Below are 144,179 nucleotides of genomic sequence, written 5' to 3' on the forward strand. Positions count from 1 at the left end.
TCCTTCGTCATATTGTTCCCTATATTTTCCAAAACAGCAATGAATGTTCAAAGACTGGGTTACGATGTGAACAGGTTTCCTAGTGAACAGTACAATTTGATTGATTAGCTATGCAATATGCAATATACTTATTTGCAAATGAAGCAGATTAGCCCTCTAGGCGTGCTCTAGAAAAACGGATATTCTAGGGAAATATCTGAAACCAACAGCGGTTTTTTATTGCTTGATTCATTATCAGTTTTCTGCCAGTGAAAGTTGCCTCCCTGAGTGAAGGATGTATCTCCCTGATAGCCTGAGTCATTTTAGATTTTTATTCAGAGTGAAAACCTGGCTCAATTGATAGTCTCATTTTCTTAAAAATAAAAAATGTTATTTTAGTTTTCTTTATCTGCTATAGGAAAATAATATACAACAATTATATCTGGAGCCCTGATGACACAGTGGTTATACAGCTTGGCTACTAACCAAAAAGGTCGGCAGTTTGAAACTACCAGCCGCTCCTTGGAAACGCTATGGGGCAGTTCTACTCTATGGGTTTGGGGGTTGTTTTGTTTTGTTTTCTTGTAGTAGAAGGATGGCATCAGTCATTATAACAAATAATATTGATAAATCAAAGCTTTGTCTTGTTACACATTAGCTTCATATCTTTGTTTCTTCCATCATTTTTGTCCCTATGATTGTATATAATCTAAGCGGCACAGTCCATGTGCTAAAAGCAGAAGTGATTCTTGCTTATATTCACTAAACTTGTTGAAATGAGGCTTTTATTGTCTTCCTTTCTTCTTTCCTTCTTTCCCTCTTTTTTTCCCTTTAGATTTTGCAGATTGGAATGCAACTGGAGAGTTCTAAGGTCTTGGTCAGTGAGTTTTCTGTCTTTTCAGATATAGACAAACCTAATTACAAATCAAAAGTTCTATGCATATGAGTAACAGAAGGCACACAGGACAATTCAGCTCAAACATGGTTGTAAATGAAAAAATGTAATAAATATGTATTAACACAAACTTGGGTTATATTTACTTCAGTTTATCTTGCTATGACTATAAAATATTCTTAAATAAAATACAGTGGAGAGGTAGAGAAAGAAAGTAATTTTTTATTCTAACTTTATGAATTGGGGAACTGAGACAAAAACAGATTTAAGAGACTTGTATGGATCATGAGATTGATCAGTGTACTAGTTTTCTCTTCAATGCTTTACCATTAAATGTACAAAAAAAGAAAACCTGACAAATTATAAATTCAACAATTCTCATACTATGAAATTGCCATGTTGTAATTTTCATTATTGTTATGGTTTCATCAATATTTTGACATTATTTTAATGCAGTTTGGCTCTATGGAAATATATTAAAATTAATTTGATCCAGTTATAAATTCTACTTTTTTGAAAAAAATTAAAGCTGAAGGTAGATGTCAATTGATTCTAGAAAGCAGAGGAATGGTCAAAAGTACCTGTTGCAGAGCCCCTCAGCTAGAAAACTTCATATTTTACATAATAAGTTTCTGATTAGGACAGTACAAAAGAAAAAAGGGGAGAAATGTAACTAATACAATCTAAAACAAAAGGGTATGGAGAATAAACATTAGGCAAATATAAAATATCATCAAGAATGAATGCTACTTCTTATGTTATTAAACACTTTCCTATGTGTAAAGTCAAGCACATGCATGAAGAAACAAAAATATGAAAGGAAAGAAAGCAAACCTTTGTTTCACAAGAAGTCTTTCTGCATTTCCTCGCTGCCCAGATCAAGTTTCAACTTGCTAAGATGAACAAGTACTAGTAAAAGTTGTAGTCTATCTCTTATTTTTTATTCTTGGTTTACTTTTTCATTGATTGGACCAACAAATAGCTGTGGGGCAGATCCTCAGAGAAATTCTCTTGTGGGGAGAGAAACTAAAGCAGTGGGCATTCCCTCTGCAGGCTATTCACCAGGGACTCACAGTTCCTCTCGCCAGCCAAGCATTTTTTGTTACAATGCAGAAAGAAAAATGAGAGAAGAAATATCAATTAGTAAACTTATCAGACATTTGGAAAGTTAGAAGTCTTCTCTGGAAGACATTTGAGCTAATCTACTGACAGAAAAGAATAATAAACATAATTGGACAAGAAGTACTTGATTCTTCTTTTATCTTCATGATTTATACCCAGTGCTATTTATTATTTTTCATTTGAATTAATTACAACCCTTACTTTGAGTAATTTATTTCTTGCCTCTACTGTAACTAAATTATGCTGTGGTAAGTCAGGATTCACTTAGGAACACAGAAACCCTTCTAATCCAAACAGAGGAAAATTCATAAAGTGAATAGGCTAAGCAGTCAATGAAGGAAATGAAAAAAATAAAAGCACGTGATGTTGAAGTAGCAGAGATCAGCAATAGCAGACAGTCATAGCAATTACCTATGATTTCAAGGCACAGGGGGAGTTTGTGGGAAAGATCTTTGAAGCCCTGGAATTTCTTCAAGAGTGAGATTCATGCTGGGGTTTAGCTAGCAGGAGTTAGGACCAAAGGAAAAAAACACCCCAAGAAGCAGATGAAAAGAAATACCCTCTCTTCATTCCTCTCCAACTTGCCTTTGTAGTATTAAAGCAGCTATAGACAATATGTAAACATATGGGTGCAACTGAATTTGGCTGACCTCTACTCTAAAATATAAAAAGATCCCTCAACTAACATTTTAAGGAAGAAACAATCTTACAAAAAAAAAAAAATCCAAACTCTCAACAGTCATATTCTGTGTCTTCATAGAAGGTTGGTTGGTACCTTTGTTCAAGCAGTTTCCCTATAGTAAAATATGTTTGATTTGTTCAGTATAGATGGTAAGTTAAAACATTGCAAAACATCTTAGTAATAACAGAGCATATAGTTCTAAACTGATATCCACTGATTATATTGCAGGTTACCAAAAACTTTATTTACAAGCAAATTCTGAGTTATAATGAAACAACTTAGAGAAAGAGGACAGGAAGTCTCCAAATCACTGAAGAAAACATAAATAACATTTTTATGATTTGAGAATTTTTTGTCAAGTATTTTAAGACCTGTGCTTTTCCATTTTTTCACATATCATTAATTTGCTCATTCATCTTAACATGACGCTACACAAAATTTCTCATTTCCTTTAATTAATGATTAAACCGTTTCTGCTGCAAAATAACAATAGTTAAGTGATACAGTGTGAGCCGATGGACAGTTCGTGATGCCCATTGCCATTTCGAATTATGACTCATAGCAACCCAATAGGCCACAGTAGAACTCCCCCATAGGGTTTCCAAAGCTATAAATCTTTACGGAAGCAGACTGCCACATCTTTCTCCTGCAGAGCAGCTGCCGGCTTCAAATCTCTCAGATAGCAGCCAAGTGATTTAACCATTGCCTCACCAGGGCTCCTAGCTGGTGATAATGATGTCTTAAACCCTTTCTGTACCTGCTATGTATAAATAATGAAATAATGAAGAAAACCCTGATGTCTCTCCTTAGATGCAGGAAAAGTATTTGAAAATATTCAACAGCCACTTATGTTACTTTTTAAAAATCAATGTTTATGTATTGGTTAGATTTTTAGGTATAAAAATTTGTATTAATTTTTAGTGATTATTCTTGAAGAAAACAATATATACTCTTTCTTAACTTTTCATGGGGTATTTTAGTTAGTAGTGTATCACTTCATGCAAACTCTAGAAACCTTGTGACCATGTGGGTATATTGACAAATTTGCTACTGTGTTTATCCTATATAAAGTCCAAAACACAGTGTCTTGGGCTGGGTTCTCTAGAGAAGCAAAACCAGTAAAGCATATAAGTATGTATATACAGAGAGAGATTTATATCAAGGCAACAGCTTGTGCAATTGTAGAGGCTGCAATGTCCCGTCTGTGGATCAGGATAGGGCTTCTCCTGACTCACTTAGCTGCAGGGGCTGGCGAACCTGAGATGGTTATTTGAAGAGCAGGATTCTTCCTCACAGGCTGTGAAGACCGAGGAATCCCAAGATCAGCAGGCAAGACCACAAGGCTTCTCCTGATTAACCTAGCTTCAGGGGCTGAAGAACCCAAGATTGGCAGGTAAGCTGCTAGTTCAAGTCCCAAGAACTGGAGGTCAGATGAATAAGAGGCAGCTGTAGAATCCGGAACAAGCCAAAAGCCTTGGCAAGGAACAGGAAGGAAGCAGGTGGCAGAGGGCAGAAAGATGCAGGCTGAGGGGGCTGCAAGCCGCCACAGGTCCTGCTCCCACAGGTACCACTTAGCAGATTCCACCATGGGGGGTGATCACATATTAAATTTCAACGGGGAAGTGATCACAACATTATATGACTGCCGAAACACTGAAAATTATGGCCCAGCCAAGCTGACACACAATCTTAACCATCAGACACAGCTTTATAATTTTGGCTTCAAACAGTTGCTTATATTTCAAAGAGAATAAGAGAATAAAAATTGTCTTTATATTTGCCAATGCCAGTATTTTTCATACATCTCTGCAGATCCTACTTTATGATTATCATCTGCTTTTAGCATAAAGAACCTCCTTTAACATTTCATAGAGTGGAAATTTGGCATAATACATTCTCTTAGTTTTCCTTTACTAGCAAAGTGTTTTATTATTCTGAAATTTTAAATTGTATTCTTCCTAAAGATAGCATTTTGGGCCCCTCCCCAACAACACTTTAAAACATTGCCCCCATAGTTTCTGAAGAGAAGTCCACAGTTATGAAAATTGTTGTTGCCCAATATATAATGTGACATTTTCTCTGGTAGCTTTCAAAAGTTTTTTATTTTGTTTTTCTTTTCTTTCTTTCTTTTCTGATTTCTCTTAGGTTATGAGTATATCATTTTTAATACCATTTTTATTTATATCATTTTATAAATCATTTTTATTTATCTATTGTGACTACAAGGAGCCCTGGTGGCACAACAGTTAAGCACTCAACTGCTAACTGTAAGACTGGTGATTCAAAGCCCCCCAGAAACTCTGTGGGAGAAAAGACCTAGCAACCTGCTCCCAGAAAGATGACAGCCTAGAGAACCATGGGACAGTTCTGTTCTGTCACATGAGGTCAGCATGAGTTGGAATCAACTCAACGGCTCCTAACAACAACAAAAATGGTGATTATGTATCTGTGTGTGTATGTGTGTGTATTAGTGGATGCTTTAGGGGCAATATATATACTTAACTTCTCACAGTCTGCTAAGAGTCAATATTTTACCACTTTTTTAATGTATTTACCACCTCAAAGGTTTTATATCTTCCCCCTTATATTTGTCTTATATATCAAATTTACATACATTGAAAACAACATTATAATTTTTGCTTTCATCTAACAAATGTATTTTTTCTTTTTGTGTTTATTTTATTTTATAGACTTTCATTTTCAGAGTAGTTTCAGATAAGAAAAAAATGTACAGGAAATACAGAGTTTCCTTATACTCCCTCTCCCCCCCAGCACACACTGTTTTTTTCTATTATTAATGTCTTGCATTCACATGGCATATTTCTTACAGTCGATAAACCAACATTGATACATTATTATTAACTAAACCCTAGTGGCGTAGTGGTTAAGTGCTACAGCTGCTAACCAAAGGCTCGGCAGTTCGAATCCGCCAGGCGCTCCTTGGGAACTCTATGGGGCAGTTCTACTTTGTCCTATAGGGTCACTATGAGTCAGAATTGACTCGACAGCACTGGGTTTGCTTTTGGTTTTTTATAGTTTACATAGGTCCCTGGGTGGTGTACATGGTTTGTTCCCCACTACTAACTTAAAGGTTGATGGTTCAAACTCATCCAGTGGCACCACAGAAGGGCCTGGTGATCTGCTTCTGTAGGGATTATAACCAAGAAAACCCTATGGGGCATAGTTCTACTCTGTAACACATGGAGCCTCCATGAGCTGGAATTGACTAGATGGCAACAGGTTTGGTTTTTGGTTATAGTTTACACTAGGGTTCATTATTGTGTTATATAGTCCTACGGATTTTGACAAATGTATATCATATGTCCACCATTACAGTATCATACAGAATGCCCTTCGTTCTACCTCTTTATCCCCCTCCTCCTGAACCCTGGGAATCACTGATCTTTCTAGTGTCTCTATAGATTTACCTTTTCCAGATGCCATATAGCTGGAAACATACACTATGAACCTTCTTCAAATTAGTTTCTTTCACTTAACAATATGGTTTTAAGGTTCCCTCTTATCTTTTCATAGCTTGATAACTCATTTCTTTTTATCACTGAATAATACCCCATTGATGGATGTACCACAGTTTATCCATTTACCTATTGAAGGACATCTTGGTTGCTTCCAATTTGGGGCCATTATAAACAAAGCTGCTATAAACATTCACGTGCAGACATTTTTGTAGACATATATTTTCAACGTAACAATAACAACACGGTAAGCCTATGTTTTATTTTTTAAGAAACTGCCAAATTATCTCCCAAAGTTATTGTAAAATTTTGCATTCCCACCATCAATGAATAAGAGTTCCCAGGGGTATTTTCTTAAACGTCAGGGGACATGAATGGTATATTTCCCAAAAGGTTTATCATTTCCATTGTTCTCCTTTCATTTTTGATGTTCCAGGTTTCATCTGGTATCATTCCCATTTGTTGGAAGATCTTTTTTTAGCAGATTTGATTTTTTTTCTTTAAATAGTTCTGATGGTAACAGATAATCTTAGTGTTTGAGAAGATGTTTATCTTCATTCCTGAAGAATATTTTCACTGGCTATTAAGGTTCACATTTCTTTTTCAGTACTTAAAATATGTGCCACTTCCTTCTGGCCTCCAGGTGTTTCAGATTAGAAACCTGCAGTCATGTCAATCACTGATTCCTTAATGTTAATGCTTATTGGTGATGTATTTTGCTTTGTCTGTTTTCAGGATTTTTTTTTTTAATTTTGTCATTAGTTATCAGCAGTTTGATTTACCATGTTCCTGAACATGGTTTTCTTTGGTTTGTTCATCTTGGCTTTCACTGACCTATTTCAGTCTGTAAATTTATGTCTTTTCCCAAATTTGTGGTGGGTATTTTCAACTGTTAATTATCTTTTCCTGTGCACAAGGGGATTTTTCCCAGTTCCCTGTATGCTGCATAGCTTTGTACTGTGTCCTGAACATTTTGAATATTATGAGACTCTGAGTTTTGTTTAAATCCTATGGAGAATATATTAAATTTTCATTTTACCAGAGAATCAACCCAGTTGAGTTTAGACCACAAATTCTGACCACCTTTCTGGAGGTTGTGGCTTCAATGTTATTTCCATTTTGTAATCTTTGCAGTGTTGCTCTGATCAGCGTTATTCTGCACTAGCTGGTAACCAGTCAGGAACCTGAGCGGTTTTCTGTCTCTTTCTTGACTCCTCATGGCCTTTATTATGCCATTCCTTATCATATCTTTGCATGTACATTTTAGTAGTGAACCCAAGAATTCATAAAAAACTTTATTGACTCACTTCCTCAAGCCTTTCCTTCTTCATGATCTCCCCAGTCCTTTGTTTCCTTGAATCAGATAATCATATGGTCTACTATGCCAGGAACGATAACTTAAAGAGACATGGCATTGCATTCATCATCAAAAGGAACATTTCTAGACTTATTTTGAAGTACATCACTGTCAGTGATAGGATAATACCCATACGCCTGCCAGGAAGACCAGTTAAACGACTATAATTCAAATTTACATACCAACCAAAGGCCAAAGATGAAAAAATTGAAGATTTTTATCAACTTCTGCAGTCTAAAATTAATTGAACATGCAATCACTGGAGATTGGAAGGTGAAATTTGGAAACAAAGAAGAAGGATCTGTAGTTGGAAAATATGGCCTTGGTGATAGAAATGATGCCAGAGATTGCAGGATATAATGTTGCATGACCAACAACTTCTTCATTGCAAAAACCTTTTTTTCACCATAAATAGAGACTATACACATGGGCTTCACCAGATGGAATACACAGGAACCAAATCAACTACATCTGTGGGAAGAGATAATGGAAAAGCTCAATATCAACAATCAGAACAAAGCCACGGGCTGACTGCAGATCAGACCATCAATTGCTCATATGGAAGTTTCAAGCTGAAGCTGAAGGAAATTAGAACAAGTCAATGAGAGCCAAAGTACCACCTTGAGTATATTCCACCTGAATTTAGAGATCATCTCAAGAATAGATTTGACTTGTTGAACACTAATGACCAAAGACCAGATGAGTTGTGGAATGACATCAAGGACATCATCCATGAAGAAAGCAAGAGGTCATCAAAAAGACTGGAAAGAAAGAAAAGACCAAAATGGATTCAGAACAGACTCTGATACTTGCTCTTGAACATCAAGCGGCTAAAGCAAAAAAGAAGAAATGATGAAGTAAAAGAACTGAACAGAGGATTTCAAAGGGCTGCTTGAGAAGACAAAGTAAAGTATTATAACTACATGTGCAAAGACCTGGAGATAGAAAACCAAGGAGAAGAACACACTCTGCACTTCTCAAGCTAAAAGAACTGAGGGAAAAATTCAAGTCTCAAGTTCTAATATTGAAGGATTCTACAAGGAAAATATTAAACAACTCAGGAAGCATCAAAAGAAGGTGGAAGGAGTACACATTCACTATACCAAAAAGAATTGGTCAATGTTCAAACCACTTTGGTAGGTAACATATGAGGAGGAACCAATGGTACTGAAGGAAGACGTCCAACTGCAGCGAAGGCACTGGCGAAAAACAAGTCTCCAGAAATTGATGGAATACCCATTGAGATGTTGCAACAAATGGATGCAATATTGGAAGTACTCATTCATCTATTACAAGAAATTTGGAAGACTACTGCCAACCAAATGGAAGAGATCTATACTTATCCCTATTTCCAAAAAGGGTGATCCAACCAAAAGCGGAAATTATCGAAAAATATCATTAATAGTACACACAAGTAAAATTTTGCTGAAGGTCATTCAAAAGTGGCTGGAGCAATACATTGACAGGGTACTGCCAGAAATTCAAGCCAGATTCAGAAGAGGATGTGGAAACAGAGCTATCATTGCTGATCTCAGATGGAACTTGGCTGAAGCAGAGAATACCAGAAAGATGTTTACCTGTGTTTTACTGGCTATACAAAGGCATTTGACTGTGTGGATCATAACAAATTATGGATAGCATTGCAAAGAATTGAAATTCCAGAACACTTACTTGTGCTCACAAGGAACCTGTACATAGATGAAGAGGAGATACTGGATGGTTTAAAGTCAGGAAAGGTGTGCCTCATGGTTGTATCTTTTCACCGTATTTATTCAATCTGTATGCTGAGAAAATAATATGAGAAGCTGGACTATATGAAGAAGAATGGGGCATAAGGATTGGTGGAAGATTCATTAACAACCTACGTCATGCAGATAACACAATCTTGCTTGCCGAAAGTGAAGAGGACTTAAAGCACTTACTGAAGATCAACGACCACAGCCTTCAGTATGGATTATACCTCAACGTAAAGAAAACAAAAATCCTCACAACTGGACCAATAAACAACATCATGGTAATTGGAGAAAAGATTGAAGTTGTCAAGAATTTCATTTTATTTGGATCCACAATCAACACCCACGGAAGCAGCAGTCAAGAAATCAAAAGACGCATTGCATTGGGCAAATCTGCTGCAAAAGATCTCTTTAAAGTGTTGAAAAGGAAAGATGTCACCTTGAAGACTAAGGTGGGCCTCACCCAAGTCATGGTATTTTCAATCACCTCCTGTTCATGTGAAAACTGCATAATGAATAAGGAAACTGGAAGAATTGATACCTTTGAATTGTGGTGTTGGAGAAGAATATTGAATATACAATGGACTACTAAAAGAAGGAAAAAATCTGTCTTGGAAGAAGTACAAGCAGAATGCTCCTTAGAAGCAAGGATGGGTAGACATCCTCTTACATACTTTGGACATGTTGTCAGGAGGGATCAGTCCCTGGAGAAGGACATCATGCTTGTTAAAGTAGAGGGTCAGCGGAAAACAGAAAGAATAAAATGGATTGACATAGTCGCTGCAACAATGGGCTTAAGCATAATAAGAACTGTTGAGGATGACGCAGAACCGGGCAGTGTTTAGTTCTGTTGTACATAGGGTCACTATGAGTCGGAACCAACTCAACGACACCTAACAACAACAACTTGAGACCACAGATCCTCCAATTGAAGTAGTTTTCTCTGTTCATATTGATGTACACTTTTGGGGTTTGGTTTGCATTGGCTCTTGTTAGGGGTGTACAGAAGGAAAACAATGGTAAATGGTCAGTTTAGTAGTAGTTTTGATTCTCATCTTCTTTCCCAATGCACTCGCTAATATTTGCTAGTTGTGCTGTTGAGTCAATTCTGACTGACAGCAACCCTATATGACAGACTTGAATTGCCACATAGGGTTTCCTAAGCTGTGATCATTGTGGGAGCAGATTGCCAGGTCTTTACTCCCAAGGAACTGCTGACCTTTCTGTTAGCAGCTGAGCACTTAACCATTGACCACCAGGGCTCCTTTTATTTACTTTTTAGTGTCCTTTAATAGCTATTTCAAGAATTCTGTCCAAGTTTTGGAGCTGAATTCAATGGGAAAGATGCGTGCTGACTACGTCTAATTAATTTTCACCAGTAATATAGTTATTTTCACCAGTACCGTAATTCTATATTGACAGTATTTTATTTATCACTTTAAAATTGCCCTTTCACTTTTTTTTGGTTTACATTGTTTCTGACAAAAGTCTGTAATTAACCTTTTGTTTGCATGTAATGTAATATCTCTTTCTCTAATGACTTTGACAATATTCTCTTTTTCACTCATTTTCAGAGGCTTTTTTTTTTTTTTTACACTAATGTGCCTTGGTTTTCTGTTTATCCTTCTTGGGGTTTTGTGAGCTTATTGGGTATTTTGGTTTGTAGTTGTCTTCAACTTTGAGAATTTTTCAAACATTATTGCTTCTAGTCGACTGGATTTTTTCCTCGATTTATGTTTGTAATTTTTTTCCAGTGGTCACTGTTTTTGTTTTTAACTTACTGTTTTTTTATTTCATTTGTTTCAATTGCTGTATCTTCAGATTCATAATCTTTTCATTTGCAATGCTGACTCTGCTTTTAATTCCACCCTGTCTTTTTTTAGTTCAGATTTTTTATATTAGTATTTCCACCCGTTCCTTTTCTCCATTTTCCATTTCTTTTCTCATTACATTCATGCTTGCCTTTAAATTCATGTGAATATTTATGACAGTTATTTTATTGTTTATGTCTGCTAATTTATTCATCTGTCCTACATGCATACGTTTCTCTTGACTTACTCTTCTCCTGGTGATGCATCATATTTTTATGTTTCTTCCTTTGTCTAGAAATTTTTGGTTCTATGTCAAACATTATATATGTTTTAATGTTCTATGTTTAGATTTTTTTTCGGATTTTTCCTTTTTGTCTTTCTAAAGTGTATGAGTGTTTGTTTTGGTAGACAGTTATTTGAAGATATCAACTTTATCCTACTGAAGATTGTTTTCAAGGGATATTAGGAATGTTTTTCAGCAACAGATGCTCTAGGGTTACTTTAGCTCAACTATTAAACCATTAAAAAAAACTATTAGGGTGTGCCTTTTAGGGAGACTAAACTGACTGCCCTATGGAGTCAATGAGGTCTCTCCATTTTGGGTATAAAATTTTATTGTTTCCCAAACCTGTGTGAACTCTCAGAATTTTTTGGTTTATAGCTGCTGGGTAGTTTTTTTTCCCCCTTATTTTTTCCCCCCTAGAGTCATGGATTTTTGTCCATGGTGTGATAGTGGTTAAGAGCTACTTCTGCTAACCAAAGGTCAGCAGTTTGAACCCACCAGGTGCTCCTTGGAAACTCTATGGGGCAGTTCTACCCTGTCCTATAGGGTCACTCTAAGTCAGAATTGATTCAACGGCAATGGGTTTTTGTTTTATATACAGATTATTATTCAGCCAAAGATTCAAGGTGACACATTTCCTGATTTCTGGAGTTCTCAGTGCTGGTCTTTCCTCTCTTGAAGGCTGCTTTACAAATTCTAACAGCCTTGACCTCCCTTAAATCCAACCTCTGATTTCTCAATAGGTTCATGAGGCTCTGCTTTCTTGACAATCTCCCTGCTCTAGAGTCATAGGATATACTTGGTTTGTTTCATATTTCTTGGAGATTATAGGATATACTTGGTTTGTTTCATATTTCTTGGAGATTACAGGCACTCATGGCTTATTGTACAATATCTGAAAATGGTTGGTTCACATAGTTTTCTCCAGTTTTCATGTTTTGTGACGGAGGACAAATCTAATAGGAGTTATTCTTTCATGAGTGGATGTGGAAGTATCTTAAAATTAATTGATTTTTAAATGTTTAACCATCTTTATATATGTGGTATAAACACACTTCAACGTGGCTTATTATTCTTTATGTATTGATTTATTCTGTTTGTTATTTGTTATGAGAGATGTTTATCTATTTTCTTTTCTTTTATGATGGACTCAAATACAGTTAGAAATTATTCTTTTTGTAACTATTCCTGAGAGAATTTTGTAAGATTGGTCTTGTTCCTTAAATGTTTTTAAAATAAATACTGGTGAGGTAATTAGTGCATGGACATTCTTCATGGGAATATTATTAATAAAAATTCAATTTCTTTAAAACATATTTTAAAATTCAGTTTCTCTTTTACATATCTTTTTTCTTTTTAAATATTTTTATTTCACAAAAAATCAACTTTATTATTAAACATTTTGCTTGTTTATTGCCTTATTTTATTTTTTTAAATATCTTGAAGTACTATATTGATAGTTCCTTTCTAATTCCTGATACTTGTGATTTATAGTTTTGGTTTTTTTTCTTTTGTTAAGTTCGTTAGGGTTTTATATATTTTATAAATCTTTCAAAGAAAGAATATTAATTCTTATGGATAGTCTTGATTTGTCTAACTTTTTATCTATATTATTTTCTTTATTTGGTTTAATTTGATGTTTTTTATCTCACCGTGTTAAGATAGAAGCTTCATCCATTAATTTTTCTGCTTTTCTTTTTAAAATAATATTTGAATATAAGACTTACATATACCCCTATAAATACTTTTTTTTGCTGTATTCCAAAAGTTTTTTTGTTTTATTATCATTTAGTTGATACTAAATTAAAATTTAGTTTAATTCTTTACCCATGAATATTTAGAAAGTGTTTATATTTAATGTCATGCCTATTGGTTTTCCTAGTTATCTATTTCTTTTTTACCTCTATATCAAGTTGTTCATGATCAGAGAACATACACTGAAGAATATAAATCCTTGAATTTGTTGAGTGTTTCTTTATTTCCCACTCTATTGCCAATTTCGGTAACTTTTTGTATGTATTTAAAAGTAGCACATTGTTATTGCTAATGTAGTTGTTGGAAGTTTAAGTATGGGGACATTTATGTTGGATTTTGATATACTTTATAGATTAGATATCCAATACCCATCTCATGTTCTTTCTGACTGAAGATGTTGAGAAGCTACAATGTTTCCTGTTGCTGTGATTCTTAACACAGATTTCATCCTACCAATTAGATCCATGCTAACAGAATTTGAAAGACCGAAGTGAAATGGAGATCATCTTCCTATTTCTATTGGCTTTTTCTGCTGGTTAGGAAGATTATGGAAACATGTGGGATTTATTATTATTATTTTCTGCAGCAATATTAAAAAAAAATAAGTATTGTGAATTCTGAGATGGAGATGTCTGTTTGCTTCCATGCATCTGATCACCATTATGACATTGTGTTTTTAAATCATTCCTCTATTGGTGGACTTTTTTTTGGAATTAATCCTATATTGATCTAGGGATCATTACAAGATCATCAGAAAAATTTCCTCCAATCTTTCCAAATTTTACAGGCCTCAATTCTGCTTAATGAATATCTTTGAATTTATAATACCTAAAGTGTTTTCTGGAAAGCCTGGTGGCATAGTGGTTAAGTGTTATGGCTGCTAACCAAGAGGCCAGCAGTTCGAATCCACCAGGCGCTCCTTGGAAACTCTATGGGGCAGTTCTACTCGGTCCTATAGGGTCGCTATGAGTCAGAGTCAACTCGACGGCAGTGGGTTTTGGTTTTTTAAAGTGTTTTCCTTTGCACACTGACTAAATTTTACTAATACTGTATTAAAATAAAGAGAAGCTCTGGTCCTGCATCATTCTGCCATCAAGACACTGAGAAAGTTCTAGATCGATTCTAATAATATATGCTGACTAAAACCTGGATCTTGAAAAATCATAACATTAAATTAAATTATTGAAAGATTTAAGAAAAATGACATTCTTATAATACTTAGCTTATTACAAAGAGTTTCATGTCTCTAGTTCTAATCTAGCCTTTCAATCACTCAGTAGTTATTATGGATTGAATGGTATCCCCCCAAAATATGCATTGAAATCTGAACCCTGTGCTTGTAAATATGACCCTTTTGGAAATAGGGGTATTCTTTTGTTGTTTTTGAGGTCATGACAAAGTATGGTGTGTCTGAAACCTAATCACTTTTTTGAGTTATAAAAAGAACAGGAGACACATAGGTGGGAGACACCGTATTAAGACACAAATGGTAGATGTACCTAAAAGACCCCAAAGGCCAAAGATTCCTGGCAGGTACTGGAAGCTAAAATACACAAAAAAAGAAACTTCCCCTAGAACCATGACATGAATTTGGACTTTTAGCCTCCTGAACTGTGAGAAAATAAATGCCTGTTCTTTAAAGCTACCCATCTGAAGTATTTTTTGTTATGTCAGCACTAGGTGAGTAAGATGGTAGTTATGAAGGGATTTTTAAATATACGTCCTCATCACTTGTAAAGGTTTTTACAGTGTTGGTCTCTGCCACTGGCAGGTTGAGTACTCAGCAGTGGCTGTAGGCAAGGAGCCCTTGTTGTTGTTATCATTGTTAGGTGCCATCCAGTCAGTTCCGACACATAGTGACACTATGCACAACAGAATGAAATGCTGCCCTTTCCTGTGCGATCTCCGCAATGGTTGCTACGCTTGAGCCCATTGTTGCAACCACTGTGACAATCCATCTCATTGAGGGACTTCCCCTTTTTCACTTACCCTCTACTTTACCAAGCATGATGTCCTTCTCCATGGACTGATCTCTCCTGAAAATATGTCCGAAGTATGTGAGACATAGTCTTGCCATTCTTGCTTCTAAGAAGCATTCTGGTTGTACTTCTTCCAAGACAGATTTGTTAGTTCTTTTTGACAGTCCATGGCATATTCAGTATTTTTGTCAACACCACAACTCAAAGGCATCAACTCTTCTTTAGTCTTCCTTAAATGTGTCTTTCGATTTCTTGACTGCTGCTTTCATGGATATTGATTGTGGATTCAAGTAAAATGAAATCCTTGACAACTTCAATCTTTTCTCTATTTACCATGATGTTGCTTATCAGCCCAGTTGTAAGGATTTTTGTTTTCTTTATGTTGAGATGTAATCCATACTGAAGACTGTGGTCTTGGATCTTCATCAGTAAGTGCTTCAAGTCCTCTTCACTTTCAGCAAGCAAGGTTGTGTCATCTGCATAATGTAGATTGTTAATGAGTCTTCCTCCAATCCTGATAACATGCTCTCTTCATATAGCCCAGCTTCTGGGATTATTTGCTCAGCATACAGGCTGAGTACGTATGGTGAAAGGATATAACTTTGATGCACACCTTTCCTGACTTTAAATCACACAGTACCCCTTGTTTTGTTCAAACGACTGTCTCTTGATCCATGCACAGATTGCTCATGAGCACAATAAAGTGTTCTGGAATCCCTGTTCTCCACAATGTTATCCGTATTTGTTATGATCCACAGTTAAATGCCTTAGTCAATAACACAAAAGTAAACATCTTTCTGGTATTCTCTGCTTTCAGTCATGATCCATCTGACATCAGCAATGATATCCCTGGTTCCATGTCTTCTTCTGAATCCAGCTTGAATTTCTAGCAGTTCCCTGGACCAGTTAAGCATAAGTCGGTTGATTGTGGCAATTTGATCTTCCATATCTTTATTGAGCTTCTTTCTGGATGTTCTGTCCTTTACCGAAAGTGGTGTGTTGAAGTCTCCCACTATTATTGTGGAGCTATCTCACTTTTCAATGCTGATAGTTTGTTTTATGTATCTTGCAGCACTAAAAAAAACCCTTTTTGTGGGTTTTTTTTTTTTTTAGTTTGTTTTATGTATCTTGCAGTGCTGTCATTGGGTGCATAAATATTTAATATGGTTATACCTTCTTGGTATATTGTCACTTTAGTCATTATATAGTGTCCTTCCTTATCCTTTCTGATGGATTTAACTTTAAAATCTATTTTGTCAGAAATTAATATTGCCACTCCTGCTCTTTTTTGATTGTTGTTTGCTTGATATATTTTTTCCATCTTTTGAGTTTTAGTTTGTTTGTGTCTCTAAGGTGTGTCTCTTGTAGGCAGCATATAGACGGATCTTGTTTTTTAATCCATTCTGCCACTCTCTGTCTCTTTATTGGTGGATTTAGTCCATTTACATTCAGCTTATAGTGCTATCATTTTGATGTCTTTTTTTGTGTGTTGTTGACAGTTTCTTTTTCCCACTTAATTTTATGTGCTGAGTAGATTATCCATATATATTGTCCTTTCCTCATATTCGTTGTTGTTGATTTTGTTTCAGCTGAGTCTCTATTTTTTTTCTTGTATTTTATTTTGATGAGTAGGATAGTTTGTCTCCTTTGTGGTTACCTTATTATTTACCCCTATTTTTCTAAATTTAAAACTAACTTTTATTTCTTTGTATCGCTGTATCTTCCTCTCCATATGGAAGATCTATGACTACATTTCTTAGTCCCTCTTTATTGTTTTAATGTTGTCTTCTTTTACACAATGACATCGCTGTTCCCGTTTTGAGCATTTTTGTATCTTGATTTATTTTTGTGATTTCCCTGTCTGGGTTGACTTCTGATTGCTCTGCCCAGTGTTCTAGTCTTGGGCTGATACCTGATATTATTGATTTTCTAACCAGAGAACTCCCTTTAGTATTTCTTGTAGTTTTGGTTTGGTTTTTATGAATTCCCTAAACTTCTGTTTATCTGGAAATGTCCTAATTTCACCTTCATATTTGAGAGACAGTTTTGCTGGATATATGATTCTTGGCTGGGAATTTTTTGCCTTCAATTTTTTATATGTCATCTTGCTGCCTTCTTGCCTACGTGGTTCCTGCCGAGTAGTCCGACCTTATTCTTATTGACTCTCCTTTGTAGGTGACTTTTCGTTTATCCCTAGCTTCTCTTAAAATTCTCTCTTTATCTTTGGTTTTGGCAAGTTTGATTATAATATGTCTTGGTGACTTTCTTTTAAAATCTACCTTATGTGGAGTTTGATGAGCATCTTGGATAGATATCTTCTTATCTTTCATGATATCAGGGAAGTTTTCTGCCAACAAATCTTCAACAATTCTCTCTGTATTTTCTGTTATCCCTCCCTGTTCTTTTACTCTAATCACTCCTAGGTTATTTCTCTTGATAGAGTCCCACATGAGTCTTAAAGTTTCTTCTTTTTTTTTTAATTCTTTTATCTGATTTTTCTTCAAATGTATTAGTGCCAAGTGTTTTATCTCCAAGTTCAGAGATTCTGCCTTCCACTTGCTCAATTCTGCTCCTCTGGCTTTCTATTGAGTTGTCTACTTCTGTAATTTTATTGTTAATCTTCTGAATTTCTGACTGCTGTCTACAGATTTTTCCAGCTTATTAAATTTTTCATTATGTTTCTGAATAATCTTTTTAATTTCTTCAATTGCTTTATCTGTGTGTTCCTTGGCTTTTTCTGTATATTTCCTCACTTCCTTCCTGATGTCTTGAAGGGTTCTGTGTATTAATTTTTTGTATTCTCCCTCTGGTAATTCCAGAAAGGCACTTTCATCTAGAAGATCCCTTGATTCTTTGTTTTGAGTGCTTGTTGAGATGATCCTGGTCTGTTTCTTTATGTGTCTCAATATTGACTGTTGTCTCCAAGCCATCTATAAGTTATTGCATTAGTTTATTCTGTGTTTGCTTACTGTGTCCTAGCTTCTTACTTTGATTTGTTTTCATATGCCCAAATGGGTCTTGACTGAGCTAGCTTGATTATTTTTGCCTTTGGAGCTCTGACATCCTGTCCCCAGATGGCTAGAGCTGTTATCAGGTATATCAGTCTAAGAGTCCATTCACTTTTCTTCTATGAATTCAGCTCAGGTGTCCAGGTAGCCGATCATCAAGTATGTGGTACAGGCTCTGTCCTACAGTCTTACAGGGGCAGGGGTGATTGGTGTACGTACCGGTATCTGATTGCAGCAGGTGGTCATGCTCTGAACAAGTCAGGGGGCTGAGAACTGACCCCCGAGTATCTCTGAGGAAAGCACATCCCTGTTCCCTAGAGTGTGCAGGTGGCTGGGCTCTGCAGACGGACCATAAAATAGGCACCCAATATTTTTGGTTTTAAGGACTGGGAGGTATCAGTTATCCTTGGACCTCTGTCGTGGGTGGCTGGGTGACCTGAGTGGAGCCACCAGTCTTTAGGCCCCTGGTGTGGGTAGATAAGGACCCTGTTTAATAAGCAAAGCAGTGTCAAACATCAAACACCCCCCTCTCCACTGCACAGCTGAAACAGTTGTAGTCTGCCAATAAGGGCCTATTCTCCTGAAATAGGCCCACACAGGTCCATGCAGAGGGGAAAGGTACTCAAAGTCCATGGACCATTATGCCTGGACAGGAGCCACTTCTGTCCTGAGCTCCCCCAGTTAGTGGAGCCGGCAAATTATCTTTTCCCCCAATTGCAAATTTTTTCCTTCTCCAAGGCTGGGAGGATGGCTCTAGGTGCTTAACAGTGCCTGTCTCAGGCCCAGGGAATTCAGCCACTGAAGTCAGCTTTGGGGTGGGGGGAGGGGTGTGGTAAAATATATGCAAGTACTTAGCTTTTGCTGAGAGCGCCATTCTTCTCTGGTTCCAGAGGTGTGAGTAGGCTGTGTGGCTGGCTGCTTCTCCCTGAGGATACTGCGGCTGAATGCTAGTACCAGCCCACAGCCACTGCTCCGAGAATAGTGCCTAAGGGCTCCCCCGCTTCACTTCCGGTGACTCCTCTCCGCTTCTGAACCATCTCTTCCTCCCCCGCCCCACTGTTCTTTCTCTAAGCTTGCCTTTGATGTTCAGGGCTCCTAGCTTGTCATAAATACACTTCTTTCACTTGTTTTTTGGGGGGGTCTTTGTTGTAAAGAGGGCTCGCTGGAAGTGACTGTCTATTCCGTCATCTTGGCTCTGCCTCTAATTTGGTGCTTCCTTAAAAAGCTAGAAATAGAAGTACTATATGATCCAGCAATCGCATTCCTTGGAATATATCATACAGAGATAAGAGCCTTCACATGAATAGACAGATATATGCAAACCCCATGTTCATTGCAGCACTGTTTACAATAGCAAAAAGATGGAAACAACCAAGGTGCCCACCAACAGATAAATGGGTAAACAAATGGTATGTTCACACAATGGAATACTACACAACGATAAAGAACAATGATGAATCCGTGAAACATCTCATAACCTGGATGAATCTGGAAGGCACTGTGCTGAATGAAATTAGTCAGTCACAAAATTACAAATATTGTAAGAGATCACTATTATAAGAACTCAAGAAAAGGTTTAAACACAGAAGAAAACATTCTTTGATAGTTCTGAGGGTGGGGAGGGAAGAAAAGGGGTATTCACTAATTAGATAGTAGACAAGAATTATTTTAGGTGAAGGGAAGGATAGCACACAATACAGGGGAAGTCAGCACAACTAGACTAAACTGAAAGCAAAGAAGTTTCCTGAATACAACCACTTTCAGGGACAGAGTAGCTGGGGCAGGGGTCTTGGGACCATGGTTTCAGGGGACATCTAGGTCAACTAGCATAAAGTGTATTAAGAAAACATTCTACATCCCACTTTGATGAGTGGCATCTGGGGTCTTAAAAGATAGCAAGAAGCCATCTAAAATGCATCAATTTGTCACAACCCACCTGGAGCAAAGGAGAATGAAGAATACCAAAGACACAAGGAAAATACAACCCCAAGAGAAAGAAAGGGCCACATATATCACAGACTCCATCAGCCTGAGACCAGAAAAACTAGATGGTGCCCAGATACCATAAATGACTGCCCGAACAGGGAACATAACAGAGAATTCTTGATGGAGCAGGAGAAAAATGGGATGAAGACCTCAAATTCTAGTAAAAAGACCAGACTTAATGGTCTGAGTGACACTGGAGGGACCCCAGAAATCATGAAGCCCAGACTGTCTGTTAGTCCAAAACTAAAACCATTCTTGAAGCCAACTCTTCAGGTAAAGATTAGACTGGACTATAAGACATAAAATCATATTGGTGGGGAGAGTGCTTCTTAGCTCAAGTAGACACATAAAACTATGTGGGCAGCTCCTGTCTGGAGGCAAGACAAGAAGGCAAAGAGGGACAGGTGCTTGTTGAATGGACATGGGAAATACATGGTGGAGAGGAGCGTGCTGTCACATTGTAGGGAGAGCAACTAGGGTCATATAACAATGTGTGTGTAAGTTTATGTATGAGAAACTGCCTTGAATTATAAACTTCCACTTAAAGCACAATAAAAAAATAATTAATGGGAAAAAAATTGCCAAAACCAGTATTTCTAACAAAAATATGCCACAATAATATCTCCTATTATGCAGAAAGGCAATAAAGTTGGTACTTTGATAGCACTTACCTCAGCAGAGGAAATCTGAAGGGGACAGGGAGTACAAGAGGCAAAATACAATGGACCCACTGTGGTGCCAACAAGCACTCCAGTTCTCCTGGAGATCGGAAGAGAAACACGCTAGTGAAGACTCTGCTATTGGCGCACCAGTCTGTCGTAGAGAAATAACTTTCACCAAAGCCTTCTGCCACAAAGAGATTTTTATTATGACATATCGGAAAGCAGAATGGGAATTTGACTGCAAGTCCTGAGGCTAGTAACAGACCAAAATCCAAAGAAGTACAATGTAAAAGTGCTTTTTATAGAATTTTGACAGGTGCTGATTCATTATGAGTAAATTACTCACAGGCTGTTTTTTCAATTGCCTTATACACATGCAAAAGCTGGATGATGAATAAGGAAGAGCAAAGAAGAATTGATGCCTTTGAATTGTGGTTTTGGTGAAGAATATTGAATACGCTCTGGACTGCCAAAAGAACAAATAAATCTGTCTCAGAAGAAGTACAATCAGAAGGATCCTTAGAAGCAAAGATGGTGAGACTACCTCTTACATACTTTGGACATGTTATCAGGAGGGATCAGTCCTGGAGAAGGACATTATGCTTGGTAAAGTGGAGGTGTGACCCTAATACCTCGCAACATGCTTTCTCCTTTTCAAAATAGGTTATAGAGAGCTTGATTATAACTAACGCCATAATGATAGTCTAAGTAACCTATACTTTTTTTGTTTTTTTTTTTTCTTGGCATTTTGTACACTCTCACTTTCAAAGTCCTTTTTGATTATACTAGCTGCACTGGTCTCTTTCCAAAGGGATGTGGGGCCTTAGCTCTTGCGGCCTTTGCTTCCTCCCTTTTCTTGTTCTCTCGGGAGATGGCCTTCAGCCTGCAAGAGGGCAGCTAGGAAAGTTGCCTGGTGCTTTTGGTCTGCAACTTTCTTTCTTATGCCTTACCTCAATCAGAATAAACTTGACTGGCCAGTTCCACTAGCCAGGAGATTTTCATTTTTTTATTTTTTTGCCTGTTACAAACCTACAGATTCGAGTCCAGATGTCCAGCATGCGTATCTTTAGTCTAATAAAGGGTTTCTTGTAGTTGTTTTGTGATGCATACACAGCCGACCACCTGTGGGCTACGTGCCTGAAGACGTTAGGTAATCCTTGTAAAAATGATGTATAAGCTCTTATGTAGAAACTGCTTTCCAGGACTCCAAAAAGAGAGCCTGTGTTGCTGCCGGATTCCCCATTGGTACCACCTCCTAGTAAACTTTCTGTCTCTGACTTGGAGTACGTTTCATTGGCTGGACTGCCCCAGTGCACTGACCTCAATCAGGTAACAGAGGGTCAGCAAAAAAGAAGACCCTCAAGGAGATGGTTTGACACAGTGGCTGCAAAAATGGGCTCAAGCATAATAATGATTGTGAGGATGGTCAGGCCAGGCAGTGTTTAGTTCTGTTCTACGGAGGATTGCTATGAGTTGAAGCCAATTCAATGGCACTTAACAACCACAGACACATCCAAACACCTTGAGGGACTGAGTTGTGGGGCCTGGAGGCAGGGAACCATAGTCTCAGAGTACATATAGGTCAATTGGCATAACACAGTTCATAAAGAAAGTGTTCTACATTCCATTTTGGTAAGTAGGGTCTAGGGTCTTAAAAGCTTGCGAGCGGCCACCTAAGATACATCTGTTTTATCTATAAGTTTATTCAAAAACATTTCAGTAAACATTTAAGGTAGTATTATACAGAATTATTTACTGCAAAACCAAGTAGTATCATCGAACCTACTAACAAGGAAAGTAATTTTATATAACAAAGCTTATGCTGCTCAGAGCATGTTTTGTTTATAAAGGCTAGGAAACTTATAGCTCTTATTTCAGTGTTTTGATTTCAGACCAGGATTTTCTTGCACAGTATTTTTTCCCCCGGTTTTTAATGTCTGTCTTGTTTTTTTGTTTTGTTTTGTTTCTTCTTATAAAAACTGACATAAGACCTTATAACAAGAAACTTCCAGGTTGTGAACTAATTGCACAACAATAATCTTTCTTGTTGAAAACCTGTAAGAATACTGTAGAAAAATGTATTTCTTCTACAGCATTCTCCTTGTTTCCTGTCCTAGTTGAAAGAAGTCTTTATTTCTGCACAGTGTGTTTAATGGTTTGACCAGACACCATGAGTTCAAGTGCCAGGTAAGATCCTTATTCACCATGTTGTTATGTATGGGTCAGTTACTTAATCTCTGTAGAAATGTCAGCTTGTTTGGCTGCTACTGTGGCAACTGTGCTCATCCCATTACACAGTCAGAGCAAAATAATATTCTGCTTCCTTAAATCAAATAAAAGAAAAATAAAAAGAAATCTCGATATTCCCCATAAGTGGCCGACTCTAACAAAAACAGCTCTATTCCTGAATTTTGCAGTGGTTATGTCTGCAACTATGTCATTGTCTTCAGGATGTGATAAAATTCTTGTTTTTACCAGTAAGCGCAGACTAAGTAGATTATCAGTAACTTGATTAACATTTGCGATTTTTTTTTTTTCTTTTTTGCCTTTAAATGACTGTTGCTTTTTTTTTAATCTGGTAATTCAGCCCTAAAGCCTGGACCCGTCAACAAACGTTCATTGCAAGTAAACTACTTCCTTTTTTTTTTTTTCTCTGAATCTTTGCAAGGTAAACTGAGAGTGCCCAAGTGGACTCATATCAAACCTGACCAAAACCTCATAGCCTGAGATTTACGACTCATTGGCTGTTTTCACATTCCCTTTTTCAGTTACAAGGTGAATGCCACGTGACAGTACACCTCTGACACTCGCTTTTTTAATAAGTGTTCTAATTCTTGGTGAACTCTGATTCTGATTCTGGCTTATGGTTAGCCTCATGTTTCCCCTTAAAGATCTGGTATCATGGTGTGACAGTCTCTGTTGGAGAGCAGTTGACAGGAAATCTGTCCTTTTTATTGTCTGAAAGCTTTGTTATTTGCTGTAGTTTTGTATTGTTGTGACCTGCAACCACTTAAAAAGAAACAAAAAAAGTCCTCTCTGGAAGGAAGGCAAGATCTTTGAAATCTGGAACTACTGTGACCAGTTATGGACCTTTGTGCTATGCTCACTTAGCTGAGGTTGAAAACTGACTCTTCTAGCTCTCATTGTGAATATGTGAATGAAAAATGACTTCTTTGCCCTCAAAAAAAGAAGGAACTCAATTTTTTCACAAAGATATTTTGCAACACTTTCTTTGCTGTGGCCAACTCTTTTTATCTCAGGAAAAAATGTTCGGAAATTAATTGGTTATAAAACTATTTGTACATGTTATACTGATATATTTCATACATATTACTATGTAAGGGCACAAATATTTAAAGGATTTCTAAAACTTTTTTAAACTAGTCTTGCATGGCAGAAAGTTCTAATTCTTAGAACTGTTAATGGTTCGATTAACAACTGTGTGAAATAGTCTCAATGAACAAAAGAATGGCAATACAAGTGAATGGGAAAGGCTACTTTTGATTTGTCCAGAGTGTTATGACCTTGTGAAAAATCTAATAGTGTAGTGTTGAATGCATGTTTTTTTCTCTCTCCTCTTTCACATGAAAATTAGAAAGACTTATAGAAATATACGAATGAAGACTCAAGCTGGGAAACATGCTCCACCTGCTAAGAAGGAGTCTTAAAAGGGTCCCTAGCTCTACCTTCAATTTTCCTGAACAAATACAACTCAGAAAGCAGCACATAATAAATAGGGAGAAATTCAGCCAAAAAGTGTTTCTGAACTTGCTAGTTTACTCAATAGTTGAACAAGAATACTTTGTTTTATGAGTGAGAAATATATTCTCAGCAAACAGATTGGTATAACTTTACTTACAGAGATAAATAATAAAGCAGATTAAAAAGTTCCTTACATTTAATAAAGTTACTGTATTATAGGCTCATAGAGATGTAAATGGCATTTTCGATAATGATAAAATTGTAACATATTCTAGGGAAAAAAAGGATGAGAGATTCCACATTAAATGCTTCACATTTACTGGCTTATTTAAGCTTCAGACACTTGCTGAAACTGTTACACAAAAAGGAAAAAAATTAGCTCAGAATTAAACTAGTGATCTTGGTTATTAAGCTAGGTGGAAAGAGCAAATGAGTGAAATTTGCTAAGAAGAGAAAAATGCAAAGTAAAATTGAGTGCTTTAAAAAAAGGTAAAGACATTTTTATTTGATGTATAAACATAAAAAATAAACATAGTAAACAGTTATTAATTTTACTAATTAAGGTAAATATTTCAGTGAAATAATTATTTTGGCCTAGAAAGAATGATACTTAATTTCCCTGATTTTATCACAGTTTTAAACTGAAAAATAATTTTTTAGTCTAGTCAACATTTAGGATTCTTTTCTCATGTAAAGACTAATCAGTTTAAATTTCCTAAATTGCCTCCACTAGTTTTTTACATCAAATATGTTATTATTGGTATAACAAAATGATTAAAATTATACCTATTAAAATTTCAACTGAACTGAAGGTGAAGTGTTCACTCTTGTGAGCTTCTGGTAATGCTGCATGTGACAAGGTTTTAGTTATTCCATTTACACTCTTTTGGGAAAAAAATTAAATATCTTTCTGTCAAAATGCTGGATCTCCAAGTATAAATTTAATATGCACCTTAATCTCTTTTTACATGTAATATAAACTGGCCATTACATATTTGAAAAAATATGCAGAATTTGGGATTGTGTTATGTTCATTTTTCACACTTTAAGACATCAGAGAAGGTGCATGACTATAAGAGAAAGTGTACAATGTAAGAAAAGGAGAGTAATATTAATTTAAAGTAAAAAATCTGGCTGTGCCAACATTCCCACACGTCTGTCAGTTTGTCATACTGTGGTGGCTTGCGTGTTGCTGTGATGCTGGAAGCTATGCCACCAGTATTCAAATACCAGCAGAGTCACCCATTGTGGAGAGGTTTCAGCAGAAGTTCCAGACTAAGACAGACTAGAAAGAAAGGCCTGTCGGTCTACTTGTGAAAAACTTAGCCAGTGAAAACCTTATGAATAGCAGCAGAACATTGTCCGATACAGTGCCAGAAGATGAGCCCCTCAAGTTGCAAGGCACTCAAAATACAACTGGGGAAGAGCTGCCTCCTCAAAGTAGAGTCAACCTTAATGACACGGATTGAGTCAAGCTTTCAGGACCTTCATTTGCTGATGTACCACAATTCAAAATGAGGAGAAACAGTTGCAAACATTCATTAATAATCAAACATGGAATGTACAAAGTATGAATCTAGGAAAATTAGAAATCGTCAAAAAAGAGATGGAACGCGTAAAGATCGATATCCTAGGCATTAGTAAGCTAAAATGGACATGGTATTGGCCCTTTTGAATTGGACAATCCTATCGTCTCCTAAGCAGGGGATGACAAAACATCCACTTTTCTATGCTTTTAAACAAGATTTTAACAAAGTCTATTTCTGAATAAGTTGGAATTCCAAATTACTGTTTTTACTATTCTGTTCATTTTCACTCTGGACTGAGACTGTAACACTTTCTAATGGCTTATGCTCATATCTTATGTCTCTTTCATCAACTTTTTGCCAAATTCAGGCTTCAAATTCAGAATAATGGAACAGTTTAGATCTTTCCCAGACAACATTTACAAAGACTTTTACCCAAACGTTTTAACAGAAGAATTTCATGACATTTTCCAAATTTATAATTAACTGATCATTATGGTAAAAGCCTTCCTGTTTGTCAAGCCTACAAATGAAAAGAAGTGGTAAATCTAAAAGAGATAGAAGCACCACCCTGTCCCACCACAGCAAAGTCTCAAAATGCTAAATAAAACAGAGACAAACGTCAGTCCTGGGACCCTAAACATCAAACGGAGAGACAAAGAACTCAACCACCAAGCACAGAATAGAATAAGAAGAAACTGACAGAGAACACAGAGTGAGGAAAGATACAAGTGGAGGTCCCCTATCAGCTAACACAGCATGGATTAGCCATCTTGGACTCCTGTCAGAGATCAGCATACAGAGAATAGGGAAAGCAGAGTCACAGAGCTCCCAGCAAAAGACAGAGCACCTGGTAACCAATGACACAGGCTTTCCCACACCCCGTCCTTCCTTCCCCTTCTTGGCATCTGCCGCTTTCCAGCAGGCCAAGTAACGACTTCCCAGAGGGCCAATCCGCCACTTTCCAGCAGGCCCCAACCGTGGCCCAGGAACCACCAGCCCTGTGCCATATGGATTCACTGGGTCCACACCAGCAGGCTCCTTCAGTGTCATTTCTTTGCTTCTGGCGTTGCTTTTTTCAGCTTCTTTTGGTTTCTTTCCTGCCTTTCACCTCCTCTCCCTCCTTTCTATCAAAGACTTCACTCCATGTGCCATCTATGCTTCTTTTTGACAGACTGTGAATCTTGTTGCTTGGCTGGGGAACTGCTTCCTCAGTCTGTGCCAACACCCTGGTGGGATCCCTGGGAACTTCTTTTTTTCCTCTTTCTCTTTGATTTGTTTCTCTTTCATTTTTTATTTTTCTTCATTTCTCAGTTTCTCGTCTCTTTCTACTTACCTTCTTTTCCTGTCTCTTGAATACCTGGTGCTGTGTGTCATCTCTATCCATTCTAGCCAGGCTGTATTGGGCGGTTTGGGAGCCACTTTCCCAGTCTTTGCAGCAGCACCAGTGGGATCCCTGGGAGCATTTGTTTTTCTTATTTCCTTTTTGTTTTTCTTCTGTTCTCATTTCTTGTGTCTCCACTCCAACAACAGGCTCCCTGAGCACTTTCTCTTTTTTTTGGCTTCTGTTTCTCTCTCCTCTTTCTTTTTTTCCCATACCCAACAGAGCTCCACACATCTAACTCCCCTCTCCTCCTCCCTCCTGTCTATCTGCACCATGTTATGAACATCGCACTTCCAAGCAGCACAGGCATGGTGTACTGGAACCTGCCCTGCACTTACCCCGGCATGCCCTGTTGGCCCCAGTACATAGCACAAACAACTCATCCAAGCACCTCCCCTTCAGCTGGACCTGCCATGCTGCACCATAACTGAGCGACTTGCCCTGCGCATTGCACAAGAAGGTGAAAAGTATCGTGTATACAAGTGAGCAAACAAGAAAGAACGCATAATCCACCTGCTCAGACATAACCAAATAAAACAATAAAGCAGGACAAAACAAAAAATGTATAATTAATATAAAAAAGGAAAATAACTACTCAATGTCACCAAGGCAGGTGACAATATCAAAACACATAAAAAACAGGACTGGTCAGTTCCAGTAGACATCCAAAAAAAAAAAAAAAAAGCACCAGATGACTTTCCAGTAGAAGAAAAGGCACTGGAACTACCTGATAGGGGATTCAAATCTCTAATATTCAGAGCTGCCCAGGAGTTGAAAGAAAAAGCAGACAAAAATGAGGAAAAAATAGACAAATTCATGGAAAATGCAGACAAATCCATGTAAAATAGAGAAAAAAGATAAAATAATTTGGGAAAATAATACAGGAACAAAATGTCAAAATTAATTCACAACTGGAAATCTTACAAAAACAACAATTAGAAATCCAAAAGATAACAAGATTTCAGAAATGAATAATGACATAGAAGGTCTAAGGAGGAGGTGTGAAACAATAAAAGAGGATCAGCGAAATAGGACACAAATACTCGGATACTATTTTTGGGAAAAATCTAAAAAAAGAATGAAGAAAAATGAAGAAACCCTGACAATGATGTGGAATACAATCAAAAGCAAAAATTTGCGAGTGATTGGCATTCCGTAACAGGCAAACAAAATGTAAAACACAGAGGATCATTGAAGAATTGCTTATAGAAAACTTTCCCAATACCATGAAAGATGAAAAGCTGACCATCCACGAAGCTCAATGAATCCCATATAGGATAGCCCCCAAGAGAAAATCACCAAGACACATCATAATCACACTGTCTAAAACCAAAGACAACAAAACAATCCTGAGAGCAGCTAAAAAAAAAAAAAAAAAAAGGTCACGTACAGAGGGGAAACGACTAAGCTCTGATTATTCCATAGAAACAATGCAGGCAAGAAGGCAATAGGATGACATATATAAAACCTTGAAAAAATAAAATTGCCAACCAATAATAATATATACTGACAATTCTCATTCAAATATGATGGTGAAATTGGGACATTTCCAGATAAACAGAAATTGAGAGAATATGTAAAAACCAAACCAAACTTACAATAATTATTAAGGAAGTCCTTTGTTCTGAGAACAAAGAACATCAGACCACAGCCTGAATCTAAGACACAAGAATGCACCAGCCAGATACCAACCAACCTAGGAAATGAACTCTCAAGGGCTATTCAAAACCAAAACATTTACAACAGGGAACCAGAGAGGTTAATCTGTAAATGACAACAATTTCAGAACAATAAAAGAGGAAATAAAGAGTGTGGATACAGAATTTTCTAACGGAGAGGAAGGAAAGGTGATACCAAGTAATAATAATAAAAAAAATTCAAACCTGGGAAGAGAAGGGTAAATTTCAGGGTAACCACAAAGAAAGTTAACAAACCTACTCATCAAAATAAAGAAGAAAAACATAAAGTCTCAGTAAACACAAAATCTACAAAAAAAAAAAAAAACCCACAAACAAATTAGCACAGGAGAGTAGGAAAAACAAAGAAATTGTCAGCACCACAAAAAAAAGCACTACAAAATAACAGCAATAAAAGTACCTATCAATAATTAAAGAAAAAAAAAAATTTTTTTTTTTAATTATAGCAAATGTAAATGGCCAAAATGCACCCATAAAGAGACAGAGGATGACAGAATGGATAAAAAAACAAGAGTCATCAATATGCCGTCCACAAGAGACATACCTTTAGAAACAAAGATATAAATTTATTAAAAATCAAAAGACATAAAAAACATTATCAAGAAGCAGCTACCAAAAAAGAGTAAGAGTGGCAATACTAATCTCAGATAAAACAGACTTTAAAACAAAATCTGCCATAAAACACAAAGGGGGACACTATATAATGATTAAAGGGATGCTCTATTATGAAGGCTTAACCATAATAAACATCTGCACACCCAATGACAGGGCTTCAAAATACATAAAGCAAACTCTAACAGCACTGAAAAGAGAAACTGACAGTTTCACTATAACAGTAGGAGACTTCAACACACCACCCTTGGTAAAGGACAGAGCATCTAGAAAGAAACTCAACAAAGATACAGAAGATCTAAAGGCCACAATCAGGCAACTTGAACTCAGAGACATATATAGAACACTCTGCTCAACAGCTTCAAAATACACATTCTTTCCCAAGGCACATGGAATGTTTTCCAGAATAAACCACATCTTAGGCCACAAAGCAACCATCAACAAAATCCAAAACACTGAGATAATACAAAGTGTCTTCTCTGACGACAATGCCATCAAGGTAGAAATTAACAACAGGAAGAGCAAGGAAAAAAAGTCAATTACATGGAAACTGAATAACATCCCATTTAAAAACAACTGGGTAATAGAAGAAAACAGAGATGGAATCACAAAATTCCTAGAATCAAAAGAAAATGAAAATACATCATACTAAAACATTTGGGACACAGCAAAAGCAGTCCTCAGAGGTAATTTAGAGCAATCGATGCACACATTAAAAAAAAAAAAGAAAGGGACAAAATCAAAGCATTAGCTACACAATTTGAATGAATAGAAAGAGAATAGGCAAAAAAGTCCACAGCCACCAGAAGAAAGCAAATAATAAAGATCAGAGCAGAAATAAATAAAATGCAGCATAGAATTAAAAATATATATATATTAGAATCAACGAACCAAAAGTTGGTTCTTTGAAAAGATCAAAAAAATCGAGAAACCACTGGACAAACTGACAAATGAGAAACAGGAAAGGATGCAAATAACCCAAATAAGAAATAAAATGGGGGACATTACTACAGACCCAACTGAAATAAAAAAGGATCATAACAGAGTTTTATGAAAAACTATACTCCAATAAATTTGAAAACCTAGAGGAAATGGACGAATTTCTAGAGACACTGTACCTACTCAAACTAACACAAAATGATGCTGAAAATCGGAACAGACCCATAACAAGAGAAGGGGTTGAAAAGGTAATCAAAAAAACTCCACGCCGCCCCCCCCAAAAAAAAAATAAAGCTCTGGACCAGATGGCTTCACTGGAGAATTCTACTAAACATTCAGAGAAGAGCTTACACCAGTACTACTTAAACTATTTCAGAACATAGAAAAGGAAGTGATACTTCTGAATTCAATCTATGAAGCCAGCATAACCCTGATACCTAAACCAGGCAAAGATACCACAAAAAAAGAAAATTACAAACCAATATCTCTCATGAATATAGATGCAAAAGTTCTCAACAAAGTTCTAGCCAACAGAATTCAGCATCATACCAAAAAAATAATACACCATGACCAAGTAGGATTCATACCAGGTATGCAAGGATGTATCAACATTAGAAAATCAATCAGTGTAATTCACCACATAAATAAAAGGAAAGAAAATAATCATATGATCATCTCAATGATGCAGAAAAGCTATTCGACAAAGTCCAACACTCATTCCTGAAAAACTCTCAATAAAATAGGTATAGAAGGGAAATTTCTTGACATAATAAAGGGCATATATTCAAAACCAATGGCCAACATCATTCCTAATGGAGAGAAGTAGAAAACATTCCCCTTGAGAACAGGAACAAGACAAGGATGCCCTTTATCACCACTCCTACTTAACACTGTGCTGGAGGACCTAACTAGAGCAATAAGGCAAGAAACAGAAATAAAGTGCAACCAAAGTGGTAATGAAGAAGTTAAACTGTCCCTATTTGCAGATGATATGACACTATATATAGAAAACCCAAAAAACTCCACAAGAAAACTACTGAAAGTAATAGATTCAGCAGAGAAGCAGGATGCAAGATAAACATTCAAAAATCAGTTGGATTCTTATACACCAAAAAAAAAAGAATGATGAAAAGGAAATTAGGAAAAAAATAATATAATAACCCCTAAAAAAATAAAATACTTGGGAAAAAATCGAGCCAGGGATGAAAAAGACCTATACAAAGAAAAACACAAAACACTACTGCAAGAAACCAAAAGAGATCTACATAAATGGAAAAATATACCATGTTCATGGATAAGTAGACTCAACTTTGTGAAAATGACAGTTCAACCCAAAGCGATTTACAAATGCAATGCAATACCAATCCAAATACCAACAACATTCTTTAAAGAGATGGAAAAACTTATCATTAACTTTATATGGAAAGGAAAGAATCCCTGGATAAGTAAAGCACTATTAAAGAAGAATAAAGTAGGAGGATTCATACTACCTGACCTCAGAACCTGCTATATAGCTATGGTAGTCAAAACAGCCTTGTACTAGTACAAGATTGACAGATACATCAGCCAATGGAACAGAATTGAGAATCCAAATGTAAATCCATCTACCTATAGTCACCTGATTTTGGCCAAGGGCCCAAAGTCCATCAAATGAGGAAAAGGTAGTCTTTTTAACAAATGGTGCTGGCAAAACCGGGTGTCCACCTGCAAAAAAATAAAACAGGACCAATGCCTCATATCATATACAAAAACTAATTCAAAGTGGATCAAAGACCTAAATATAAAGCCAAAAACTATGAAGTGCATAGAAGAAAAAATAGGATCAACATTAGAGGCCCTAATACATGGCATTAACAGGATATAAACCACAATCAACAACACACAAGTGCCACAGAATAAGCTAGATAACTGGATCTTCTAAAAATTAAATATACACTCATCAAGAGAATTCACCAAAAGAGTAAAAAGAGAACCTACAGACTGGGAAAAAATTTTTGCTTATTACAAATCAGACAAAAGTCTAATCTCTAAAATCTACAAGAAAATCCAACACCTCTACAGCAAAAAGACAAATAATCCAACTAAAAAATGGGCAAAGAAATGAACAGACACTTCATCAAAGAAGACATTCGAGCGGCCAACAAACACATGAGGAAATGCTCACTATCTCTAGCCATCAGAGGAATGCAAATCAAAACCACAATGAGATACCATCTCACCCTGGCATTACTGGCATGAACCAACAGAAAATAACAAACGTTGGAGAGGCAGCGGGGACTCTTATGCACTGCCGGTGGGAATGCAAAATGATGCAACCATTTTGGAAAACGATATAGCACTTCCTTAGAAAGCTAGAAATAGAAATACCATAACCCAAACCCAGTGCCGTTGAGTCGATTCCGACTCATAGCAACCCTATAGGACACAGTAGAAATACCATATGATCCAGCAATTCCACTCCTAGGAATATAACCTTTAGACATAAGAGTCATCACACGAATAGACGTATGCACACCCATGTTCATTGCTGCATTGTTCCCAACTCCAAAAAGATGGAAGCAACCTAGATGCCCACCAACAGATGAATGGATAAACAAATTGTGGTACATGCACACAATGGAGTATTACGCAATGATAAAGAACAACGACGAATCTGTGAAGCATCTCATAACATAGATAAAACTAGAGGGCATTATGCTGAGTGAAATGAGTCAATTACAAAAGAAAAAATATTGCATGAGACCACTACCATAAAAACTCATGAAAAGGTTTACTTACAGAAAGAAACAATCTTTGATGGTTATGAGGGATGGGAGCGGTAGAGATGGGAAAACACTTAACAGACAATAGGGAAGTGGTAACTTTGGCAAAGGGTAAGACAGCACACGATACTAGGGTAGCAACCACATCCTGTACAAGGCCAGGCCAAGGTAGCTCCACAGTCACATCCAAACGCCCTACGGGACCGAATTGCTGGGTTGAGGGCCGTGGGGATGATGGACTTCGGGAATATCAAGCTCAACTGGCATAACGTAGTTTATAAAGAATATGTTTTACATTCTACTTTGGTGAGTAGCGTCTGGGTCTTAAAAGCCTGTCAATGGCCATCTAGGATACTCCATTGGTCTCACCCCTTCGGGAGCAAGGAATAATGAAGAAAACTAAAGACACAAGAGAAAGATTAGTCCAAAGGACTAATGGACCACATTTACCACGGCTTCCACCAGACTGAGTCCAGTACAACTAGATAGTGCCTGGCTACCACCACTGACTGCTCTGACAGGGATCACAACAGTGACCTGGACAGAGCTGGAGAAAAATGTAGAACAAAATTCTAACTCAAAAAGAAAGACCAGATTTGCTGGCCTGAAAGAGCCTGGAGAAACCCTGAGAGTATGGACCCTGATGCACTTTCAGCTCAGTAATGAGGTCACTCCTGAGGTTCACCCTTCAGCCAAAGATTGAACAGACCCATGGAATAAAACAAGACTAAAGGGGCACACAAGCCCTGAGGCAGGGACTGGAACCCAGGAGGGATCAGGAAAGCTGGTAATGGGGAACCCAGGGTTGAGAAGGGAGAGTGTTGTCATGTCTTGGGGATGTTAACCAATGTCATACAACAGTTTGTGTACAAGCTGTTTGATAAGAAACTAGTTTGTTCTGTAAACCTTCATCTACGTTTGAATTTAAAAAAAGATAAAAAATAAAAAAATAGATAAAATAAAATCAACAACGCAATTGGTAGAAGATAAACGATAATCAAAGCATGGTATTTTTCTTCTCTAGAAAATTTTTTACAGCCTCTCTGACATCTTTGTTTCTCAGAGAGTAAATCAAAGGATTCAACATGGGGGTGACTAGGGTGTAACATAAGGAGGCCACGTTACTCATTTCAGGAAATCTGTCAGGAGTGAGATACATAAAAAAGACAGCACCATACAGCACACTCACGACTCTCACGTGGGAGCTACAAGTGGAGAAGGTGTTCTTACGTCCCTCGGTGGAGCGTATCTTGAGAACTGTAGTCACAATATACATGTAAGAAACAATAATGACTCTGATGGTAGGCAAGATGATGATGGTACAAACAGAAAAAGACACCACTTTATAGATAAAGAGATCAGAACATGAAATCCTCTGAAGTGGGTGAATATCACAGTAGAAATGGTCAGTGGCCCGAGAAGCACAAAATGATAAGGTGAATGTCATGCTGGTCTGAAGAACTGAACTGATGCAGCCACGGAAATAGGAACCAGCCACCAAATGAGTGCAGAGACCTGTTGACATCTGAATAGAGTAGAGGAGTGGATTGCAGATGGCAATGAAGCGGTCATAAGCCATGGCTGCCAGGAGAAATCCCTCAGTCACAATAAAGAGGGCAAAGAGAAAGAACTGAGTCACACAGGCTGCAAATCAAATGGACTTGCTCTCGGACCAGAAGTAGATCAGGGCCTTGGGCACAATCACAGATGAATAGAAGAGATCAATGAAGGCGAGGTTGCCTAGGAAGAAATACATTGGTGTGTTCAGCCGGGGATCAGTCATGATAATGGCCATCATCCCAACATTCCCTAGAAGAATTACAGCATATACGAGCAGAAATAGCAGGCAAAGGAGAATACGCAGGTCTGGGCTGACTCTGAAGCCAACAAGAATAAAGTCAGTCACTTCCGAATGATTCCTCCTTTCTCTGGTGCTGAGAGGCACCATGCAAAATAAAGGAAGGAATGCTTTGATTTGACCCTAGTGTTACACTTAATTCTTTAGTGTTAGAATTTAAAGCTACTTTGTAATAATTCTTAATTTTAGCCTTAGAACAGAGATACTGTGACATAAATGGAAGCCAGTTACAATTGATAATGAATTCAAAGGTTAGTTTCATTTCCTAATTCCAGCAATTGGTGGAATTAACTCTTTTGTCTCTGTTCGAGTGCAAAGTCTTCCCACCGCAATGCATTTCACATTTACAAGTACCACTTCTCTATGTATTTCCACCCATGATTTACACAATAACTTCAATATCATGAAACGGTTGTTGAAAGTGAGCAAATATAACTGACATTTTCTAAACAATTTATATAGTCTCAGTTTGGAGATAGAGGGGGCTTCATTGGCCAAAGTGAGGAATAATTCAGTACCAATGAATACGAAGAATGTGAATGAATTGAAAAATCACCTAGGAGATGCAATTACTTTTTGTGGGTCACAGGTACTATATACCCTCTAGGAGAAAAGTTGTGCACATCAAAACACAAAAATAATTTTCCTGCCCTTACCAGGATTTCTCTTCTAGATGGACTCACAAAGCCCTAGCATAAACAAAAAATTTCTGCATTTCCTGAGCCCAAGGCTTACAGTTCTTGGAGAAGAAGACCACACACAGTTTAGCTAGAGGACATATTTTAGAAATGGACACAGAACAAAAAGATACACATGAGGAAATCCTTGAAAGCGTATTTGTTTATCTTCCAAAATACCTTTCATGGGCATCGTTAATTCATTCACCACACAGCTCAATTAGACTTTGAACTCCTTGTATGAACAATATGGCCTACCCTTTCTCTCGCCTCAGGCCTTTATATGCATAATTTTCTCTAAGCAAGAATTAAATACCAAACATTTATGCAGTATTTATTATATGCCAGGCCCTTTTCTAAGTAACTTACAGAATCTATACAATAATAATATGAGAGAGGTCTTATGATGTTCCCTAGTGTACAGATGAGAAAACTGAGGCACAAATATATGAAGAAGACTGCTGAATGTCAACTGCTAATGTCAGAAGCAGAATCTGAAGCCAGGAAACCTCCAGAATCCAGCTCTTTATTACTATACTACACCACATTTTGATAAGGGGCACTTCTAGTGTCCTTACCTGACTTACTATAGAGGTGAGCTGAAGTTTCACATCTTCAGAATAAGCTACCTAATTCTCCAGTCTTCACCAAAATATCTTTGTATACATCATGCTTCCAAGGTTATAGCTGTCATCAGAGTATTTCAATACTCTTTCAATACAAACAAGTAGTCCATTTATGACCTATTATTTTAAAAGGTACTTTTACCTCGTATCCTCTTGTAACTTCTTAGATTCAGTTAAAAGTGAAGAATTGCAATGTTTTCCTCCCTAGACAATAATTTTCTTAAGATCAAAATTCAGCTTGGTTTCTGTATATCGTCAGCATCAGCATAACGTTCTGTGTCTGACAATTGTAATTAATCAGTACATATTTATTATACAGGTAATATGGAATGATAACTGAGCATGAAGATTCATAGAAAAACTTGAGGGCTCTGTAATAGTTCCAGGGTTAGTACTGGGTTCAGTGTAAACAGACCTAAGTCTCAGTTTGCTTCTCTCACTTTCTGACTGGGACCTTTGACCAGTTACTCATGCTGTCTATGTCATCCTCATATACAAAGTGGGGATAAAAATAATATAACCCTCAAAGGTTTCTTGGGGATATAAAAAGAGATAATGTATGTAAATCAGTTAGCATCATTTTTGGCAGAGAAAGTACTCAACAAATGTGAGTTATTCTTTTTATTTTTTATTATACCTTACCTTCTCAATCTCACAATTCACACCAAAATAATTGGTGCTAATGAGGTTTATATTAATAATATATAAAGGTGCTTTTGGATTAACCATTTGAAGCTGAAGGAATGAATCAAAGAAATTGTAACAAGCTTAAAAAGAAAAAAACTGAAGTACAATATTTTGCCTAACGGAGAAGATGGCAGAGAAAAATGGCATTTTGTGTTAATGTTATTCAAGAATATATTAATGTTGAAAATAAAATATTTACCAGCCCCATGAAAAATTAAATATGCAAATAATTTATTGTCAACAGAATTTTAATTAGGTGCTACTTAGTGCCTGGAGAGTTGTGAGGTAGTTAAGCAGTGAAAACACAGCCTGTAATAGTCATGAAATATTATTTTTAATAAGACATTGTATTTATTAACCTTAGGAGCAAAAATACAGATTATTGTAAGATTTACTCCTAATAAACTAAGCAAACTTTAATAGGTTTATGACTGAAAACATTCACACATTAAAAAGATAACACTTCCTACAGCAGCCAACAAGCAAGCGGTCAGTCCATTTATGACTTAGTATTTGTCAAAAATGCACGTGTTTTAAAAGTTACTTTTACCTTGTATCCTCTGGTAATTTGTCAGATCCAGTTAAAAGTGAAGAATTCCAATGTTTTCCTCTTGTTATTGTTTTCACTCTGGGAATGGTAAACATAAAGTTAATCAATGACTGTGCCACAACCTCAAGTGCTGAAAATCAACTCTTTGAGATAAAATGAACTACAAAAAAATTCCCAAATACATGTTCATTATCCCAGTTTTATATTCTTCCCATATAGGACTGGAATTTGTTTTCCTCGTTGCTCTATTTAAATTATTGGCCTTTCCTTTAATAGTTTGTTCCATGAAAAATGCTATAGGTCTTTTTAGAAGAGAGATGAAGTGAACTTTCCAAATTATGCTCTGCCATACTGAAGTAATTCCAGAAATTATATTCTGTAGTCATGCGAAGTAAACCTGAGGAATCAATCGGCAGGATATTCTCTCGCCTCCATTTCTGGATGCTTATACTCTTTCAACGAAGAAACAAAGATTGCCATGGATATGTAAGAAAAGCAGAGGCGCTGAGCCAAAGGTAATGCTGACAGTCTGCCAAAACATCTGCAGCAGTTATCCACAATGGATTTGATTGGACATAGCAGTGCAACATTTTCAAATAATTGCAGCATTGAGGCTTCCCTCATCTTCTGGGAAAGAAGGAAGTTTAAGTCAGTTATTAAGACATCTAGACCTAGGCTCCATGAGGACCACAGAGGCTCTAGATTAAAACATAACAATAGAGTCTAGTAGAAGTCAAAGTGCATACGAAGAGTTTTATGGGTCCCTGTTTGTGGGGATCCTTTGGGAGGACAAAAGAGAGCTGTCAATTTTGATTTCTTCACTGAAAAAGAAGCATTTTAAATGTATTATTAGAGCAAAGTTTTGCTTGGCAAAAGAAACAGATAGGAAATATTGTACTTCAGAATAAATTTTCTATTCGTTTGGTCTTAGCAGTAATCTTAATGCCTTGAAATGTACCTAGCAGGGTGACTCAAACCTTTTATGAGGATCTGAGCTTTGTGTTCTTGTCTCTGATGGAGTACTCTAGTTGCTCATTAAGATTTACCATCAGACATGACAGTACTAGAAGGCATTCTGAAAAATTCCCTGGGTTACGGCTGTACTCCTCCTTCTCTCCTTATCAACACTTTCCTTGGCTAATCAGAATCTGTCACTCAAAAGAATACAAAGCATCCATTGTACCTCTTGGTTCAATGAAAAGAAGAATCCACAAGTGTCCAGAAGAGAGTCTCAATTTGTAGTGTATTTTAGAAATTGATTGTCCCTTTGTAAAACTATTCCTCTTTTGAGTAGAAATTATCAGAGTCCAAAGACCTATGGGTAGAAAAAAAAAAAAAGGTACAAGGAGTTTAGTAGATTTTAAAGTGACATTCCCAATTTTACCCCTAGCACTTAGACTTGCAGTCTGGTTATCGGAGAAATAACCTCATACGTTGGTTCCTAATACAGAACACAGATCACATGTGGATGACAGTGACCCAGCCTCTCATGACGTTGACATCAACACTTGATCCAAGAACTGATTCTTCAGTGAGCGATTACGCCACTCCAGTAATGCATCAGATTCTCTTTGATTAGTTGCATGAACAGTCTATCGAATTTCATGGGTATGAGTTCATCGCCTTCCTATTCTTGTAAAATGAGTACCTTGCTACAGTGCAATAGCGTAATATAGCATGACAGTGATTAAAACGTTTGTTTATTCCATATCAGGCAGTATTAACTGAAGCAACTTGAACAGAAAAGGCAACATCTATATACTTAGAGCAGTGTCCACACAAATTGCTCTTCCCCCTCATGGAAAAGTTCCAATGAGATTCGCCTGAAAATTGTTAGCTGGCTGGTAGTTCATTCCATTGATGAATTAATTGAATGGAAAGTGAAGTGAATGGGAAAGAGACTAGAAGATAACAGGTCATCGCCTTCACCAGATTATTGAGAATGTAATTTTCAAAGCATTCATATGGGAAACTAATATTGCCCATTTTTCTAACCACTTAGGTCCATCCATAAAGAAACCACTTTGTCAATAATCCTCCAAACTTGTTGCTTCCCAAGCTCCTGGTGATTCGGTTAAATCATCAGCCACTGCTCAAACGTCATTGTAGGTGAACATCTCCGTTGTACTTCCAGGCAAACTGACCAAGATACACAGCTTGAAATTATGTGCGCTAAGGATACTTTCATTACAGGAAACAGCCTAAAGTTGGAACAGTAAGCTATATTGTCCATTTCCTTCTGATGCCCATATTCAACGCTGCAGCATCTATAAACCGGGCTGCATTTAATTTTTTCCTCAGAAACTCTGAATACAGAATGTTTCATGCTAATAGGTATAGGCTGAGATACAGATACACTGGAATATAAATCATTACTCATAAAACTTCAGCCAGTTATCATATACACCATTTGCCCTTAATAACAATTCTGTCAAACCCATGTATATGCCTGAAGGATTATATACCATATGTTCACCTTAACACAGTCATTTGTATCCATAATAAAGAATACAGGGCCCAAGTTAGGAGCTTTTGATCAAAAGATAACTTGCAGGAAATTTGCTTTTCTAGAAACCTCAGAAGACAGTGCTGTGATTTTTCCAATCAGGGTTTGTAATAGTTTCCACAGAACATCTGATAGTCCATAAAGACTCGAAGCATCCCTGGATATTCTTATTCATGAGTTCAAAGAAGCAACACTTCTCTTCCTGAAGAAGCTGAACCAGCTGAAGAACACTGTCATTTTATGGCCCATGGAAAGCTGGGTGCTTCTTTGAGGGGTGGGGCCATATCGGGGACTCAGTGTTGGTCTCTGCTGCTGGCAGATTGGGCACTTGGCAGTGGCTGTCACCAAGTCTGCGTTGATGAGTACAAGTCTATGTTGCTGGGCCCATGCATAACCTCCATCCCTGCCATCATGGCCGCTTTGTTCATGAGCAATGATGGGAGTACCTGGGAAAGGAGAATGAGTGGTTTCCACAAAACACGTCATTCTACCCACGTCTGCTGAGGTCACTCTTTAGTGAGCATTCACATAAGGCACAAATATCTTCACTTCTTTGGCCCATTCAAAGAGGTATATCCACATACCACTTCCCCATAAATCCTTATCTCCAGTTTCCCAATCGTGCCCTTCCAAGTCCTTGACAATCCAGCTAAACCACTGGCCACAGCCCATGGATCAGTATACATACAATCGCACATCTGGCCATTTCTCCTTCCAAGCAAAGTGAACACCCAGGTGCACAGCTCAAAGTTCTGCCCATTGGGAGGATTTCCCTTCCCCATTGTTCTTCAGGGAGGTCCCAGCAAGGGGCTATAGTGCTGCTGCTCTCCATTTTCAACGAGTGCCTCCATATTGTGCAGAACCATCTGTAACCAAGGCATGAGTTTTCTCATCTTCAGTCACCTGACCATAAAGAGTTCCCATGAGGCCACAGGTGCAGACTGGGAGATGAAAGGTATGTGGCAGGAGTGGAGACCATGGCATCTGGGCATTTTCTCATGCAACTTACTTGTGCCTTCAGGTCCTGCTGAGGCCCGATCTTGTATATACCACTTCAATTAATGATGGAGTGCTGCTGGGCACATCCAACTTTATGACTCTGTGGGTCAGAAAACATCCAGTTCATAACGGGCAGCTCAGGCCACATGGTGACTCGGTGGCCCATGGATAAGCGTTCAGTCTCTACTAAGGCCCAGTAACAAGCCAAAAGCTGTTTCTCAAAAGGAGAGTAGTTAAATGCAGAGGATGGCAGGGATTTACTCCAAAATCCTACAGATCTGCACAGTGATTTACCAAGAGGGACCCGTCCTTCTAAACAAGGATGAAGAAAAACGCATTGGCCAGATTAATGGCTGCATACCAGGTACCAGGAGGTGTGTTAATTTGCAGTTCACTCCTGCAAGGAAACTCCTCTTCCAAACTGATTGGCTGCTCACATCAGATTACAAAATGGAGACTGATTACAAAATTTCTGCCAAACCCCTGAGAATCATGCCCTAACCAAACTGACACATAACATTAACCATCACAGTGGTGATGAAAATGTTCTGAAGTAGATACTGAGGATGGTTGAATAAGATTGTAAAAGTACATAAAGCCACTATGCTACATGCTTTAAAACTATTAAAACATTTTATTCTATGAGAAATCTACCTGTGAAAATAGTATAAAATATAAAGTATAAAGTGATCTGGAAAAATACTACGACAAAATCAAAAAAATTCCCACTCAGGTGAGTTGAAGAAAAGGTGTGGTTCTGGAGCTGAAATTCCCTAGCTGTGAATGAGGAGTGGCTGTGGAGGATGTGCAGCAAATGACTCAACCTCTGGTGACCGAGGCACAGCTGGAGATGGAGGACCTGGCGCTCTATAGAGCTCTGATGTTGAGCAGGAGCAGAATCGATGTCAGGAGGTGGCCTGGGAGCCATTTCTGGAGGTGGCACAGGATTCAAACCTACCCCTCCAGCTGTCTGTCCATCTGATATTGGTGACGGAATAGTTGGTGCACTATGGAGCTCCAGCGTTAGCACAGGGGCAGGATCAACATCAGCAGGTGATCCAGGGGCTGGTTCTGAAAAGGATCCACGACGTCCCTGTCCCCAGGAGGTCACAATCTGTAGGGGAGACATGAAGATGGATAAAAGAATGGAAACAAGTACATGCAAAGAGAAAAGCATATTTTATAGAGAAAATAAGGTGCTGTGAGATAAGGCTGGTGTGTGGTCCAAAAGACCTCATTACAGTGACATTTATGCGTGACCAGAATGACAGGAGGGACCAGCTCTGCACGAGTCTGGGGACAGTGTACCAGGGAGAAGACATAGCTGGTGCAGAGACTGGGAGGCAGATGTGAGTTTGTCCAGAATGGGGGTTGAAATGCAGCCAGTATGGCTAGAGGGAACTGAGGAGGAGAGGAGGCAGGAAGGAGGAGGACAGGTCCAGGATCCATGACCTGGTGGGCTGGTGGAGTCATCTCCTGCTCTGTGATAACAACACCCCCAAAACTAATGACTCACAACACAACACAGCACACAGTCTCTGTAGGCCAGGAATCCAGGCATGGCTTACCTGGTGACTGCCCCAAGTTCTCAGGACCCTGTGGTTGTGGTCTCAACTGAGTCTTGACTGGGGAGGATCTGCTCCCTACTCACTTCCATGTTATGAGCAGGACTCTGTGAGCTGTTGGTCTGGAGGGCCTCACTCCCTCTCTGTCTGTTGATCAGGACCCTCCCTCAGGTCTTTGTCACATAAGTCTCTCCATGGGCAGGCCATACATCACAGCTCCTTCCTGGGCAAAGAGAGAGAAATAAATGACAGACAGAGAGAGAGAACTGAGAAAGAGAGAGAGAATAAAAGAGAACCAAGAAACATTGCCCCAAATGGGGTCATTATGAGTTGAAATCGACTCAGTGGCACCTAACAACAACATTCTTGAGAAGCGAGTCCCTGAGTCCAATTCAAAGTGGGGGAGGATGTGGAGACCAGGAGGTAGGATTGTTGGGAGCCAATGTGCAGGCTGTTCACCCCCTACTCTGAGATGAGACACTGTCAGATTCTATATAATGGGAGTTACTGAAGGGTTTTATGCAGACGGTGACAATATCTGACGTTCATTTAATTCCAACCCCATCCTAGTGCAGATTGGGGAAATGAGACCAAGAGTGGAAGTGACTTTCCCAAGCTCACAGCACCAGAGCCCAGCCCTGTTTGGAGATGTACTCCATGCTGCTTCCCACCCCTGCTTGAAATTCTTCCATCTCTGAGTTTGTGCATTAGGTACAGGGGCAGATTATCCAATAGGCAAGGTAAGCACGGTGGTGAACACCACATCTTTGATGTGGCAAAACCCATGTGAAATTGTTCACTAAAGATTAGAAAGTAAGCACAAGTAGACCTGTGCTTACCTTGCTTACAGGGTCATCTGCCCCCCGTCAGGGACTGTATATCTGAAAAGAGGCTTTGATTATATAGGAAGGGGCTGTGGGGTTCGGAAAGGCAGGTGCCAGCCATACCTAGAAGCAGAGTACTAGATGCAATGAAAAAATATAAAAAGGTGAAAATGTTCATTACAGATGATCTGGTAAGCAGGTAAGCCATGTGCTTACCTTGCCTATTAGATAATCCACCCCTGATTAGCTACAGGTAATGCCAGCCCACGGGTTCGATAGGTGTTACCTCACATATCTCTGCTGAGGTTCCTAGGAAGAAGACGCTAGAATGACCCCTATTGTGTAGGTAGAGGCACTGGGGAGGCTCTGAAAACCACAAAGACTTGTCCAGGGTCACAAACTGGTTGAGAGGGATGAGCTTTGTCTGAACCCAGCTCTGTCTGCTCAAAGCTAGGGCCCTGGATATGCCCAGGCCTTCCCCAGGTTCTTGGGGCAGGCGAGGGCTGTGTTGGTGTCACTGTGTACAGTTATGGAGATGGCATGGGGAGAGATGAGCATTCAGCAGCACAGAGGGGACTTTGGGGAGGTCTTAACTGACATCAGGCCCAAGTCAGGAGGCCAGGACGTGACCTCACTTCCTTGACGACAGAGTATATAGAACTTGGAACCCTGGTGACCAGCCCCCTACCCAGCTCACTTGAGTGGGGACACTCAAACTAGGAACATATTTTCTTGTTGTCTCCCATCTTCCCTTGTATCAAAGCTTGAGAGACCGAGGAGTTCAACACTTTCAACAAGGCTGAGACATGGTCTTGTCCCCCAACCACGAAAGCTCAGGCCATTCACCAAAAAGAATCCAAAGGTAACACAGGATGGCCCAGGGCTGCCAATCCAGGCCAGGCCACCACTGTGATCCCACCTGGGCAGATCCACACCCATCCCCAAGTTCATACCATTCCCCAGGCCATGCCAGCCCTTGTCCTCATGGGGTCCCCAGTAATGGGGGCTGGGAGGAAATGTGGACAGAACTGATGAGGCAGAAAGTTGTTGGCTGAGGCAGGGGCCATCTGCGAGAGAGATGGTGGGGGTCAGGGAAGGAGGCACCATGTGATCTGGGGAGATCTGGGAGAGGAGGAGTGATAATAAGGATGATGAAAATGGTGCTGCTGCTTCAGGACTAGCACACCTGGAGGGCAACCCCTAGGTCCACCCCCACGGTCTCTCACCATACTGGGTTCATGGGGCTGAGTCTGACTGTGGCTGGGACTAATCCATCAGGTTCAGTGCCTTGGGGAGGCTGGGGGCTGGGCTGGCAAATGTGGAGGCCTCTTTCACTTTCCTGCCCTGACCACCCTGATAACACAGAACACTGGGATATAAGTCTACCCAGGGGTTCCAGTTCAGACCAGGCCTTAGGGAGGGACTCTCGGGGTCACAGGCTGAGTCAGCACTCTCACCTGGGCCTTCTCAGAGATCCAGCTCACCCTGAGTGTGGCAGTCAACGTGCAGCCCTAGCTGCTGGCATTGCCTGGGCCACTGGTGACCCTGTGCCTGCCCAGCTTCTGCCAGACCCTGCTGCAATAGTCAGAGGTTGATTTTTCTATCCGTGGACTTTGTCAGGGCTGGATGGTGCAGCCCACAGGCCGACCCATCCAGCATGTGGGAACTGGGAGCTCCTCGGAGGCACAGGGTTTGAGGGGCAGAGAGGGAAGCAGGCAGCTCGGAGGGGGTCTTGATGCCTCCCTGGCCAGTGCTGGCACTGTTTCTGCAGAACTGCCCGCAGGAGATCCCCAAGGAGAAGGAGAATGGTGTCATCTACTCGGTCTACCCCAGGAAAGGGGCCAGGAAGGGCTGGCACAGGTTCTGGGTGAGTGCAGGGGGAGGGGAGTGGCGTCCCCACCCAGGGACCCGAGACGACCAGAGGGGGCCCGGGCCCCAGAAACCACCCTGTAGATCTCAGGTCCTCCCCAGGACTTTCCGTCTCGAGGGCCCCCAGTCCCCTCCCAAAGGAATCAATCTTCGCCCTCCTCCCCACTGCTCCCCCTGCCCTGGCCAGCTACAAAGTCACTCTTCCCATATTTGTAGGAATATCAGGAACCAGTTTTTTTACTGTCCTCACTTAAGTCCATGCACCTTTTGCATGTTGCTGCTGTTTTAGTGTTTAACTTCCAACTCCAAGGCCCAGGCAGCAGTAGGCTGGACTGTCCTTCCACACCTTCTCCCAGCTTCACACATCATCACACTTAGCAGGCTTCTTTTACCCTAAAGTGCAGGGTTCAGACTATTACACACCGTTTTCTACAACCTGCAGTCTCCGGGAACACATCACATGACCCTTTCAGGTCAGGGGCTGTATCCTGACTCGCTGCAGAATGTTCCAGAAGGGAGGCCTATCCCCACAGGGACTGAGCCTCTCACTGCTGCTGGCCCTGGACTGATTCCTTCTGCTGCCCTTTCAGCAGGGCTGCAGGAATGCTTACGTGTGTCCTCATACAGTGACCCACCCAGGACAGACCCCCAGGAGTGGCATGCTGGGGAAGGATGTGCACATTTCAAGTTAGGATCACTAGAGCCAGACTCTTTCCCAAAACAGCGGTCGCAGCCCCGGGGCCGAGCAGTTTGTGATGCTAGCTGCGTCTCTGCATTGAGCCTGTCACGGTGTTATGGTTCTTTTCCATTTTGCCAGTCTGCTGTCAGGGTGGCCAATAAAACTGCAGGGTGGTTTTGAGGCATTTGTTGTCCCTGAGAAGCTGAGCCACCTCTCAATCCTTTACCAACCATTCACATTTGTCCTCCCTGAGCCATCTGGTCAGATTCTCGGTTCTCCAGGATCTCCAGGCTCTCACCCTGGGCTGGATCTGGGTGCTCCGTAGCTTCGGGTTCTCAAAAACCCCTTTAATGCACAGAAAGAAAAATCCGTGTCTTGCTTATCTCATGGGTGTATCCGCTCTGTGCACTGTCTGCAACTGGGAGGGAGTGAGCTTGCACCAGATGTTCCCCTCTGAGTCAGGAGCAGAGCAACCCTCACACAGCACAGAAGAGACATCAGGGAAACCTAGTGTCACACAGTTCCGGGTTCTGACCAGGTGACTTCGAGCAGATACTGGATATCACCAAGCCTCTGTTTTCACATCTCTGGAATGGGGTGTTTTGTGAGGACACAGTGGGATACTGTTCTTTCTACAGGGAGATACCATGGTTACTTTAGTTAATAAAATCATTTCAGGTTCCTAATGTTTTTAATCATCTCCTACCTCCAATTCTGCCTGGAAAGCTGAGTCCTGTTTCCTGCTGAAGGCACTCATGTTCCACCTCCCGCGACAGGTCACTGAGGGAGAGGGAGTTCCTGGTCCAAGCTCCGGGCCCCCAACCCTCCTGCTGGTTCGTGGGCTGCCTCTGACAGTATGTCCCCACTTTGTCCACCCCAGTGTGTCTATAGTTCACATGCGGACCTGGATGAGGCCCGGGTTATGGAAACGTTCAAGAAAGGCTCACTGGAGAAGCTGGTGGAGCTCCTGGTGCCCGCCTACCTAAAGGGTGACATCTCCTACATCAAAATCTTTCTGGGAGCCTACAGAACCTACACCACCACCCAGCAGGTCCTAGACCAGCTGCTCCAAAGGTGAGTGCCCTGCCTTCCACAGCCCAATGGGGACTCTACCTCCTACCAATTGTGAGTCTGGAGAATGTCACTTCACCACTCAGTGCCTCAGTTTTCTCCCCTGAGAAGTGGGGTGGTAAATGTCCAATCAACTAGAATTACTGTCAGGACCACACGGGATAAGCCATCGAAAGTGTGTACCCGGAGCCCAGCTCTATGGTAAAGGGTGCTGGAAGGACTGAAATGTTCGCGTTTATTATTTTCCTTTCTCCCATGAAGAAGCTGTCTGCCTCACCCCTTATTTACTACATGCCTTTGAGCAAACCTACTTCCCATTTGTAAAGGGGAGGTGGAGATTCCATTTAGTGGGTGCTGATTTTTTTTTTTATATATAACCAGAACAGGGATCCATGGATGCTTGTAGAGGGGACCCAGGACTCTCAGACACCTGGGAAGGTGCTGGTTGGGTTCACTCATTCACCAATTATCCATGAAGCCCCTACTATTGCAGGCACTGTTCTAGGTACTTAGCATTTTTCACTGAACAAAGCAGATAGGCAGCCCTGCCATCCTGGGCCTCCAGTCCGAGAGTCACACAGGAACACGAGATATCTTAAGCAGGTAGTGCCCACAGTGCATTAGATGTGACACCCTCACATCACCTCTAGGTATGGATGTAACCACCCCTATTCTGCTGAGTACGGTGAGGCCCAGGAGCAGCTGAAAGGGTGAGTGGACTTTGGGTGGTGAAGGAGGGGCTCCTATCTCTACAGAAGGGTGGAGGTTTTAGGGGGCCTGTGTCTGGATTGGGGGAAACCCTGGTGGCGTAGTGGTTTAGTGCTATGGCTGCTAACCAAAGATTCTGCAGTTCAAATTCACCAGGCACTCCCTGGAAGCTCTGTAAGGCAGTTCTACTCTGTCCTATAGGGTCGCTATGAGTTGGAATCGATTTGATGGCACTGGGTTTGGTTTTGGATTTTGGTGTCTGGATTAGGGTTGGCAGACCTGGGGCCCCACGTATCTAGATTCTAGTACAGGGATGAGTTTAGGGGAGCCCCCTGCAGGATGTAAACAGTCATAGAGAACTGGGAGTGGAACCTGGGCATCCCGGAGAGCAGAGGGGAGGCTCAAGGCACAGAGAGGCCCCTGAGAGAATTCATCCTCCCACGATTCCCTCACATCACCGGTTGCCCCCTCCTCTGTTTGGGGTCCAAAACAGGAGGTCCAGGGGGACGGGGGTGGAGAAAATTGCTCCCAAATCCCGATCACCAGTCGCGGGTGCTCAGCTGCATGCGGGGCCCCTGTCCCAGGGGAGAACAGTGTCCGTGGGAGAAGAGACCCTCACACACATGCAGAGAACCAGGCAGCATGCTGGTGCACACGCTAAGACGAGGGCCTGAGGACCTGCGCATCTGGGTCAGGGGACAGACTCCGTGTGTTGCCCAGCATCAGATAATCCTGGAGCACTACTGTGTGCCAGGCTGTGAGGTGAACATGCAGACATGCATCTCCGTGCCCTTAGAGGGTTACTGTCCAGTGGGGAGAGGGCCAGGGGACAGAAAGGATGTAATTCAGGCTCCCCGAGGAGTGATAGTCGGTCAGAACACTGATGGGGAGCTCCGTGGGACAAGGCTCTGTGCTAGCCTCCTGTCCTGCCACTGTCCTGGCAGCCAGAGGGCATGATGCAGGGTGCTGCTGACCTTTGGAAAGTCAGGGGCAGACAGAGGGACTGGCCCCTTGCAGGGGTGTCCTCGGAGGGCAGTATGGTGGGAAAAGCCAGGCCTCTGACCCTGCTCTTCACCACCCACCCCCAGAGCCATCTCTTTTATCCTGGGCACATGGCTGAAGGAATGCTCAGAGATTTTCAATCAGTCCCCGGACTTCCCCTGCCTAAAGCTCGTGGTGGAGTATGTGCAGGTGAACATGGCAAGCTCACATCTGGAACACTGTGCCCAACCTCTCTTGGCACAGCTGGATCAAATGGAGGTCACTGAGGCAGAGCCAGAGGGTGAGGAAGACTGGGCATGACTGCATGTGAGCTTTTGAGGGGCAGGGGGGAAGACCCCCAGAGTTTGAACCAGTGTTCAGAGTAACTTCAGAACCTCCTCTGGTGGACTAGTCTGGGAAGACTTCCTGGGGTGGAAACCTTGGGAATGGGCTTCTCTTCGTGGCAGTGGGTTGTTTTCCATCACTGGGAAAGCATGAGGAACGGCAGTCATGTTGGTGAACCTTTCTCCTCTTGCAGCTCTAGAGCCGGGGCCAGCACCAACTGCAAAAGGAGCTCAAGAGCTAACTTTGCCCCAAGAACCAGCTCCTGGACAATCTCCTGGGGTACATTCTGCTCCTGTATGAGCACCAGAGCACCATAGTGCACCACCTATTGTGTCATCAGCTCCAGCACTGGCACCAGATAGAGAGCTGGGAACGGGTGGATCCCTCTCCTGGGCCACCTCCAGAACTGGCTCCTGAACCACTGGCTGATGTCAATCCCGCTCCTGCTCCTATTCCAACACTGGAGTTTGATGGAGCCCAGGTCTTCCCCCAGCTCCACCACCAGCATCAGATGGAGAGTCAGATGGAGAGGTGGATTCCCATCCGGAGCCACCTCCAGAACGGGATCCTGGACCGCCAGCTGACATCGATCCAGCTCCTGCTCCAAGACAGGAGGTCAACAGAGCACCAGCTATTCCGTCACGAGCTTCAGCTCTGGCAGCAGATGGATAACCCACTGGAGGTTCACATTCTTAAGCAGGGCCACCGCCTTAGCCGGATCCTGGACCACCTGGTGATGTTGATCCTGATCCTGTACCGACACCGAAGCTCAATAGAGCACTGCCCACCCCATCAAAGGATGGAAAGCCCTCAAGAGAGCTGGGTTTTCACCCTGGGCAACTTCCAGAACAGACTCAAGGACCACTTCCTGAGTCAGATCCTGCTCTTGCAGCAACATTGGAGCTGGGTAAAACAACAATTCCAACATCACCAAGTTGAGCTCTGCCACCTGACAGAGAGCCTGCTGAAAGATTGGATTATCTCCCTGGGCCAAGACTATAATGAGCTCCTGGACCACCTGCTGAGGTCCCTCACAAGCCTGGACTAACACTGGAGCTCCAAAGATCACCATCACCAGCTCCAAAACTGGTACCAAATGGAGAGCCAGCTGGAAGATCAGACTCTTATTCTGGCTCCTGGACCACTGGCTGATGTCAATCCTACTCCTGTACCTGCAGAAACACCAGAGCTCAACGTAGCCCACAGCCCTCCATCTCGATCTCTGGCCGGGTACAGGAGAAGAGCCTGCTGGAGGGCCCGATTTCCATTCTGGGCCACCTAAAGAAATGGTTCCTCAGCCAACTGCTCCGGCACCAACACTGGAAATCCTTAGAGCACCAGCTCTTTCATCACCAGGTCCAGTAGTGGCACTAGACAAAGAGTCAGCTGGAGGGGTGGATTTCCATCCTGGGCCACCTCCAACTGGCTCCCGGACAAACAGCTGATATCAGTCCTGATCCTACTCCAACACTGGAGCCCCATAGGCTATTAGGTTCTCCACCTCTAGCTCTGCCTTGGGCACCAGAGGCGGAGCCAGTTGCCATACCTCCTCAACAGGAGCTCCTCATTCACAGCCAGGAAACATCAGCCTCAGAACCAGGCATTTTCTTCTTCTCACCTCAGTAGGTATTTTTTTTGCTTTTGTTGTAATATTTTTCCAGCTCAATTTATACTTTAGAGTTTATACTATATTAACTGGTAGATTTCTCATTAAATAAAGTTTTGTTTAAATAGCTTGAAAGTGTGTAATAGAGTGGCTTTACCTACTTCTACAATCCTATTCAACCATCACCAGTTATCTACTCTAGAACACTTTCATCACCACTGTGATGGTTAGCGTTACGTGTCAACTTGGGGAGGCCATGATTCTCAGGGATTTGGCAAAAATTATGTAATCCTCCTCCATTTTGTGATCTGATGTGAGCAGCTGATCAGTTGGAAGAGAAGTTTCCTTGGGGATGTCGCCTGAAAATTAATATATCTTCTGGGGTATGCAGCCATTAATCTAGCCAATGCTTTTTTCTCTATCCATGTTTTAAAAGACCACCAGAAGTAGTCTTCCTTCAGCTGGTAAGGCCAGCAATACACCTTCATTATTTTATCTCAGGGGTACATTAACTCTCAAGTTCCACAGGGAACTTGATCGCTTTTCCCTTCCAAAAGACGTCACGCTGGTCCATTACATTAATGGCATTATGCTGACTGAACCTAGTAAGAAAGAAATATCAATACTCTAGACTTGTTGGTGAGACCTTTGCATGCTAGAGGGTGGAAAATTATTCTGACAAAAATCTAGGTGCTTACATCTCAGTGATATTTCTAGAGCTTCAGTGGTGTGGGGCATGTTGAGATATTCCTTCTAAAGTTAAGGATAAGTTGATGTATCTGGCCCTTCCTACAACTAAAAAGGAGCCACAACACTTGTTGGGCCTCTTTGGATTTTGGAAGTATCATATCCCTCATTTGGGTGTGCTACTCCAGCCTATTTATCAAATGAGTTGAAAAGCTGCTAGTATTGAGCAGTGCCCACAACAAGAGAAAGCTTTGCAACAGGTTCAGGCTGGTGTCCAAGCTGCTCTGCCAATTGGGCCATATGATCTGGCAGAGCCAATGGTTCTGGAAGCATCAGCAGCAGATAGACATGCTGTTTGGAGTCTTTGGCAGGCTGCTATTGGTGAATCACAGTGCAGATCGTTAGGATTTTAGAGCAAAGCCCTGCCATCCTCTGCATTTAACTACTCTTAGACAAACAGCTTTTGGCTTGTTACGGGGCCTTAGTAGAGACTGAACACTTAACCATGGGACACCAAGTCACCATGCGCCTGAGCTGCCCATCATGAACTGGGTGTTGTCTGATCACAGAGCCATAAAGCCAGATGTGCACAGCAGAACTCCATTATTAAATGGAAGTGGTATACAGGATATCGCGCCTGAGCAGGACCTGAAGGCCCAAGTAAGTCGCATGCAGAAATGGCCCAAATGCCCATGGTCTCCACTCCTGTTACATTACCTGGCCTTTCCTAGTCTTCATCTATGGCCTTATGGTCAGTTGACTGAGGAAGAGAAAACTGGTGTCTGGTTTGCAGATGTTCCTCTGCATGATATGCAGGCACCACTGGAAAGAGATGACGTCATGTCTGTTTGCTACACCACCCTGCCCAGTAAAAGCATTAGCCCCTCCACTTCCATATAATGAGATTAGCCCTAGCCCGGCTGCCTCTAAAGAGCCCTTGCCTGATTCGTTGCCTGGGGCATCATCTGAGGCAGATGTTTTACAACGCAATGCTGAATGTTCTCAAAACAATTCCACACTACAGATTCTGACTTCTAGATCTATAACTAGACTTAAGTCCCAGCAAGCCCCAAAAGGTGAAGTACAAAGTGTGACCCAGGAGGAGGTACGCTACACTCCAAGAGAACTGCTTGACTTTTCTAATATGTACAAACAGGAACCTGGGGAATAGATGTGGGAATGGTTATTAAGGGTGTAGGATAATGCTGCAAGGAACATAAAGATGGATCAGTCTGAGTTTATTGATATGGGTCCACTAAGCACAGTTCTTCATTCAATGTTTTAGCTCGAGAAGTTAGGGAAAGATCTAATAGTTCCTTTGGTTGGGTTGCTGAAGCATGGATTATGCAGTGGCCTGCACTAAATCAAGTTGAAGTCCCAGACCTGCCTTGGTATACTGTAGAAGGTATTCAGAGGCTTAGGGAAATTGGCATGCTAAGGCGGATTTATCAGGTTAAACCCACACACCCACACATGGAATGCCCAAAGAACACACTTTTACCACAACTGTGAGGAACAAATTTATGAAGGGAAATCCAGCATTCTTGAAGACTGCTGTGATTCCTATTTTATGTAAATCAGATTTGACAGTGGGAACTGCCCTAACTGAATTAAGACAGCTAAATACAATGGGGCTGATCGGACCCTGTGATAGCAGGGGCCAAGTGGTGGCACTCAATCGAGAAGGACAAGGTGGGCATGGTAACAGTAACGGACAGCAGAGTCACAGCAGTAATCAGAATAGTCTGACTCATATGGACATACGGCTCCTTAGTCATGGTGTTCCTAGGAGTGAAATAGATATGAAATCTACTATTTACTTATCTGCACAAACAGATGAATTCTAGGTCAGGTGAACAGCAGTCTAACTCAAATCGCCCTCAGTCAACTCCCATACCTGAGAGAATTTAAAGAACCACAACCCCTTGAATGAAGGGAAGGCCAGGTCCCCATGAGGAAGGGCCCAAACACACTGCCAAAAATTTATATTGTTATTCTCTCTCCTAGCCTTCCTCAAAGGGATGTATAACCTTTCATGAGAGTGACTTTTCATTGGAGAGAAGAAAATAATCAGACTTTTTGGGGATTACTGGATACTAGCTCTGAACTGACACTAATTCCAGGAGACCCAAAATGGAACTGTAGCCCACCAGTCAGGGTGGGGACATATATAGGTCAAGTTATTAACAGAGTCTTGGCTCATGTTTGTTTCACAGTAGGTCCAGTGGGTCCTGGAATCCCCCTGTAGTGATTTTCCCAGTTCCAGAATGCATTATTGGAATAGACATACTCAACAACCTGCAGAAGCCCCACACTGAATCCCCAACAAATGGAGAAAGGGCTATTTTGGTAAGGAAGGCCAAGTGGAAGCCATTACATCTGCCCTTACCTAGGAAAATAGTAAACCAAAAGCAATACTGCATTCCACGAGTAATTGCAGACATTACTGCCACCATCAAGGACTTGAAGGATGCAGGGGTGGTGATTCTCACCACATCCCCCATTCAACTTGCCTATTTGGCCCGTGCAAAAAACAGATGGATCTTGGAGGATGACAGTAGATTATTAACAACCTAACCAGGTTGTGACTACAATTGCAGATGCTGTGCCAGATGTAGTTTCATTGCTTGAGCAAATTAATACATGTCCTGGTAACTCGTGTGCAGCTATTGAGCGGGCTAATGCCTTTTTCTCCGTGCCTATTTGGAAGGACCATCAGAAGTTTGCCTTCAGCTGGCAAGGCCAGCAATACACCTTCACTTGCCTGCCTCAGCACTCCATGAGCTCTCCAGCCCTATGTCACAAATTAGTCAGCAGGGACCCTTGATCGCCTTTCCCTTTCATAAGATGTCACACTGGTCCATTACCTTGATGACATTACTCTGGTTGGACGTAGTAAGGAAGAAGTATCAATGACTCTGGACTTACTGGTAAAACATTTGCCTGCTAGTGCATGGTAAATTAATCCCACAAAAATTCAGGCTCCTACCACCTCAGTGAAATTTTTAGGGATCCAGTGGTATCGGGCATGGGGAGATAATCCTTCTAAAGTGAAGGATAAGTTATTGCATCTGGCTGCTCCCACAACTAAAAAGAAGGCACAATGCCTAAGGGCCTCTTTGGATTTTGGAGGCAACATATTTCTCATTTGGGTGTGCTACTCGTTTTTTTTTTTTACTCCAGCATATTTACCAAGTGACCGGAAAAGCTGCTACTTTTGAATGGGGCCCAGAAAAAGAGAAGGCTCTGCAACAGGTTCAGGCTGCTGTGCAAGCTGCTCTGCCACTTGGACCGTATGATCCAGCTGATTCAATGGTGCTTGAAGTGTCGGTGGCAGATAGAGATTCTGTACGGAGTCTTTGGCAGGCCCCTATTGGTGAACCACTGCACAGACCCTTAGGATTTTGGAGCAAAGCCCTGGCATCCTCTGAAGGTAACTACTCTCCTTTTGAGAAACTGCTTTTGGCTTGTTACTGGGCCTTAGTAGAGACTGAACGCTACAAAGACAGCTCATTTTTTTCATTACACATTCTGCTTCTGCAGTTTTTCTGCTCCTTTAACATCCTTTTTCTTCCTGTCCTCCTATTTAATGTCAGCTGCTTGTACCCAGGCACCGTCACCTCAGTCTCCACCATTTTGTCACGGAAATATCAACAAGCTACTCCAGTATCAGCTTCCAAGAGACCTTGAGGAAGTCCCTCTGCCCATATGTACCTCAGCCTCCTCTATGTGTCAGAAGGATGGTGGTCACAACCCTGATTGCTCAAATGTGAAAAGAACTCAGAACTGTAAAAAAACAGACACGTTTACGTAAGGGATTATTATTACCATTAGCACCTTCACCTGCCTTTACAGGAAAGTTCTATTTCCTTTTAACCTTTATGGCTCTATGAATGCCTTGATTGAGCCATCTTCTGCCACCTTCCACAGGAATTATTTTCATCCCTTCACTGATTTATTATCTGTTCTCCATCTTAACCTCTCACTCCGGCCTCTTAGTTTAGCTGTTAAATGACTACCTGAGTTTTCTAGACTCAAGGACCGGGAACCCCAGGGAGGAAAGGTCCAGAGTAAGGGAAGCTCAGGGATGTTAGCTAGCCAAGACCAGAGCTGCAGGTTTTAAGGGCCTTACACCCTGTTCTTCAACAGCGTTTCCCCTCGGCTCCTCAGGTCTGCCATGGCTGAGCTCAAAGGCCAAGTGGGAGCAGTTCAGTAAGCAACTGTCTGCAGAGGGCCCTGCCTACAAGATAAAATGGACCAGGTCTCAATAAAATGTGCTCATTGTAGTGAGGGCAAAACAAGTGAGGGTTAGGCACTGATATGACAATGGCAATGTCTGAAATGGCAAGTGGACAACCACTGCTCTGAGCTGTTTATCTCTTTAATTGCTTTCTCATTAATCATCTTTTACCTATTCGCCCATTCTTCTGGAGAAGCGGGTAGAATAAAAGTTGAGAGCTATGGAATTAGTCACGCAACTCTAGCACATATTTTAAAAGTGTTGTCATTAGCCTCTTCCAACTCACATCTTCTAAAGAAAGTAAGAGCCCTGCTTTGTTGTTGTTGTTGTTAGGTGCCATCGAGTTGGTCCCAACTCATAGTGACCCAACACACAATAGAATGAAACACTGCCCGGTCCTGAGCCATCCTCACAATTGCCGCTATGCTTGAGCTCATTGTTGCAGCCACAGTGTCAATCCACCTCGTTGGGTGAGGGTCTTCCTCTTTTCCGCTGACCCTGTACTCTGCCAAGCATGATGTCCTTCTCCAGGGACTCATCCCTCCTGACAACATGTCCAAAAAGCCCTGCTAATAGACTGTAAATCCTCTGGGAATCGACACTATGACTTTCAACTTAATTTTGTAGAATACATTTTATAGAACACATGTATTTTTCACCAACTGGAATCACGGTAGAGGGTCCAGGACACAAAAAAAAAAAATTGGGAGAAAAATGGAGAACAAAATTCAAATTCACAAAAAAGACCAGACTTACTGGTCTGACAGAGACTAGAAAAACCCCTGAGACAAGGGTCCCAGAACACTCACGACTGAAGCTACTCCTGAAGGTCACCTTTCAGCCAAAGATTAAAAAAAGAAGATTAGCAAGCCTATAAAACAAACAGTAACACACGTGAGGAATGTGCTCCTTACATCAATCAAGTATATGAGACCAAATGGGCAACATCTGCCCAAAAGCAAAGACGAGTAGACAGGAAGGGACAGAAAAAATTGGATGAAAAGGGAATGGGAAACCCAGGGTGGAAAGGGGGAGAGAGCTGACACATTGCTGGGATTGCAACCAGTGTCACAAAACAATTTATGTAGACATTTTTGAATGAAAAACTAATTTGCTTTGTAAACTTTCACCTTAAGCATAATAAAATAATAAAAAGTATTTTATTACATGTATTTTATTTTTTTTTTAAATACATACATTAAAAAATTTAGACCCTTAAATTCTCCTCTGCCTTCCTCCCTCTCCAAATCTCAATGAGTCTTCCTCTTTCTCTAGACCCCACATCATCCAGAGCTATATTCCTTTCCGGATCATCTCCTTCCTTGGACCTTGAGGTCTCCAGATACCCCCTGACCCCATTCCTAGCAACCCATCTCACATCTCACACTTTCAGCCTTCTTCACTTGCTTTTCCTTGAATGCTGATTTTCAAAGGGACTTCACTTGCATGGGACATCATGCCTTTGTTCTCACCTTTCAAGCCATCCATTACTTCCTCTGGAACTCACTGCTGGTACAAAGCAGTAGAAATCTTATTTCCTACAGCAACAAAACACAGGGCGAACTAAATGGTCTCCCCTCTTTCCTATCACCTCACAAAAATGAGGTGCAAGGAAGGGAAAATTATGACCAAGGAGGAAGGAAAACCCTTGGGCTGTGCTAGATCTGAGAAGTGATGATGATGGGAGGGATGACATCAGAAAGACTCCATGAGGACTAGGATTACTATTCAGTAAAACTCCATCGATTTGCTGGTAATCACAGCAAAATTGCAAAAAATCACTGGTGATCAAAGACATGCAAAAAGATAACAATGAGATTTCACATCATGCATCTTAACCTAGCAAAAATTAGAGAACTGGAGAATGCCAATTGTGAGTGAGGATTTAGGGAAACAGGCCCTCCAAGAATTACTGGTGGACGGTGGTCCTTCTGGAGGGCAATCAATACCACCTAGCCAGATTAAGTACAGACAGTCCCCAGGGTATGAACATCCAATTTATGGACAACTCACAATTAAGAATAGACTGCCTGCCATAAAGACTATTATGATAAAAATTTGAGTTAAGTACAACGGTTCATAATAATGAATGTAAGCACTACCTTGCGACGCTCATGAAAACACTGTGCGGTTTGGGAGTGTTTCTTAATTGTTTTACGTGCATGTTGTTGTTGTTGTGTGCCATGGAATGGGTTCTGACTCACAGTGACTCTACAGGACAGAGCAGAACTGCCCCATAGCAGCTGGGAAGGAAAAATGGGGACACTATGGGCCTTAATATATGGTATAAACAGAATACATACTATAAAAATGCACAAACACCAGAAGATAAATTAGATAACTGGGAGCTCCTAAAAATTAAACACTTATGCTCATCAACAGACTTCACCAAAAGTGTAAAACAAGAACCTACAGATTGGGAAAAAATTTTGGCCTCTGACACATCCCACAAGGGTCTAATCTATAAAATACTTCAACACCTCAACAATAAAAAGACAAATAACCCATTTAAAAAATCAGCAAAGGATATAAACAGATACTTCACCAAAGAAAACATTCAGACAGCTAACAGACACATGAGGAAATGCTGGCAGTTATTGGCTATTAGAGAAATGCAAATCAAAACCACAATGAAATACTATCTTACCCCAGCATTACTGGCACCAATCGAAAAACAGAAAATAACAAATGTTGGAGAGATTGCGAGGAGGTTGAAACTCTTATGCATGACTGGTATAGGAATGTAAAATGGTACAACTATAGAAAATGATACGATACCTCCTTAAACAGCTAGGAATACAAATACCATATGATTCAGCAATCCCACTCTTGGGAAAGTATCCTAGAGAATAAGAGCCATCACATGAATAGACATAGGCACACCCACATTCACTGAAGCATTATTCACAATAGCAAAAAGACGGTAACAATCTAAGTGCCACAACAGAAAAACGGATAAACAAGTTATGCAACATACACACAATGGAATACTATGCAATAATAAAGAACAATGAGGAATCCACAAAACACCTAATAACATGGATGAATCTGGAGAGCATTATGCTGAGTGAAATAAGTCAATCACAAAAGGACAAATGTACAAGACCACTATTACAAAAACTCAAGAAAAGGTTTACACACAGAAAAAACAATCTTACAAGAAGGGGAGGGGTGGGGAAGGGATGTCACTAACTAGATAGTAGACAAGTGTTAACTTTGGCTAAAGGAAAGACGACACACAATATAGGGACCTCAGAACACCCTGACAAAGGCAAAGTCATAAAAGTTTCCTAGACACATCCAAACACTTGAGGGACCATGTTACTGGGGCTGAGAGCTGGATACCATGGTCTCAGGGAGTATCATGGTTGACTGGCATAACACAGCTCATAAAGAAAATGTTCTGCGTGCTACTTTTGTGAGTAGCATCTGGGATCTTAAAAACTTATGAATGGCGACCTAAGATGTATCTATTGGTACCATCCCATTCGGAGCAAAGGAAAAAAAAAGACAAAAGGAAAATATTGGTCCAAAGGGCTAAAAGACCACATGAACCACAGCCTCCACCAGCCTAAGCCCTGAAGAACTAGATAGTGCCTGGCTACCACCACTGACCACTCTGACAGGGATCACAATAGAGGGTACTGGACAGTGTGGGAAAAAAATGTAAAACAAAATGCAAATTCACAGGAAAAGACTAGGTTTACCGGTCTGACAGAGACTGAAGGAACCCCTGAGACTATGGCCCCAGACACCCTGCTAACTCAGAATTGAAGCCACTCCCGAAGTCTACCTTTCAGCCAAAGATTGGACAGGTGTATAAATATAAAACACATAACAACACACGTGAGGAATGTGCTTCTTAGTTCAATCAAGTATACGACACCAATGGGCAACACTTGACTAAACAGCAGAGACGAGAAGGCAGAATGGGACAGGAAAAATGGACACATGGATGCAGGGAATCTGGGGTGGAGAAGGCGAGAGTGCTGACACGCTGTGGGGATTACAATCACTGTCACAAAATAACTTGTGTATAAATTTTTGAATGAGGAACTAATTTGCACTGCAAACTTTCACCTAAAGCAAAATAAAATTTTTTTTTAATTAAAATATAAATTATCATGCAACTCTGCAATTCTACTCTTAGGTATCTATCCAAGAAAAATTAAAAGTATATACACACAAGGACTTGTTTGTGATAATGTACACAGCAGCATTATTCATAAGGGTCAAAAAGTAGAACCAATCCAAACGTGCATCAACTGGTGAACAGATGAACACAATACGGTGTATCTACACAATGGACTACTACTCAGCAATTAAAAGGAGTGAAATACTGATGCACGCGGGAACACGGACAAACCTTGGAAACATTATACTTTGTGAAAGAAGCCCGATGCGAAAGACTACATGTCGTATGATTCCATAATTATAGAAACATCCAGAAAAGGCAAATCTCCAATGAGAGAAAGCAGATTAATGGTTGCTTGAGGGTGGAGGATTGACTACAAAGGGCAGGATGGATTTTTCTAGGGTAACTGAAATGTTCTACAACTGGACTGTGGTCATGTTTGCACAATTCTCTAAATTTACTAAAAATCATCCAGCTGCATGCTCAAGCCAGTGAATTTTATCATCTGTAAATTATACATCAATAAAGCTATGTGTGAAAAAATTCATTGTTATAAAATACAAAGAGGCCATGGAACTGCTCCAGAGTAAAAGAAACTAAAGACATGACAATTCATGGAATAAGTGATCCTGGACTGGATCCTGTAGTGGAGGAAAAGAAAAATGCTAGAAAGGGCATTGTTGGGTTAAGTGACAAAACTGACCTATGGGCAGTACGTAAAATAGATAAAAGTACTGCAGCAAAGTTAAATTCAACTAGGTTGGTAATAGTACCATGGCTACAGAAGAGAATATCCTTATTCATATAGGAAATACACACTTAAGTGTTTAAAAGAAACATGAGGTATGCAACTTACTTCCAAATGGTCCCAGAAAAAAAAAAAAAAAAAACTTTACACACACACACACAAAGAGAGAGAGAGGAGGGCAGCCACAAAAAGAGGAAAAATGTTAACAATAAATGAATCTGGCTAAAGGGTATATGGGTGCACTCTGTATTACACGGCAACTTTTTTAAAGTTTGAAATTATTTCCAAATTAAAAATGAAAAAAAAAAGAATTTCTACTGAACAGCTTTTGCGCACCAGGTACTGTGCGAGGTGCTGGTTACACAGAGAGAGGACCATGAGAATTCCTGAGCTCTGCCTTCAAGGAGCTCAGCCTGCAGTAGTCAGCAGCCTAGCGGTCCACCTCTTCAGTGTGAGCTCCCTGAGGGCGGGAAATGTTGAATTTTTAAAGAAGCGGGAGTTGGGGGCGGGGAGAGCAGAACATTCAGAGTTGCTACAATAGCCTGGCACCCCGTGCCCATCTCCAGTTCAGAAGACAATTCCTTCGTAACGACGAATGGCTGTTAAGTGAACAAGCAGCAGAGAGAGTATTCATTACACAGAATTTATTGTACACTGATCAACAAAACGCTTTTTCTTTAGGTCACTTACCAGGACAGCGACATTGCTTTGTTATCAAGAACGAATCCTTGTAATGAAATGCTATAATGAGACTGAAATCATACTTTCTTCATTAATAAACTGTCGTCTTCTTCATAATAAACATTCTTCAGGGTTTATTAGCTGCTTTTCCTTTGTATCTGCATGTCCAGCACTTCCTCATAGATGGCACAGAGTAGTCAGCTTTTTCAGTGGAGAGTTCACCTTTAGATTTCCTCCACTTCTACAGCTCATGAACCACAAGCTGAGGGGACAGAGGGAGCAGTAGAAGCAGGTGACCCGCGGCCCAGCAACTGAGCAGGCTGCACCGCTATTCATTTTTGAAAACAACACTTGCCAATGCACCACATTTCAGGTGTACAAGTGAGTGATCGCAATCGCAGTAACCATGTTGTGCAACCGTCACCCTACAGGCAGCATCCTGAGCAGGGGTGATGGCATCCTGGTCAGGCCAGTCGTCTACTGCTGCCTTGTGCTGTTCGTCCACCGCTCACCTGGTGTAAGGAGCTATCAATCAGATGCATCATAAGACTTCTTAATTAAGAAATATATACTCTACATTGAGGTTCTTTCTTTGAGAAAAGAATAAAACCTGTTTCTAGAACGTGGAAGAAATTGGGTTTCTTCCATACTAACTAGAAACGCCAATACTAGGCCAGAGGTACAGAGATTATTAGGCTTCAGTCACAGAAGACAAGATGCCATATTCTCCCTTCCTGAGCACAATGATTTTAGGATTTCCTAAAAATTAAAATCAAGTCCTTTTGTCAAATATATCTAGCATCAGCCCACAGGGAGAAAGACTAAGGCTTTATCGAGGAATTATTCTTATCAAGGCATCATTCTTATCAAGGAATCATTTTGAATTAAAAGTCAAGTACTCACAAAGAGTTAAAAACAAATGAGATGTCCCAAAATAGATCACTTAACCAGCACTTCATACTCTTTTTTTGGCTTGTACTATAGAAACACTTCTGGATTGACTGGAAGATAGAACTGAATGCTTCTTGGGTCAGTAGAGGTGATCCCTGGCTTTAGACCAAACACGTTCCTGCAGGCTGCATCTTCACTGAGTAGAGCCCTATAGCGCACATGGCAGACACTCTGCCCTTGGACTGGCACACACTGCAGCTTTCATCTGCTCAGATGAGGAAATGGGAAGAAAGGGCCAAGGTGTGAAGGAGGATTCTTTATCAGGCACAAAGTAACCAGCAGAAATATGATGCAAAGGAGACACTATGCTGTGAAATATGTAAAATGATCCACAAAACTGAATAAAGCAGGAGAGCCCTCCATGACCCTCTGCTGTTCTTTAGCCCTCCTGAGGCAGGGACAAGGATGAGCTCTGAGTGCCTGGAATTAGGAGAGGCCCTCCTCTGGCTGGGATTAAAATGGAGTCTTTTGTGCTCTGTGTAAAACCACCCTTCAAGAAGACTCTGGTGGGAGACCTTAACCAGGTCCTCGAATATCCACACTGCTCTCCCCACATCCCATTCCCTATACTCATAGCCTTGGGATATCACGTTTACGTTAACAACAGTCACCATGAGAAGCCCAGGACTTCAAGGTTACTGATCATCCCTGCAACTTTTATTGTCGTATGGCCTCTTCATCCCTTTCCTGACCCTGTCTCTCATCCTTCCCCAGTGCCTGAAACCCTTCCCCTGTGCTCTCTGGAACTCACAGCAGTCATCAGCAAGATGCTCCATATCCTTGGCCTCATCTCTGAATGCTCCCCTCCTCTTCCTGACATCTGGTTCTTCCCTAGCTCTCTTAACTGCTGGCGATTTTATCGCCATATTCCTTGAACCACACGGGTTAGAGAAAGGATGGATGTCCATATTGCTTCTCTTTACTGCATCCAGACTATTCTCTCTCCATTCCTCTTCCATAAGAACCCTCAGCTTTGAATTTCACAAAATCAGATGTAGCACCAGGTCCCCCTCACTCTGGGAAGATCTGGGTTCCTGGCTCCTGGACCTTCCCCATCACTGCTGTAACCATGATGCTCGGGAATATCAATACCCACACAGATGATCCCTCCAATACTCTGGCTCTCGGTCTTGTCCTCCACCCTAATTTCAAGGACATACACCAGTTCTTAACTGAAATTCCTTCCATGTTACTCTCCAGCACCACCATCTCCTCTCTTTCAAGTTCCCACCCTTTGGTACCCCAATTCCTGCAAACCTCTGACTCCACTGAGATCTGCAACCCCCTGATCCTACCACTTAACACTGTCTCTCACCCTCCTAATATCCACTTCAATTTCTTAACCAGTTTAAACTCCAAGATCAATTATCATAACCACATTCTCTCATATATCCTAAACCCTTTTTCTCACTGTCATGTGGACCTGCTCCTTGGCAAAACCAACATGATTAATTTCAACACTCCACTTACTTGTATCTCGGCCCACAGAGAGAAAAAACACCAATCCCAAAGAATGGCCTCATTCTAAATTCACGACCTGGAACCTAACGTGGACACCCTTACCACTGCTGCACAATCGGCAAACTCCTCAAAAGTGTCATCTCCAACTTTTCTCCTCCCTTTTCTCTTGACTCCACAGGAGCTTCATGAAATGAACAGACACTGAATACTGCCACCAGATTTTAGACTAAAACAAATTTAGTTCTGTGAAAGAAAATTTTATATGAGACTGACTTCAAGTTTCTAAGGAGGTATATATGTCCCAAGTTAGAATATGCACCCAAAGATTCCCCTTAGCACAGGTTCTTAGGATGAAACTAAAAGAGAACGGTGGCAGAAGGCACTGAAGATTTAAGCCCCTAACGAACTTCCTTTAAACCTACTCTGATTCTTTAGGCCATGGGCTCATACCCTACTGACCCAGAAGAATGCCCATTAGCTACAGACAAATGTTTTTAATTCTCTGAACCTGGAGAAAACAAAAACAATTCTAAATAATGGGATGTTAATGGAAAAATAATAACATTATCAAAAACTCCAAAAACCCTTGATGGGTATTGTTTGTGCACCAGGTCAACAGGCTATGATTTTCCAATGTGAAAAACACTTAGTCTGATGCTGTTAGAGGAAAACATTCACATCAGAAAAGCAAAAACTGGATTAAGGAATGACTGATCCCTAATTCTATTTGCAAAGCTAAAAAGTGACCTTTTCTCCTATAAAATATATTCTCTTACTTTTTCTCCAGCACTGCCATACTAGAAGACTATTTTACATTTTAGACTCACTGGCCATGTTATCAGATTTCAACTCCAAGTTTTTAGAATATCTAATGCATTGCCAATAAATGAAAGTACCAGCTCCTTTTTAAAATAAAATGCGAAAACTGGTAGCAACACTCAGTTAAATGATGTTGGAGGTCCATAACATTATGCCAAATCTCTCCTTCAGTGGAAAACATTTGCCATTTTTCCTTTCCTATTTGGGTAAACACTCAAGGTAAATATTACATTTGAATACATGTGTCATTAAAATCTCCCCTAGGCAGGTACTTAATATATTCCACACCACACACTACTTGATAATATATTGCCTTGAAATTATTTTAGACTTTAAGCTTCTAGAGAACAAGGACACTCCTCTGCATGACATCCAGTGCCACAGTGTGTACGTAGCTGAACTTAACACATGATGTTGCAAACACTCCATCAGAAGGGCCGAGCACATTTTAAATACTGTTAAGACTTTTGAGAATGAGGCACGCTCTCTGTACAAACATTCAAGCTACACGGCAAAATGCCAAAGGAAAAATAAAAATCATCTGGAAAAAAATACTAAGATTTTATTGAATACTCCTTGTGTATCCACATATATACATATGTACATGATTTTTGCATAAATGAATTTATAATTTTCATGCTGTCCTGTGACATGAATTGTTGTTTTAACTTGCTAACATACCATAGATATCTTCCCATAAAAACAAAGAACACATCATTTTAAATGGTTATATAGTATCCTGTGGTACATATGCATCATATTTAATAACATATCTCCTGCTAACGGATGTTTAGGTTATTTCTAGTTTTTTCTTACCAACAAAGCTACGATGAGTATTTTTGTGCATGTATCTCTTCACAGCTGTATCTTCTTAGGATAAATTCTAGAAGGTGAATTGCTGGGCCAAAAGGTAGGCAGAGTTTACTTCTGTACATATGCTGTCAAACACCCCTCCAGAAAAGTTATAACAACATACACCCAACTAACCACACTGCTCAAGAGCTCCCCTCTCTTGCCAATACTACTGTCAAACTTTATCATCACTGCCATAGAATTGCATTTTAGAGCTATTAATATAAATATTTCAGTTGGACAAATCTTCTCAATCTTGTGTATAGTGATTTTTATCATACACAAACTTTTAAATAGTATGTAATGAACTTAGCAATTTTCCTTTAACATTTTCTAATTTTCATGGCATTTAGGTAGAAAGATTCCATCACTCTGAAACTTTTTAATCATCAATAATTTTCTGCTAATACCATTTTTCTTAACCTTTCTGAAACCAGACACTCCTTTCAGAATCTGATGAAACTAGAACTACTCAGAAAAATGCCCCAAAATATAAAAATTTTGCAGACCATTTCAGAGAGCTCAACCATTCGTTAACCAGCTATGTCATCTTGGGCAAATCATGTTTTCTATTTATATGTTTCTCTGCCAACGAATGTAGCATAAAATATTTATCACAGGACTATGTGTACACATGTGACAGACATAACCACTCTATCCACAGGCTAAGCTGGCTGCCTTCTAGCTTCTTCTCTCGTGTGTACTCCATCCCCACTGCCTTGCTCCTCTGCCCACGCGCTATACACGAATAATTTGTGAGTAAACTTGTAAAGAGGAGTTCCCTTTTATTTCTGCTAGTTAGCATCTCTGGTCCAGCCCACACATATAAAGAGGTTTGGAAGAATTAGGAAAGAATGGAAGAAGTATCCCTTTCTATTTTCTATCCTCTGGGCTCATCTCAGAGAGCTCTTAAGTTTATTTTGTAATTTTTAATTTTTTTATTAAAGTTCTTACTTGCTCATCACTTATCTTTTGGCCACTCTCGGTTTCTATAAATCCTCCATTTTTAATGTTTACCACACTATAGGACAGGTTTTAAAATAAAACCCTAAAGGGTTACCAGGAATTGGAAAACCTTAAAACTTATGAAGGACATAAACTACTGCGTGGTTGAGAGAAGATAATAAAAGTGAAACTAATGACTACTCCAGAAGGAGGTAAGGGACACTGTATATTGCTTCCTAAGTAGCAAGGAAGGAAGACTATGTCAGGTGCAAGGAGTAAGGGCTTCATGGAAAAGCTAAGTTGTATGATCCCAATTAGAGTCAAGAAAATTACAGTACTTCAATGATGAGTGTTTTTACAGCATCTCCTTGAAATTCAAAGGAATGACCCCAAAATCTGGGTCACAGCCCAAGGTTTGCTACACAAAAGCTCCTGACTGGTCGTGGGCAAGTCACTGTCCTCACCTACATTGCTCATCCTCAGCTGAAACATCACATTCTTACAAAAGTCCTCCTGGACCCTAAGCCAGCTTCCCACGTGGACTTCTGAAGCTATGCTGTTGTAGCGTGCCACTGAGTCAATTCTGACTCATAGCGACCCTATATGACACAGCAGAACCGCCCCAAGGGTTTCCTAAGCTGTAATCTTTATGGGAACAGATCATCAGGTCTTCTCTCCTGCAAAGTGGGTGGTGGGTTCAAATCATCAACTTTTCAGTTAGCAGCCAAGCACTTAACCATTGCGCCAACAGGGCTCCTTTCTGTAGCTCTACATACTTAAATTTCTCATCAGACATTTAATTATTTCTTCGGTGTCTATCCTCTGCGTGTCATGGTATGCTCCATGTAGATGTTCACCTTATATCTCCTGCTCCTTGCACAGCACGTAGCACAAAAAGGTGAATGAATGAATGAGCAAATGAAGGGATAATTGAATCAATAAACTGATGGACCAAAAAATGAGGTCGTATACCAGATGATCTCCAGAGTGTGTTAAGATGTTAATGTATCAGGGCCATTTTTTTTTCTTTTTGAACTCTATAAACGCCTGAGTCTAATTAGGTTAAAATATTTACGGATCAGCTATTTTGAACAGAGTCTTGTACTTGGTCTACAGGGGGAAAAAGGGTGAGTAAGGATACATGAGAATTATGTCTTATCCCTGCCCGTCAAAGAAATCGGTCTGGCTAGAAAGGGAAAAATTGCATTGAACGACTAGGATGAAGGAACAGTACAACTTTAATGAAAACAATGACTTCACGAGTATGACTGAGAACCCAAGGAACAGAGTAACTGATCTGAGTATAAGGAGTTTGGGAGACTCTCCCAATTATGTGGGTGAGAGCACACTACACAGAAAGGTGACCACACAGCCAATTTCAATGAGACCTCCTGGGAAAAACCTAGACCCCTCCCATCTCCTCACAGTGAAGGGGAAAAGAAGCCCCTTAAGTCAAAATTGGGGCTCCTGAGATTACAAGCTTTTCATGGGGATACAACACAAGGAAAAGTAAGATTCACCTCAACAGATAAAGTCAGATATGGCCAAACTGATACTAACGCAGAACGCCTTCCTGAGAACAAAAAACCAATTGCCATTGAGTGGATTCCGACTCATATCGACCCTAGAGGACAGAATAGAACTACCAAATAGAGTTTTGAAAGTGTGTCTGGTGGATTTGAACTCCCCACCTTTTGGTTAACAGACTTAGCACTCAACCACTACACTACCACGGTTTCCCAGGCTATCTTAGAGGCATGAAAATTTGAAACCTTCCAGAAAAATAAATGTCACTCTGGGGAGAGCCAGGCAAGCTGAAGAAAAAATATAAGAATTGTAGGTAAGTTAGGGGGAAGGGACCAAAATAGACTACAAACAGAAATTATTAATATAATGAAGCTCCCATATTCTGAGCTCCTGCTATGTGCATCACACAGGGCAGGTGACACAAAGAATGCCAGAGAAGCACATGGCATGGCCCCTGCCTTGTAGAGACCTCATTGTCTTACTGTGGAGCCAAACTCTGTAATGGAGAAAAAAAAACACCCTATTAAGTAACAAAGGCCCCTGTTCCCAACCAAGATGTGGCCCCAAAGAAGCAAAAGGAGGTAAACAGAGAGGCCTGGAACAGAACTGTGAATCAGGGCTTTGTCCTTGGCACCTCTTGGTCTCCTCCTTCAGCCTCTCCTCCCTCTGGAGCACTCCTCACCCACTCCTCCTGCTCCAGGGAAGAGGACTTGTAGGTGCCAAAGTGGCCTGCCCTCCTAGTCAAACAACAGAAGCCAGGAAGGGAACTCCAGACACGAAAGTGTGGCAGGGAGAGTGCCAGGCAGCAGTGATTCCTGTGGTTGAGCTGGGGGTGAGCTCCAGCCCTAGACTAAAGGAAAGCTGCAAGCCAGTTCTCATCTTCCCGGAGGAGCAAATCCTCAGAGAACCAGCCAGTCCTGCTCTGTCCCGCCAGATCATCTTCCTAAATTAGGAGAGAACAGGAGAGTGCTCCCAGAAGTGGGAGAGGGATTCTGAGTAGCCCACACAGCAGGAAATAGAGGTTTATTAAAAAATGAAGGTGGATTAGGCTACCTGACCCCTAACACAAGTCAGTGAAACGGTAACAGTTGAGCTCCTGTACATCTCTTTCCATTTTTTTTTTTTAACTTCTCTCATTCTTTCTTATACTTTGGAAACCCTGGTGGCATAGTGGTTAAGTGCTACGGCTGCTAACCAACAGGTCGGCAGTTCAAATCTGCCAGGTGCTCCTTGGAAACTCTATGGGGCACCTCTACTCTGTCCTATAGGGTCGCTATGAGTCGGAATCGACTCAACAGCAGTGGTGTTCCTTATACTTTATAGCTTTTTTTTTAATTGTACATTAGGTTAAAAGTTTACAGAGCAAATTAGATGCCGATTCAACAGTTTATACATAAAGTGTTTCATGGCCTTGTGTGTCAGCACTCTCCCCATTTCCACCCCGGGTTCCCTGTTTTCTTTTATTCCGGTTTTCCACCCCTTCCCGCCTTCTCATCTTTGCTTTTGGGCAAATACTGCCCTTTTGATCTCATATAATTGATTGTTCTAAGGAGCACGTTCCTTTCAGGTGTTATTGTTTATTTTACGGGCTTGTCTATTGTTTGGATGAAGGCGGTCTCTGGGAATGTCTTCAGTTCCAGGCCAGAAGGGGGTCTTAGGGCCACAATCTCAGAGGTTCTTCCAGTCCCTGTCAGAACAGTTCTGGTCCTTTTTTGTGAATTTTATTTTTTGTTCTACATTTTTCTCCTGATCTGTCTGGGATCTTCCACTGGGACCCCAGTCAGTCACTATATTAATAACTTTTAAAAAAATTCAAAATCAATAGTTTAAAAAAATTCATCTTGCTCAAAGACTGCGTTTATTGCTCCCTCCAACTATGAATATTTCTAGTGTGGAAGGACACAGGGTTCAGGCCCCGATGCCTTCTCTTCAGAAGGAATAACAAGTAATTTAGGGCAACTCAGGCCCACAATTTATTGTTACAACTCTTCCTTTTCTTTAACCCTAAACTCACTCAAACACAGACAATCTCCCCTCTGTCAGTGCTTATACAGTGAAAAGATCAGGGTTCCTGTTGCCAGCCCATAAGACCTCTCCATTCAAAGAAGTTACACTAGATAATATTTGTCATTATGAGTCTAAAAAATAATCTATCTTAACTCCTCTCCAAAAGAGGGATCTGGGAAGAGTAACGTATTCTGCTGGATCTTTTTACACCACGGTTATTCCTATGGTCTTTTATATGTTTCCCTCAGAGCCTGAGCCTGAGGTAAAAACAGAGGAAATTACAATATTTTGACAACTGGTAAGGATCCAATTAGCAATATACGTGAATGACCAAGGAAGGGAGAAGAGTCCAAGAAGCTGTGTTCAGTGTTTCTCAGCAATAAACTCAGGAGGAAAAGAGAGAGATGAAGTTAATTCAATGAGAACACACATATATATAAGCTAACCAGGCCAAGCTAATAACTAAAAGCCAACAGATCAAACTAGAGAAGCAATACAAGCAAAACTTAGAAGTTATGCATACTTGAATGGAAAATAATTTAAAAGTTTTATTTTGGTACAGAAACAAGGAAAAGAGAAAAAGGAGGAGTAAGAAAGAAGGAAAAGGGCAGAATAAGGTAGGCTTTGAGAAACTAAAATTTACAGGTGTAACATATAGCTTCAATCATTTGAGCAAGAGGTAGAAAATGATGTTTTAAATAGAAGGATGAAAAGAAACACTGATGTGCTCTCAGCGCCAGCCCGAGGAGGGCAGAGCTGCCAGGAGAGCATCACTGTTTGATAACACTGGCAGGCTTGTTCAGGCCAAGCGTGTTATCACTGAGAATCAATATGGGGCAGTCTGCTTAAATGAACTTCCAAGGGCTTGCCCAAGCTATCCTGTTCATGTCACGCCGCATTTTGTTAAGTGATGTTTGGAATAAAAAGCTTATCGGTTGGGCCTTAGAAACCTTTTGTTTTAAAGAAGTATTCCTTGTCATGACAGCTATAATCTTAGCATTTGACACTTACGATAAATCTCACTACACCTGAGAGGAAACAAATGCTGAGGAAATGAATCAGTGCTCGAGGATGCAGAGTGGCTGTGAAATTGCTGTCAGTTGCTGATACGGGTAGATATGCCATGCAGGACACCATGTGTGTGCACGAACATAATTCCCATAATCACTGGGGGTGGGGTGGGCAATGGACCTTTAGGTGCATACTGATAGCGTAGGGGTGCTGAGATCCTATCACAGAAAGATACAGTTTCAGAAGATGTGAAAGTGGCAAGTAGAAGATAACTAATCAAGAATTGAGATGTCGACCAGCCCTGAAATTCCAATCATCAATAAGTTAATCAGCAAGCACATGTGATGAGTTTATATTCAGAGCTCTGTGCTAGACAGGCAGAAAGAGGACATGGGAGGGAGAGTACCCCAAGGCCACGCTAAGTGCTTCACCTCACTTTATGTTCACAAGCAACCTATCAAGTAGGTATTATGATTCTCATCCTGCAAATAAGAAAATAATATTTACAACAACAAAAAAGAGTAGCTGCTGAGGCTGCTTACGTATAGCCAAAAACCTCATGGGATTTGCTTCTCTGGTTTGGAGGTTTAAGGTCATGGATATCCCAGTTAATTGGCCAATAACAGTGTCTCTGTTCTGCCACCTGGTTTGTTGAGTAGTGCCTGAGGTCTTTCAAGTGGCCATCCAAAGCACAACAAATGGTCTCTATTCGCCTGGTGCAACAGAGGAAGAAGGAGAGTCAGGAATAAGAGGAGGATACAGAATGTGTAGCTAACAGGCTCCATGAACAACTGCCTCCTTTCCCATGGGACCAGAAGAACTTGATGGTGCCCAGCTACCATTGCTGAATATTTTGATTAAAGATTTTATAACAGAATCCTGGTCAAAAGGGGGAAAATGAAAAATAGATTTTCAAATTTTCATGGAATCCAGACATTCTGGAGCCATAGAAGCTGGATGAACCCCTCAAACTATTGCCCTGAGATAATCTTTAAAACTTAAACCAAAGATATCCCCTGAAGTCTTGTGAAAACCAAACTATAGTTTAGCTTAACTAGTAAAAAAGGTCTGCCTAAGCCATTATGCTCTTTGAAGATCTATCTATAGGGAATCAAACTGACAAGAGCAACTCAAAAGAACAGATAGGAACCTTAGAGGGCAGTGGGTTTATGTCAATGGGGGAGGAACAACTCAGAAAAGGAGGGTGAAAATGGGTGCACAACTCAAAGACAGTGCCACTGAACTGTACATGTAGTAACAGTTAAATTGGTGTATATTTTGCTGTGTATATTCTTGACAACTACAACAAAATAAATTTTATAAAAAAGAAAATTAAGGCTGAGTGAAATTAAGTACTTTGCTCAAAATCACATTTCTAAAAACTGATAGATACAGGATGCGAATATAGATTGATCCAGCTACTAACCCCAAGGTTTATCAAGGCCATCAAATATTCACACAAAAAAGGAGGGGGACATCTATGCAGGAAGGAGAGAAAGGGGGCACAGACCAGTTTGGATAAATGGACATGTTGTGCGTACAAAGAGCAGAAAGAAAGGGAGGCTGCAGTCAGACTGGGGACAGCCTTTATACCCAGTTAAGAAGCACTTTGTCTTACAGCCCACTGCGAACCACAAAACTCTGGAAATGATGGACTGACATAAAAGAAAATGCAAAAGATTAAAGGACCTAAACAAGGTAACAGCATTCATGGAAGAAGAGAAAAGATAAAGAGGTATTTGGAGATACCCTAGAAGGGAGAAAAAGGTAAAATCCAGGACTGTAAAAATGGGATTTTGGTCTCTTTTCTAAATTGGGGTCTCTAAATATTTCCTGGAAACCCTGGTGGTGTAGTGTTTAAGGCTACAGATACTAACCAAAAGTTCGGCAGTTTGAATCTACCAGGTGCTCCTTGGAAACCCTATAGGGCAGTTCTACTCTGTCCTGTAGGGTCGCCACAGGTTGGAAGTGGCTAGGCAAAAGGTTTTAAATAATGTCCTGACCTTTAATATTTGGCAAATATTTTATTACTGTCAAAAATTAAAAGTTCAAAAGTGATCAATGATGGTGCCCTGCAGCCACCAATGACAGCCCTGACACGGAACAAAATGGAGAGTCCCTGAAGGAGGAGAAAAGTGGGATGTAGTACTGAAATTCTCTTAAAAGCCCAGACTTAATGGTCTGACTGATATTGGAAAAACCCTAGAACACATGGCCCTCAGATTCTCTGTTAACCTAGAACTAAAATCATTCAGACAAAGAACAGGCTGGAGTATAAGACAAAACGATACTCGTGAAGAGTGTGCTCCTTACTTCAAGTAGATACACGAGACTAAATGGGAAATTCCTGTCTGCAGGTGCGATGAGAAGGCAGAAAGGGACAGAACTGGTAGAATGGACACAGGAAATCTGGGGTGGAAAAGAGGAATGTATGATCACATTATACGGACAACAACTAGGGTCACGTAACAATGTGTGTATAATTTTGGTACGAGAAACTACCTTGAGCTGAAAAATTTCACCTAAAGCACAATAAAAAACACAAAATAAAATAAGAAAAAAAAGTGATCAGCAAATGTTCTTTCTCGTGGAACAGGGAAAGCTATTGCTAGCTAGGAGAATCATGCTCCTCCTTGCCTGCTTTCTTCCTTGTTTCTGATGCCCCCTCTAAGGAGGTGGGTGCTAGGAATGGGTCACATTTAAAACCATTAAATCAGACAAGCTGGAGGCGGGGCCAAGATGGCTGACTAGGTAGAAGCTACCTCGGATTCCTCTTGCAACAAAGACTCGGAAAAACAAGTGAATCGATCACATACATGACAATCTATGAACCCTGACCATCAAACACAGATCTAAAGAGTTGACCTGAGTGAGAGAGACTGAGAAGGAACAACCACGGGGAAGCAGCAACTGTTTTCAGAGCCTGAAGCCAGCGTCCCAGTCAGGAAACCTTGGCGCTGGGCTTTGGACTGGGCACAGGGGAGCTGAGCACGGCATCCTGAGATGGCGCAAACACGGGGCGCAGCCCTAGCCCCCAGAATTGACCTCGGGGGGAAGCCCAGCCAGTGCACGCAGGCAGCGCAGAGACGCGGCTGACAGGAGGAGAAGTCACCGGGAGGCAGCAACTGGTTTTGGAGCCGGGAGTGCTGCGTCCCAGCCAAGGAACCTTAGCACTGGGCTTTGTACTGGGAGCAGAGGAACTGACTAAGGCTTCTTAGACAGCACAAGCACCGGACACTGCCTGACCCTCGGGGGCAATGTCTACCCAGCCAGCGCACACAGTCTACACGTCCCTCGGGAATCTCAGATAAAACAGTCATCCCAAGCAAGATATGTAACCTTGTCTATATTCTGGGGTGCTATTCTCTCCTGTTTGTCTGAACCCTCCCTCCCCTTCCCAGGCAGCCTCATTAACATTGGAATTTCCTGAGCCACAGAGTGAACTGCGCTGCAGTTTTTCTTTCTTTTTTTTTTTTTGGTCTTTCCTAACCCATTCTCCAGGCCTGAGAGAAGCAGCTACAAAAAACCCAGGGACCAAAAAACCTACTAACTGGACTAAAAACACAGAACCAGCTCCAGCCAAGCATATGTAATCCACAGTCTTGGCTTTCATCCCTACAGGGAACAAGGTGGCTGTTAAATTACAAAGGCATTTCTGATAGGGATCTGACTGTAATTGTTCTAGCAGATTACTGGAAAGACAAGTTTCCCAGGTCTGATATCTCTGCCTATTCAACAGAGCCCTCACTGACCCACAACAGGGAACTGAGGGCTGACACTCCCCCCACACCACCTAGTCTCCTGCCTTAGGGGTCTAAGGAGGGTAACACCTACCAATCTGTAGCGGTACTTGCACTGGGGGGCTAAGATACAGATGCAGAGACCACCCACCAAGTGCTTTAGAAATAGAGACACACCTACCTCACTGGCACTTGGGGGAAGCCTGTCAGCAACCTGCCCCGCCCCCCCCCCAGAGTGTGAACCCCTGCTGCTACTAGAATCTGGTGCACACAACTATCACCACTACTTCTCTAGGTGGATAGGTGACAGTCTGCACCACACACTTGGTGACACAAAATCAGATTCCACTCAAGAATAGTGAATGGACTCAGGCTTATATATCTGGTAACAGCCCAAAGCAGCTGGTAATAGGACATAAGTGATTCAAGGGCTACAACAATCAAGACAGCACAATCTAGTAGCCCATCTACGTACACTGAAAAAAAAAAAAACAAGATAAGACTCAGTGAGCAAATATAGAAAAATCACTACAATATCTTAGAGATGGCTCGGAGACAGCAATCGATATCAAACCACATAAAGAAGCAGATCACGATTGCTTCTACATATCCCCAAATTAAAGAATCAAAATCTTTCCCAAATGAAGATACAATCCTGGAATTGCCAGATACAGAATATAAAAAAACTAATGAACAGAATGCGTCAAGACATCAGGGATGACCTCAGAAATGAAATAAGGCAATCTACAGAAAAAGCCAAGGAACACACTCATAAAGCAGTTGAAGAACTCAAAAAGATTATTCAAGAACATAGTGGAAAAACTAATCAGTTGCAAGAATTCATAGAGGGACAGCATTCAGAAATCCAAAAGATCAACAATAAAATTACAGAATTAGACAATGCAATAGGAAGTCAGAGGAGCAGATTCAAGCAATTAGAATCCAGACTGGGAAATCTGGAGGACCAGGGAATTAACACCAACATAGCTGAAAAAAAATCAGATAAAAGAATTAAAAAAAATGAAGAAACCCTAAGAATCATGTGGGACTCTACAAGAAGAATAACTTGCATGTGATTGGAGTCCCAGAACACGGACGGATATCAGAAAACACAGAGAGAATAGTTGAAGATCTGTTGGCAGAAAACTTCCCTGACATCATGAAAGATGAAAGGATATCTATCCAAGATGCTCATCGAACCCCATTTAAGATTGATCCAAAAAGAAAATCACCAAGACATATTATCATCAAACTTGCCAAAACTAAAGATAAAGAGAAAATTTTAAAAGCAGCCAGGGATCAAAGAAAGGTCTCCTACAAAGGAGAATCAATAAGAATAAGTTCAGACTACTCAGCAGAAACCATGCAGTCAAGAAGGCAATGGGATGACATATATAGAGCACTGAAGGAGAAAAACTGCCAGCCAAGGATCATATATCCAGCAAAACTCTCTCTCAAATATGAAGGTGAAATTAAAACATTTACAGATAAACACAAGCTTAGAGAATTTGCAAAAACCAAACCAAAGCTACAAGAAATACTAAAGGAAATTGTTTGGTCAGAAAACCAATACTATCAGATACCAGCACAACACAAGGTCACAGAACCCGAACATCCTGCTATCAACTCAAACATGGAAATCACAAAAACAAATTAAGATTAATTTTAAAAAGAAAAAAACACTCCAAACAGGGAATCATTGAAGTCATTATGTAAAAGATCACAATAATCAAAAAGAGGGACTAAATAAATGAGGCATAGAACTGCCATATGGAGAGGAAAACAAGGCGATATAGGACAATACAAGTTAGGTTTTTACTTAGAAAAATAGGGGTAAATATTAAGGTAACCACAAAGAGGTATAACAATTCCATAACTCAAAAATAAAAACCAAGAGAAACATAACGACTCAGCAAACGTAAATTCAAATACCATGAAAATGAGGAACACAGAATTTACAAAGAAAAACGTCTCAGCACAAAAAGTGAGTGGAAAAATGAAACTGCCAACAACACACACAAAAGGCATCAAAACGACAGCACTAAACACATTCTTATCTATAATTACGCTGAATGTAAACGGACTAAATGCACCTATAAAGAGACAGAGAGTCTCAGACTGGATAAAGAAACACGATCCATCTATATGCTGCCTACAAGAGACACACCTTAGACTTAGAGACACAAACAAACTAAAACTCAAAGGATGGAAAAAAAATATCAAGTGAACAACAAGCAAAGAAAGACCAGGAGTAGCAATATTAATTTCTGACAAAATAGACTTGAAAGTTAAATCCACCACAAAGGATAGGAAAGGACACTACATAATGATTAAAGGGACAAATGACCAGGAAGATATAACCATATTGAATATTTATGCACCCAATAACAGGGCTGCAAGATACATAAAACAAACTTTAACAGAACTGAAAAGTGAGATAGACACCTCCACAATTATAGTAGGAGACTTCAACACACCACTTTTGGACAAGGAGAGGACTTCCAGTAAGAAGCTCAACAGAGACACGGGAGACCTAATTCCTACAATCAACCAACTTGACCTCATAGACTTATACAGAATACTCCACCCAACCGTTGCAAAGTATACGTTTTTTTTCTAGTGCACATGGAACAGTCTCTAGAATAGATCACACATTAGGTCATAAAACAGACCTTTGCAGAATCCAAAACATCGAAATATTACAAAGCATCTTCTCAGACCACAAGGCCATAAAAGTGGAAATCAAGGAAAAGAAATCAAACACTTGGAAACTGAACAATACCCTGCTGAAAAGAGACTGGTTTATAGAAGATATTAAGGAGGGAATAAAGAAATTCATAGAATGCAACGAGAATGAAAACCTTTCCCATCAAAACCTCTGGGACACAGCAAAAGCAGTGCTCAGAGGTCAATTTATATCGATAAATGCACACATACATAAAGAAGAAAGAGCCAAAATCAAAGAACGGTTCTTACAGCTTGAACAAATAGAAAGCGAACAACAAAAGAATCCATCAGGCACCAAAAGAAAACAAATAATAAAAATTAGAGCTGAACTAAATTTTTTTTTTTTTAAATGAATTAGAGAACAGAAAAACAATTGAAAGAATTAACAAAGCCAAAAGCTGGTTCTTTGAGAAAAATAACAAAATTGATAAACCACTGGCCAGATTGACTAAACAAATACAGGAAACAAATAACCCAAATAAGAAACGGTATGGGCCATATCACAACAGACCCAACTGAAATTAAAAGAATCATATCAGATTCTTACGAAAAATTGTACTCTAACAAATTTACAAACCTAGAAGAAATGGATGCATTCCTAGATAAATACTACCTACCTAAACTAACACAATCAGAAGAAGAACAACTAAACAGACCCATAACAAAAAAAGATTGAAAAGGTAATGAAAAAACTCCCAACAAAAAAAAAAAACCCTGGTCCGGACGGCTTCACTGCAGAGTTCTACCAAACTTTCAGAGAAGAGTTAACACCACTACTACTAAAGGTATTTCAAAGCATAGAAAATGATGGAATGCTACCTAGCTCATTCTATGAAGCCACCATACCCCTGCTACCAAAACGAGGAAAAGACACCACAAAAAAAGAAAATTACAGACCTACATCCCTCATGACATAGATGCAAAAATCCTCAACAAAATTCTAGCCAACAGAATTCAACAACATATCAAACAGATAATCCACCATGAACAAGTGGGATTTATACCAGGTATGCAAGGCTGGTTTAATATTAGAAAAACCATTAATGTAATCCACCATATAAATAAAACAAAAGACAAAAACCACATGATCTTATCAATTGATGCAGAAAAGGCATTTGACAAAGTCCAACACTCATTCATGATAAAAACTCTCAGCAAAATAGGAATTGAAGGAAAATTCCTCAACATAATAAAGGGCATCTATACAAAGCCAACAGCCAACATCATTCTAAATGGAGAGAGCCTGAAAGCATTTCCCTTGAGAACGGGAACAAGACAAGGATGCCCTTTATCACCACTCTTACTCAACATTGTGCTAGAGATCCTAGCCAGAGCAATTAGGCTAGATAAAGAAATAAAGGGCATCCGGATTGGCAAGGAAGAAGTAAAATTATCTCGATTTGCAGATGACATGATTTTATACACAGAAAACCCTAAGGAATCCTCCAGAAAACTACTGAAACTAATAGAAGAGTTTGGCAGAGTCTCAGGTTACAAGATAAACATACAAAAATCACTTGGATTCCTCTACATCAACAAAAAGAACATCGAAGAGGAAATCACCAAATCAATACCATTCACAGTAGCCCCTAAGAAGATAAAATACTTAGGAATAAATCTTACCGAAAATGTAAAAGACCTATACAAAGAAAACTACAAAGTACTAGTGCAAGAAACTAAAAGGGACCTACATAAGTAGAAGAACGTACCTTGCTCATGGATAGGAAGACTTAACATAGTAAAAATGTCTATTCTACCAAAAGCCATCTATACATACAATGCACTTCCAATCCAAATTCCAATGACATTTTTTAATGTGATGGAGAAACAAATCACCAACTTCATATGGAAGGGAAAGAAAAGCATTACTGAAAAAGAAGAAGAAAGTGGGAGGCCTCACTCTACCTGATTTTAGAACATATTATACAGCCACAGTAGTCAAAACAGCCTGGTACTGGTAACAACAACAGGCACATAGACCAATGGAACAAAATTGAGAACCCAGATATAAATCCATCCACATATAAGCAACTGATATTTTACAAAGGCCCAGTGTCAGTTAATTGGGGAAAAGATAGTCTTTTTAACAAATGGTGTTGGCATAACTGGATATCCATTTGCAAAAAAAATGAAATGGGACCCGTACCTCACACCATGCACAAAAACTAATTCCAAGTGGATCAAAGACCTAAACATAAAGACTAAAACGATAAAGATCATGGAAAAAAAATAGGGATAACGTTAGGAGCCCTAATACAAGGCATAAACAGAATAAAACATTACTAAAAATGACTAAGAGAAACCAGATAACTGGGAGCTCCTAAAAATCAAACACCTATGCTCATCTAAAGACTTCACCAAAAGAGTGAAAAGACCACCTACGGATTGGGAAAAAATTTTCAGCTATGACATCTCCAACGAGCGCCTGATCTCTAAAATCTATATGATTCTGTTAAAACTCAACCACAAAAAGACAAACAACCCAATCAAAAAGTGGGCAAAGGATATGAACACACACTTCACTAAAGAAGATATTCAGGCAGCTAACAGATACATGAGAAAATGCTCTTGATCATTAGCTGTTAGAGAAATGCAAATTAAAACTACGATGAGATTCCATCTCAATCCTACAAGGCTGGCATTAATCCAAAAAAACACAAAATAAGAAATGTTGGAGAGGCTGCTGAGAGAGATTGGAACTCTTACACACTGCTGGTGGGAATGTAAAATGGTACAACCACTTTGGAAATCTATCTGGCGTTTAAAAGTAAGAAATAGAACTACCATACAACCCAGAAATCCCACTCCTCGGAATATATCCAGAGAAATAAGAGCCTTTATATGAACAGATACATGCACACGCATGTTTACTGCAGCACTGTTTACAATAGCAAAAAGCTGGAAGCAACCAAGGTGTCCGTCAACGGATGAATGGTTAAATAAATTATGGTATATTCACACAATGGAATACTACGCATCAATAAAGAACAGTGACGAATCTGTGAAACATTTCATAACTTGGAGGAACCTAGGAGGCATTAGGCTGAGTGAAATTAGTAAGATACAAAAGGACACATATTGTATAAGACCACTATTATAAGATATTGAGAAACAGTATAAACTGAGAAGAACACATTCTTTTGTGGTTATGAGAGGAGGGAGGGATGGAGGGTGGGAGAGGGTTATTTACTGATTAGTTAGTAGATAAGAACTACTTTAGGTGAAGTGAAGGACAATATTCAATACAAGGAAGGTCAGCTCAACTGGACTGGACCAAAAGCAAAGAAGTTTCCGGGAAAAACTGAATGCTTCGAAGGTCAGGGGAGCAAGGGCGGGGGTTTGGGGACTATGGCTTCAGGGGACATGTAAGTCAATTGGCAAAATAAATTCTATTAAGAAAACATTCTGCATCCCACTTTGAATTGTGGCGTCTGGGGTCTTAAATGCTAACAAGCGGCCATCTAAGATGCATCAATTGGTCTCAACCTACCTGGATCAAAGGAGAATGAAGAACACCAGGGTCACAAGGTAATTATGAGCCCAAGAGACAGAAAGGGCCCCATGAACCAGAGACTGCATGATCCTGAGACCAGAAGAACTAGATGGTGCCTGGCTACAACCGATGACTGCCCTGACAGGGAACACAACAGAGAACCCCTGAGGGAGCAGGAGAGCAGTGGGATGCAGACCCCAAATTCTCATAAAAAGACCAGTCTGACTGAGACTGAAAGGACCCCGGTGGTCATGACCCCTGGACCTTCTGTTGGACCAGGACAGGAACCATTCCTGAAGCCAACTCTTCAGACATGGATTGGACTGGACAATGGGTTGGAGAGGGATGCTGGTGAACAGTGAGCTTCTTGGATCAGGTGGATATAAGAGATTATGTTGGCATCTCCTGCCTGGAGGGGAGCTAAGAGGATGGAGGGGTTTAGAAGCTGGTGAAATGGACACAAAAAGAGAGTGGAGGGAGGGATCGGTCTGTCTCATTAGAGGGAGAGTAATTGGGAGTATGTAGCGAAGTGTACATAAGTTTTTGTGTGAGAGACTGACTTGATTTGTAAACTTTCACTTAAAGCACAACAAAAATTATAAAAAAAAATATTAACGAGACTTTAGATTTCTTCTCACCCTATATCATGGATTGTATTATGTCCCCCAAAAATGTGTGTAACAACTTGGTTAGGCCATGATTCCCAGTGGTCTGTGATTGTCCTCCATTTTGTGATTGTAATTTTATGTTAAAGAGGGGTAGGGTGGGATTGCAACACCCTTACCAGGTCACCTCCCTGAGCCAACGTAAAGGGAGTTTCCCTGGGATCTGGCCTGCACCACCTTTTATGCCTCAAGAGATAAAAAGGAAAGGGAGAGAAGCAGAGACTTGGGGACCTCATACCACCAAGAAAGCAGCACCAGGAGCAGACCACATCATTTGGATCTGAGGTTCCTGCGCTGAGATGCTCCCAGACCAAGGGAAGACTGATGCATCACAAGAACCTTCCTTCAGTGCCCACAGAGAAAGAAAGCCTTCCCCTGAAACCACTGCCCTGACTTTGGACTTCTAGCCTACTGGACTGTGACAGAATAAACTTCTCTTTGTTAAAGCCATCCACTTGTGGTATTTGTTATAGCAGCACTACATGACTGAGAGTCCCTACACTCACAGTACGAAAATGCCTTCTAAATGAGAATTTTCCAGAGGCTTCAGAAATATCTATACAAATCACCTAATCAGACAATTTCAGACTTGGAAGGAATCTTAAGCAACACCTGTCACTTTACCAATCCCAGCGAATAAGTGAGAAAACTGAGGTTCAGAAAAGCAAAGAGAGTTGGGGTCACATAAAGAGGCAATGTTAATAAGCTGTTGTGACTATCACTATCTACTAGCAGGATTTTTTTCCCCAACAATTTTTACATGTACAATTCAGTGACATTGATTACATTCAGCATGTCATACAACCATTACAACTATCTTTTTCCAAATTATTCCACCATCATTAACAGAAACTCAGTGGCCCCTAAGCACTGACTTCCCCTTTACTCCTCCCTCCCACCCCTGGCAATCACTAATAAGCTCTGGTCTCTATAGATCTGCCTATTTCATGTAAGAGGGATTATACAGTATTTTTCTGTGACTGACTTATTTTGCTTAGCATAACATTTTCAAGGTTCATCCACCTTATAGCATGTATCAGGATTTCATGGCTGAATAATAACCCATTGTTATGTATATTCCACATTTCGTTTATGCATTCATCTCTTGATAGACATTTCCTTTGTTTTCACCTTCTGGCTACTGTGAAGTGTGCTGCAATGAACACTGGTATACAGGTTGCTGTTTGCATCCCTACTTTCAGTTCTTTGGGCCACATGCTTAGGACTGGAACTGCTGGGTCATGTGTTCTACATTTAACTTTTTTGAGGAACCACCAAACCGTTTTCCACAGCGACTGTGGGATTTTGCATTCCCACCAGCAATGAACAAGGGTTCCAATTTCTCCACATCCTCTCCAACACCTCTTATTTTCCTCTTTTTTTTATTATAGCCATTCAAGTGGGGGTGAGGTGGTATGGCATTGTGGTTCTCATTTCCACCCTCCTCATGACTAATAATGTTGAGCTAGCACCAGCAGAATTTTAGGATTCTTCATTGGTAGTAAAAGCAAGCTCATCAGTTCATTTGAAGACAGACAGAAATAAACCTCAAATAAGCTGGGCATAGAATACGAACTACAAGAGGAAGCAGGTGACTGGGGTACTGGCACCAAAGGCAGTGTTCTCTACCTGGGTCAGGGTCAAAGCTGAGGGCCTCATTATACACGGTAACCTCCCCATCACTGGCAACGGCACCCATCTCCCTCAAACATCACTTCTACAAAATTCATTTCAAAGAACAGCCATCAAGTTATTTCCAAAGAGAGAATGGATGAATGAACTCTGCCTCGTAAGGTCAATAAAACCAATATCCAAGTTTTGCGTTGTGAATGAAATCTGAAAAGTACAGAATTTAGGAAAATCCATACTTCTTAGAAGTTTCAAGTTTCAGAAGAAGCTGATTTGAGAATAACTTTGATCTGCCTTCTGTGTCAGCACTGAAGTACAGTGACTAATTAACCAACGGTATTTTTACTAATACTGTCACCCCTACCTTCAAGGTATGTAATTATTGGATATTGATCAGGTTTAAAAGTCACATGTATATTTCCAGAATCCTACCTATGTGTGTAGACTAGCTTTACAAGCAAAGAATTAGAAACTATTAAGTTATGGGGAATTTTGATTGAATCATGATTTCAACTTCACGTTCAATTAACTAATTTATGCAAAGTGCTTTCAAAATATGTATTATGATGCTTAATTGTTAGGTTACATTCCGCCTTCTCCTCCACTACACACACACACACACACACAAAAAAAAAAACCAGCAGAGTAACCACAACCATCCCTCAGTCCTCACAACACCCATTATCCCAACCTTATAGAAACAGTTTGGCTTTCACAACTATTTTCTTTGAGCTTCTCTTTGACTGAGATCTCACAAAGCTTCTCGAGATCTTCTAGACCAGAGGCTACACACTGCTGGTTTGCCAGCTCCATTATTTCATCTCCTGCAGAAATTCCCAGAAACAGCAGTGCCACCTGCTGGTAGGGAGGGCACAATCTGCTTTCTGGAAGCCTACGGGTGACAGGAATGGCAGCCTAGATTTCCATCTTTGGGAGCCTTTCTTTTTTCTAGCCCACATTGTAAGCATAAGCTACAACCTGAGATGTGTAACCTCCACAGGAACCTCCATTGTGACTGGCAGGTCATCCGGAAGCCATGTAAAGCAAAGCCAGGCTAGCCAACAACGAGGCATTTCTGCCTGGAAATGCCTCCTCAAAGTCCCAGATGCAAGAGCCTCACTGAATTCAACATTTCCTGGCTCTCCTTTTCCCCCACTGCTTCAGTATCAGATAAGCACTCCCAGCCCTGACCTGCGGCTATGCTATCTAGCTCTCACATCCTAAGGAAGGTACTCAGACCCCTCTCAATGTGAAGGCTCTTACATGTACACAATGTGACAGAGATCCTTCTTAAGGGACACTACTGCTTAGGCATGCAGGTCGGACTCAAATCTCTTTCATTCGCTCTCCATCCTCCCCTCGCCTAACCCGAGGGACAGAAAAGACAGAAAGGAAATGATTTTATTGCTGTTTTGAAATTAACACTAGTGAGCTTTCATTGATTCAGAGCATAAACCCTTGTGCTACAGGTCACTGATACATGTCGCGTCCCGCAAGATGAACTCAGCCTGCCTATCTTCCTGGTTTCCCTTCCTTAACCCGATCAGTGTTTTTCAAACTTTTCACAGCCCCTTCCACAGGCTGAACATAAGAACTGCACGCCCTTTGTGTAGTTTTCACGGGCAGTCCCCAGTTACAAACGTCCGACTAATGTGCAATCTGTGTTACAAACCAATCCCAGTAGAGCCTATTTATATTAAAAATTTGAGATATATACAATGGTTCCTAATAATAAACTGCCGATACTTCGGGAAGTGCATTAAAATACTGTTATTATTACCATTATTATCATGTTAAAGATATTTTAGTGTAGCTGGAAATGACTCTTTAAGGTTTATGTATAGAAAAGGAATGCTACACGCTGAGACAAACATTTGATTAACTGACGTTAGATACAAACTGTGCCTAACTGTTCCGACTCATGTACAAATTCAACTTAAACATAGATTTAGGAATGGAACTCGTTCAGAATCCGGGGGCAGACTATATGACAAAAATGACATTTTTTTTTGAGGCCAGAAGCATATGCTTTTTCAAGTTATACTACCTCCTTCAACCTTCAGAATTCCTTCCCCCACCATCACCAATACCAACTTAAAAATTTTAGGCAAAATTTTAAGTTATTCCTGATAATTTGCTTTGAGTTCCAAACTATTAGCCGAAAACCTGTATTTCACTTTACTAGGGACAGTTGTTATGTTCCCAGTGAGCTGGAGCTTCGCAGCAACTTCTCCTTTTACTTTCATTCACCTCAGAGTTCTTATCTCCCTAACAAATGTTAAGTGTTTCCTCTTCAATTTTTTTTTTAACTTGCCAAGCTAAGTGATTTCCTATCAAGTGTAGACATTTTGCCAGGATGCAGGGGCAGATTAACCAGTAACCAAGGTACTCACGGGGTTACAGTAAGCAAGGTGTGCAACAGGCTTAATTGTGTTTACTTACTAATCAGTAGAGCACAATTTCACAGGCATTTCACCACATCAAAGAAACAAGCAGAGTTGGGTGCCTCATACCACCAAGAAAGCAGCACCAGGAGCACAGCGTGTCCTTTGGATGCAGGGTCCCTGTGCCTGAGAAGCTCCTTGACCAGGGGAAGCCTTCCTCCAAAACTGACAGAGAGAGAAAGCCTTCCCCTGGAGCCAACGCCTTGAATTTGGACTTGTAACCTACTACACTGTGAGAAAATAAATTTCTCTTTGTTAAAGCCATCCACTTGTGGTATTTTTGTTATAGTGGCACTAGACAACTAAGACATCTCCCCTTTCCATCGTTCCCTCTCATCATCAGAATCCTTAGCCTGATGACTAGTCAAGTCACGCCAAACAGCAATTTTTTGTCTACACTCTTCAATCAGTAAGTTGGTGGGTGTACCTGAAGGGCAGTCGCTGCAAAGGTGAAATTTATTATGAATGGAGGATTTGTTGGGACAATGTCGGTAAGAAGGGCTATAAAGGTCTGAGCCATAAGCACTCAGCATCATAAACGTTCTTCTCCTGTAAGAAGATGTGGAGCTAAAAGATATGTTGTTGGCAGTGGACTTAAAATGTCCCCCAAAATGCCATTCCAAGAAATCAATGAGGCTTTCCCCAGGCAAACTGTTCCTCTCAATTAAACAGGCTCAGGGCAATGGGACATGAAGGCAAGGAGGCAAAACAGATTTGTCCACAGGACCAACCCACAAGCATATAGTAGGATCCAGATAACATTTATTCCATGCCCAGTCCTTAATCTCTTCCTCAGAGGTCAGCTGCGGATATTTACTAAGGACACCCAAGAAATCAGGAAAACAGGAAAGATCAAGAAGGTTTGGGTTAAGTTTTGCCAGGCCCAACTCTACTTGATTTATCTTTCTTAAGATATTAGACTTTGAAAAAGTGAAAGAAGACCCCCCATTTTATTTCCCTAATTTCCTTTATGCCCTCCTTTTTGTCCTGATCGCAACTGAGGCCGTCACAATCCAGAGGTAATTGGGAAGCAGCCTGTCTGGCGGTTGTGTCAGCTAAAATATTCCTTTTAGTTTCTTCGGTCTGGGAACATTTTTAGGTTGGTGTGCCTGACTTTTTCCAATAATAGCAAATGCCAGGAACTACTGATTGAGGAACCCTGGGTCTATTACCAAACCGGAGTTTTAGTCCTTTATTACAACCTGGAGATTGTAATTGTTGTAACTGTAATGCCATTAATTTATTCTGTCAGGTTTTATCCTTCTGCTCCAATTCCCTGGCTCCTTGTTCTAAGGTTTGGGCTAATTTATAAGCCAAGATCAACATTTCCCAATTTAATTGATGATGTCTAACTGAATTGGCCAGTTTGGGGTGGAGCCCTCCAAAAAAATAGAATTAAAAGAGATCTGGCTCCAGCATCTTCTAAATTTAACACTAATGATCCACAAAAAGTTTAGTTAAATAATCCCTACAGTTACAAACATTTTCATCTTTGTCCTGCTTATAAGGCTGAACCTTAGCCCAGTTTATCTTCTGGGGAAAAAACCTTGGGGAAATTTCACTAGATCTGCAACAATAGCTTTATTCTAAGTTAGTAATTCTAGACCTGGGACATTAGGTTGTATAGGTAATGGTTTCTCAGGTTTTTTTTCTATTTAGCCTTTACATTTTTATGCACCTTTGATGGAGCCCTGGTGATGCAGTGGGTAAGAGCTTGGCCAGTAACCAAAAGGTTGGTAGTTCAAATCCACCAGTCACCCCTTGGAAACCCTATGGGGTGGTTCTACTCTGTCCTGTAGCTCGCTATGAGTCAGAATCGACTCAATGGCAATCATTTGGGCTTTTTTTTGATCTACTTTTGAGCATCCCTAGGTTCTAGTAACATGTGTAATAGATTACTTAAATATGCTCATCCAGGTTCATAAGTTTCTGACAAAATCTTAAACTTCTGACAAAACTTTTGATGATCTTCGCAAGAATCAAGAAATTCTTTAACAATGGCATGAGGTTTCACTTTAGTCCAGGGGGCAAAAGCAACCTCAGGAGGTCTTCCCCCTGCCTTTGGATATTTTATTTTGAAAGGCATCTCATTTACTGCTTTATTCTCTCTTGTAGCTGCCAGGTTGGTTTCTTTGAGGATTCCCTGGAGTAACAAGGAAGCTTACACAAAGCATTGTCAGGACAAGAAAGTATAGATGGATACAGAGAAGCAGCCTCCAGAGGAGCAGTGGGAGGAGGAGAAAATGCTGTAGTGACAGTAGAATTTTGGAATTGCAATTCTTTAATTTATTTTGCCTGCCTGAACAGTGTGTCTTTGAGTAGGCAAAACTATCATCATTTTGTCTCTTGGAAGCTTCTAAAAACGAATTAAAATAGTCTTCCCACTGGTTCTGATTGGTCCAAGAACCTTTAGCCTCTAAATTGCTGCTCAGAAAAGTTAATTTAGTGAGCTCAAACCCCCCTCAAGTTGGCCAGGGATTTTCTGTAGTAAGTACATGCTACCACCAAAGATACTGAACTGAAATGGGGGTCACAATTTTTGGCCATGTAAGTGGTGGGAGTCACAGAAGGAGGTCCGCTATGGTCTTTGGAGGTGGCATTCACCATCTTACTAAACACTTGTACGTGCTGACAACCAAAGAGTGCGTTAAGCTTAATACGCCTTTAGAGAAAAAAAAGGAAACATTTGCGCAGGGAGTTATATTTTTCATCTGCTAGATGGTGGACTTGTCATGCTCAAGACTTCTTTAAAATGTCCAGACCATGAAAAGAAACAACTGACCAAAAACTTAAAAGGTACACTGAGAACTTCGGCACCTTCAGGGTTTGAAAAAAATCTATGAGTATTTCGCTGTGGTTGAGATGTGTTTTCTTGTGGCATTTAAGAGGTTGACTTGTGCCCTTATTTTATTTATTTGTTTATTTTTGCAGCTTATAAGACCCAAAAGCACCTCAGTAGACAGTCATTCAAATCATGAATTAGATTGTAAATGAGACCAAATGGGCAACACCTGCCCAAAAGCAAAGGCGAGAAGGCAGAAAGGGTCAGAAAACCAGGATAAATGGAAACAGGGAACCCAAGGTGGAGAAGGGGAGAGTGTTGACACATTATGGGGATTGCACCAATGTCACAAAACAATCTGTGTATAAACTGTTGAATGAGAAACTAATTTGCTCTGTAAACTTTCACCTGAAGTGCACACGCATGCACGTGAACACACACACAAATCAAAACTCACGAATTAGAAACAGGCAAACAGAAAAAAAAAGAAAGATAAGCATGAATACACTTAACAGAATACAGCCAGTAAGTGGCAACTTCGTAACACCCGAACTGTAGTTGAAAACACAATCCTCCAACAAACTTGTTCAGTAGCGAATGAGAAAGTGAAAGTTGAGAAATGGCTTTGATAAATCCCAAAGATCCATGCCGAAATACTTGGGGCTCACTCTTGGGAGCACTCACGTCTGGACAGGTCCCAAGGGGTCCGAGACAGCAGGAGCTTGTCAGTGCCTAATTCTGGTTTTTCAGCTCCTCCTGGTCCACTGGGGAAGACGTCACCGAATCCCACCAAGACTCTGCCAAATATTGTAGAGAAAAGACTCTCCAATTCTGTTAAAGTAAAAAAAAAAGACATGTATTGAAGGCAGTATGTCATTCGAATGGAGATCGTGAAAACCTCAGAGTTTGAAGCTCACAGATCCAAGGGAGGGGGTACAAATCACATCTAGGTATAGTGTCATAGGAGGAGATAGAAAACACAATATTCTGATTGGTTTACAGTGACTGAGGTCAATCAAAGGTGAGACAAAGCAAAGCATGATTTTTAACACTGCTGGTTACATTAATACAACTGGAATACATTGGCTAAAGGACAAAATTGCAAGGTATGTGTTTGCAGGGGGGGGTCTCAGGACCGTCAAAAAATAACGACATGACGATGGCATGACCGGTACTGTCAGGAATAGGTTGTTAAACATTACCTCACTCAGCATATAAGATTTTCTGAAGAGATCTAACACAAAGCGTTTCGATAAGGTTTGGTTACAGACCCCAGGACACGTAGTGTCCACATCCTTAGCCTGACCACAAAGAAAAGAATTTCATTAATGACAGGGTTGGTTCCTAAGCAACAGGGTTTGAATCTATGTGAAAGGTTATATTGAGCCTTAGCATTAGTTCAGCCATTTTACTTTAGGTCAGGTGCGTCTTTTGATTTTATGTCCCATATCATGCTTTAGGTTGTTAAGTGAATACAAGTTGAAGACTGTATGTTTTCTTGGTGACTTTTTCTTTCTATACCTACTACATACCACTCCTTTATCCTACCAATCTTTCTTAAATTCTTATGCCTGATATTAATGTCTGTTTCGTTTTTATTTATAGTGATTAATATACTTGGACTTTTTTCTACAATCTTATTTGGGTTTTTCTGTTTACCATGCTTTTAATTTGCCTCTATTTTTCTTCTTTCTTATCTGCTTATCAATTCACTAAAAATTCTGTCATTTTTTTAATTCTGTATAGTTTGGAAATTACACATTCTATTTTTCTTATTTTGGTGAATAATCTGAAGTATTTAGCATGCATATCAGTAATGAAAAGTACCTGAGTGGCACAAACAGCTTGCACTTGACTACTAACCTAAGTCACCCAGTGGCCCTGTGGAAGAAAGGCCTGGTGATATGCTTACATAAAGACTACAGCCGAGAAAACCATATGGAGCATTTCTAGTCTGTAACTCTTGGGGTTGCCATGAGACGGGGGCTGACTCAACGGTAACTAACAAGAACATCAGTTATATGACTCTTGTCACATTCAGGAGAGCCATAATCATTTAAACAGCCTTTCTTTATTTACGTTATTGATCCCACCTCTCTAGTATACAAGTCAGAACTCAAACTTTCTGCCTCCCTTGCAGCTAGGCTGCAGACCTATAACTTAGTCTCTGGTAACCAGAAGCACCTGTGAGAGTAGGCAATGTAAGCTATGCAAGCTATGCCTTCAGCTTCCATTTTCCTGGTAGAGGCAGAGGAGTTCAGCTCGCGGAGGTGGCAGTGGTTGCAAGATCGACCTCCTGATGCAGGATTGACGTTGATGCTGACAGCAGGGGCCGATGAAGGCAAGCTGAGCCCCTGCCGTTTGGTGTTCCGGGGGGCAGTAGCAGTTTCTTTATCACGCTCATTCTGCCGCACGGTTTAGGGCACTTCTAGGACCTTAGCCAAGGCTTTGTTTTTCTAGGCCTCCCAATGACTCTGAGAGCTGATGAATAGAATTTTAAGAAATTCCTTAATGAATTCTGTTAAATTGCAACAAAGAACCTTAAGATCCAAAGTTAAGGACTATTTCGCTCCTCCTTCTGAATAAAAGGAGTCTACCCACCAGACGAGTTGTGGAACGATATGAAGGACATCATCCATGAAGAAAGCAAGAGGTCGTTGAAAAGACAGGAAAGAAAGAAAAGACCAAGATGGCTGTCAGAGGAGACTCTGAAACTTGCTCTCGAACGTCGACCAGCTAAAGCAAAAGAAAGAATTGATAAAGTAAAAGAACTGAACAGAAGATTTCAAAGGGCATCTTGAGAAGACAAGTATTATAATGACATGTGCAAAGAGTTGGAGATGGAAAACCAAAAGAAAAGAACATGCCTGGTGTTTCTCAAGCTTAAAGAACTGAAGAAAAAATTCAAGCCTCGAGATGCAACAGTGAAGGATTCTATGGGGAAAATATTAAACGACACAGGAAGCATCAAAAGAAGATGGAACAAATACTCAGAGTCATTGTACCAAAAAGACTTAGCCTATGTTCAACCATTTCAAGAGGTGGCATATGATCAGGAACCAATGGTACTGAAGGAAGAAGTCCAAGCTCCTCTGAAGGCATTGGCGAAAACAAGGTTTCAGGAATTGATGGAATATCAATTGAGATGTTTCAACAAACAGATGCAGGGCTAAAAGTGCTCACTCGTCTATGCCAAGAAATATGGAAGACAGCTTCCTGGCCAACTGACTGAAAGAGATCCATATTTATGCATATTCCCAAGAAAGGGAGCCAACCGAATGTGGAAATTATAGAACAATATCATTAATATCACACGCAAGCAAAATTTTGCTGAAGATCATTCAAAAACAGCTGCAGCAGTATATCGACAGCGAACTGCCAGAAATTCAGGCCAGTTTCAGAAGAGGACGTGGAACCAGGGATATCATTGCTGATGTCAGACGGATCCTGGCTGAAAGCAGAGAATACCAGAAGGATGTTTACCTGTGTTTTATTGACTATGCAAAGGCATTCGACTATGTGGATCATAATAAATTATGGATGACATTGCGAAGAATGGGAATTCCAGAACACTTAATTGTGCTCATGAGGAATCTGTACATAGATTAGGAGGTAGTTGTTTGGACAGAACAAGGGGATACTGATTGGTTTAAAGTCAGGAAAGGTGTGCGTGAGGGTTGTATTCTTTCATCATACCTATTCCATCTGTATGCTGAGCAAATAATACGTGAAGCTGGACTATATGAAGAAGAATAGGACATCTGGATTGGAGGAAGACTCATTAACAACCTGCGTTATGCAGATGACACAACCTTGCTTGCTGAAAGTGAAGAGGACTTGAAGCACTTACTAAGGAAGATCGAAGATCGCAGCCTTCAGCATGGATTGCATCTCAACATAAAGAAAACAAAAATCCTCACAACTGGACCAATAAGCAACACCATGATAAACGGAGAAAAGATTGAAGTTGTCAAGGATTTCATTTTACTTAGATCCACAATCAACAGCCATGGAAGCTGCAGTCAAGAAATCAAAAGACACATTGCATTGGGTAAATCTGCTGCAAAGGACCTCTTTAAAGTGTTGGAGAGCAAAGATGTCCCCTTGAAGACTAAGGTGTGCCTGACCCAAGCCATGGTATTTTCAATCACATCATATGCATGTGAAAGCCGGACAGTGAATAAGGAAGACCGAAGAAGAGTTGACGCCTTTGAATTGTGGGGCTGGCAGAGAATATTGAATATACCATTGATTGACAAAAGAATGAACAAATCCGTCTTGGAAGAAGTACAGCCAGAATTCTCCTTAGAAGCAAGGATGGAGAGACTGCGTCTTACAGGCTTTGGACCTGTTGTCAGGAGGGATCAGTCCCTGGAGGAGGACATCATGCTTGGCAGAGTACAGGGTCAGCGGAAAAGAGGAAGACCCTCAACGAGGTGGATTGACACAGTGGCTGCAACAATGAACTCAAGCATAACAACAATTGTAAGGATGGCTCAGGACCGGGCAGTGTTTTGTTCTGTTGTGCATAAGGTCACTATGAGTCGGAACCGACTCAAGGGCACCTAAAAACAACCCACCAACCACTGCCGTTGAGTCGATTCCGACTCACAGTGACCCTATAGGACAGAGTAGAACTACCCCATAGAGTTTCCAAGGAGTGCCTGGCAGATTTGAACTGCGGACCTCTTAGTTAGCAATCGTAGCGCTTAGCTACTACGCCACCAGGGTTTCCAAAAGAAGCCCAGAATGTTTTAATTCAGAACTCCTTCTTGCTATCATCTACCATATTTTTAATGACTAATACTTAAATTCACCTTGTTTTTACAGTCTAAAATACTGGCACTTAAAAAAGAATAATACTTATTTGGATTAACCAGGATATTTGCTAATTTATTGGTTCACCCTTTATGCTCCCATCTCACTTGTTCCTTTAGGGTTCAGTTTTTTTCTGGTTCAAGTGTACCCTTTAATATTTCTTTCGATGAGGGACTGTGAATCCCAAATGTCAAAATGTATTGTCCTTCCTTTCGAAACATAGCTTAGCTAGGTATGGAATTTAGTTTCTCAGTTCTGGTTTCTCAACACTTTGAAGATATTTTCCATCTTCTGTCAATTTTTGCTGATAAGTCCGATGACATGTCCCTGTCATTCTTTTAGGGTAATTTGACTTTTTTCAGTGGTAATTTTTAACATTTTTTTTGTGTTTGGTGTTCTATAGTTTCACTGTTATGTGTAGGTCTCAGTTTTTACAATTGTTCTGCCTGACACTTAGTGTCTACCTTTTTTTTTTAATCTGATGACTCATGCTTTTCTTCAAGACTGAAAAATTCTCAGCCATGGTCTCCACGAATAGTATCTCTTCTTCATTTTCTATTTTCTTTCCAATGAAACTTTTAGATTTTTGTTGGATCTTCTAATTTTATCTTTTAAGTCTCTGAACTTACTTTTGATTTTTTTTATCTCCTTGCATGTATTTCAGACTCTTTATAAAGCTCATTTTGATAAGATAGGTAGAAGGTCAGTGAATGAAAGGAAGACCTCAGCAATATGGATTGACACAGTGGCTGCAACAATGGGCTCAAGCTTAGCAACAATTGTGAAGATGATACAGGACTGGGCAGTGTTTCATTCAGTTGTACATAGGGTTGCTATGAGTAGGAACTGACTCGACCACACCTAACAACAACAATGGGGATTATCTGGCTGAAAGGCATCAATAGTTGCCTATTTCCTACTTTGTTAGCTACTCTTCTTGGCTTGCAAGGCCCTCATGAATCCAGGCCTGCCATTTACTAGCTGGGTAACTCTGGGCACACTTCTGAGGCTATTGAAAACTGAAATGAGATAAAGGATATACAGTGCAGACCAAGTACCTGACATGTGGTAGTAACCAAAAACCCATTGCCATCAAGTAGATTCTGACTTACAGCGACCATATAGGACAGAGTACAACTGCCCCATAGGGTTTCTTAGCTTGTAATCTTTACAGAAACAGACTGCCACATCTTTCTCCCCTGGGGTGGTTGTTGAGTTTGAACTGCTGACCTTTAGGTTAGTAGCCAAGCCCTTGCCACCGGGGCTCCTTATGTAGTAGTATCTAAACCATACCAAACCCATGGCCAGAGTTAATCCCGACTGATAGCGACCTATACGACAGAGTAGAACTGCCCTGTAGAGCTTCCAAAGATTTGAACTGGCAGTCTTTTGGTTAGCAGCTATAGCCACTGCTACGCCACCAGGGTTTCCATGTAGTAGTACAGGAAATAATATTTGTTGTAGTTGTCCAGCTCACAGCAATTCTGTATGATATCTGTCCTCACACCATTTTAGACATGACTTCTGCATAGAAACTTTGATCAATTTCAAGACCTTGCTGCTTTGGCTGTAGTGATTGGCTAAGACATGGTCACATGACTCTAACCCAACCAGTTAATCATTCCTTTCTCCCGTGTACTGGCTGGTGGATTAGAGCCCCCAACCTTTCAGTTAGCAGCCCAGTGCTTAACCACTGCCACCAGGCCTCCTCTTCAAATCTGAGGTCAGGAATACTGGCTTTTTTCCTTTATCATTGTAGAGTACTTAAAATGTGTTAGTAGAGTAGAGGTCTTGGCTGTAGTAAAGGAGAATGAAAGTGACCTGGAGAAAAGAGGAGGTAGGTGAGGGTGGCAGACAGAGGGATTACTGACAACATTCAAGTTTCTAGTTTCACTGGCTTTGATGATATGGGACTTTACTTTCAGTAATATAAATTTTTTTTTTTAATGTGCTTTAAAAAAAATTTTTTTTTTTTTTAGGTGAGAGTTTACAGCTCAAGTTAATTTCTCATACAAAAATTTATGCACATATTGCTATTGGACCCTAGTTGCAATCCCTAAAATGTGACAGCACACTCTGGCTTTCCACCCCACATTTCCAGTGTCCATTCAAGGAGCTCCTATCCCCTTCTGTCTTCTCATCCTGCCTCCGTACAGGAGCTGCCCATTTAGTCTTTCGTAAAAAAAAAAAATTTTTTTTTTTTTATCAACTTGAACTAAGAAGCATACTGTTGACAAGTTATTATTTTATATTTTATAGTCTATCAATTCTATGTCTGAAGAGTTGGCCTAGGGAGTGGTTTTAGTTCTAGGTTAACAGAGAACCCAGGGGCCATGTCTTTGGGGGTTCCTCTAGTCTCAGTCAGACCATTAAGTCTGGTCTTTTTATATAAATTTGAGTTCTGCACCACACTTTTCTCTTGCTCTGTCAGGGACTCTCTGTTATGTTCCCTGTCAGGGCGGTTGCTGGTGGTAGTCGGGCACCAACTAGTTCTTCTGGTCTCAGGCCAGTGGAGTCTCTGGTTTATGTGGCCCTTTTGTCTCTTGGGTTAATATTTTTTGTGTGTCTTTGGTGTTCTTCATTCTCCTTTGCTCCAGGTGGGTTGGGACCAATGGATGCATCTTAGATGGCCTCTCGCAAGCTTTTAAGACCCCCAGATGTCACCCACCAAAGTGGGATGCAGAACATTTTCTTTATTATGCCAGTTGACCTATTTGTCCCCTGAAACCATGGTACCCAGACACCTGCCTCTGCTACGCTGTACCTCGAAGTGTTTGGTTGTGTTCAGGAAACTTCTTAGCTTTTGTTTTAGTCCCGTTGTCCTGACTTCCCATGTGTTGTGTATTGTCCTTCCCTTCACCTAAGATAATTCCGGTCTACTTTCTAGTTAGTGAATTCCCCTCTCCCTCCCTCTCCACCCTTGTAATCATCAAAGAATGTTTTCTTCTGTTTGACTTTTTTCTTGAGTTCTTATAATAGTGGTCTCATACAATATTTGTCCATTTTCAACTAATTAATTTCACTCAGCATAATGCCTTCCAGATTCATCCATGTTGTGAGATATTTTTCAGACTCATCATTGTTCTTTACCTTTGCATAGAATTCCATTGTGTATATATACCACAATTTGTTTAACCATTCGTCTGTTTATGAGCACCTAGGTTGTTTCCACCCTTTTGCTATAGTGAGCAGTGCTGCAATGAACATGGGTGTGCATATATCTGTTCGTGTAAAGGTTCTTATTTCTCTAGGATATATTCCAAGAAGTGGGATTGCTGGATCGTATGGTACTTCTTTTTCTAACTTTTTAAGGAAGAACCAAATCGATTTCCAAAGTGGCCGTACCATTTTACATTCCCACCAGCAGGCTATAAATGTTCCAGTCTCTCCACACCCTCTCCAATATTTATTAACTTGTGGTTTTGGGATTAATGCCAGCCTTGTTGGGGTGAGATGGTATCTCATTGCAGTTTTGGTTTGCATTTCTTTAATGGCTAATGATCTTGAGCATTTCCTCAAGTATCTGCTAGCTGCCTGAATGCCTTCTTTGGTGAAGTTCCTGTTCATATCCTTTGCCCATTTTTTAAATTGGGTTATTTATCTTCTTGTTGTTGAGGGTTTGCAGTATCTTGTAGATTTTAGAGATTAGATCCTGATCAGATATGTCACAGACACAAATTTTTTCCCAGTCTGTAGGCTGTCTTTTTAACTCTGGTGAAGTCTTTTGATGAGCATAAGTGTTTGATTTTTAGGAGTGGTCCCGGTTATCCAGTTTCTCTTCTGGTGTTTGTAAATTGTTAGTTATGGTTTGTATTCTGTTTATGACATGTATTAGGGCTCCTAGCATTGTCCCTATTTTTTCTTCCATGATCTTTATCATTTCAGATTTTATATTTAGTTCTTTGATCCATTTTGGGAGTTTTTGTACGTGGTGTGAGGTATGGGTCTTGTTTCATTTTTTTTTTTTTTTGCAGATGGATATGCAGTTATGCCAGCACCATAAGTTAAAGAGCCTGTATTTTCCCTATATAATGACTTCAGACCTTTGTCCAATATGAGATGCTCATAGGCAGAAGGATTTACATCTGGGTTCTCAATTCTGTTCCATTGGTCAATTCGTCATTGTATCAGTACCAGGCTGTTTTGATTACCACGGTGGTATGATATATTCTAAAATCAGGTAGTGTGAGGCCTCCCACTTTGTTCTTCTTTTTCAGTAATGCTTTACTTATCTGGGGCCTCTTCATTTTCCATATGAAGCTGGTGATTTGTTTCTCCATCTTGTTAAAACACGTTGTTGGAATTTGGATCAGGATTGCATTGTATCTGTAGATCGCTTTGGGTAGAACTGACATTTTTACAATGTTGAGTCTTCCTATCCACGAGCAAGTTATGTTTTTCTGCTTATGTAGGTCTCTTGGTCTTTGCAGTAGAGTCTTGCAGTTTTCTTTATATAGGTCCTTTATGTCTCTGGTTAGATTTATTCCTATGTATTTTAACTTCTTGGGGGCTACTGTAAAAGGTATTGATTTGGTGATTTCCTCTCTGAAGTTCTCTTAGTGTAGAGGAATCCAACTGACTTTTGTCAGTACTGTACATTTCTACATTTCTTTAATATTTGAATATTTTATAAGAAGCAGGAGAAATCTTATATATATATTTTTTAAATATCAGAATTCAACATGAATTTTATTTTGTTGCTCAATTCCTTACATTTTTTATTCCTATGTTTCAGAATAAATGGTTATTACCCTCTTGCCAGCTATGGAAATGTAGTTGCTGTAATAATAACATTAAATTTGTACAGCCCTTCAGAGTTCCCACAGCCTTTCATTTCATCTTACTTGATTCTGGGAGATGAGCAGGTCAGGTAAGTTCAAGTTTAGATTTTACAAATGGTAAAATTGAGATGCAGAGAGGTTAAATGATGTTCAGAGTCAGGAAGGCTAAGAACCCAGCTAGGTCTTAAACATTCTCTAGCAGGAGAGTTTGGCATTTACTATTCGTAAAATTGTCAGATTTGGTGCATTATAAAACACATTCACTAATTGTTGGTAATTAGAAAAATTCAGAGGAGCCCCGAAAAGTCTTATTAGATCAATTACAAAACCTCCAAAAATGCATACTTGGTCCATAATTTAAATTCATGTTCTCAAAAGCACTTTCATTCTCCCAAAAGTTAATCTTCACCGTGTTCCTAATCAAGTTTCCACTGTGCTTTTAAATTCTAGAACTTTAATCTAGAGGAGGGATGATTGGGGGGAATTTTATTGACTTCTGACTAGACATCCACAGTGGATAATAGTTTATGTATGCATGAAGCTAAATTCTTAAGGTAGAACCCTGTATCCCACATAGCACATGGGTAATTATTTACAAAAGTCACCTGTAATTACAAAATGCTTTAGTAGTATTATCACAACACTTTTGTTTTGCAGAACCCAAATGCTTTCATAACATTAACTCATTCACTTTCACTGAACAGATAAGGAGAGGTTGGGGGACAAATAGCATCCCTATTTTATCTGCCAGAGTTGATGAAGTAAAGGGAAAAGAGTGAAGTACTGAAGGTAATACAAAGCAAGGGCAGTTGGACTTTCTTTTTAGTACTGTCATGATTGTTGCATCTCACTGTTATGAGAACCTCTCCATTTTAAGTAGAAAATGTAATTTATGATGACGAATATAATTTTCGGTAGAAATTGTTTCTATAGCATCAACGCACTGAGATGTCAAAGAATACTGGAAGGCTTGTACTATTAGTTAATCTGCATTGTTTCTGATCTTGCAGATTCTGGTATTTTCATTTTTTATGGCGCTGAAAATAAGCTTTTTGTTATAAGTGAAGCATTATACTAATCTGACAGTTCTAGGATAGGTCCCCTTTCCTGCAACCAGGTTGCCCTTAGACTCAAATCGATCCTCTAAAGTCTATCCCAAGAGATGCAACTGATGTGGGGAAAATGGGACTATTTAAAACCAAGTCTGACGTCACACATTCGTGTTCTAACCATCTGTACTTTAATAATCTTTTATTAACCAGGGGCTGGTCCCGCCTGGGAGGACAGACACAAGCATCTGTACCTTTTATTAGCCAGGGGCTGGTGCTGCCTGCGAGGAGAGACACAAGAGCGCAATAGTCTTCTGCCATACAATCCTGGAATGGTAACAGTGTGCAGCTGCCTAAGAAAGAGAAGTCATTTCAGAGCTGTGGGGTGGTGTGGGGTGGGAGGGAGTCATTCATTCCTCTTCTCCATCCAAGGGCGATACTTATCAAAAATCTTGCACATCTTCTTTTTCCATTTAATTGATTTCTCTTGCGTGGGAGGCAGAATCCTTCAGGGGAATGAGAAGAAAGGGGGTAAGGGGAAGCAAGCCTGGCAGGGGGGCTTTCTAGAGGGCATCCATACCCTTGCTTAAGATTGGGAGTGCTGGCAAAAAAAAGCTCAGGCGTCCACAACCTGTTTGGCTACAAACATGCCTCCCTTCCTTCCAGAGAGCCAGCATTGTCCCTCTCCACCAGGACTGCTGCCCCCAGGTATTACCTCACATCCTTCCAGTGCCTCCACCATGCTCCCCAAATCCTGGGCCTTCGCGGGGAGGGAGGAGGGCGGAGAGGGGAGACAAAAGAGTCTCCATTCTGCCTGGACATGCAAGTAGCTGGCAGTTTGCCTTCCCCACCTCCCTCTGTGCTTGCTTACCGCCCCAGCCAGGGCAGCAGACACCCCCACATGACCACCTCTCACCCCACTCCCTGGGCTCCTTCAGCCCTCCCCCACCCAAGCCCAGGGGCGCATCCTCACTCTTCCTCCAAATGCGAGTCCAGCTCACCCCCCTCCTCCAAATGCGAGTCCAGCTCACGCCCCAATCCAGGCCGCTATGGAGAAGGCAGCAGCCCCCAGGTTCCCACTCCTCACGCCTGCCCATTCCCACCCCTCAACCAGCTCCTCCACCCTCCCAAGGCTCGGAGGCGTGTCTACACTCTAGGTCCACGTGTGAATCACGGGCCGCTGCCCCCACCCCGTGTCCCCCTCAGTCCCGGGCTCCGCCCACCGCGCTAGGCCGCGCGCCCGGGAACCCAGACACCTGGCCGTCCCTCCCCAGGGTCCCCCACGTTCCCGACTGCCCTGCCCACGGCAGCCGCAGCTCCGCGCCCATCCCTCGCTGCTTTCTCCTCCCCGCCCTCTCCCCTTCCGGCAGAGGGGGTGGGTCACCAGAGAGCGCAATGGCGAAGCCAATGGGCGCTCAGCTTTCTCTGGCCTCGCCCCCGCGCGGCGGCCAATCGCGGCGGGCGGTGGTGGTAATGCTGTGGAGTGGAGTTTGGATGCCGCTGCTGCCGCGGGCTGGAGCGGCGCTGCCGCGGGGGCTGACGGGGTATTTCGGGAAGGGGGCGTGAGGGGGAGGAGGCGGCAGGGGCTGTGGCGGCCGCTCGGGCAGCGTGTGGAGGCGGCCGAGAAAAAGAGAAAGAAAGGAAGGAAGAGGGCGTGGAGTCCTTAGAAGGAGGAGGCGGGACCGGCCGGGCTCCTCACCTCTCTGCGGCGGCGGGCGGCCCGGGAGGCGGTTCCCCCCGGCCCGCGGGCTCCTCAGCTCAGCCGGCCGCCGACCCGCGGCCCCGGGCAGCTGCTGAGGCCACCGGGGTGGCAGCGGCGGGCCGGGGCGTCGGCGGAGGCTGGAGTGGGCGCGGCGGCGACCGCCATGGCGTTCCTCAAACTCCGCGGACCAGGTAGGTAAGGGGCGACGGAGGGGCAGCGCTCCGACTGAGCAGGAAGGGAGGTAGGGCGGGCCGGCGACGTGGGCGGCTTGGACGCCTGCCCGGCGGGGTGGGTGTGCGGGAGGCAGGGGTCCCGCCTCGGGGACAGGCGTCTACACTCTCCGTCCGCGTGTGAATCGCTAGCGGCTACCCCTACCCGATCTCCTTCAGTCCCGGGCTCCGCCCACCGCGCGGGGCCGCGCTGTCGGCCTGCGCCTCCTGTCGCCTGCCAGGTGAGGCTCAGGCCTGACAGGTGGCTTCCCGCAGGCGGGCGGAGCGGCGCGGGCGGCCGGGACCCAGGGTCACGACCTTGCTTGTTTGCTTCGCCAGATAATTCCAGGCCCTTTTTTTCCTGGTTCAGAGTGGTTGATTCTGCTTAGGAAGTAGTTATTCAACGTGCAGGTTGCCAGATTTGTTTTCTTTTGACATTTTTTGCACGTTCTTGGTTACTTGGCTTGGGAAGAGCTGGTCAGGGATCACCTGAAGTGCCCTAAAGACTCGTGACTTTCTTGGCCTGAAAAAAATATTTTGTGCGTAGGAAGGAAATCGCAGCGGTATCAGAATGATTTGTTTGCCTAAATACATAGGTAACGAGGCTTTCAGGAGATGCAGGCCCTTGCAGACGTTTGTATCTTTCCTTAAGGGAAAAGGAAACGTGAAATTTACCGAGTCGTAGGAAACTTATTAGTGCTGAGAACTTATTTTTGCCTTCCTCCCTTCCTTTTGTGAACAGAAGATAATTGGACAGATTTGAAGGAATAGTTACTCGCATGCATTAGGAAATTATTCCATAAATCAGTACCTGTTTTGCAAAATAATGGGGGAAAACTTGAGATGTGGTTTTTAATATTGTTTTTTAGTGAATATTGTGCCTTGCGTTCTGAATCTAAGTAGTATTATGAATTCTCATTTCCTAAGTGAATTTTATGTTTAGGGTGGTGCTGAAGGTGTGTATCATTTGGTAGCAGAAGGGGTCTACTTGGTGTTGACATCATCTCAGGACATGATACTTTGAAAAACTGTTCAGTCACGTTTATGCCTTTTATTTCAAATTGTAGTACTGCGCTGTCCAGTATACACACTACCCAGTGCCGTCGAGTCGATTTTGAATAGCCACTAAAAAAAAAAGCCACTAGCTGGGGGAAAAAAAAAAAACCTGTTGCTGTGGCGTCCATTCTGACTCATAGTGACCCTATAGGACAGAGTAGAACTGCCCCCATGAGGTTTCCACGGAGCGGCTAGTGAATTCTAACTGCCGACCTTTTGGTTAGTATCCTAGCTCTTAACCACTGTGTCACCAGCCACTAGTCACTTGTGGCAGTTAACATTTAAGTTGATTAAAATTAAATCAATTTCAAAACTCACTTTCTCAGTCCTGCTAACCACGTTTTAAGTGATCAGTGGCTACATGTGACTGTTAACTATCCTACTGGACAGCACAGATAGTAGAACATTTCTATCATCGGAGAAAGTTTTATTGGACAACACTGTTAAAGAATAACAAGCAAAGCACAGTTGAAATAAAACAGATTGGTTTCTCTTTGGAAACCAATTCCCGTACAGTTATCTCACATTATACTCCAAGGGTGTGAAACTCAAGATCTAGATTTTCCTCTAATTTTTACCATTCTAAATAACTTTGTCTTCCCATAGGTAATGGGTGAGGTAACGATTGTTCGCTTTCTTTAGTTTCTAATCCTGTATTTTGGGAAGGTTATTTTTATGATTTAAATCATTGTATGTGAGGGATTTCGTGAACTTTTAGGAGAGCACACTATTTTATTCACTGTCAGGTTTAAACAGAAATAGGATTGTGTTTTTTGTTGGTCGTAAAATCCATTTGCACCTTTGTGTACGGTATTTAGGAATGGCACTCATGAGGTGACTGTGATGCTACTCCAGTTTTATATAATATCTAGTAATACTAAGTGGTAGAGTTCATCTATTAAAACGTCGTCTGTAAACTTGAGGGTAATTGGATAAGTTAATAAAATGGCCTGGCTCAGAGGGGGTAAAAGCATTGAGGTTTACCTGTAAATCACTAAGCCGTTGGCTTATCTGGTCTCTCTTTTGGAAGACATTGAGAAACAAGTTTAATTTTTAATTTTGCCTAGTTTACACGGAATAGCTGTTTTAGAAGTCGTCTTGTATGCTGATACTTTACAGTTAGAAGTCATGGTAAAAATGAAATGGAATGTGAATACTATTTGAACTTTCTCATCTACAGAAAAATCAGCTCAGCTGAGATGAATTATTTTATTTGGAGGAAAGCAGGATGAGATCTGAATAAGTACAGGTGAGTTTTAAAGCTTGAAGGTACTTGACATACATTTAACTCAAAGAATAACACTTAAAACATAAAACGAATTGGCTTCATTTACATTTGAGGCTGGAGGTAGTAGAACCTACTTTTCTAAATCTATTTCCATATTCATCTTGTATTTTATTTTCTTTAGTTTTGTAAAATACAGCCTAATATGTATAAGCTGTAGATGGGTAGTGGTCATTTTTTCATTATGTGTTTAAGCATCAGGAGAGTTAGAGATGGTTTAAATATAAAATCAGTGAGCAAATAAAACAGTTTGTTCAAATACCAAATCAGTAATCTGAATGAGAGAGCTTTGCTTCATCTTATGCCAGTATCTAATTATGTGGGTAAAAAGTTATTACTTACTCGCCCAGCCCAGTGCCGTCGAGTCAATTCTGACTCATAGTGACCCTATAGGCTGAATTGGTGAAAATAATTTGAGACTTTTTAAACTAAAATTAATTTTCTATTCTTTTTAAAGTGGAAACATGAACTTTTCCCCAGATTATTTCACTTTAGTTTACACAGCATGAATCTGTAACAATTGTAGAGTTTTATTCAGAAGGTATTGCTGTCAGTATTTTTCTCTTTGAAGTTAATAAAAATGTAATCCTACATGATTGCATTTTAATTTATTAGTAGTGATTCATAGTACATTCATTACAATAAGAAAGATAGAAGATCTTGATTTGTAGATCAGGGATCACAAATTCACATGCCTATGGGGACTACAATAGGGAGTGACGTCTGGAGATCACGGCATATAGGAGCAGGTATGTTACTTGCTGCCATGGTTAATTGTGCAGGTATGGCTAGAGTCTTTAGAACTCCTTTTTTTTTTTTTTTTAAAGGAATTCAGCACTCTGGATTCTTAATACAAAATCTCTTTGAATTTAATGGTGTGGTTTTAAAAAGAGGCTTGTAGGGGACTAGCTTGCAACCTGTAGTTTTAATCAGCTTGAGAAAACAAAGTAGTAAGTAAGATTCCTATTAAAAAGTTTTCTTCAAGGTAAAATGACCAAATTGGTCATAAACTTTAAAAAATTGAGGTATAATTTAGGTCACATATATTGAAAGCTGTATATATTGACTTGTGGTGACCCCATGTGTGCAGAGTAGAACTGTGCTCCATAGGGTTTTCAAGGCTCTAGTGGTTAAGTGCTACGGCTGCTAACCAAAGGGTCAGCAGTTCAAATCCTCCAGGTGCTCCTTGGAAACTCTGTGGGGCAGTTCTACTCTGTCCTATAGGGTCGCTCTGAGTCGGAATCGACTCGAGGGCACCGGGTTTGGTTTGGTTTTTTTTTTTTTTTGGCCTTTCAGAAGCAGATCGCCAGGCCTGTCTCCTTAGGCTCCTTTCGGTGAGTTTGGACCACCAACTTTTGGCTAGTAGTTGAGGGCTTAAACATTTGCGCCACCCAGGACTCTGAGATGTAATTTATATAACATGAAACTCACCCTTTTAAAGTGTACAGTTCAGCGATTTTAAGTATATTCACAAAGTTGTGCAGTTATTACCACTGTCTAATTTCAGGTCATTTTCATTACTCTGAAAAGAAACCTCATATCCCATTAGCAGTCACTCCCTATTCCCTCCTCCCTTCAGCCTCCGGCAATCACTAATCTACTGTCCCTATGGATTTACTTATTCTGATTATTTCATATAAATGTGGTTCTTTCTGTCTGACTTCCTTCATTTAACATACTACTTTTAAGGTTCATGAATGTCGTAGTATCAGTCAGTTGGTCATAAACTTTTATATTATGTTTCCATTGCCATCGAGTCAATTCCAACTCATAGTGACCCTATAGGACAGACTAGAACTTCCCCATAGGGTTTCCAAGGTTTGACTGGTGGATTCAAACTGCTAACCTTTTGGTTAGCATCCTCTATAGCTCCATATCATGTTTAAAACCAAACCCAGTGCTGTCGAGTTGATTCCAACTCCTAGCGACCCTATAGGACAGAGTAGAACTGCCCCCATAGAGTTCCCAAGGAGCGCCAGGCAGATTCGAACTGCTGAGCCTTTGGTTAGCAGTCCTAGCACTTATCACTACACCTCCAGGGTTTCCACATCATGTTTAGGGATTCCTAAAAAAGTTCCTATATTTGTGTGCTGTTTCACTGCTTCCTGTAGTGTTTGTTGATGTTGTTGTAAGGTGCTGTCAGGTCAGTTCTCACTCATAGTAACCCTACTTACAAAAGAACGAAACATGTCTGGCCCTGCGCCATCCTCATGATGGTTGTTATGCTTGAGCCCGTTCTTGCAGCCAGTGTCAGTCCATCTCATTAAGGGTCTTCTTCTTTTTTGCTGGTCCTCCACTTTACCATGGCAGACAGGTTTCTTCTGAGCTTCCAGACTAAGACTAGGAAGAAGGACCTGGCAGTCTACTTCTGAAAAGACTTAGCCAGTGAAAACCTTATGAATAGCAGCAGAACATTGTCTAATATAGTACTGGAAGATGAGCCCCCCAGGTTGAAAGGCACTGGAAAGATGACTAGGGAAGAGCTGCCCTCTCAAAGTAGAGTCCACCTTAATGATGTGGATGGAGTCAAGCTTTCAGAACCTTCATTTCCTGATGTGGCACGATGTCTTACATGCTTTGGACATGTTATCAGGAGGGACCAGTCCCTGGAGAAGGACATCATGCTTGGTAAAGAGAGGGTCAGCAAAAAAGAGGAAGACCCGCAATGAGATGGATTGACACAGTGGCTGCAGCAATGGGCTCAAGCATAAAAATGGTTGTGAGGGTGGTGCAGGATCAGGCAGTGTTTCGTTTTGTAGTACATAGGGTCACTGTGAGTCAGAGCTGACTTGACAGCACCTAACAACAACAATCACCTTACCAAGCTTGATGTCCTTTTCCAGGAACTGGTATCTCCTGATAGCTTGTTCAAAATAGTGTGAGATGAAGTCTCTTCGTCCTCCCTTCTAAGACGCATTCTGGCTGTACTTCTTCTAAGATGGATTTGTTCGTTCTTTTGGCAGTCCATGGTATAGTCGATATTCTTTGCCAACACCACAACTCAAAGGCATATATATACATAAAATGTATATATTGCATATATAATTTGGGATGTTGTTATGTATGTTTTCTGAATCTGTTTTATAACTGGAGTTAAACTTTGCAGTAGTACTACAGGCCCAGGGCTCCCTTCTGGGTTAGTGGTCATTAGGTGAGGGTTCTTGATATGTTGAAGGTTTTTATGAACAAGCTTTTTAGTTATCTAGTGCTCTTATGACAGATACCTTAAGTGGATGGCTTTAACAGGCAGAAATTTATTCTGTCAGTTTATGAGGCTAGCAGTCTGAATTCAGGGCTCCAGCTTCAAGGGAAGGTTTTCTCTTTTTATCAGCTCTGGAGAAAGATCCTTGTCATCAATCTCCCCCTGGTCTAGGACCTTCTCAGAGCAGAGAACCTGGATCCAAAGGATGCACCCATTCCTGTTTCTTCTTTTGGCGATAATGAGGTCTGTCTCCTCTCTGCTCCCGTCTCTCTTTTATATCTCAAAAGAGGCAACCCAATCCCGTAGATTGTGTCCTGCCTCATTAATATCATGTTGTCGTTAGGTGCCGTCGAGTCGGTTCCGACTCGCAGCGACCCTATGCACAACAGAAAGAAACACTGCCTGGTCCTGCGCCATCCTTACAGTCGTTGTTATGCTTGAGCTCATTGTTGCAGCCACAGTGTCAGTCCACCTCGTTGAGGGTCTTCCTCTTTTCCGCTGACCCTGTACTCTGCCAAGCATGATGTCCTTCTCCAGGGACTGATCCCTCCTGACAACAGGTCCAAAGCCTGTAAGACGCAGTCTCGCCATCCTTGCTTCTAAGGAGCATTCTGGTTGTACTTCTTCTAAGACAGTCCATGGTATATTCAGTATTCTTTGCCAGCACCGCAACTCAAAGGCGTCAACTCTTCTTCGGTCTTCCTTATTCATTGTCAAGCTTTCACATGCATATGATGTGATTGAAAATACCATGGCTTGGGTCAGGCACACCTTAGTCTTCAAGGTGACATCTTTGCTCTTCAACACTTTGAAGAGGTCCTTTGCAGCAGATTTGCCCAATCCAATGTGTCTTTTGATTTCTTGACTGCTGCTTCCATGACTGTTGATTATGGAACCAAGTAAAATGAAATCCTTGATAACTTCAGTCTTTTCTCCATTTATCATGATGTTGCTCCTTGGTCTAGTTGTGAGGATTTTTGTTTTCTTTATGTTGAGGTATAATCCATACTGAAGGCTGTGGTCTTTGATCTTCATTAGTAAGTGCTTCAAGTCCTCTTCACTTTCAGCAAGCAAGGTTGTGTCACCTGCATAACACAGGTTGTTAATGAGTCTTCCTCCAATCTTGATGCCCCATTCTTTATATAGTCCAGCTTCCCGTGTTATTTGTTCAGCATACAGATTAAATAGGTATGGTGAAAGAATACAACCCTCACACACACCTTTCCTGACTTTAAACCAGTCAGTATCCCCTTGTTCTGTCCAAACAACTGCCTCCTGATCTATGTAAAGTTTCCTTATGAACACAATTAAGTGTTCTGGAATTCCTATTCTTCACAGTGTTATCCATAGTTTGTATGATCCACACAGTCAAATGCCTTTGCATAATCAATAAAACAGAGGTAAACATCCTTCTGGTATTCTCTGCTTTCAGCCAGGATCCATCTGACATTTCATTGCAGTTAGGATTTACAACACATAGGATAATCACATCAGATCACAAAATGGTGGGCAGTCACACAGTACTGAGAATCATGGCTTACCCAAGTTGACATGCATTTTATGGGGGACACATTTCAATCCATAATAGTAGGGTTGGCATATCTCACTGAGTAGAGAGAATAACTTAACTACTATTTTAGTAAGTTCACAGTTAATCCAGTACCCACTAAGGGGGTAGAACGTTGTACTTTGAACTTTGTTTATGGAGGCACAGGGGAAGATGATCCTTGAAAAATCTTGTAATTTGGGATACAGAATGCATGAAGTGCCTGAAGAACACTGAGGCCCGGATATTGAGGTACTTTATATCAAGGGTACTCCTTTTCTGCTGGAGACTGTGGGACACCCAAGAGTATTAGCTACTGTCTCTGCCCTTAACGATCTTATTGGCTATGAGAGGAGAAAAGATGCATATAAATACAGCATGTGTGAGATACTTCACATGAAAAGCGTTGTGGAGGTTGAAGACAAGCATATAAAACATTATTTGAAAATGTAATGAACAAGTGTATTTTATGTTTCCTAACTTTTTGGGTAGCTTGTATAATACAAGGAAACCCTGGTGGTATAGTGGTTAAAGGCTATTGCTGCCAAACAAAAGGTTGGAAGTTCTAATCCACCATGCGCTCCTTGGAAACCCTATTGGCAGTTCTACTCTGTCCTATAGGGTCACTATGAGTCAGAATCGACTGGACGGCAACCAGAGTTTTGGTATAATACAAAGTAGAACATGGTGAACTCTATTAAGAGATGTAGATAACTTATTTCGGAATTCAGAAAGGAGCAGATGATCTGATTGTGGACAGAGGGAGGGTGTCATGGCAGGGGAGGTATTTTAGGTTCAGCTGGAAATATTTGTAAAAAGCAGACAGTTGTGCATGGAAGCAACAAGAGGGAACCATAAGGTCAAGCCCGAAAGAGGATGGTGTGCCTATGTTGGGATAGTAAAGAGAGAGAGAGCCCTGATTGGTGCATGTAGTTGAAAAAGAACGGGAGATAAATTACCTAGGTTAACTGTGACTACATTATGAAGTACTTTAAGTATCAGGCCAAGAAGTTTGGATTTGACTGGTAGGCAATGAGAAGTCATTGTAGCTGTGCTTTCTTAGAGTCTGTGAAGGACTTCGAGAGAAATGTGCATATTTGTACTTACTCAAGACGGCCCATAACTTTCATTAGATTCTCAGAGGGGCCTATGATCCCTGAAAGTTAAATTACCACTCTATTACAGGTTTTAGAAGAGTAGATTACAAAAGACAGATAAACACCCAAGGCCAGTTGGGTGGCTATTGCTATAATTCAGACTGTATGTAATATGTTTGAGTATAAACTGAGGACATTAAGTACTAAGCAGAAGTTTGAATGGAAGTGAATATATCTTTAAAGGTCCCACATAGCCGTATTAATGGCTCACTTGTAAGTACAATTGAGAGTGACCATCATATATTTTGGAAACCCTGGTGGCGTAGTAGTTAAGTGCTGTGGCTGCTAACCAAAGGGCTGGCAGTTCGAATCCGCCAGGTGCTCCTTGGAAACTCTATAGTGCAATTCTGCTCTGTCCTATAGGGTTGCTATGAGTCAGGTTTTTTTTTTTTTTAATCATATATTTTTGTTGTCGTCATTATTTAGTCCCAGTAGGATAAATTAAACTTTATGAAAATGAAGTCAAAAATTGATTATGGCAGTAAAAAAGAATCAGATAATCCAGGTGTTCAGATTTGGGTTGTGTTAGGTTTTTTAGCCTTTTATCTTGTTATTTGATTTTTATTATTCTAGTCTAACATAAAATTGGTATTTAGTGAATGTATTCTGGGGTGGAGTGACCCTGGAAAAATGCTGTGTGTCTGGAGAGAGTAGTTTAGGATTAAGTCTTTTTGTTTTGGGTAATATTCCCGGTAGACAGCCACATGAAATCAAATCAGTCACACAGTAATACTTCTGATTGAAAACAAAAGTTAATGAAATCTCCAGTTACTTAGTAATGTTTTAAACAGTTACTAGTATGTCGTGTGCAAATATAAAGTTAAAATGATTACAATTATCAAATACTTTAGGTTTTATTTCCACCATTCCCCATTCTTTTTTATATGATAACTATAATTACTAACATTCTTCTCTGTATTTGCTGATTGGCATTGGAAATAGTCTGGATGCAGTTATTACTTCACAGCTTTAGGGAAAAGGCCACTTAATTTATTAGTTTATTATCAACTTAAAGGTCGATCTTTTGTACTTGTAAGGATTTAAGGCCACAGATAACATTAAAACATGCAGCATAGGATAATTAAAACACTTAAGAAGTAAAATCATGTAAGAAATATTTGTTCTAAAACTTAGAATGAGAGTTATTACAATTGAGCACTACATTTAACTTTATTCCCTGTTATCTAAGGTATAAAAAAAAAGAGAGAGATTGACTTTATGTCTTATAGTAGCAAGCACAAATTACTTTGAAGAGGTAGCCTTTTCTTTTGCATCAGTTTCTGGATTCAAAAGCTGGATCACTATCTCATTTTTAGACAGCTTTATTGAGATATATTCACCTACCATACAGTTTACCAATTTAAATTTTACGGTTCAGTTCACAGAATGGAACAACTCATTATGATCAATTTTAGACCATTTTTATAATACCAAAAAGAAACCCCTCGCCTCTAAGCTGTCACTCCCTAAATCCGTATCCTCTCCAGCTGTAGATGATCACTGAACTGTTTTTGTCTCTGTAGATTAGCCTCTTCTGGATATTTTGTATAAATGGGATTAAATAACATATGTTCTTTGTGATTGTCTTCTTATCTTTGGAGATATATCTATTAAGATCCTTTTTTCATTTTTTAATTGGGTTATTCGTCTTTTTATTATTGAGTTGTAGGAGTTCTTTATATATTGTAGATACAAGTCCATTACCAGATATAACATTTATCAGATTTTTCTACCAGTCTGTAACCTGTCTTTTCACTTTTGTGATGGTGTCCATTGAAGCATAAAAGTATTTAATTTTGATTAAGCCCGATTTATTTTTTCTTTGGTTACTTGTTCATTTGTTGTCATATCTAAGAAATATTTGCCTAATTCAAAGTCATGAAGAGTGTAGTGGGTTGAACACTGGTCCTGAAAAAGACATGTCCAAGTCCTTACCCGAGGATCCTGTAAATGTGATCTTACCTGGACAGAGGGTCTTTGTAGATGTAATTAAGGTAATGATCTCGGGATGAGATCACCCTGATTAGCGTGGGCTCCAAATCCAGTGGAATGTCCTTGTAAGAGATAGAAAAGGAGAAGACTGAGAGACCTAGAAACACATGGAAGAAGGCAATGTGAAGATGGAGGCAGAGACTGAAATCATGTACCCTCAAGCCAAGGAACAGCTGGAGCCTGAGATGCTGGAAGAGGCAAGAAAGAAGTCTCCCCTAAAACCTTTGGAGGAGGGGCAGCTCTGTGGACACCTTGATTTTAGACTTCTGGCCTCAGCTGTGAGAAAATAAGTTTTTGTTGTAAGCTACCAAGTTGTAATTTGTTAATGGCAGTCCTAGGAAACTAGTACAAAGAGTTGTATAGTTACAGCTCTTACATTTTGGTCTGTGATCCATTTTGACTAAGTTTTGCATATGCTATGAGGTAGGAGTTTAGCTTCATTTTTTTGTGTGTCTGGACTATTCTTTTCCCATTAAATTGACTTGGTATCTTTGTCAAAAATCAACTGACTGTAAATGTGAGGATTTAGTTCTGGACTCTCAATTCTGTTCCACTGGGCTATATCAGTACCATACTGTGTTAATTACTTGTAGCTTTGTAGTAAGTTTGAAATTGAAAAGTGTGAGTCTCCCAACTTTATTCTTCTTTTTCAAGATTATTTTGGCTTTTCTGGGTTACTTGCATTTCCACATAAATTTTGAGATCAACTTGTTAATTTCTGCTAAAAAGGCTGTTGGACTTTGATGGGAATTGTATTCAATCTGTAGATCAGTTTGAGGAATACTGCCGTCTTAGCAATATTGTCTTTCAGCCCATGAACGTGGGATATCTTTCCATTTATTTAGTTTTTTTTTTTTTTTTAATTTCTTTCAATGATGTAGTTTCAGAGTACAAGTTTCTTAATTTTATTTTCGGATTGTTTATTGTATATAGAAATACAGTTGTCTTTTGTATATTGCTCTTGTGCCCTGCAACTTTGTTGAACTTGTTTATTAGTACTAATAGTTTTGAGTGGATTCCTGAGCATTTTCTGTATATGAGATCATGTCATCTGTGAATAGAGAGAGTTTTACTTCTCTCCAGTCTAGCCCTTTATTTCTTCCTCTTGATGAATTGACCTGAGCAGAATCTCCAGGACAGTGTTGAATAGAAGTGGTGAGAGTGGACATCCTTATCTTGTTGCTGATCTTCTGGGGAAAGCATTTAGTCTTTTATTTTAAGTATGATGCTAGCTGTGAGTTTTTCACAGATGGCCTTTATCAGTTTCAGGAAGTTCCTTTCTATCTCTAGTTTGTTGACTGGTAGCTTCTTGTACATGGATAAGAAGTTCCCACCTTGGGTCCATGATAAAGCCATATAACTAGAAGGAAAAATCCCCTGGCTTTAGCCAAGGTCATATATTGTCAGAATTTGTCCATTCTCAAGACTTCTAAATATTGCTTTTTTATTAGTGATGCTCAAATTTGTGATTCAGGTTTTGAATTTTCCCCTAAGTTCTAATCTCTGTGACATTTGCTTATTCAGTAATTCCAATTAGCTACCAGCCTGTCATTCCAAATTCAGCACGACTTTATTCATGCATTCATTTGATTGATTCATTTATTGTACATTGAGTGCTATTCCAGGGTCCAAAGGATACAAGAATATGTTTGGAGAAATGTCTGAGGTAAGAATGGCTCTAACACAGAGGACCTGGCGTGTCAACAGAGGACCCTCTCGGAGATACACAGGGTCCGTATCACGAAGATCCTGTGAGCTAAGTTCTAAGGAGTTAGAACTTTATTCTGAAAGTAGTAGTGAGCCACTGAAAGATCTGAAGCAGGAAATCAGTGTCAGATGTGAATCTTGAACAAATCGTGAGGAAGGAGAGCTAGTGTAGAATATATAGATTGATGCTGAAAATGAAGCTGGAGGTTGGGGAACTGGTAGTTCTATCATTTGAAAAGAAAAGAAAGCCTGAAATAAGACACTGGAAGTGGAGCTCTGGTGGCACAGTAACTAAGAGCTACAGTGAGCCATGGCTCCTAACCAAAAGGTTGGCAGTTCAAATCCACCAGCCACTCCTTGGAAACTCTGTGGGGAAGTTCTACTCTGTCCTATAGGGTTGCTGAGTCGGAATTAACTCGATGACAATGTTGGTTTTTTGTTTTTTAAGTGGGGATAGATCTGTAGATTTTTAGGAAGTGAAAAATGGATAGTACTTGGTAACTGGATTGTAGAGGCTGAAGGAGCAGGACAGTACCTCCATGATTACTGTGGTTTTGACTAGGGGGCCTAGGTGGTTAGGGAACAAACAGAGGGAACTGGTTTGGCAGGAAGGTGAATTCATATTTGGATATGTTGGGGTACTAGCAGGACATCTACATTGGAGAAGTGTTATAGTTGTTGTTAGTTGCCATCAAGTTCATTCCGACTCATGGCGACTCCATGTGTGCAAAGTAGAACTGGGTTTTCAAGGCTGTCATCTTTCATAAGCCAATCGATCATCAGGCCTGTCATCCAAGGCACATCTGGGTGAGTTCAAACCATCAACCTTTTGGTTAGTAGTCGAGTGTTTTAACCTTCTGCACCACCTTGGGAATCCTAGGCGGTTAAATGTGAGGCTGGGTTCAGAGAAAAGTGTTTTAGGTGATAATTAATGTGAATGAGGTCACTCAAGAAATGAGCAGAGCTTATGGTCAATGAGAGTATAATGGAGGCTATAGGATGAATAGAGGAAAGGAAACCTGAAATTAAGCTACAAGAGGTAGGAAGAAAGCTACAAGAAGCTGCTATTACAGGCCAAAGTAGGAAAGAATTAGCTCAATTTTTCGTTATCGTTTAGTTTTCCTTTTATCCAGTACATTGTTTTAAACTTTAACATGAAAATTTTTTGTTTTGTTTTTCCCATTTGCCTTATGCTCTTTACTACCTAAGCCAGTGTTTCCTAACTTGCACATATATCAGAGTCACTTGGTGAGATTAAATGCAGGTTCTTTGGGTCCTGGTAGACCTACTGAATGAGAATCACCTGGGATGACACCTTAGAATCTGTATTTTTTTTTTTAATAACTTTTATTAAGCTTCAAGTGAATGTTTACAAATCCAATCAGTCTGTCACATATAACTTTACATACATCTCACTCCCTACTCCCACTTACTCTCCCCCTCTTGAGTCAGCCCTTTCAGTTTCTCCTTTCTTGACAATTTTCCCTGCTTCCCTCTCTCTCTATCCTCCCATCCCCCCTCCAGACAAGAGTTGCCAACACAATCTCAAGTGTCCACCTGATATAATTAGCTCACTCTTCATCAGCGTCTCTCTCCCACCCGCTGACCAGTCCCTTTCATTTCTGATGAGTTGTCTTCGGGGATGGTTCCTGTCCTGTGTCAACAGAAGGTCTGGGGAGCATGGCCGCCGGGATTCCTCCAGTCTCAGTCAGACCATTAAGTTTGGTCTTTTTATGAGAATTTGGGGTCTGCATCCCACTGATCTTCTGCTCCCTCAGGGGTCCTCTGCTGTGCTCCCTGTCAGGGCAGTCATCGATTGTGGCCGGGCGCCAACTAGTTCTTCTGGTCTCAGGATGAGGTAGGTCTCTGGTTCATGTGGCCCTTTCTGTCTCTTGGGCTCTTAGTTGTCGTGTGGCCTTGGTGTTCTTCATTTTCCTTTGCTCCAGGTGGGTTGAGACCAATTGCTGCATCTTAGATGGCCGCTTGTTAGCATTTAGGACCCCAGACGCCACATTTCAAAGTGGGATGCAGAATGATTTCATAATAGAATTATTTTGCCAATTGATTTAGAAGTCCCTGCAAACCATGTTCCCCAGACCCCCGCCCTTGCTCCCCTGACCTTTGAAGCATTCATTTTATCCCGGAAACTTCTTTGCTTTTGGTCCAGTCCAATTGAGCTGACCTTCCATGTATTGAGTGTTGTCTTTCCCTTCACCTAAAGCAGTTCTTATCTACTGATTAATCAATAAAAAACCCTCTCCCACCCTCCCTCCCTCCCCCCCTCATAACCACAAAAGTATGTGTTCTTCTCAGGTTTACTATTTCTCAAGATCTTATAATAGTGGTCTTATACAATATTTGTCCTTTTGCCTCTGACTAATTTCGCTCAGCATAATGCCTTCCAGGTTCCTCCATGTTATGAAATGTTTCAGAGATTCGTCACTGTTCTTTATCGATGCGTAGTATTCCATTGTGTGAATATACCACAATTTATTTACCCATTCATCCGTTGATGGACACCTTAGTTGCTTCCAACTTTTTGCTATTGTAAACAGAGCTGCAGTAAACATGGGTGTGCATATATCTGTTTGTGTGAAGGCTCTTGTATCTCTAGGGTATATTCCTAGGAGTGGGATTTCTGGGTTGTATGGTACTTCTATTTCTAACTGTTTAAGATAACGCCAGATAGATTTCCAAAGTGGTTGTACCATTTGACATTCCCACCAGCAGTGTATGAGAGTTCCAATCTCTCCGCAGCCTCTCCAACATTTATTATTTTGTGTTTTTTGAATTAATGCCAGCCTTGCTGGTGTGAGATGGAATCTCATCGTAGTTTTAATTTGCATTTCTCTAATGGCTAATGATCGAGTGCATTTTCTCATGTATCTGTTGGCTGCCTGAATATCTTCTTTAGTGAAATGTGTGTTCATATCCTTTGCCCACTTCTTGATTGGGTTGTTTGTCTTTTTGTGGTTGAGTTTTGACAGAATCATGTAGATTTTAGAGATCAGGCGCTGGTCGGAGATGTCATAGCTGAAAATTCTTTCCCAATCTGTAGGTGGTCTTTTTACTCTTTTGGTGAAGTCTTTAGATGAGCATAGGTGTTTGATTTTTAGGAGCTCCCAGTTATCGGGTTTCTCTTCATCATTTTTGGTAATGTTTTGTATTCTGTTTATACCTTGTATTAGGGCTCCTAGGGTTGTCCCAGTTTTTTCTTCCTTGATCTTTATCATTTTAGTCTTTATGTTTAGGTGTTTGATCCACTTGGAGTTAGTTTTTGTGCATGGTGTGAGGTATGGGTCCTGTTTCATTTTTTTGCAAATGGATATCCAGTTATGCCAGCACCATTTGTTAAAAAGGCTATCTTTTCCCCAGTTAATTGACACTGGTCCTTTGTCAAATATCAGCTGCTCATACGTGGATGGATCTATGTCTGGGTTCTCAATTCTGTTCCATTGGTCTATGTGTCTGTTGTTGTACCAATACCAGGCTGTTTTGACTACTGTGGCTGTATAATAGGTTCTGAAGTCAGGTAAGGTGAGGCTTCCCACTTTGTTCTTCTTTTTCAGTAGTGCTTTGCTTATCTGGGGCTTCTTTCCCTTCCATATGAAATTGGTGATTTGTTTCTCTATCCCCTTAAAATATGACATTGGAATTTGGATCGGAAGTGCGTTAAATGTATAGATGGCTTTTGGTAGAATAGACATTTTTACTATGTTAAGTCTTCCTATCCATGAGCAAGGTATGTTTTTCCACTTAAGTATGTCCTTTTGAATTTCTTGTAGTAGAGCTTTGTAGTTTTCTTTGTATAGGTCTTTTACATCCTTGGTAAGATTTATTCCTAAGTATCTTATCTTCTTGGGGGCTACTGTGAGTGGTATTGATTTGGTGATTTCCTCTTCGGTGTTCTTTTTGTTGATGTAGAGGAATCCAAGTGATTTTTGTATGTTTATTTTATAACCTGAGACTCTGCCAAACTCTTCTATTAGTTTCAGTAGTTTTCTGGAGGATTCCTTAGGGTTTTCTGTGTATATAATCATGTCATCTGCAAATAGTGATAACTTTACTTCTTCCTTGCCAATCCGGGTACCTTTTATTTCTTTGTCTAGCCTAATTGCCCTGGCTAAGACTTCCAACACGATGTTGAATAAGAGCGGTGATAAAGGGCATCCTTGTCTGGTTCCCGTTCTCAAGGGAAATGCTTTCAGGTTCTCTCCATTTAGAGTGATATTGGCTGTTGGCTTTGCATAGATGCCCTTTATTATGTTGGGAATTTTCCTTCAATTCCTATGTTGGTAAGAGTTTTTATCATGAATGGGTGTTGGACTTTGTCAAATGCCTTTTCTGCATCAATTGATAAGGTCATGTGGTTTTTGTCTTTTGTTTTATTTATGTGATGGATTACATTAATGGTTTTTCTGATATTAAACCAGCCTTGCATACCTGGTATAAATCCCACTTGATCATGGTGAATTATTTTTTTGATGTGTTGTTGGATTCTATTGGCTAGAATTTGGTTGAGGATTTTTGCATCAATGTTCATGAGGGATATAGGTCTGTAATTTTCTTTTTTTGTAATGTCTTTACCTGGTTTTGGTATCAGGGAGATGGTGGCTTCATAGAATGAGTTGGGTAGTATTCCGTCATTTTCTATGCTTTGGAATACCTTTAGTAGTAGTGGTGTTAACTCTTCTCTGAAAGTTTGGTAGAACTGTGCAGTGAAGCCATCCGGGCCAGGGCTTTTTTTTGTTGGGAGTTTTTTGATTACCGTTTCAATCTCTTTTTTTGTTATGGGTCTATTTAGTTGTTCTACTTCTGAATGTGTTAGTTTAGGTAGGTAGTGTTTTTCCAGGAATTCATCCGTTTCTTCTAGGTTTTCAAATTTGTTAGAGTACAATTTTTCATAATAATCTGAAATGATTCTTTTCATTTCATTTGGTTCTGTTGTGATGTGGTCCTTCTCATTTCTTATTTGGATTATTTGTTTCCTTTCCTGTATTTCTTTAGTCAGTCTAGCCAATGGTTTATCAATTTTGTTAATTTTTTCTAAGAACCAGCTTTTGGCTTTGTTAATTCTTTCGATTGTTTTTCTGTTCTGTAATTCATTTAGTTCAGCTCTAATTTTTATTATTTGTTTTCTTCTGGTGCCTGATGGATTCTTTTGTTGCTCAGTTTCTATTTGTTCAAGTTGTAGGGACAGTTCTCTGATTTTGGCTCTTTCTTCTTTTTGTATGTGTGCATTTATCGATATAAATTGGCCTCTGAGCACTGCTTTTGCTGTGTCCCAGAGGTTTTGATAGGAAGTATTTTCATTCTCGTTGCTTTCTATGAATTTCCTTATTCCCTCCTTGATGTCTTCTATAACCCAGTCTTTTTTCAGGAGGGTATTGTTCATTTTCCAAGTATTTGATTTCTTTTCCCTAGTTTTTCTGTTATTGATCTCTAGTTTTATTGCCTTGTGGTCTGAGAAGATGCTTTGTAATATTTCGATGTTTTGGACTCTGCAAAGGTTTGTTTTATGACCTAATATGTGGTCTATTCTAGAGAATGTTCCTTGTGCGCTAGAAAAAAAAGTATATTTTGCAGCAGTTGGGTGGAGAGTTCTGTATAAGTCAATGAGGTCAAGTTGGTTGATTGTTGTAATTAGATCTTCCATGTCTCTGTTGAGCTTCTTACTGGATGTCCTGTCCTTCTCCGAAAGTGGTGTGTTGAAGTCTCCTACTATAATTGTGGAGGTATCTATCTCGCTTTTCAATTCTGTTAAAATTTGATTTATGTATCTTGCAGCCCTGTCATTGGGTGCGTAAATATTTAATATGGTTATGTCTTCCTGATCAATTGTCCCTTTTATCATTATATAGTGTCCTTCTTTATCCTTTGTGGTGGATTTAAGTCTAAAGTCTATTTTGTCAGAAATTAATATTGCTACTCCTCTTCTTTTTTGCTTATTGTTTGCTTGATATACTTTTTTCCATCCTTTGAGTTTTAGTTTGTTTGTGTCTCTAAGTCTAAGGTGTGTCTCTTGTAGGCAGCATATAGATGGATCGTGTTTCTTTATCCAGTCTGTGACTCTCTGTCTCTTTATTGGTGCATTTAGTCCATTTACAGTCAGGGTAATTATAGATAAATAAGTTTTTAGTGCTGTCATTTTGATGCCTTTTTTATGTGTGTTGTTGACAATTTCATTTTTCCACATACTTTTTTGTGCTGAGGCGTTTTTCTTAGTAAATTGTGAGATCCTCATTTTCATAGTGCTTGACTTTATGTTAGTTGAGTCCTTACGTTTTTCTTGGTTTTTATCTTGAGTTATAGAGTTTTTATACCTTTTTGTGGTTACCTTATTATTTACCCCTATTTTTCTAAGTAAAAACCTAACTTGTATTGTTCTATATCGCCTTGTATCACTCTCCATATGGCAGTTCAATGCCTCCTGTATTTAGTCCCTCTTTTTGATTATTGTGATCTTTTACCTATTGACTTCCGTGATTCCCTGTTATGTGTATTTTTTTTTTTAATTAATCTTAATTTGTTTGTTTTTGTGATTTCCCTATTTGAGTTGATATCCGGACCTTGTGTTGTGCTGATATCGTGTTGTGCTGATATCTGATATCATTGGTTCTCTGACCAAACAATATCCTTTAGTATTTCTTGTAGCTTTGGTTTGGTTTTTGCAAATTCTCTAAACTTGTGTTTGTCTGTAAATATCTTAATTTCGCCTTCATATTTCAGAGAGAGTTTTGCTGGATATATGATCCTTCGCTGGCAGTTTTTCTCCTTCAGTGTTCTGTATATGTCGTCCCATTCCCTTCTTGCCTGCATGGTTTCTGCTGAGTAGTCAGAACATATTCTTATTGATTCTCCCTTGAAGGAAACCTTTCTTTTCTCCTTGGCTGCTTTTAAAATTTTCTGTTTATCTTTGGTTTTGGTGAGTTTGATAATAATATGTCTTGGTGTTTTTCTTTTTGTATCAATCTTAAATGGGGTTCGATGAGCATCTGGGATAGCTATCCTTTCGTCTTTCATGATGTCAGGGAAGTTTTCTGTCAGGAGTTCTTCAACTATTTTCTCTGTGTTTTCTGTCCCCCTTCCCTGTTCTGGGACTCCAATCACCCGCAGGTTATCCTTCTTGATAGAGTCCCACATAATTCTTAGGGTTTCTTCATTTTTTTTAATTCTTTTATCTGATTTTTTTCAGCTATGTTGGTGTTGATTCCCTGGTCCTCCAGATGTCCCACTCTGCATTCTAATTGCTCGAGTTTGCTCCTCTGACTTCCTAGTGCGTTGTCTAATTCTGTTATTTTATTGTTAATCTTTTGGATTTCTGCATGTTGTCTCTCTGGATTCTTGCAACTTATTAATTTTTCCAGTATGTTCTTGAATAATCTTTTTGAGTTCTTCAACAGTTTTATCAGTGTGTTCCTTGGCTTTTTCTGCAGTTATCCTAATTTCATTTGTGATATCATTAAGCATTCTGTAAATTAGTTTTTTATATTCTGTATCTGATAATTCCAAGATTGTATCTTCATTTGGGAAAGGTTTTGATTTTTTTGTTTGGGGGGTTGGAAAAGCTGTCACTGTCTGCTTCTTTAAGTGGTTTGATATGGATTGTTGTCTCCGAGCCATCACTGGGAAACTAGTTTTTCCAGAAAATCCGCTAAAAAAAAAATGCAGTCAGATCCCTATCAGAGTTCTCCGTCTGGCTCAGGCTATTCAGATGTTAATGAAGCCGCCTGGGGAGGGTGGGGGAGGGAACAGAGAGATAGGAGAGTAGCACCTCAGAATATAGCCAGAGTTGCTTGTCTTGCTTGGAATGACTATTATATCTGAGATTCCCATGGGTGCGTCGCCTATGTGTGCTGGCTGTGTGGAGATTGCCCCCGGGGGGTCTGGCCCGCTGGAGTCACGGTCAGATCCTCCGCTTCCAGCCCCACGCCCAGCGTCAAGGCTCCCCTACTGGGATGGTGCACTCTCGACTCCAAAATCAGTCGCTGCCTCCTGGGGACTTCCCGTCCCTCCAGCCGCGTGGCTGTGCTGCCCCCGAGAACCAGTTGGGCCTCCTCCCGGGGTTAGTTCAGATGGGTGGAGCAGCTCCCCGTGCTTGTGCCGTGACCGAGTGTCCCGGCTGGGACGCTGTTCTCCCCGCTCCAATACCAGTCGCTGCCTCCCGCGGACTTCTCCTACCGGCTGCGTCCCACGCCGCCCGCGCGACCCGTCTGGTCCCCTTCCCGGGGTTAGTTCAGGGGGGTGGAGCAACTCTCTGTGTTTATGGTGTACCTGCGTCCAGTCCAAATCCCTGGGGGACGGTTCCCCGGCTCGGATGCTGCTCTTTTTGCTCCAAGACCAGTCACTGCCTCCCGGGGACTTCTCCTACCGGCTGCGTCGCACGCCGCCCGTGGAACCGGCTGGTCCCCCTCCCGGGGTTAGTTCAGGGGGGTGGAGCAGGTCTCTGTGCTTGTGCCGTACCTGACTGGTACGCTGGCTCCAGGCTCTGGAAACAATCGCTGCTTCCCCGTATTAGTTCGTTCTCCGTCTCTAAATCTGTGTTTGTTGTTCAGGGTTTGTAGATTGTTATGTATGTGATCGATTCACTTGTTTTTCCGTGTCTTTGTTGTAAGAGGGATCCGAGGTAGCGTCTGCCTAGTCTGCCATCTTGGCTCTGCCTCTAGAATCTGTATTTTTTAAAAAACTTCTGTGATAAAGATTGCTCTTTACCAAGCTTGTTTCTTTTTATCCCTGATGCCAACTAACTTATATTTACTAGTCCCTTTGCTGGAAAAAAAAAAAAAATTTTTTTTTTTTTTTTTGCTGTTAGGGATGGCCATATGATTGAGATCCTTCTATAGGAAATTAAGCAGAAATGTTGAGTGTCACTTTATCCATTGCAAATACGAAGCCCCCTTGATCAATCCTCTCTCTTCCCTACCTTCTGTCTGGCAGTTGTATGTATGACAGAGCAACACTGGAAACGAGGGGTCAAATAGAGCTGAGCATCTGTCAGCCTGGGTCGTCTCCACCCTCCTCAAACTGATCATTAACACTGATTTTGGTCTTTCTGTATGCATGGATTAAAAATAAACTATTGTGTTATGCCACAGTTTTGGAATTTACCTATTATAACATCCACTGTTACATTAGCCAGTATGGTTTCTTAGATTACTATTTAATGATCAGAGTTTGGGAACCATGGCCCTTTGTCTATGCCATTTGTATTTTTAAACTCATTTATATGGTAGGGTAGTCTTCAGTTTCAAACAATGTATCGCATTAGGCAAATCTGCTGCAAAGACCTCTTTAAATTTTTAAAAAACAAAGATGTCACTTTGGGGACTAAGGTGCACCTGACCCAAGCCATGGTATTTTCAGTTGCCTCATATACTTGTGAAAATTGGACAATGAATAAGGAAGGCTGAAAAAGAATTGATGCCTTTGAAGTATGGTGTTGACAAAGAATATTTAATATACCATGAACTGACAGAAGAGCAGACAAATATGTCTTGAAAGAAGTAGCAGTCAGAATGCTCTCTAGAAGTGAGGATGGTGAGATTGTATACTTTTGGCATGTTATCAGGAAGGACCAGTCCCTATAGAAGGACATCATGCTTGGTAAAGTAGAGTGTCAGCAAAAAAGAAGACCCTCAACAAGATCAATTGACACAGTGGCTACAACAATGGGCTTAAACATAGCAAGGATTGTGAGGGTGGCACAGTTACTGGGCAGTATTTCTTCTGTTGTACACAGGGTCGCTGTGAGTTGGAACTAACTCGATGGCACCTGACAGCAATAGTCTTCAGTTGTTTACTTGCAGGCATTGTAGGTAAATATTGTGGTTTTTTCTGTAATAATTTTAATGGAAATGCTTTTGTTAACATCCTGATAATTTTATTAAATGACAAACATTTGCATGCTTACTGCCTCCTGGTCTTTGATGCTGGGGATACATCTATATATAAAACAAAGGGTCTGCCTTCTGGTGTGGAATAAGATGGCCTTAGATAAGGGCAATTATCTTACCTGTACTTTGGAGCACCAAGGGAGAAGTGGCTAATTGAACCCAAGGTGGAGTGGGTGGAGTCCTTCTTGATGTTTATATCCCTTTTGTAAGATTGTTCTCTTTTATACTTGTTGGACAGGAGTCATACCTAACCTCTTTAAAATACCCCTTTAAACGAAAAAAACCAAACCTGTTTCCATTGAATTGATTCCAACTCCTAGTGACCTTAGAGGACAGAGTTTCCAAGGAGCGCCTGGTGGATTCCCTTTAGAAAATCAAAAACAAGTACATTTTTGGTAGATTTGTGTTACGTGGGGTGTGCTGAACATGTGCCTTTTCTTAATCTCTATCACTAAGAAAATTATTTAAGAGAACTATAGATTTTAGTCTTGATGCAGATTATGTTGTTAGATGTTTCCTGCAATTAACAAAGAAAAAAATTTAAAGAAAACCTTATTGATGATATTTACTCTTTCCCTCTTCTTTTGCAGGGAAATTTTGAATTGGGAATGGTGAAAGTCAGAAGAACCTACTTTCTTCCTAAGCATGGTATGGTAAATCTGTGTAAGTTCCGTAGGGTAAAATCACATAATTAATCAAACAGGACTTGGAAAGATATATCTGTCTGTCTTGTCAAACCCATTGCTGTCCAGTTGATTCTGACATGACGACTTCACGTGTGTAGAGTAGAACTGCACCCTGTAGGATTTTCTTGGATGTAGTCTTTATGGAAGCAGATCGCCAGGTTTTTCTTCCGTAGTGCCACTGGGTGGGTCCGAACCTCCACCCTTGAGGTTAGTAGCTGTGTGTGTGTGTCTGTGTGTGTATATGCATGTGTGTGTTGTAGATGGGTGCATGTGTAGATGAATAAACAAGAGTCTTCTATATTGCATAGTTCTCTAAATACTTAGGGATTTCCCCCAGTTTTGAAAGCTTACACGCTAGGCAGTGTGTGGTTGCAGTGTCAAACTGGATCGTTAACCAGCGTGAGGAAAGCGTTCCCAGGAGAACTATAAAAGGCTGAGCAAGTGACAGCCACAACCTGGAGAAGTAGGCGTGGCATGCTCTTGGAGTTTGTTGGACTTGTTTGTTAACAACAGTTGGCTTTTAAAGGATATGTAAGCGACTGCAGCATCAGTAGGATAGAAACCAGGGGACTAGATCAGAGTAGCAAGTGTGGTATTAGTTAGGCAAGACAGATAAGTAGCCTAATTCGAGGTACGAGCAAGTAGTTAGAAACTAGCGTGTCTGTGAGAGCCTGCAGGATTCAAATAGGAAAGATGTCTGGGATCAAGAGACTTCAGTAAATGAGGCCAAGGAGCTATGTAACCTTGCAGACATTCTCAAGTGATCTTGTAGCAGGGACAGTGAGAGAGAACCTGGTTAGAGTATTTCCTAATAGAGAAGCTAGTCAAGGGGGAAAATGAAATATGGGCTGTATGTCCTATAGAAATGTTTCTAGGTGATTGTGTGTATGTTCAGTAATGGCTAATCTACTCACTTGACAATGGATGAACTTGTTATTTTAAAGAAACTTACTGTAAATTATTTAAAATGTGAAGTCCTTTAATAGAATAAGTGATCTTTTAGCTTATCTTTTGTCATAAAACTGAATTTCTATATATCACCTTCACTTAAATGTAGATGCTCTGAAGGTTTGACTGTTACAAGTGATCACTACAGAGACTATTTTTTATGTTCTCATGAATTACTGGAGTCCTGGTGCCATAGCGCTTAAGAACCCAGATGCTAACCAGAAGGCCGGCAGTAAATCTACCAGCCACTCCTTGGAAACGCTGTGGGGCAGTTCTGCTCTGTCCTGTTGGGTCGTTATGAGTTGGAATCGACTCGACAGCCTCACGTTTCAGGTTTGGTAAATTACTGGCTTTAGAACCACCTATGTATTGGCTGTTGAACTGTTGCTTTTTAAATGTTCGTAATTAACTCGTTTGTATTTTCTCCTTACTGACAGTGTTTCACCTTCTAAAGCTTACAGACTCAATTAATGTCAAATGAACTCCTTACCTGCTCACCTTGTGCCCCTCTTTGCTCCTTGGAGCCGCAGTTCTGAACTTGAAATTTCTTTTTTCTGACCACAGCTTCTTTCATTCTTGGTTCTTCCAGTGAACCAGAGCTTTGCTGTATTAAGCCTACTTCACTTAGTTGCTCAGTTCAGTGTGGCCACAAACTGACCTCTTTAGAAGCCTTGACCTTTTGATTTGCACAGTCTGGTTAGAGCAGTGTTTTTCAAAGTATATGTACTGCTAAAGGGACAAGGTGGGCAAACCTCACCTTTATCATTTCCTTGTCACCAGTCACTTACATGGCACTTTGTGTGTCTTACCCTAACCACCCAGAGTTAAACTAGACCTCATCCCTGGCCACGTAGGGCCAAGGTCATTGGGTACCAGCCGTAGGCTCAGAAGTCTGCACAACTCCCATCACTTCAGACCAGCTGGCCCCTCTCTCTCTATCTCTCTCTCTGTCTCTCTCTCTCTTTCTCGTCCCCTGGGACTAGCCTGTGCAGCCTTTCTGTGTCACCCAGCTGCCCAGACCTGGGTCTTCACAAATCTCTGTCCTGCTAACCCCTGCTGGCTTATTGCCCCCTATGGGTTTGCTAATTCTCTCTAACTGCTTATAAAATTCACGGAAACTTTTTAATTTGTTGTTGTTGTGTGCTGTTGAGTTGATTCCAACTCAGAGTAACCCTTTTGACAGAGTATAACTGCCCTGTAGGGTTTCCTAGGCCATAATCTTTACGAGAGCAGATTGCCAGGTCTTTTCTCCTGCGGAACCGCTGGGTGGGCTCGAACCACTGGTTAACAGCAGAGAGCTTAACCATTGTGCCACTAGGGCTCCTTTACTTGTACCTACATTTACCCGTTTATTATAATCAGAAAGGGTACAAGCAAAGAAAGACTCCAGACAAGGCCTGGGAGAGGGCCCTGTGGCACAGCACAAAGACAGTACCTGACTTTCATCTTTATCCTCCCATCTTGTCAACTGGGGATTATGTGCCTGATGATTTTATACATGGTGTTAGTTGATGAGGACTGAGGAGGGATGGCAGGAGATGAGACTAGGGGAGGAAGAATATATAGGAGCAATTCTAAGCTAAGGGGCTTGAAATTTGTTCTTACAGCTGTGGGGTGGCAACCGTTGGAAAATTTTGTTTAGAGTTTTGTCATTCAGTTTGAGCCTTTAGGAACCAACTTTGCAAAGACTGGGTTCTGAATGCTTAGAGATGGTAGTGACAAATCACAGGTTCAAAGAGGAAGGTGAATCTGCCTTTTTCTCTGGAATTGGTCCTTCATTCTTTTGGGCAGTTAAAAGCTGTTTGTATCCAAGAAACTACTTCCCTGCAGGCATGAAATATTTACAAATTTGTGACAGTGATGTATAGTATATGGAGAGGGAATCATGAGAGCTTTCTGTGAGGTTTGTCCAGCAACAGTTTGAGAAAACCACTATTATGGGAGCCCCGGCTGGGGCAAATGGTTAACGTGCTCAGCTCCTAACCAAAAGATTGGAGGTTGGAGTCCACCCAGAGGTGCTTTGGAAGAAAGGCCTGATAATCTTCTTACAAAAAAACAGCCATCGATAACCCTGTGGAGCACAGCTCTGCTCTGACACACAGGGGGTTGCCATGAGTTGGAATTGACTGGACAGCAGCTGGTGTTTTGGTTTGTTACAGGCTGAACAGATTGCTTATTGTTTGTGTGTATGGAGTGGGGTGTGTACTGAAAGCCTAAACATCCTCTGGCATCTTATTTATTTTTGACTGTTCAAGGAAGGCTGGGCTGATAATAGCAGTGCCTTTTAGTAGTTGACATAACAGGGAAGTGTTTGACCTTTTACTTACTTGGAACCCACAACTTTTTTTTTTTTTTTTTTTCTTAAACCATAGGTAGGCTAGGTAAGAGGCTTTGTACTTGCTTCTTAGAAGAAATTTAAGAGCAGTAAATTGACTGCCTTCAAATTTTTGCTACCAGTTCTTCACAGAAGTAAAAAATACAGAATCCCTGCCTGATTCCTTTGTAAACAATCCTTGTGATTGCCAGCTTGCCAAGGGATGCTTTTTTCTTTTGAGTAATTTCTGGGGAATACCTTGCTTTGGATCACCCTTACTTATTGCCCAAAGTTGCCTTCGGGAGTACAGGTGCTCTTTTCCCCCCTTATTCATAAAACCATTAAATTCTACTGTTTTCAGGAATTTAACATTGTTTTCGTTGAAGTGATGTAAGTTAAAATTGAAACTGTAAGAGAATTTACCTATTTAGGCTTGAGCTTAAAATTTCCCAAAGTTAGGAGCCATAGTTTTGCCAACCACCAAACATAGTACAAGTAATTTTGAATTTATGGACATAATTATGTCATGGCCTTTCTAAATACAAAAATATAACTTTCACTTAGACCATTGAATACTTTGGTTATATCTTTACTGATACAGGTGAGAATGTAGTGCAATTGGTCCCATTATAGTTTTTTCTATTTGCCTTTTTTTTCAATTATGTTTTAGGTGTAAGTTTACAGAGCAAATTGGTTTCTCATTAAAGAATTAATACACAAATTGTTTTAGGACATTGGGTGCCAACCCTTTGATGGACCAATGCTCTCCCCTTCACGCTGGGTTCCCTGTTTCCATTTGTTCAGTTGCCTGCCCCTTCCTGCTTTCTTATCTTTCCTTTTGGGCTGGTGTATTCATTTCATCTCATAAACGTGGTTAAATTATGCAGCCAGTCCCTCAAGTGTGCTATTGTTTGCCATATAGACTTGTCTCATCTTTGGCCTAAGAGCGAGCCTCTGGAGTACTTTTCTACTGAGTTAAAAGGGTATCAGGGGCCATAGGCTTGTGATTTCTCAAGGTTCTGTCAGACCAGCAAGTCTGGTCCTTTTTGTGTGTTTGAATTTGAATTTTGTTCTTCATTTTTCTCCTGCTCTGTCCAAGGACCCTGTATTATGATTCCTATCAGAGCAGTTGGTGGTGGAAGCCGGGCACCATCTAGTTTTTCTGGGCTCAGCCTGGCAGAGATTGTGGTAGTTGTGGTCCATTAGCCCTTTGGACTAAGCTTTCCCTTGTGTTTTGTTTTTTTTAATAGACTGAGGTAATCCTGTTTACTTTTCTACATGTTTATGGTATCTCCCTGTACTGGAATATGAACTTTAAGAGGACAGGGACCATGTGTCTTTTATATATTGCAGTATCCCTGTCGTGGATTGAATTATATCCCCCTCAAAAATGTGTGTTTACTTGGTTAGGCCATGATTCCCAGTATTGTGTGGTCCTTCTCCATTTTGTGATTGTAATTTTATGTTAAAGAGGATTAGGTTGGGATTTTAACACCCTTACCAGGTCACATCCCTGATCCAGTATAAAGGAAGTTCCCCTGGGGTGTGGCCTGCACCAGCTTTTATCTCTGAAGAGATGAAGGGGAAGTAAGCAGAGAGTTGGGGACTTCATACCACCAAGAAAGCAGTGCCAGAAGCAGAGTGTGTCCTTTGGACTTAAGGTTCCTGTGTGAGATGCTCCCAGACCAGGGGAAGACTGATGACAAGGACCTTCCTCCAGAGCTGACGGAGAGAGAAAGCCTTCCCCTGGATCTGGCGCCCTGAATTTGGACTTGTAGCCTACTAGACAGTGAGAGAATTAATTTCTTTTTGTTAAACCCCTGCATTTGTGGTATTTCTGTTAAGGCAGCACTAGATGACTGAGACAATCCCTATCACCTATTAACAGTGCTTTGCGTATAGTGGACACTCAAGTAATTGCTGAATGAATTCTGATTTGGTGTGGCTTAGATGGTATCCTGACATATTGAAAAAGCACCTCAGGTTATTTTGGTGTGCACTCCCATGGTTAGGAAACCTTGGTCTATCTTCCCTTTCCAATGTGTGTGAGATATAGAAGATATCACTCTTGAAATTGGTAACCTCATTTCCCTAGTAGGAAAAGTTTAATTTGGTAATGGTATTCAAGTGTTGTTTGTAGGTGGGACTCAGAATGGACAATTGCATTCCATCATCAAATGATTAAGTTTAGGAAAGGAGGGAACATAGACCTAAAATTGAGTTTATTCCTTTTTTTTTTTTTTTCTTTTTGTAAAAAAAAAAAAACAGGCAAGGTTAGACTTTCTAAATGGTTTTCGTCCAAAACACTAATTAATTCTCAATGTTGGGTAGGATAGGATTTTGCTTCTGGGGGACATTTTGACATCTAGAGATGTTTTAGATCCCTTATGGCTCAGTGGTTAAGAGGTCAGCAGTTCAAATCCAGCCACTGTGTGGGAGAAGGATGTGGTAGTCTGTTTCTGTAAAGACTACAGCCTTGAAAACCTGATGGGACAGTTTTATAGGGTCACTAGTCATACTCATCTCGAAGGCACTGGTTATAGGGTCACTATGAGTCGAAATGGTCTCCACTGGCAATAGGCGTTTTAGTTTTAATTTAAATATGCACATATCTTACATTTTAAAGACTTGTTTGTGTATGTAAGTCAGTAGTTTTCAAAGTGTAGTCCTTGAACCCTTAGGACTAAAACCTGTTCATATTAATAATAAAATATTATATGCCCTTTTCTCTTTTATTTATTTATTTTAATAATTTTTATTGTGCTTTAAGTGAAAGTTTCCAAATCAAGTCAGTCTGCCACATACAAGCTTATATACACCTTACTCCATACTCCCACTTGCTCTCCCCCTAATGAGTCAGCCCACTCCCTCCTTCCAGTCTCTCCTTTCCTGACAATTTTGCAAGTTTCTAACCCTCTCTACCCTCCTATCTCCCCTCCAGACAGGAGATGCCAACACAGTCTCAAGTGTCCACCTGATACAAGTAGCTCACTCTTCGTCAGCATCTCTCTCCAACCCATTGTCCAGTCCCTTCCATGTCTGATGAGTTGTCTTTGGGAATGGTTCTTGTCCTGGGCCAACAGAAGATTTGGGGACCATGACCGCTGGGATTCCTCTAGTCTCAGTCAGACCATTAAGTCCGGTCTTTTTTATGAGAATTTGGGGTCTGCATCCCACTGATCTCCTGCTCCCTCAGGGCTTCTCTGTTGTGCTCCCTATCAGGGCAGTCATTGGTTGTGGCCAGTCACCATCTAGTTCTACTGGTCTCAGGATGATGTGAGTCTCTTGGTTCATGTGGCCCTTTCTGTCTCTTGGGCTCATAGTTATCCTGTGACCTCGATGTTCTTCATTCTCCTTTGATCCAGGTGGGTTGAGACCAATTGATGCATCTTAGATGGCCGCTTGTTAGCATTTAAGACCCCAGGCGCCACATTTCAAAGTGGAATGCAGAATGTTTTCATAATAGAATTATTTTGCCAATTGACTTAGAAGTCCCCTTAAGCCACAGTCGCTAAACCCCCGCCCTTGCTGCTCTGACCTTTGAAGCATTCAGTTTATCCCGGAAACTTCTTTGCTTTTGGTCCAGTCCAATTGAGCTGATCTTCTATGTATTGAGTATTGTCCTTCCCTTCACCTAAAGTGGTTCTTATCTACTAACTAATCAGTAAATAACCCTCTGCCACCCTCCCTCCTCCCCCCCCTTAACCACAAAAGTATGTGTTCTTCTCAGTTTATACTATTTCGAAAGATCTTATAATAGTGGTCTTATACAATATTTGTCCTTTTGCCTCTGACTAATTTCACTCAGCATAATGTCTTCCAGGTTCCTCCATGTTATGAACTGTTTCACAGATTCGTCACTATTCTTTATCGATGCGTAGTATTCCATTGTGTGAATCTACCACAATTTCTTTACCCATTCATCCGTTGATGGACACCTTGGTTGCTTCCAGCTTTTTGCTATTGTAAACAGAGCTGCAGTAAACATGGGTGTGCATATATCTGTTCCTGTGAAGGCTCTTATTTCTCTAGGGTATATTCCGAGGGGTGGGATTTCTGGGTTGTATGGTAGTTCTATTTCTAACTTTTTAAGAAAACGCCAGATAGATTTCCAAAGTCGTTGTACCATTTTACATTCCCACCTGCAGTGTATAAGAGTTCCAATCTCTCTGCAGCCTCTCCAGCATTTATTATTTTGTGTTTTTTGGATTAATGCCAGCCTTGTTGGAGTGAGATGGAATCTCATCGTAGTTTTAATTTGCATTTCTCTAATGGCTAATGATCGAGAGCATTTTCTCATGTATCTGTTAGCTGCCTGAATATCTTCTTTAGTGAAGTACGTGTTCATATCCTTTGCCCACTTTTTGATTGCGTTGTTTGTCTTTTTGTGGTTGAGTTTTAACAGAATCATATAGATTTTAGAGATCAGGCGCTGGTCGGAGATGTCATAGCTGAAAATTCTTTCCCAATCTGAAGGTGGTCTTTTTACTCTTTTGGTGAAGTCTTTAGATGAGCATAGGTGTTTGATTTTTAGGAGCTCCCAGTTATCTGGTTTCCCTTCGTCATTTTTGGTAATGTTTTGTATTCTGTTTATGCCTTGTATCAGGGCTCCTAATGTTGTCCCTATTTTTTCTTCCATGATCTTTATCGTTTTAGTCTTTATGTTTAGGTGTTTGATCCACTTGGAGTTAGTTTTTGTGCATGGTGTGAGGTATGGGTCCTGTATCATTTTTTTGCAAATGGATATCCCGTTATGCCGGCACCATTTGTTAAAAAGACTATCTTTTCCCCAATTAACGGACACTGGGCCTTTGTCAAATATCAGCTCCTCATATATGGATGGATTTATATCTGGGTTCTCAATTCTGTTCCATTGGTCTATGTGCCTGTTGTTGTACCAGTACCAGGCTGTTTTGACTACTGTGGCAGTATAATATGTTTTAATATTAGGTAGAGTGAGGCCTCCCACTTTCTTCTTTTTCAGTAATGCTTTACTTCTCCGGGGTTTCTTTCCTTTCCATATGAAGTTGGTGATTTGTTTCTCCATCACATTAAAAAATGGCATTGGAATTTGGGTTGGAATTGCATTGTATGTATAGATGGCTTTTGGTAGAATAGACATTTTTACTATGTTAAGTCTTCCTATCCATGAGCAAGGCAGGTTTTTCCACTTATGTAGGTCCTTTTTAGTTTCTTGTAGTAGTACTTTGTAGTTTTATTTGTATAGGTCTTTTACATTTTTAGTAAGATTTATTCCTAAGTACTTTATCTTCTTGGGGGCTACTGTGAATGGCATTGATTTGGTGATTTCCTCTTCGATGTTCTTTTTCTTGATGTAGAGGAATCCAAGTGATTTTTGTGTGTTTATCTTATAACTGGAGACTCTGCCGAACTCTTCTATTAGTTTCAGTAGTTTTCTGGAGGATTCCTTAGGGTTTTCTGTGTATAAGATCATGTCATCTGCAAATAGAGATAATTTTACTTCTTCCTTGCCAATCCGGATGCCCTTTATTTCTTTGTCTAGCCTAATTGCTCTGGCTAGGACCTCTAGCACAGTGTTGAATAAGAGCAGTGATAAAGGGCATCCTTGTCTGGTTTCCTTTCTCAAGGGAAATGCTTTCAGGCTCTCTCCATTTCGAGTGATGTTGGCTGTTGGCTGTGTATTAAAAAAAAAAAAGAAGATGCCCTTTATTATGTTGAGGAATTTTCCTTCAATTCCTATTTTGCTGAGAGTTTTTATCATGAATGGGTGTTGGACTTTGTCAAATGCCTTTTCTGCATCAATTGATAAGATCATGTGGTTTTTGTCTTTTGTTTTATTTATATGGTGGCTTACATTAATGGTTTTTCTTATATTAAACCAAAAGCTTGCATACCTGGTATAAATCCCACTTGGTCGTGGTGAATTATTTTTTTGATATGCTGTTGAATTCTATTGGCTAGAATTTTGTTGAGGATTTTTGCATCTATGTTCATGAGGGATACAGGTCTGTAATTTTCTTTTTTTGTGACGTCTCTACCTGGTTTTGGTATCAGGGATGTGGTGGCTTCATAGAATGAGTTAGGTAATATTTGGTCATTTTCTATGCTTTGAAATACCTTTAGTAGTAGTGGTGTTAACTCTTCTCTGAAAGTTTGGTAGAACTCTGCAGTGAAGCTGTCCGGGCCCAGGCTTTTTTTATTGGGAGTTTTTCAATTACCGTTTCAATCTCTTTTTTTGTTATGGGTCTATTTAGTTGTTCTACTTCTGATTGTGTTAGTTTAGGTAGGTAGTGTTTTTCCAGGAATTCATCCATTTCTTCAAGGTTTGCAAATTTGTTAGAGTACAATTTTTCATAATAATCTGATATGATTCTTTTAATTTCAGTTGGGTCTGTTTTGATGTGGCCCATTTCATTTCTTATGCGGGTTATTTGTTTCCTTTCCTGTATTTCTTTAGTCAGTCTGGCCAATGGTTTATCGATATTGTTAATTTTTTCAAAGAACCAGCTTTTGGCTTTGTTAATTCTTTCAATTGTCTTTCTGTTCTCTAATTCATTTAGTTCAGCTCTAATTTTTATTATTTGTTTTCTTCTTGTGCCTGATGGATTCTTTTGTTGCTCGCTTTCTATTTGTTCAAGTTGTAGGAACAGTTTTCTGATTTTGGCTCTTTTTGTATGCGTGCATTTATCGATATAAATTGACCTCTGAGCACTGCTTTTGCTGTGTCCCAGAGGTTTTGATAGAAAGTATTTTCATTCTCGTTGCATTCTATGAATTTCTTTTTTCCCTCCTTAATGTCTTCTATAACCCAGTCTTTTTTCAGGAGGGTATTGTTCAGTTTCCAAGTATTTGATTTCTTTTCCGTAATATTTCTGTTATGATTTCCATTTTTATGGCCTTGTGGTCTGAGAAGATGCTTTGTAATATTTCGATGTTTTGGATTCTGCAAAGGTTTGTTTTATGACCTAGTATGTGGTCTATTCTAGAGAATGCTCCATGTGCGCTAGAAAAAAAAGTATACTTTGCAGCAGTTGGTTGGAGTGTTCTGTATAAGTCAATGAGGTCAAGTTGGTTGATTGTAGCAATTAGGTCTTCGGTGTCTCTATTGAGCTTCTTACTGGAAGTCCTGTCCTTCTCCAAAGTGGTGTGTTGAAGTCTCCTACTATAAATGTGAAGGTGTCTATCTCACTTTTCAGTTCTGTTAAAGTTTGTTTTATGTATCTTGCAGCCCTGTCGTTGGGTGCATAAAGGTTTAATATGGTTATATCTTCCTGGTAATTGTCCCTTTTATCATTATGTAGTGTCCTTCTTTATCCTTTGTGGTAGATTTAACTTTAAAGTCTATTTTGTCAAAAATTAATATTGCTACTCCTGGTCTTTTTTGTTTGTTGTTTGCTTGATATATTTTTTCCATCCTTTGAGTTTTAGTTTGTTTGTGTCTCTAAGTCTAAGGTGTGTCTCTTGTAGGCAGCATATAGATGGATCGTGTTTCTTTATCCAGCCTGAGACTCTCTGTCCCTATATTGGTGCATTTAGTCCATTTACGTGCAGCGTAATTATAGATATGTATGTGTTTACTGCTGTCATTTTGATGCCTTTTTATGTGTGTTGAGTATTTCATTTTTCCACTTAATTTTTCTGCTGAGACGTTTTTCTTTGTAAATTCTGTGTTCCTCATTTTCATAGTATTTGACTTTATGTTTGCTGAGTCATTATGTTTTTCTTGGTTTTTATTTTGAGTTATGGAATTGTTATACCTCTTTGTGGTTACCTTAATATTTACCCCTATTTTTCTAAGTAAAAACCTAACTTGTATTGTCTTTTATCGCCTTGTTTCCCACTCCATATGGCAGTTCTGTGCCACCTGTATTTAGTCCCTCTTTTTGATTATTGTGATTTTTTACATATTGACTTCAATGATTCCCTGTTTTGAGTGTTTTTTTTTTCTTTTTAAAATTAATCTTAATTTGTTTTTGTGATTTCCCTGTTTGAGTTGATATCAGGATGTTCTGTTCTGTGACCTTTCGTTGTGCTGGTATCTGATATTGGTTTTCTGACCAAACAATTTCCTTTAGTATTTCTTGTAGCTTTGGTTTGGTTTTTGCAAATTCTCTAAGCTTGTGTTTATCTGTAAATGTTTTAATTTCGCCTTCATATTTGAGAGAGAGTTTTGCTGCATATATGATCCTTGGCTGGCAGTTTTGCTCCTTCAGTGTTCTATATATGTCATCCCATTGCCTTCTTGACTGCATGGTTTCTACTGAGTAGTCTGAACTTATTCTTACTGATTCTCCTTTGTAGGAGACCTTTCTTTTATTCCTGGCTGCTTTTAAAATTTTCTCTTTTTCTTTGGTTTTGGGAAGTTTCAGGATAATATGTCTTGGTGATTTTCTTTTTGGATCAGTCTTGAATGGGGTTCGATGAGCATCTTGGGTAGATATCCTTTCGTCTTTCATGATGTCAGGGAAGTTTTCTGCCAACAGATCTTCAGCTATTCTCTCTGTATTTTCTGTTATCCCTCCGTGTTCTGGGACTCCAATCACATGCAAGTTATTCTTTTTGATAGCTTCCCACATGATTCTTAGGGTTTCTTCATTTTTTTTTTTAGTTCTTTTATCTGATTTTTTTTTCAGCTATATTGGTGTCAATTCCCTTCTCCTCCAGATCCCCCACCCTGCATTCCAGTTGCTCGAGTCTGCTCCTTTGACTTCCTGTTGAGTTGTCTAATTCTGTAATTTTACTGTTAATCTTTTGGATTTCTGAATGCTGTCTCTATGGATTCTTGCAGCTTATTCATTTTTCCACTCTGTTCTTGAATAATCTTTTTGAGTTCTTCAACTGCTTTATTAGTGTGTTCCTTGGCTTTTTCTGTAGATTGCCTTATTTCATTTCTGAGGTCATCCCTGATGTCTTGAAGCATTCTGTGAATTAGTTTTTTATATTCTGCATCTGGCAATTCCAGGTTTGTATCTTCATTTGGGAAAGATTTTGATTTTTAGTTTAGCAGTCACGGTCTGCTTCTTTATGTGGTTCGATATCACCTGCTGTCTCCGAGCCATCTCTAAGATATTGTAGTGATTTATTCTATATTTGCTCACTGAGTCTCATCTTGTTTTGTTTTCTTTCAATATTCGTAGATGGGCTACTAGATTGTGCTCTCTTGAATGTTGTAGCCCTTGAATCACTTATATCCTATTACTAGCTGGTTTGGGCGGTTACCAGATATATAAGCCTAAGAATCCATTTACTATTCTTGAGTAGAATCTGATTTTGGGTCATCAAGTGTGTGGTGCAGACTCTCACCTATCCACCTAGAGAAGTAGTGGTGATAGTTGTGTTCACCAGATTCTAGTAGCAGCAGGGGTTCACACTCCAGGAGGGGCAGGATGCTGACAGGCTTCCCCCAAGTTCCAGTGAGGTAGGTGTGTCTCTATTCCTAAAGCACTTTGGTGGGTGGGCTCTGCTGCTGTACCTTAGCCCCCCAATGCAAGTACCTCTACAAATTGGTAGGTGTCACCCTCTTTAGACCCCTAAGGCAGGAGGCTAGGTGGTCTGGGGGGAGCTTCAGCCCTCAGTTCCCTGTTATGGGTCCGTGAGAGCTCTGTTGAATACACAGAGATATCAGACCTGGGAAACTCGTCTTTCCAGTAATCTGCTAAAAAAAATTAGTCTGATCCCTATCAGAATTGCCTTTGCATTATAATAGCCACCTTGTTCCCTGTAGGGATGAAAGCCCAAGGCTGTGGATCACATATGTTTGGCTGGAGCTGGTTCTGTGTTTTTAGTCCAATTAGGGAAGGATTTTTGGTCCCTGGTTTTTTTGTAGCTGCTTCTCTCAGGCCAGGAGAATGGGTTAGGAAAAGACCAAAAAAAAAAAAAAAAAAACCGTGCAGCACACGTCACTCTCTGGCTCAGGAAATCCCAATGTTAATGAAGCCGCCTGGGAAGGGGAGGGGAGGTTTCCGATAAATAGGAGAGAGTAACACCCCAGAATATAGACAAAGTTAATTATCTTGCTTGGGATGACTGTTTTATCTGAGATTCCCGAGGGGCGTGTTGAGTCGACTGTGTGCGCTGGCTGGGTAGAGATTGCCGCCGAAGGTCAGGCCCGCGTCCCATGCTTGTGCTGTCTCAGAAGCCATGTTCAGTTCCTCCGCTCCCAGTCCGAAGCCCAGCGCCAAGGTTCCCCGGCTGAAACTGCACTCCAGGCTCCCAAAACCAGTCGCTGCTTCCCGGTGACTTCTGTCAGCTGCGGTGCTGCGCTACCTGCGTGCACTGGCTGGGCTTCCCCCGAGGTCACTTTTGGGGGCTAGGGCTGCGTCCCGTGTTTGCGCCATCTCAGGATGGCGTGCTCAGCTCCCCTGCGCCCAGTCCAAAGCCCGGCGCCAAGGTTTCCTGACTGGAACGCTGGCTTCAGGCTCTGAAAACAGTCACTGCTTCCCCGTGGTTGTTCGTTCCAGTCTCTGTCACTCAGGTCAACTCTTTAGATCTGTGTTTGATGGTCAGGGTTCGTAGATTGTCACGTATGTGATTGATGCACTTGTTTTTGCGAGTCTTTGTTGCAAGAGAGATCCGAGGTAGCTTATACCTAGTCAGCCATCTTAGCCCCCACCCTTTTCTCTTTGATGTTTGGATTAAAGATGCAAAAGCAATGCTGAGTAAAACAGCTGATACCTTAGCAGGAAATCAAGGCAGTGACACTGAATTTTCTAGTAGTGTATATTCTTCTCTGTCATGAATACTTCGTGTCATACAGTTAAAAAAAAAAATTCATTTTTCCTTCAGATTCTTTTTCAGTACAAATTAAATTTTACTATACTTGGCTCTAGAGTGTCTGTGTGATAAAATGGGTATGTGCTGCAGAGGGAAAGAATTTGTGTGATTGAGTTGCTAGCTCAGCTACCTCCCTCCCCATTTTCATGTAGTATCTTCTTTAATTGAAAAAACAACTGAAAAACCATTGTTATTCAGACTTTGGTATTTGGCAAACATTTCTTTGAAAATGAACAAAATGAACTTGTTACTAATGATAAAATTGGAGCTTTCAGGCAAAAAATTAGAATTTGGGGATACCTGTATGGGCTACCTTGAGCTTGATAGCATTCTAGTAGAGACATTTGTGGTAATAATGATAGGATAGTAATGGTGATATTATTTAATGAACTGTGTCAACATTTGAAAGAACTGAATAACTCAGCAAACCAACATTTTCCAGATGGCGTTATGAAATCACACATAGGTAAAGATCCCATTCAAAGAGCAAGTTAGACAAATGGATTTTGTGTGTGTGTGTGATAAAATATGTATAACAAAACATTTGGCATTTCAACTATTTGTATATGTACAATTCAGTTACATTTATTACATTCACCATGCTGTGCAGTTGTCATCCCTATCCATTTCCAAATTTTTTTGTTATCACCCTTAACAGAAACTCCATACTCCTTAAGGAATAACTTTCTATTTTCCCTTCCCACCTGCCCTTAGTAAGCTCTAATAAACATTGGTCTCTATGCATTTGCCTGTTCTAGGTATTTTATATAGGTGGGTCATACACTATTGTCCAGTAGTGTCTGACTTAGTTCACTCAGTGTAATCTTTTCAAGGTTCATCCATGTTTTAACATGTATCAGAACTTCATATTTCTTCATGGCTGAATTACTGCATTGTATGGATATCCCACATTTTATCCATTCATCTGTTGATGAATACTTAGGTTGTTTCCACTTTTTGGCAATTGTTAATAATGCTCCCCCCACGTGTCTGTCATTTTGTTGTACTGTGGGGGCTTGCGATTTCCTGTGACACTGGAATTTCTGCCACTGGTACTCAGATACCAGCAGGGCCACTCATGGTGGACAGGTTTTAGTGAGCTTCCAGACTAAGGCAGACTAGGAAGAAGGACCTAGTGGTCTATTTCTGAAAAGAATTAGCCAGTGAAAACCTTCTGGATAGCAGTGGAACATTGTCAGAGGCTGTCCCAGAAGATGAGCTGCCTCCTCAGAGTAGAGTTAACTTAATGACGTGGATTGAGTCAAGCTTTTGGAACCTTCGTTTCCTGATGTGGCATGACTCAAAATGTGAAGAAACAGCTGCGAATATCCATTAATAATCGGAACCTGGAATGTACAGAGTATGAATCTAGGAAAATTGGAAATGATAAAAAACAAAATAGAACACATAAACATCAATGTCCTAGGTGTTAGTGAGCTGAAAAGGACTGGTACTGACCATTTTGAATTGGACAATCATATGGTCTGCTATGCCAGCAGCAACAACCTGAAGAAGAAAAGCATTGCATTCATCATCAAAAAACATTTCAGGATCTATCCTGAAGTACAGTGCTGCGAGTGATAGGATAATATCCATATGCCTGCCAGGAAGATCAGTTAACGTGACCTACTTTTCAAATTTATGCACCAACCACTAAGGTCAAAGATGAAGAAATTAAAGATTTTTTAACAACTTCTGCAGTCTCCAGTTGATTGAACATGCAATCAAGATGCATCGATAATTATTGGTGATTGGAATGCAAAAGGTGGAAACAAAGAAGGATTGGCTGGTGGAAAATATGGCCTCAGTGATAGAAACGATGCTGGAGCTCGCAGGATAGAATTTTGCAAGACCAATGACTTTTTCATTGCAGATATCTTTTTTGAATAACGTAAGTGTCAGTTGTATACACAGGCCTCACCAGATGGAATACACAGGAATCAAATCAACTACATCTGTGCAAAGAGATGATGGAGAAGCTCAGTATCATCAGTCAGAACAAGGCCAGGGGCCGAATGCAGAACAGACCATCAACTGTTCATATGTAAGTTCAAGTTGAAGCTAAAGAAAATTAGAACAAGTCCAGGAGAGCCAAAGTACAGTCTTGAGTATATCCCACCTGAATTTAGTGACCATCTCAAGAATAGATTTGACACGTTGAACACTAATGACCAGACAGGTTGTGGAATGACATCAAGGACATCATACGTGAAGAAAGCAAGAGGTCATTAAACTGACAAGAAAGAAAAGACCAAAATAGGTGTCAAAAGAGACTCTGAAACTTGCTCTTGAACATCAGGTATCTAAAGCAAATGCAAGAAATGATGAAGTAAAAGAGCTGAACAGAAGATTTCAAAGGGTGGCTCCAGAAGACAAAGTAAAGTAACCCGGAGTTAGGAAACCAAAAGGGAAGAACATGCTGGATGTTTCTCAAGCTGAAAGATCTGAAGAAAAAATTCAAGCCTGAAGATGCAATATTCAAAGATTCTATAAGGAAAATATTAGATGACACAGGAAGCATCAAAAGAAGATGGAAGGAATACACAGTCACTATACCAAAAAGAATTGGTCAACATTCAGCCATTTCAGGAGGTAGCCTATGAGCAGGAACCAGTGGTACTGAAGGAAGAGGTTCAAGCTGCACTGAAGGTATTGGCAGAAAAACAAGGCTCCAGGAATTGATGGACTACCAATTGAGATGTTTCAACAAACAGATACAGTGCTGCAAGTGCTCACTTGTCTATGCCAAGAAATTTGGAAGGCAGCTTCTTGGCCAGCCAACTGGAAGAGATCGGTATTTGTGCTCATTCCAAATAAAGGTGATCCAACTGAATGCAGAAATTATCCAACAGTATTAATATTACACGCAAGTAAAATTTTGCTGAAAATACATGTAGAATGAGCTGCAGCAGTATATCAACAGGGAACTGCCAGAAATTCAAGCCAGATTCAGAAGACGAGGTGGAAAGAGGGGTATCATTGCTGATGTTGGATGAATCTTGGTTGAAGGCAGAGATAACCACAGAGATGTTTACCTCTGTTTTACATTGACTGTGCAGAGGCAGTCGACTGTGTGGATCATAACAAATTATGGATGATTGCCAAGGATGGGAATTTCAGAACACTTAATTGTGCTCATGCAGAATCTGTACATAGATAAAGAGGCAGTCGTTGGAACTGAACAAGGGGATACTGCATTGTTCAAAGTCAGGAAAAGCGTGTGTCAGGGTTGTATGCTTTCACCATATTTATTCAATCTGTATGCTGAGGAAATAATCTGAAAAGATGGACCATATGAAGAAGAATGAGGGAACAGGATTGGAGGAAGACTCGTTAACAACCTGCAATATGCAGATGACAAAACCTTGCTTGCTGAAAGTGAAGAGGACTTGAAGCACTTATTGATGAAGATCAAAGACTACAGCCTTTGGTATGGATTACACCTCAATAAAGAAAACAAAAATCCTCACAACTGGGCCAGTAAGCAGCATCATCATAAACAGAAAAGATTGAAGTTGTCAAGTATTTCATTTTACTGGATCCATAATCAACACCCATGGAAGCAGCAGTCAGGAAATCAAAGGACACATTGGGTAAATCTGCTGCAAAAGACCTTTTTAAAGGGTTAAAAAGCAAAGATGTCACCTTGAAGACTAAGGTTGGCCTGACCCAAGCTATGGTGTTTTAAATCGCATCTGCATGTGAAAGCTGAACAATGAATAAGGAAGACTGAAGAAGAATCAATGCCTTTGAGTTAATGGTGTTGGTGAAGAATATTGAGTATACCATGGACTGCCAGAGGAATGAACAATCTGTCATGGAAGAAGTACAACCAGAGTTCTCCTTGGCAGCAAGGATAGCAAGACTTCATCTCTCATACTTTGGGTATGTTATCAGGAAGGACCAGTCCCTGCAGAAGGACATCACGCTTGGTAAGGTGGACGGAGGGTCAGTGAAAGAGAGGAAGACCCTCAACGAGGTGGATTGACACAATGGCTGCAACAATGGGCTCAAACATAGCAACAATTGTTAGAATGGCACAGGACCATGCAATTTTTTGTTCTGTTTTGCATAGGGTCACCATTAGTTGGAACCAACTCGACGGCATCTAACAATAACAACAACAATAATAATGCTCCAGTGAACATTGGTAAGCAGGAAACAGACCCTGAGTCTTAGGCTGGGTTTTCTAGAGAAGCAAATTCAGTAAAGTGGATAAGTACATATGGAGAGAGATTTGTGTGAAGGAAATGGCTAATGTCATAGAGGCTGGAATGTCCTAAATCCATGGATCAGGTTGGAGGCTTCTTGTGAATCACATAGCTGCAGGGCTGGGGAACCCAAAATCGGCAGGCAAGATGGCAGGTAAGCTGCTATCTCCAGTCCCAATAACTGGAGGTCAGACAAACAGGAGCCAGCTGCAGAATCCAGAACGAGCAGAAGTCCATGAGCCTTGCCAGCAAGTCTTCCTATATTGATTGCAGACCACACCCCCAAGGAAACTCCCTTTCAACTGATTGGCTACTCACAGCAGATCCTATCATTGAGGTGATTACATTATATCATCTCATCATGGAAGTGATTACATCATTATATGACTGCCAAACCACTGAGAGTCACGGCCCAATCAATTTGAAACACAACCATAATGATCACACCCTGCTTTCAAGTCTTTTGGGTAGGTATATACCTAATAGTGCAATGGCGGAGTCATATGGTAATTCTGTGTTTAACTTTATGAGGAACCACCAAACTTTTCCACAGCAACTACACCATTTTACATTCCCACCAACAATTGATTAGGGTTCCAATTTTTCCATATCCTTGCCAACACTTCTTATCCTCTATTTTTCTGGTAATAGTTATCCTAGTGAGAGTGAAGTGCTATTGTGGTTTTGATTTGCATTTCCCTAATGATTAATGACGTGTCAAGCATCTCTTTTTTCCCTTAAGTTAAAATTTTTTTAGTTTATTGTAGTTTAGGTGAAGATTTACAGAGCGAACTAGTTTCTTATTTAACAATTAATACACATATTGTTTTGTGACAGTGGTTGCCAACCCCACGACATGTCGACACTCTCCCCTTCTCAATCTTGGGTTCCCCATTACCAGCTTTCCTGTCCCCTGCTGCCTTCTTGTCCTTGCCCCTGGGGTGGTGTGCCCTGTTAAGTCTCCTTTTGTTTTATGGGTCTGTTTAATCTTTGGCTGATGGATGAACCTCAGGAATGATGACTTCATTACTGAGCTAAAAGTGTGTCTGGGGGCCATACTCTCGGGGCTTCTCCAGTCTCTGTCAGGCCAATAAGTCTGGTCTATTTTTGTGAGTTAGAATTTTGTTTTACATTTTTCTCCAACTCTGTCTGGGACCCTCTACTGTGATCCCTGTCAGAGCAGTTGGTAATGGTAGCCGGGCATCATCTAGTTGTGCTGGACTCAGTCTGGTGGAGGCTGTAGTAGTTGTGTTCCATTAGTTCTTTGAGCTAATCTTTCCCTTGTGTCTTTGGTTTCCTTTATTCTCCCTTGTGTTGAGCATCTTTTTATGTGCTTATTGGCTGTTTGTATGTTCTTTAGAGAAATGTCTGTTCAAATGCTTTGCCCATTTTTAAATTTGGTGGTTTGTTTTTTGTTGTTAAGTTCTAGGGTTTTTTTGGTTTTGGTTTTTTTAATATTCTGGATACTAAACCCTTATCAGATATATGGTTCCTAAATATTTTCTTGGATTCTGTAGGTTGTTTCTTAACTTCCTTGAAAAAAATCCTTTGGAAGTTTTTAAATTTGGAGAACTGGATTTATCTGTTTTATCTTTTGTGCTGCTTTTGGTGTTATATCTTAGAATCCGTTGTTGGAAACTGGATCCCAAAGCGTGTTTTATTCTTAGCATTTTACGCTTTTAGTTCTGACATTTAGATCGTTGATCTATTTTGAGTTAGTTTTCATACATGGTGTGAGGTATGGGTCCAATGTCATTCTTTTGCAGTCTTTTTCTCAGCACCATTTATTGAAGACTATTCCCCAATTGAATGCATTTGGCACCTTATAAAAAAATAAGTTAACTGTAGAAAATGAATTTATTTCTGGACTCCCAATTCTATTTAATTCATTTATATCTTTGTCATTATACCAGTACCAAACTGTTTTGATTACTGTAGCTTTATACTAGTTTTTGAAATAGAGAAGTTTGAGTCCTCTTACAGAGTTTTTATTTTTCAGGGTTGCTTTGGCTTTTTGGAGCCCCTTGCAGTTTCATATCAATTCGAGGTTTGACTTTTCCATTTCTGCTAATAAACTGTTGAAATTTGTGTAAGGATTGCATTGAATCTGTTGACTGGTTTGAGTAGTATTGACATTTTAACAATATTAAGAACGTGGAATGTGTTTTCATTTATTTAGGTGTTTAATTTCTTTCAGCAGTGTTTTATGGTGTTCAGTTAAAAGTCTTTGTCCTCCCTGGTTAAATTAATTCCTAGGTATTTTATTCTTTTAGATGTTTTTGTCTTTGAGATAGTTTTCCTTGCCTTTTTAAAATAATTTTTTTCTTGCTGAGAGTATATGCAGCAAAATATATACCAATTCAACACTTTCTGCATGTACAATTTAGTGACATTGATTGCATTCTTTGAATTGTGCAACCATT

General features: G+C 40.5%; 1 long non-coding RNA gene and 1 pseudogene across 1 annotated transcript; both read right to left on the reverse strand.

Annotated features, from left to right (window-relative positions):
* Positions 1-31,938: 31,938 nt before the first annotated feature.
* LOC126069916 (uncharacterized) lies at positions 31,939-100,025 on the reverse strand. Its single transcript, XR_007516097.1, has 7 exons — positions 99,348-100,025; positions 89,130-89,276; positions 42,822-43,041; positions 42,212-42,367; positions 38,932-39,063; positions 37,749-37,826; positions 31,939-32,292 (listed from the first exon to the last, which is right to left on the reverse strand). It is a non-coding gene; the product is annotated as an uncharacterized LOC126069916 (long non-coding RNA).
* LOC126069915 (olfactory receptor 9K2-like) lies at positions 32,640-37,230 on the reverse strand (annotated as a pseudogene).
* Positions 100,026-144,179: the final 44,154 nt, after the last annotated feature.

This window comes from Elephas maximus, unplaced genomic scaffold (assembly GCF_024166365.1).
Source record: "Elephas maximus indicus isolate mEleMax1 unplaced genomic scaffold, mEleMax1 primary haplotype scaffold_76, whole genome shotgun sequence".
Taxonomy (NCBI): Eukaryota; Metazoa; Chordata; class Mammalia; order Proboscidea; family Elephantidae; genus Elephas; species Elephas maximus.